Below are 144,179 nucleotides of genomic sequence, written 5' to 3' on the forward strand. Positions count from 1 at the left end.
AAAGCCTTTAATTTCTCATCAAATGATGTGACACACAACACAACACCTTAAAAGTAAACAACCTGCGCTTTTTAAAGCTTTTTAAAATCATGATTTATGCTGCAATAACTTTTCATTTCAAACTTTGTTTTGCTTGCTGGAAAACTTTACTATGACAGCAGACTGAAGTTGTGATGAAATGGTGAGGAGAAGTGGTGAGTATGAGAGGAAATAGAGGGAGTTTATCACAACAGTGATACTATTTCAAACACCCCAGGAGATAAAACATCTGGACGTTTTGCTGGGGTTGGAGAGAGGACATTTCCCCAGGCCTTTTAAATTCACTGACCAAATCATCTCTCCTCCATACAATGACAAAGCATGCACTTCTCATTTTTTATGTTTATGAATGAGGTCTGATCTCTGAAGGGAGGTCTGCATCCTTGTTCAAACAACTTGTTCAAATCTTGGACTATATTGGAAATAGTTGTAATTGTTGTAGTGACTAAATATTGTGTATTGTTTTAGCTTTTAAAGCTGGCCAAACACTTTGATGTTGTAAACAGTCATGATCAGATTTTCAACCCACTGGACCACCACTGAGTAGTAAAACAAGTTTGCTGTGACCACTTGATATCAAAAGAAACACAAATTAATGTCTTTTTAAAAGGGCAGTGGAAATGTAAATTATAAGCACAAAGTAAAAAACAGTCAGTGGTTTGTTAAAGTGGAAATGTGGTCAGTAACTGTGGCTCCATAGACTGAAGGTATAAAGACACCTGGTCATATTTTAAAGCAGTATTTTCCAGTTTGTTGAAATCACAAGTACTTCAAAGTACACTATCCATGTTTGATTAAATATAAAAGAAAAAATAAAGTTAGATTCTTACAAAGTATTTATTTATTGCTTAAGGAACAAAACTCCTACTCAAGTTGTTAAAAGCACCTAATTTCCAATTACCAAACAATCCTGAGAAATCCTCAGAGCCCTCAATGGAAAGGAGGGAGGATGGAAGGGAGGAAGGACGGATGGAGGAAAGACGGAAAGAAGGTAGGAAGAAATGGGGATGGAGGAAGGAAAGAAGGAAGGGAGGAAAGAGAGAGGAAGGAAAGAAAGAGAGAAGGAGGGAGGGAGGAAGGAGCAGTCAAAACCGACGGGGTCAATTTGACCTGGGAGGACGACAGGAAGATTAAAAGTGTTTTCCAGGATTTATCATACCTTCTCCCAGTATTTACTTACCGTCAGCAGTGTCACTGGCAACAAACGTGGTGATATTTGACAAGGATGAAAAATCATGCAAATGCACAGTTAGTTTTGGTCTCTGTATGACTCAACCATTTAAGTCGGAGAGGAGGTGCAAGTGCTGCCTGGCCTTCAGGTCACAAGATTAGGAAAATCCATCATCCGGAGGTGAGCAGGTTATATTTCTGTCTAAAATGAAGCTTCTGAGACTTTCATCAGCATGCCGAGTGTCACAAAACCACAGCTGACTGCAATAAACTATTAGAATAATTACCTGACAAGATACACCTGGATATAGTTTATAATACCAAAAGAAATGAAAGCCAACATTCAGACAATAAACGTAAGAGACAAGTCTTCATCTGTCAGAACTTCAGGATTATAAATAATGTAACGAACGTCAAAAAAGCTTTCAAACTTCTAAAAATGTCTCAGAAATCTCTTTTTTTATAAAATTACACAGCTAAACAAGATGCATTTCGGGATAGGTGCCTTCTTTATCGTATAAGAAACATAAATTACATTGAATGTCTCTGATTTGTTAAGTTTATATAGTGCATATAGGTGTATCACGTGTACTTTCTGGGATAATCATAAAAATGAGACTCTGCTTACAAGGAAATGTGACTTCATCAAAATCAAAGGTGACCATTAAATGCATGACCCATGGATGTATGAGTTTACCAGAGTGAAGATCCTGAAAGATGTATATCATTATTTAACACGAGCATTGAAGACTCAGATTCACAAGTGATCATTATATCTGGAAAAGAAAGACACATATTTCTTTATACTAAGGAAAATACAATAGACGGAGGAATGCATTCAGTTTTAAAGCATGTGACTTCATATAATTTGTATTTCAGGACACAAAAACACTTTTAGAAGATAGAATCTAACTTCTCTTTTAGCAAAACATTTTCGTACAATTTCTAGTGTACGCTTTCAAGGCGTTGACCAAATTGATTGTGAGGTGACAATCTGGATCATTTGACACATGAACGTGGACTCAATGAAGGGCCAGATCAAGGTGTTTCCTTATAAGCTAAATGTATTATTTAATTTTGATACTAATTTGTTGGAAAATAATATTACTGAAATTAGATTTTTTGGCTGGTTTGATTTAATTTGATTTAACCACAAGATGGTGCTATAATGTGTAGAGCAAACAGGTTATTATACAGGTGACAGAGATGATGGGTTGATTACTGAATGATGCCTTATGTGATGTTTGAAAATGTATATATAGTGGTTTATTCCATTATTCCTGTTTGGCCCCTCATGAAGGTACAACCTGCAATGTTGGGTCTTAATTCAGTATAATGCTGATTGAATAAAGAAGAAGCTTATGAAACAAGCAAGTCTGTGTGTGGTCCTCCTCCTTCAAGCGGTCAAATCCCACTCCCCATGCTCTCCAAAAACCCATCAATATTTCCTAAACCATGTTCTTTACTCGAATACTTCTACTAAGGGTAGAGGAAAAGGCAATCACACATGAATAAAGTGCATTTGTTGTCCATTTAAGATAAAATAATTTAATAATGTTAGTCAGCTACGTCAGTAATTAATGCAATGTGTTGATAAGTGTAGTGTGTGATGCAGAAACCTAACCAACCTGACAGGTGTAGTCCTGGGAGGAGGAGGCATCAACGACGATTCCTGATGTTTCCTGATGTCGTCTCCTGATCCAGGAATCACACGCAGAGGGCGGAAAGAGGCAGCAAGTACATCTTAATAAAGTTTAATACCTTCATCAACTTTTGTAAATCATTTTGTTTTCATACTTGTTTAATGATGCTTTGATGGAATCTCCAACTTACAATGATAACTATTTATGGGTGAAATTGACCCCGTCTGTTTTCACTGTTCCTTCTTTCCCTCCTCCCTTCCTTCCTTCCTCCCTCCCTCCCTCCCTCCCTCCCTCCTACCTAACTTCCTGCTTCTTCCATCCTTTCCGTCCTTCCCTCCTTTGCTCACTCCCTCCCTCCTACCTTCCTTCCTTCCCTCCTTCTCTCTTCCTTTCCTCCCCGACACCTTCCTTCCTTCCTTCATTCATTCATCTGTCCTTCCTTCCTCCCTTCTTCTTTTCCTTTCTCCCTCCCTCCTTCCTTCTTTCCGCCCTCCCTCCTTCCTTCCTTCTTCCTCCCTCCTTTCCTTCCTTCTCTCCTTTCCTCACTCCCTCCCTCCTACCTTCCTTCTTCCTTCTTCCTCCCTTCCTTCATTGACTCAAGGACAACAGGAGGGTTAAAGAATATATGTGTTCATTGTCTAAAGTCCGTCCTAAAATAATACTCACACGCCCATACTGTACTGTATGTAAGAGTTTTTGTTCACTGTAATTGTTTCTCCTGTCAATAGCAAAGCAGTTTTAAGTGATCTAAGAAAACAGTCCATTCCTTTTTTCTCCATCAAATCGTATTCTGCCAAAGCTAATTTTAAGGTCTCATCAGTCAGATAAATCAAGTGGGGAACTTCCAGTGTAATAATCCATTAAGTATAAAATTCCCTCTTTGCATTACTTTCCTCCTGCCCTGGCTCAGCAGGCAAACACAAAGAGGTTACAAAGAGGAGAGGTAACTTTGGCAGATTGACCTCAATAGATTTGTCTAACTTTCAGCTGAACTCCAGAGTGTCATTTTGCAAACAATGAGGATGTAGATTTTGTTTCTCGTGTCTTACATTGGAATCACTTTAGGAAGGGATCTTTTTTTAGGCCAATATTGACACAAGAAACAATAGCAACCAGTGACTCTTTCAATATGCATGTGGGCATGTGACAACTGCAAAAAGACAGACTTAAGACAGCTAATCTACAGAAAACCAATGACTGTTATTTAAAAAAACTAAACACCAAAAAAATAACTGACAATTTAATGTAATTGCAGCAGCCAAATATCAGCTTCTGGTTTTCAATAAATAAAAATGGAGACAAATAGTAAAGTATCCCCAGGCTGCAATTTAATCCAAAAGAAAAACATTTCAAACACCTTAAAATAAATGAAAGATGATATTAACTGTAATTAGCTTCTGGTTTTCTGCAATCTTCAGTACCTTTAAGCATATTTTTATACTTCCTTTCCTTTTAGATTCTTATGTAAAATACTTAATTCAAAACAAGAAAGAAAATAATCAGTTGCTCATGTTTATTAGAAAGTCTAGTTTGTTTTTATTTCCCCAATACCCAGATGAAACATATATTTCAGTAAAACCAAAAATAAAAACAGCTTGACAAGTACATTCCATTTTTCAATAGCTGGAGCTTGTGTGTTTCAGGCAGTGGATCCAGAAGTGCACTTAATGTTAAAATCTTTTTTCTTCTTTTTTTTTTTTTTTTGCATCAGGACAGCTGGTCACTGTCATTTTAATACACACACTGCCATACAAGACTTGTGTAAACATTACTGTGGATTCTGTGACATAGTGAAAAAATGATTCCACAGGGATCAAGTGAGTTTAAAAAATATAAAGCCAATGTTGCTATGTGGAATGTAAAAACACAATATAAAAAAAAAGTTACTGCATTGAATAATGCCAGTCCTGCATGTACTGATTTATTGCTGATCTCTGTCCAAGATATTCATATATGTTTCTTGCTTAATTATAAAACTACATTTTTAAAAATACTCATATGATGGTCCAGGAAACTTGACATTACAAAACTGAATGCACTTAACAACTCCATCTGTAAAACAAACATACTATGTAGCACCAGAAGGTTAAAACAAATCATGCAGCAAATCGTGTTTTGCCTTCCTTCTTGCTGTGAAAAACACTACTTCAAGAATTTAGGGGATAAAGTCTATTTTTGTGGAATCCAGTGCATCCACCATTGCTTTGGTATTGCATCCCGATAGTGTGGCCATGTTGGATGTTTCTCCTCAGAATCCCCTGAACAGAGGTAAAAAGCTGGCCATCTTTCTAACTTTGTCCTATGTTCTTATTGCAGCGCGGACTCCTTGGTTGACGGGTGCTAGTGAGAAACAGAAAAGAAAAAAAACTTAGTTAGCTTCTTATGGGATTATGTTTCAAACACTTCAACAACTACTGTAACCTAACAGTCACTGCGCCAAATTATAAATAAATTAACAATCCAGCTGGAACTTTTTTACCAAACAATTACATGAGATGATGAGATTATTATTTGGATCACGTACCTTGTTTTCCACAAGCCTTTTGACATTGCTCATGTGTGTCAAAGCGATTTTGGTTTCCACCGCAGCCTCCGTACCAGAAGCGTGTGCAGCTCTTGCTGGGGGCATCATAGTGCCACTTGAGGACAAATTTGGCACAAGTGCCTTCCTCCTTGGGAAGCTGGCAAATGTCCACAGTTGTAGAAGCCACTGTGGAGGAAGTGAGAAAGAACAGCAATCAGTAAAAGTATGATAGCATGTGCAACTTTTTGGCAATGCCATATGCTTGAAGTGATTGTAAATATATTTAACCCTCCTGTTGTCCTCAGGTCAAGGAAGGACAGAAGGAAGGACAGGAGGAAGGAAGGAAAGGAGTAAGGACAAAAAGAGGAAGGAATTTAGGAGAGAAGGAAGTAAGGAAGGAAGGAAGGGAGGAAAGAAAGGGAGGAAGGAAAGAAAGGAGTAAGGAGAGAGGGAGGGAGGGAGGAAAGGAGGAAGGAAGGAAGGAAGGAAGGAAGGAAGGAAAGAAGGAAGGAAAGGAGTAAGGAGGGAGGGAGGGAGGAAGGAAAGGAGGCAGGAAGGAAGGACGGATGGAAGGAGGAGGGAGCAAAGAAAGAGGGGAGGAGGGGAAGAAGGAAGGAAAAATGAAAGAAAGAGGGAAGAAGTAAGGAAAGAAGGAACAGTCAAAAGAGACGGGGTCAATTTGACCCGGGAGGACGACACGAGGGTTAATGCGAGGGTGCAATCAGCAGTAAACATATAATGAACATATGATGAACATATGATGAATATTGTTCCAGTGACTTTTTTGTTTGGTGGAATGGAAATCTGTACAATGCTTTTAAATATTTCAAGGAAAGAACAAAAGCACTTCCAACCCTCAAGGCTTTATTCTTCTATAATCATGACATACAGCACATTTGGTTTAGAGTACATTTTAGATTAATGTAAGTATCTTGTGCCAATTTTTTCAGCTCTGATGGGGTACTGACAAATTAAACTTGTTTTGTGTGAGGGGGCTGCTGCAAAAAGAAAAAAACACAACAATGAACCAAATGAACAAGGCTTTCCATTCTTTCTCTCCATGGTTATGACTTGGCTCACTACTGTGACAAAAGTACAGCTTTCTCATTTTTCCATGCTTCATGTTTCACTTGTTCCGTCAGTCATTTAGATCATCTGAGGGGCAGTGGGGGAGGTGGGTGGCTTTGCAGTTGAATACAAAGGGCTCGTTGTTTTGCAAATTGAGCACAGTTGGAGGAAATTGAATTATGCAACAGTGATATAATGTGTAACTGGCGATTTGATGTCCAGATATATGTGCAGCATCAGGAGGTGGTTTGAAAAAGTCTGACATAAATTGTGTTTGATGGTGTGGTTTTGCTTGTTTAAGCTAAACTACAAAGGAAGTGCTTTTTTTCTTTCATATTGGCAAGCATTTGCATATATACACTCACATCAAAGTCAGCTATGCCTTCAAAACAGGGTGTTAGAAGGGAAGGAACAGTAACATGATAGATCTATAGCAAACTGGTGTTATTATTCAAGGTATCGTGAGTGTTTATCAGATCTCACCAGGAGCCGGGAGGATCTCTATCTGCTCAACCTGCTTTACTCTGCGCTGAGGCTCTGCAACTGGCACTGTGGAAACAATCAAATATAAATATTAAAAGAAGCAGACTTTGACCAATGTGGTGTCAACTGCAAGGTGGATATAAATGGCCACATATATTGGCTCAGATGCAATCCTCATTATCTGTCACAAATAATCCAACATTGGCAGTTAACTTCTATTTTTAACTCCACAGCAAGCCTCATTTTCCAAAAGCTCATGTAAAAAAGAGATTTTTACTATTTTGTTTTGTCAAGTATAAGTGAAAATGTAATTTAGCTTCTATAATTCTGTGTATTTCATGGTGGCATGAGTTGGTGCTCAAAATTCAGTCATTCAGTCGTTTTTTTTAAAACAACAGTCTTCAATCTCACAATAAGTAAAATAATGTTTCATCTGAATATGAAATAATAATCTTGTCATCGTCATCTGAAATGACTGTTGCTAGCAGGTTGTAGTTTACTAGGGTAAGGTAATGCTAATGATAACACTTCAGTAGATCTTTTAATACTTCCAGCTGATTCATTTAAAATGAGAAATCTGTAAGAGGTTCTTAAATATACACATGATGACTACATACATTATTCAGGCTAAAAGGCTGAGACTGGACTTGCAGGCTAAAAGTCTTATTTTGTGGACATTTAAAACCAATTTGCATAATTGTTTGTGTATTGCATGTAAGTGAAATGTTATTCATTCTACCAGTGTGCTTCACTGTTAAATGAAAAAAAGGCTTTCAGGATGACAAATAACCAAATTGTTACTAGCAGATATACTGGCACACTGGTTCCTCTACAAATAATGCCAGGTCACTTCTGTAAGTAGCTAGTTAGCAAAGCATTATAAACACATAAACACACTCTTGTGTCTTTGGTTTTGGAAAGGTGTTAAAAAAAATCTTATTAAAGCCCCATGCACACCATTTCAGCATGGGGTACGATCCAAACCTTGACAGGCCTGCTGTGCCTACTTACAGTTTCTAAGCTACAGTATGATCTGGCAATTGCTGCTAGAGGTTTAGCAAACTGACACTTGCAGGTTTTGTGTCTGAGGTTGAAGCTCATGATATGCTGGATTAGATTACACTATCACACCAAGCAGCGGTAGATTCCTTCAGTGAGCCTGGCAGCAACAACCACTTACCTGTCCTCATGCAGCGTTTCAAGCAGAGGGCTTCAGTGTCGAACCTATTCTCATTGCCTCCACAACCTCCATACCAGAACTGAGTACAGATCCCGTGCTTTCTGTCAAAGAACCACTTAGCCTGATAGTCTTTGCATGGCATTCCAGGGTCATAGTCAAACGAGCATGGGTCCGCAAATTCATTAACTAGAACATGCAAAAACAACAGTAGTGGTGGAGGACAGACAGGGAGAGAAGATGCATTAGGGTTAAGATTTAATGTACAACTACATGAGGCATACAATAGCTACTGTGTGCTGCAATCATATGAGAAGCTTAGGGGTGTTCAAAAGGGTCAAATGAGTCTTAGTTCATTCTCATAGGGAAGAAAATGGCATTCAATATAGCATGACATTCTACAGATTGCATTATTAGGAGATTGTGCATTAGAAAATTAAAAGTAGTCAGTAGAAAGAAAGAGGTTTAAGTTCCCATAGGTGAATTGAAAAATGAGTTAGTAGTAACTACAGCTATTGTTTAATGTTAGTTCATTTTAGTCATCTAGGACTTGTTTGGGCTGTGTGGTCCAGAAATCCTTCAAGTTATGAAAAAACTCAGAATCCACTGGGGTCTTGGCTGCATTATCTGACATTTCCTTTGTGGGACAACGCACTGTAAATTGCAGAGTGCTTGTAAAATAAATGCTGACACTGGGGTATCAAAATACAGTATTCACTGAGTTTATGACTTTTCTAGTAAATACGACTTTTCTTTTTTTTGTTCTTAAAATCATATCTGACATTTTGTGCAGGCGAAGAAGCTTACCTCTTCACAAAACTTCCTAAATTTTCCAGTCAGTAAAAATGTTGGGTAATGTGTCTTTCACAATAAGTAACAGCTGCAATACATCTCTTCTCAAGTAAATATGTGCACTTTAAATTCTCTTCAACGCTTTCATTTTCCAACTAAGCAAGATTAATTTATTCTTACACACATTGCAACTTCAATTGTTTTGTTGTAGATTTTGTAAGTTTTCCTGAGTGACCAACACAATATTTGTCTATGTTCTCTTAATTGGACCATGAGGTTTTATCTATATGATTACCATATTGCCTAGGAAATAAATTATGCTGATAATTCAAAGATAACACTTTTTGGAGATCAGAGGTCAACAGAAATAATATATAAACTATGATAAGCATTATTCTTGTAAAAATAAAATTACAGGTTAAAGCAAGCATTATATCCATGTTACTCACCAATCTCTGGTTTGTCCAGTGGTCTTGTATTTACAGTGCTGCTACGACGGCTGGATGGCTTATGCACTGCTGTCTCTGTCAAAGTGACACAAGCATTTATGGAGTGGTTAAAATAATGCAGAGAATATTGGAAAGTAGTTAAGGCACAATAAATGCAAACATTTTTAATTATTATCCGCACACCCCATTCTCTACTGTCCTGAAACATGACTTTTCTACCAGGGAGTAAACCACCATCTTTAGCATTTTGCAATTTCTTGTGTTATGGCACATGTAAAATATTTCGTATTGGTCCTTTAAATAATATATTATAGGATGTTCATAATTCCATATTTTTGTTTGTGGACTTACTGGTAGTGATGATGCCTTTGCGGGTGGAGACAACATGACCATCTGCAGTGTAGGCAGAGACCACAGCGTGATATGACTGACCACTCTTCAAGTTGTCCAGAGTAAGCTCTGTGCCGGACACGTTGGTCTTCAGCACCAGCACGTGGTCATGCAGCCGTGTCACCACCACCTCAAAGTAGACAAAGAGCTTGGGGTCTGGGCTGCTCCAACGTAATTTCAAGCTGTTGGAGGTGATGTTGGAGACGTGCAGCTCTTCTGCGTCTGAGGAAGGTAAGATATGGTGGTGTCAAGGCAGGACAATGTAAATGCCTGTCAGTGGGACTAACATAATGTTATTTTTCATCTACTGTTATATTTTCTGTTGTGAAGCTGTAAGTCTGAGGGGAGAGTGACGTATCCCCCAATCTCACCTTTGTGCTTTGTTGGTTGAACTGCTTGATGTTTCTCATGATGCTTCTGATGTTTCCTATAAATGCAATAATACATAATGAGTAAAACCATCAGTGTTTTCAACAAATTAACAGTGAACAATAATGTGTTGTTAAAAAAAAACAAAAAAACAACACTTACTCCTGTTCGTGTGATGATGTAAATGGGTTTTTTAGTGGCTGGTCACTCTGAAACCACTTGCAGTTTTTGGAGACTTCAGGGGACATGTAGAAAGCATTTTCGACTGAAAAGACAAGCAATACATAACACAATGTCTCAGTCACAGCCACATGGTTAAATGTTATGTAAGCAAATGTGAACAAAGGCGTTAAAACTGAAACCTATTTTGAACTTACTGCTGATATATTTTGGCAGCAGCTGGCCAAAGGTCTGAATTTGACTATCGTAAAATTGTGAGAGGCTGTCCAGTCTCTTGAAGAAGACATCTGAAGGCTCACTGGCCATGCTTGCCAAGACACGAGCATCCCCAGCACTGATTGTCTCACCCACGCCCATGATGACCAGGAAGTAGCCTCTGCATTTGATCTCAGTGGCAATACGCACCAGCTGCACTTCTTCCTCTTCCACATTTCCTGTTACAAAGAGCATGAGTACTTTCCGGTCACGTTGGTGAGGCACTTTCTCAAACACCTGTTCCACTGTTGATTGAATAGCCGCTGCCAGTGAGCGGCCACCTTCTAGCTGCGGTGTCTTCTCCAGCAGGAATTTGACAATATCCTGAGATGACTGGTGCTCAGTCAAGCCAATATCCACATGGATGGGAGAGCCAGTTTTGTTGTAAAGGAACTCAAAAGGTGCTTGTTGGATCACTGACACTCTAGCATGGTGAACAGATGACTTGGGATTTGAAGACACTTGCAGATGCTCCACTATGTGCGCTATGTAGCGTTTAATCTCAGTGAATACAGTTGGGTATGTAGACTCAGAGCTGTCCATGACAAATGCCATATCGATGTCCACGTCTGTGGTGGAAGACCGCTTATCCCGGTTGGTTGTTGGGGGTACATAGTCACATATTTGGTCTGGAGCGCAGATGTCTAGAAAAGGAGAAGACAGAATTTTGATGTAGATATTTTATCATGATTTCTATTATGTCTAAATGGATCAGTCTGAAAAGTTTTTTTTCAGAATGCATGAAACTTTCAGGATTGACTGGGGTCGTCCATATTTAAGCCCAAGTACCAGGGACTTTTTCTATTAACTACGAATTTTTCACAGATATTTCTAAATAGAAACAGTGGTGGTAATACATCAGATCACAGCCACCTGTGAAAAGTATAAAAATGAAAACAATATGCCTCAACTATAACGTCACTGTTACTGCAAAAACATAGAGCTCTTACCGAGGCAGACATGGCAGTTCATAACCTTCTGGATGACTGAATTGTACTGTGCTCCTCCAGCGCTGGGAAGAACAATTACCTGGCCCAATGCAGTGTTGTTGACCTGGTGTGTAGAAAGTATTTTTTCATTTAATCATGACAGATACGGTAAATATGTCTTAAAAAATATGTGTACTGTAATGTGCCCTTTGAGATATGTTTTATTTTTACCCGCAATGCTCTGGCAAGTTTTGAGTCCTCACGGTTGACTAAGAACAGGGTGGCAATTCCTGAATCATGGAGGCGGAGAGCTGCGTTTGTAACTGCTTGTGTGTCCGTGACTTGGCTGCCAACAAAGAAGACGGCTACCTTCCTCATGAGGAAACCACTGCGGACCCTCTTGAAGGTGTTCTGGGCCACAAAGCTCATGGCAGACTCTAGGTTGCGCTCTTTGCGGGTCTGGAGGGGCTGCAATCCCTCGATGCGCTGCACCAGGTCACGTTTCTTCATTCTATCAGCGAACCGGATCTCAGTGGTCACCTCGTTGTTGTACAAAGTCAAAGCAACACGAGCTCCTCTTGGACAGTTGCTCTCAGTGATGGTGATATCTTGGACAATGCGCAGGACTGTGTCACGCATGTTGTTGAAGATAGGGCGACCGATACCCTGAGAGGCATCCAGGGCAAAGGCTAGCTCAGTGGGGTAGAGCGGGCATTCCTGCTGACCTAATGGTGCACATACAGAGGATATAGTTGTCTGTAGAGCAGTGGATGCAGCACATAAACAGTAAATGAACAGTTATATTCTTCTTAAATTATGACTGTTTTTTCATGTACTTACCATAACAGCAAGCTGGTGAAGAGAGGGACACAAAACTTGGTGAGATATTTTGTAGCGTGACCAGTATTGCTTATCATTTCATCATTTTATGAAATTGTTCATAGACATTGAAATATACTTACGACAGTTGTCTCTGATCTTCTTGACCAGGTCACATTGCTGAGGACAAAGACACATTTTAAGACAAATGTTGAAAGAGACACACAGGCCACAGGCATGAGCTCTTATGAGCCCTGTTCATCAACTTTCAGAAAGATGGATGAATGAGTACATACCACAACACCTGGTCCTCTCGGCCCTTTCTGACCCTGAAATACAAAAATAGATGTGTTAACAGTTGGACAAGGCAGGACAAATAATAAACTTTTTGTAGTCCTGAAATACGATTATTTATGTCAAATATTGTGCAGTATAATTAATATATAATGTGCTGTGTGTGTTAAGCTTGGAATCCATGAAAAGACATGAGCATGAACAGCCCACTCAAGATAGTATATATTATAAATCATGAATGAACATATTTTGCAATGGTGGCACTTGTCATTTATAAGGAATGTACACTGTTTATAAGATTTAAAGTTGCTTACATTTGGTCCAGAGTATCCAACCTCTCCTTTCTGTCCAGGTGGACCGCTATCTCCAGAGACACCCTGGAAAGAATAAATGATGAGAAAAATATAATTCACTGTCAGTAGAACTTCAAGAGACTTTAAAGGCTCACTCTCTTCAAAGAATAAAAATAGCCAACATTAATGCACATGCTTATTCAACTCACTCACTGCCAAGAATCCACAATATATTTGAACCAAAACATCAAAACCTCTAGAGTATCATGCTTAACAGGTGTCCAGTGAACAAGCTGAGTGTTCAAGGACTAGCATTTAGAATATACTCATATTAACCTAAACTAAAATAGGTCTCAAAGCTTACCCTCTGTCCATTATTTCCTTTACGTCCAGGTCCACCCTTGGTGCCGGAGTCACCAGCTGCTCCCTGCAGTGATGGAAGTAAAGACAATCAATGAAAATGAGGATGTAGGTCACTCGTGAGCAAAAAAAAATATATATATATTTGATGATTTTGGGTTTCTGACAATTAGCTGCTTTTCCTTGTCTTACAAAAAACGTGCATTCATTTTTTAAATTGTTTTTTTGGTATTTAATAGACCAAGCAATTAGTTGATGAATCAATAGTGAAAATGATCGTTATTTGCGGCCATATTTAGGAATATTTAAGAGTTAGTGTTTTTCATTACCTTTAGTCCTGGGAATCCTGGGAAACCTTCATCACCCTGTAGAGAATCCATACATACTTTAATTATTATTATAGTTGTCCCACCGAATGAGTCTATACATGTCTAAATGTTTAAATGAGCCAAAGCCAGGGCAGTCTTCATAATACTATTCAGTAGCATTGAAAGGGTGTGTGTGTGTGTGTGTGTGTGTGTGTGTAGTATAGTTAACGTTAACCTTAATTAAAATTCACTTGCCTTTCTTCCACCAGGCCCTGGAATACCAAACCCATCTCTGCCATCTCCACCCTATAAGGAAATGCATACAAATATTGCAGGACTCGTGTTTTTCTTCGTAGAGTGTTAATTAACTCATCTGCATGCACTTTTGGTAGTAAAAGAAAAACAAAAACAACACCCCACCACCACACCACCATCCCATCTCCCTCTTTGTCCCAACATAATAGTGTTATGTGATACTATGCTTTGGTATGCTTTAAAGACAGAATACATGGGAGAAGGAAATAACTATAAAAATACCAATTATTACATTAAACACATCACATATACATTTCCAGATAGCCACAGCCAGATAATTCTTGCTTCAAATCATCCATGATGGTGCAATGCAAACAATAGCTTCTTAAGCTTGCAGCCTTAAATCTTAAATCTTAACCTTCCATCCAAGGTAATTATTTTTCCTAAGAACAACTATCAAGAAGATAATCACCCTTCGTATCATTTTCACCAGTTTTACAGTATGGTACATGCTTAAAAAAAGGTGGTTTCATTCTTACAGGCTCTCCACGGGGGCCAAGGGGTCCAACAACACCTTTAGGTCCGGGATCTCCTGGCTCTCCCTACAAAGACACAGACATAGCCATATACAGAGAATGAGACAAAGACAGAAATAATCAAAGCCTCAGAGAACTATGTCAAAGCTTTAAATTAAGAATGGAATATTTCTTGAAGCTATCAGGTCAGTCTCAGTAGAGATAATTAGGATCATATGCTTTTTTTCCCCTTCTTTTTTGCAGTAGATCTCGAGCGGAACCTTGATGTTTTCTTATAGTGCTTTCATGTTTGCTCAAATAAGCTACATATGTGTGCCCAGTAATGTGAGAGAGCTAGGCTTAGGCCAGTGTGTTTATAAATGAAACACGCCTGTTATGGAAGAACATAAGCCATGGCAAATTTTGTTCCACTCAATACCTTGCGACCAAGACCGCCTCTTCTGCCTTTTTCTCCAGCGGACCCTGGTTTACCTCCGGGACCCTGGAAAACACAACATCAGGACATAAGAAGATATTCCTTTACTCACAGTAAAGAATATTGTGCACATGACTTTCAGCAGGTTAAACCAATGTGTGTCCCATTGCTGCTGCAATGTGTGGTAGGCACAGTGATAGTTTGTTCTATTTCTGCATTGCTTTTTTTTTCTTCTTTACATTGATTTAAAAGTGATGCTGGTTTCACATGTGCTTTGTAAATATACATGACTACACTGAGTTATTATGTGTTCAGTACGTGACAGACAAACAAAAAGATTTCAGAGGTTCACTCACTCGGGGTCCCGGGTTCCCATCTTCTCCTCTGGGTCCGGGTGCACCATTCGGTCCAGCTGGACCCTTGAAAAACGACAAACCACACAGAAATGATGAACCAGTGTCTACCAACCCTTGAGTTAAATGAACACACTTTTATAGATGTATAAATAGTCCAGTCACAGTCCAGTCAAAACAATGTGTCATATGGTAACTGCAGCCAAGAAAAGTGTTAACAGTGAATTCCTATGACAGCATTTGCTATGCTGATGTTTTGGCAAGTGTATTTGTAGATTGAATAAACCCTGAAAAGAGTGTCAAACTTACTCTTGATCCTCCAATACCAGGTTCTCCCACTTCACCATCAGCTCCTGGCTTTCCAGCAGTTCCCTTCATCAAATGCAAAAAGCAAAATGTTAAAATTACCATAATCACTGCAATAAAAATTAAACACTGAATGTTATCACTTAAAAATAACTTACAGCTTGTCCAGGTGCGCCTCTTCTGCCATCATTTCCCTGATGAAGTCAGAGAATAAATATAGGTTAATTTAAAAAACAGTGGAAATGAGTATACAACAGAGATAATGTAAAAATCATTTACCCTTCTTCCAGGTTCTCCAGGTGTTCCCTTCTTTCCATCCACACCAGCCTCTCCCTATAATTTCAGAACAGACATTTCAGTAAAATAAACTATTACAAACATAAACAGCCATGTTGAAATGCTTAAAGCAATACTATGTGTGAAGAGAAGCATTACCGCTGGTCCAGCATCACCAGGGTCTCCTTTAGGTCCTGCTTGGTTGTTATTCGGTCCACTTGTACCCTATAAGACAGAAATTACTTGTTCAAATTCAGCAACAGTCACAAGCCCTGAACAGAATAAATGAATGGCTGAGGGACAGTTATATACATCCATATTCTCATATACTAAAGGATCAGACACCACAATTTACTATTAGTCATTGTTGAAAGGAATGAGTAGTAACTTAGATTAAGAGTAATTTAATGAATCCACTGACATACAAAGACTAATCTAAACTGGTAATTCATAACAGGTGATTAGTAACAACCCGCTTCCCTGATTTTCACACTATAATGTACTGATTATGCATACTAACAAATTCCAAAAATACTCAAGTAATGCATAACACCCCTTTATAATCAGCTGAGAACACATTCACGTCCATGTTTAAACCCATACTAAGAGATTTTTTGTTGTAACAAGTTGCAAGTGCAACATTAACACAACATCACCCTTTAAGCTCCTTTGTTGAACTTGTTAGCAAATAGTTGCTTATTCCCACATACAGCAGTCACAAAGCAACATTATCATTCATTTAGAGTTGTATTTTTGTCCACCTGGTGAATGTAAGTCCAATATCAACTCTATTTTAGCTTTGTTTCTGATCAATACAAACTCTTAAGGGAAATATCTGCTAAAGACAGTGGGGTTTCAGAGATTTTCTCTGAAGACGGCTACCTGCTGCAACCAAAAACAACACTAAAAGTACATAAATGAACCACAATAGTAAAGTTGCAATCGCAAAGCTGAACAAGGTGGTAAAACTTGCTATTATGCTCTGTAAAGCCACGGGGAGCTGCAGAGTCGCCGCTAATTCTCTGTAGGTTCATCACTATGAGCCACACCTGATATTACTGACTTCATTTGATCCATTGTTATTATTACAAATATTGACTATAGTCTCTTTAAAGCAATATGTGATTAATTTGGACATTAAATGGCATTATAATCTGTTCAAGAAAACTCACAGGGTCTCCTCTGATTCCCGTATCTCCTATGTCTCCTGCTTGTCCTTTGGCACCTTTAGGACCCTAAAAGCAAATACAATACTGAGTGAGCATTATTCAGCACTAATACAATGACATAAGAATAGGCTGAAAAATGGAAAAGCTAAAATCACTCACTCTTCTGCCAAAGTTTCCTCTTTCTCCTGGGGGTCCAGCCACTCCACTTTTGCCCTGAAAACATTACATGGATACTACTTGAAGCCCAAAATAATGAATGAGCAACAGCATGTTCGTATGTCCTTTCCACATGAAATTAGTGGAACTCACTTGACACACTGCTACTTACAACAATAATATTTTATGATGTGTTAAAATTTCATGACTGAATGAGAAAAAGCAAATATAAAACACACTTACCTCTTCTCCATTGATGCCATCAAGGCCAATTTCTCCAAGTTCACCCTGCAACATGGTAGCAGTTGGTTAGGTAGTCAGTGCATTAGACACTTTTATCTGATAATAAGGATTATAGAAAGAGGAAAAAACTCACCTTTTCTCCTGAGTATCCACGGGAACCCTGAACAAAGGTAAAGAATAATGTCATATTAAAACTTTCATTAAACATAATAGACAGGTAATCATATTTTCAACTTAAATTAGCAGATAGATAGATAGATATGGATGAGGTGAATGTTAAAAATAATATAAACGCCTTTACCTTGACGCCCCTTTGTCCAGGACATCCCTGGAAACCCTGAGTTCCATTTACACCAGGAGGACCTCTCTCTCCCTGTTATTGCAGGAAAAAAAATACAACAAAGGATGAAATCAGAAGGAATATGAAAATGTGGGGAGAAAAAAACAATGAACAAATGAACTGCTGTAGATAAGACTGTTTACAGCAAGAGCCTGCAGGTTTGTGCCAGATTAGGACCACACAAGTAAGCAAGGTAATCAAACTCACAGGTCCACCCTCATCTCCAGGATGCCCTTGGCTTCCTGGTAATCCTGGACCGCCCTGAAAGACAAAACAACCAAATTTTAGCTTCTGTTAACATTTCATTTCTATTAAAATTCAAGGGCTTTGAAAGAAAATGTATTTTATTCTTTTGACTTTGGATACCTTAGGCCCTGAAGTTCCAACTCCCCCTCGGTCTCCTCTGGTGCCAGTACATTTGCATGGCACTGCACAGCACTCCCTCTCTGCAATATTGTCCTACATAGAAAAAGAAAACAAACATGAAGTAATTCAATGGAAAAAGGAAGAGTGATGAAAGTGTTCTGTCGGACTGTTTATTAACTCACCAGTTCTTCCATTAGCTCATAGTCCAATTCCATGATATTGGTTCGTAGGGGTCTTGTGTACCTGAAACCTCGCCCATATCCCAATAATGAAACCTCCTCAAATTTGGGCACCCGCTCCATTCCGACAAGAATGAAACTGTTCACTCCTGTTTAGCAGATATAAGAGTCATGGGAATATATTACTCCTCACAGATTACTTATGGTTATGGCATTAGTGTAATTTGTTTCAGGGCAGTTTTTCTACATCATCTCCTTACCTGACAGTCGCAGCTCTTCAACTCGCCTTTTCATATCAGCATATGGCCCATCAAGGCCATCAGTCAGATGAATGACAACCTTCATGGGAGAAAAACCACATAGTTTAACACTTCCTCACATTTCCACAAATATTTTCAGTATTTTAAACTGTTTTAATAACCAACCTTCACAACATTATCCGGTCTGCTTTTGAACCTATTTGTGTAAGCTGAGATGGTCTTGCCATTGAGGACAAAGGGGCCACGATTGCGTAGGGCTTTGAAGGCCTCAATGAGCTCATCAGCATTGTCTGTGAATTCCAGCAGGACAGGCTCAGAGGCAGAGTCCAGGGCCAGCATGCCTACTTGCACAGTGGGAATCTGGCCTGATGAGCAAGTGATAGCATCCATCTTGGAAATCCTCCGCAGAATGGCATCCATCTTGCTCTGGAGGCTGGTTTGAGCATTGAAGATATTCTGGGCAGAAACATCAAAGCCCACCAAAACCTCGACGCTGCAGGCTGCAAAACAGACCATAGTCATGTGTCAAAAAAATCTGCATTTATTGTGTGCCACAGAAAACATCTAAAACTTTTAATCCAGTCACAAATTTGAAGTTGCTGAGGGAAAAAGTCCATTAGCAAGAAGAAAACATTTGTCTCTTACTTTTAGTAGGTTCTGCCGTACCAACACACAGCTTCCCCTTCACTTCATCATCCAAAGTCTCCAGGATTTGCTCATTCAGCTCTGAAAGCTCCTGAAAGGTGCTTGCCCGAGCCACAGTGGATGACTCGCTTGCTATGTTTTCTAACTCATTCCCAGTGTCACCCACTCCTACAGCAAAGATTCTAACACCAGTACTCTTTAGAGCAAGTGCTGCTGATTTGCTGTCACCAGATGAGCGTCCTCCAGTGATAACCATAAGGATCTGAGGAGTACCCTCATCCTTCCGACTGCCCTTTGCTTTGGTGAAATGAACATTTTGAACGTGGCGAATGGCATCACCAGTATTGAGTGTTCGTCCACCTTTGTAATCCGTTCGGCCAATAGCGCTAACAATATCTTGCCTGTTTTTGTAGGTGTTGAGGTAGAAGACATCAGTCACATCTGTGGCATAATGTGCCAGGCCAATCCTCAGGTCGTCTCTCTCATTGAAGAACAGATCAATCAGGTTGATGATAAATGACATCACTTCATTGAAGTTTTCCCTGCCCAAGTTAATGGAGCCATCCACCAAAAACACGATATCAGCCTTTTTAGGTGGAGGAAGGGATGCTATTTCAGACAAGATGAGACATTGAAGAGGACATGATAGAGAAGGGTGGGAACAAAAAAACAGAAAATGTGACTCATTAGATAATTAGGACATACTTAGGACGGTTGGTTTAGGGTAAAATCTGTATTTTTGTATCTGTAATATGGTCCAATATTAGGCAAATTATGGGCACAACTTACTTGGATCCTCATTCCAGATTGTGGGAGGCTCCTCTTCGAAAGTCCCACTCAACCTTGCAATAAACCTGTCCTTGATTGCTGGCAGGCCAGGGAATGTAGGAACCTGAAGGACATCCTCTGAGGAAGTTGAAATCTGGGATAGCTGCCTTGCGTCAGCACCACCAGCTCCAATACCAATGCAGTTGACCCTGGAGCCCTTCAGCAGTGGTCCATAGATAGAAACATCTTGGCGAGAGCGTCCACCTGTGAGAACCACAAGATGCTGGGAGGCCTCAGCCAGACGAACACCAGCAGAGGGTTTTAACTCATTCTGTATAACATACTCGATGGCATCAGCCAGATCTGATGACCGGCCACCCATCTGGCGAAGTCTTTTGATAGCAGAGATAACAGCTGGCTTGTTGTTGTGTGAGTTGAGAGAGAACTCAGTTTTAACTCTGTCTGCATACTGGACAACAGCCACACGCACTTGATCAGGTTGGACATCGAGTTGTTGGACAGTGTTGAGGATGAAATCACGGATATGAGCAATACCAGCCTGACCTGTATTGTCTGAGCCATCAATTAGGAAAATAATGTCCTTTCTCCCGAGATTTAAGTTCTTAACATCTGCAAAATAGGCACAAGAGACAGAGAAATATGTTCAATTGTGAAATATATAAGAAAAAGTATTTGTTGTTTATGTTTGTTAGTTTAGTTTTGTTTTTTCTTTAATTCTGTCAAATAGAATTGAATCCTAGAGCTTTGCAGTGGTGTACAGAAACTTTAACCCCCTCATCACCCATGCACCCTGAATCATAATTTTCAGTTGTATGAAGAATGAAAAACAAAGCTAGGAACCAAATGATAAACCCTGAGGTGTTTCTTTCTCATTTTTATTTTATTTTCTTTAAGTATAGACTCATGCTTAGTAATTATATGTGACACCAACATATGTCATATATTGTTTTTTCAAGTTAGGCTATTTGTAAATGTATTTGCTCATTTTGCATGTCAGTGGTACTATACATGTTCTAAGAGAGTTTTTATGAAAGAAAAAAATGTAAATTGAAAAACTGCAATTTTTATGTCCATATGTTTTAAATGCAGGACAAATGTATTCAAAGATGAATGGATAAAGGAAATTGTCAGTGTTTGATAGCAAGTTTTTTTTATACTTAATCTGCTCCACAGAGGTATATTCTGCATTCGCTTCCCAAATTGACACAGTAGGCTTGGATGGTATCACAGTATTACTATGTACCAAGGTATGTAGAAATATGATTTTCTACATGATATATGATTTTCGATACTGTCAAAAATAGAGGCAGAATGTAACCACCCCTATGACTACAATGTAGGTTGCAATGTGCAGAGTGGGAAGTAGGAAGTGAAGACTGCAGAAGAAGTGACTCAGTGTTTCTAACTTTAGCCAAAACATGAGCCATTCATCTCTTATGTTTTTGGTGAATGAAACTCACTAGACTTTTCTTTGTTTGAGCTTATATTCATTTTGTGGTCTTCAGTGACTTTGTTCCTAATGCCTATTTAGCTGTGTCTCCACTGTGGTACCTGATGAACAGGTAGACATAGTGTTAATTGTTTTCTCTCTGAACTTGAACCTCTACCTATGTGATCATACTCATAACGCATTTTCTGCACAACTAGCAGTTTGTGGGTCTGCTTGGTATAGGGTGCTTGACTGACATTGTTTTGCAGGTTGGGTGGTGTGGACTGGCTTTCATAAGGTGTGAGTATAAAAACTAATTGCATCACTACTAGACAATACTGTATCATACATGCTACAATGATCCCTATCACCAGCAGCTCAACTTTGAATAAGTAGGTGAAGGTATAGAGAAACAGATACCGCCAAAGCCCAAGATACAGGCATGGATGTTGCCTAAAAAAGACTGACTGTGTTATGTTTATTGAAGAAAAAGTCACAAATTTGATGATGATTATGAACCAAAAAGTAACAAGGTGCCTATTTTTTGTATGATTTCTAAGTGGATTTACTGATGCTTATACTTTAGAGATTATGGGGGTATGGATTGTCACACAAATTGCTCCAAAAACTGTATTGCTTTTAGTACTTGAAGTTAACTTATGAAAGTGTTTCTTACCTGGCTCCACAGGGGCAGGAACATAGCTACTGATGATATCAGCGGTAGATATTGTTTTGACTGAATTAATGAGCTTCTGCTCCACACTTGGAAGCTGCTGGAAACTGTCAACTGTATATACAAGTTCAGGCCTCAGGGAAATCTGTCTCAGTTCATTAGGGTCAGCATTCCTTGACCCAATAGCAAGAGGTGCAATGTAGTTTCTCTTAAGTTGGTCTGCTGGAGTGGATACATCATCTGAAGACTTGCCGCCTGTAACTAGGATGAGGAACTGAGGCACACCATCTTCAATGCGGCTTCCTGCTGACCTCTGGTAAATGTTTCTGGAGACCCATTCAAGAGCACGACCTGTGTTTAGACGGTTCCCACCTCTGCTTCGGAGTTTCGCCACAGCTGTGCGTACCTCCTCTTTGGTGGAGTGTTGATTCAGAAGAAATTCTAATTTTGCATCATCACTGTACTGTACCACTGAAACTCTGACTTTTTCCAGGCCTACATCCAACTTCTCCACAACTCTTCTTATCATTTCACGGATTGAAGCGAACTCACTACGTCCTGCTGTGGTGCCATCAATTAGAAACACGACATCTCTTTTTTCTTCTCCTGTAGTGACTGTTGTGATTACTGTTAAAAACAATGAAAACATAGAACCAAGGTATGAATACTAGCTACTGAAATCCCACTATATGAGGACATAGGGTAAACATCCCTATTTAAGCCCATGTACCATATAGGTCCACTTGCAACTGTCACAACAACATTTTCTCTGTGTGATGTTTCTTTTTTGTTACATAAATACACACTTTTTATTGTAATCCAATCAGATTTGTTGACATTCAGATATCGGAGTACGTGTGACATGTGCCTGCTGGTCACAGAAGAAGTTGTAAAAAACGTGTTTAGTTTAGCTTCTTCTGCATTGACAACACAGCAAAATGGCCAGTCACACACACAAATTAAGAGCTAAGATTTGAACAGACCAAACTTGTTCCATCCAAATTTGTAATTTCTTAGCTCCCAATAGCTATTTACATATTTATCAACAAATCATTAAGTGGGCTCATTTGGAACACCCAAGGGCTTAAAGGGTACATTAGGCCCATGCCAGATGTTTGACATATTTTGACAAATTTAACAAAAACAACATTACGAATTGGAATGAATCAATTATTGATCAAAAAGTGATCACATAAATTGAGGTTTTATATATTAAAAGTGGACTTGGTAGGCTTAATAGGGATGTTTACCCTATAGTATGACTGAGAAATCTAATCATGTAAAGAAAAAGTAATGTATAAAATGTTAATCATGATTTCAACTATACTTAGGCTGTGAGAATATGTTTAGGTTGTAAATCAGTTTGTTAGACATCACTTAATTACGTAAGAGTAAATACAAAATTACATACAATTATGATTATAAATTATGTAAATACTGTGTATGAGTAAAATTACCATCAATGGTTGGATATACTGGACGCATCCTGGCGATGTCATCATCTGACAACTCAGTGAGAGTGTTGATTAAGTTTTCCTGTACTGTGTATAGGCCAGGGAGGTCATCTACTTTGAAGGCAAAGTTAGGCACATAAGACACCACCTGGAGCTGTTGAGGATTAACATCCCTGGTTCCAATGCTGAAGGGAAGAACTCTAGATTGTTTGAGGGAAGATGCTGCACGACTGATGTCATCTGTAGAAGATCCACTGGAGACAACAATTAAAAACTGCGGTACACCTTCTTGCTTCCTACTACCTCGTCCTGCTGTCAGAACATCCTGACCGACAAACTCCAAGGCCCGGCCCAGGTTCCGTTGTCTTCCTCCCCGATGCCTCATTTCCTTGATGGCATTCAAAACACCTTGTTTGGTTGTACGTGTGTTCAGATACATGTCAGGCTGTGCTGAGTCACCATACTGGACCACTCCGATCCGGATCTTATTTTCGCCCACATTGAGACTCTCGACAACACGGCGGATGAACTCCTGGATGATAGGGAATTCCCGTCCAACACCATCAGATCCATCAACAAGGAAGACAATATCCTTCCGGGGACCCTGCGACTCAACTGAAAGAGAAGGAGAAAATATAATATTAACTTTTGTAGAAGAATTTACAGCTGCAATTACACAATGAGGTTTGATATCCTATAATCAAACATTGGGCTCTTGATATACAGTACAACAATGAGTGAAGTCAAATTTGTGGGCTGATGATGACTCTGTAGTCATTGTTTCCACAGTAAATCCCAGACTTCAATGATGAGCTAATGATGGCATGATTACATGACTTAAATTCTATCCTCTGTATTATAACTGCTTGTGTTGGTTTATAGTATATTTTTGTCACTGCAAGCTCTTGTATTTCAAGTATTCCATGTACTGTACCTATGGGCTGCAGCTAATTCTTCGGAAACAACCATCATTTGCAAAGTGGCTCCAAATATATCTGTGGTCCCAGAGTTTAGAATATGCTGCCAATGAAGGTAGGCTGAGCGACTCTTAAAAATGCCTACTTTGATTTGTATTTAATTCTATCTCTATCTTACATGTTACTTGCTATCCCCCTATGGTTGCATATTTGTTATTTACCAGCGATGCACAACACATTGAACACTGAAATCATTCTTCAATTAATGTAAAATGTTGCTTATTTCTTTGTGAGTTCAATTTTTTTTTTTTTTTCAATTTTTCATGTAATGCTCCTTTGAAGTCACATTTCATGTCTTGGTTGTCAGAACACATTTCACGACATCATGTGTTAGCTGCCCAGACTGCACAATGAAAAGAGAATGTAGAAAGGAATCATGAACATGAATGAGATTAAAAAGAGAACTAGCGATTGCTGGCAATGGAAAGAATTCAGGTCAAGATGTCTGTCGGAGTTTGTGAGATGAACACCTGTTGCCTTTGTCTTCAAGAATCAAAGATTGACTCAGAATCAAGAATGTCCTTGTCATTCAAAGAGTGCTGATCTTATAATTTCTTGTCATTGGTAACAGAATCATCATCATTTACAAGTGCAGGGATTTTAAAGGAGAAAACAAATGGCCCAAAAATTGTCGTGTGCTGCTTTGTTTGACTCAAACATATTTGAACCTCTCCCATCTGTGGATACTGATTAGTTGTAGATAACGGAGGTTGTATTTTCACGGTAGGAAGATGTGTTAACATACCAGGTAAAGTTGGTGATTCTGAGGTGAAGTCAAAAAACACAAATTCCATAGCCGACTGAAGTTGATCTTGGACACTGGGAAGTTCAGTAAATTCAGAGACAAATATAGCAGAATTGGGATTGTACGATATTTTCTGCAGTTCGCTTTGATCAGATCTTCTAGATCCAATTGCAAAGGTCACGACTCCCAGCTGTTTGAGAGCAGAAGCAGGCGCCTCAACACGGTCAAAAGACCTTCCACTGCTTAGCAATATTAGGATCTGAGGGACTTCTTCCAGGCGCCTGCTTCCGGCAGAGGCCGTGAAGATATTATCCCTCAAATACTGGAGAGCTGCTCCAGTGTTGAGGGGTCTTCCACCCTTGTGTCTCAAGCCTCTTATAGTATCAAGGATCTCACTCTTTGTTGAATACGTGTTCAGATAGAACTGGGCAGCTGGATCTCTGCTGTACTGAACCACTGAGACACGGTCCTTGTTGTCATCCACACTGAGTGTCTCCACTACTCTCTGGACAAAGTCTCTCATAGCTGGGAATCCAGCTCGAGTACCATCAGTTCCATCCAACAAGAACACAACATCCATTCCTCGTGACTTTCTGTCCACTGGGGAACACAATTTGAGACATATTTACCTTTAGTAGATAATGAACTATTGTGCATGTTTCAAGAACTTTCACTGATGTCCCAGTATTAGAAGTCTACTCTGTTAATACAGGCACAGCTGATTTGTCCCAAGTGGTACTGGATGACACAAACTCAGTAAATATACACTACAATACACTTCACTTTATGTCCAACCATGTTTTCGATGGAAAAACTTAACATTCTTACCAGTTACTGTTGGTGTCATGGGCGTGACCCTCACTAGCGCTTTGCTCATTACAGAGGAGAGACGTTCTTGGACAGTGGGGAGGTCAGTGAACTCAGACACAGATAGAGCGTAACTAGGGTCATACGATATCTTCTGCAGCTCTCTACTAGAGTTCCTTGTTCCAATGCCAATGGTAAAGACACCCTGCTGTTTGAGAGCAGAGGCTGGGGTATCTACATTGTCAAAAGACCTTCCACCATTTAGCAGGATCAGTATCTGTGGAACACCTTGCAGGTGCCTACTCCCGGTGGACTGTGTAAAAACGTTGTCCCTGACATACTGGAGGGCTGCCCCGGTGTTGAGGGGTCTTCCTCCTCTATGTCTCAGCCCTCTGACCGAATCCAAAATGTCCTCTCTTGTGGTGTACGTGTTCAGATAGAAATGGACCTCTGGATCTCTGCTGTACTGAACCACTGAGACACGGTCTGTGTTGTCATCCACACTGAGTGTCTCTATTACTCTCTGGACAAAGTCTTGAATGGCTGGGAAGCCATTTCTTGTGCCATTGGAACCATCCAAAAGGAATACAATATCCTTTTTGGTAATGCCAACTGATAAAACAGATGAAGACAAACAATATAAACCTCTGAAAACAGTCCCTCCATGGACTAATCATTGTGAGGTGGCTATTTTTTTGATATCATGTAAAGCTATCTTAAACATTTTAAACATTTGGAAAGCACACCACAACTCTTGAAATACATATATGGAGCTAAGCAGGTCTAAGATATCATGAGTTTCTTCCCTTCATTGAAGGTTATACAAGCCAGCTGTGCCTTAAAGATAGCGAGCCAATTTACATACCAGGTAAAGTTGGTGATTCTGGGATCATGTCAAGAACAACAGCCTCCACGGAAGACTGAAGTTGTTGTTGGACACTGGGAAGGTCAGTGAATTCAGGCACAGAGAGAGCATAACTGGGGTCGTAGGATATCATCTGAAGTTCTTCACTATCAGAGCTACTAGTGCCAACTGCAAAGGTCAAGACTCCCAGCTGTTTGAGAGCAGAAGCTGGTGCATCAACACTGTCAAAGGAACTTTCACCACTTAGCAATATTAGGATCTGTGGGACTCCTTCCAAGCGCCTGCTTCCGGCAGAGGCTGTGAAGACATTATCCTTCAAATACTGAAGAGCTGCTCCAGTGTTGAGGGTTGTTCCACCTTTGTGACTCAAACCCCTAACAGACTCTAGGATCTCATCATTTGTTGTGTATGTGTTCAGATAGAATTGAACAACTGGATCTCTGCTGTACTGAACCACTGAGACACGGTCCTTGTTATCATCCACACTAAGAGTCTCTATTACTCTTTCGACAAAGTCTCTCATGGCTGGGAATCCAGTTCTAGTACCATCAGATCCATCCAACAAGAACACAACATCCCTTCCTGCTGACTTTCTATCCACTGGGGAAAATGAAACTTTATTAGATTTATGGAACTTCATGTATCAGACATTTTACTTGTCAACATCAGCTGATGAAAGCTAACCACTGGTTTAAAGCATGCTCCTATAATACTGGAACACATTTTATTCTAACGGGTACAGGTTGATGAATCAGAAAAGATAGGTTTCATACACCTGAATTTGTGTTCCAATATATTACTATGATGGACAAAATTGGTGTTTTTCTTACCACTTAATGTTGGTGTCATAAGCATGGCCCTCACTAGCACTTTGCTCATTACAGAGGAGAGCCGTTCTTGGACAGTGGGGAGGTCAGTGAACTCAGACACAGATAGAGCGTAACTAGGGTCATACGATATCTTCTGCAGCTCTCTACTGTCAGAGTTCCTTGTTCCAATGCCAATGGAAAAGACGCCCTGCTGTTTGAGAGCAGAGGCTGGGGTATCTACATTGTCAAAAGACCTTCCACCATTTAGCAGGATCAGTATCTGTGGAACACCTTGCAGGTGCCTACTCCCGGAGGAGTTTGTAAAAACGTTGTCCCTGACGTATTGGAGGGCTGCCCCAGTGTTGAGGGGTCTGCCTCCTTTGTGTCTCAGCCCTCTGACCGAATCCAAAATGTCCTCTCTTGTGGTGTACGTGTTCAGATAGAATTGGACCTCTGCGTCTCTGCTGTACTGGACCACAGAGACACGGTCTTTATTTACTCCCACATTGAGTTTCTCCACCGCTCTCTCAACAAAATCACGCATGGCAGGGAAGCCATTCCTTGTGCCATCGGAACCATCCAGAAGGAATACGATATCCTTTTTGGCAGTGTCAACTGAGAAAAGACAGGAAGACAAACAAGATAAACCTCTGCAAAAAGTACCCTAGTGGCCTATTCATCAACTGGTGGACGTGTGTATTTTTTCAAAGAGCCTAACACTGCCTACTTCAATTTTAAACACTTGGAAAGCACACCACCACCTCTCTTTAAATGCACACATGGAGCTAAACAAGTATTGCACTTAATTTCTTCCTTTCCTTCATTATTGGATAAAACTAATCAGGCAGCCGTTCAAGCCAGCAAGAGGCTGTGCTTGTTAACATACCAGGTACGGTGGGTGCTTCTGGGGTGACGTCAACAATCACAGCCTCCACGGAAGACTGAAGTTGCTGTTGGACGCTGGGAAGGTCAGTGAATTCAGACACAGAGAGAGCATAACTGGGGTCGTGGGCTATCGTCTGCAGTTCTTTGCCATCAGAGCTCCTGGTACCGATTGCAAAGGTCAAGACTCCCTGCTGTTTGAGAGCAGAAGCTGGTGCATCAACACTGTCAAAAGACCTTCCACCACTTAGCAATATTAGGACCTGAGGGACTCCTTCCAGGCGCCTGCTTCCGGCAGAGGCCGTGAAGACGTTATCCCTCAAGTACTGGAGAGCTGCTCCAGTGTTGAGGGGTCTTCCGCCTTTGTGCCGCAAACCTGTAAGAGCGTCAAGGATCTCGCCCTTTGTGGCGTACGTGTTCAGATAGAACTGGGCAGCTGGATCTCTGCTGTACTGAACCACTGAGACACGGTCCGTGGTGTCATCCACACTGAGTGTCTCTACTACTCTCTGGACAAAGTCTCGCATGGCAGGGAATCCAGTTCTAGTACCATCAGATCCATCCAACAAGAACACAACATCCCTTCCTCGTGGCTTTCTGTCCACTAGGGAACACAAAATTTGAGACATTTTTAACTTCATGTGTCAAACATTTACTGTGTCAACGTCAGATGGCGAAAGCTGAACTCAACCTTTACAATCTGCTCTATTCTTACTGGCGCAACTGTTTTGCCCTAAGTGGAACTGGCTGACACAAACTCAGTAAAAGTACACTTAAATACACTTCAGTTTGCCTCCCACTATGATCTTGGGATGGAAAAATGGGTGACTTTCTTACCAGTTACTGTTGGTGTCATGGGTGTGACCCTCACTAGCACTTTGCTCATTACAGAGGAGAGCCGTTCTTGGACAGTGGGGAGGTCAGTGAACTCAGACACAGATAGAGCGTAACTAGGGTCATACGATATCTTCTGCAGCTCTCTACTGTCAGAGTTCCTTGTTCCAATGCCAATGGAAAAGACGCCCTGCTGTTTGAGAGCAGAGGCTGGGGTATCTACATTGTCAAAAGACCTTCCACCATTTAGCAGGATCAGTATCTGTGGAACACCTTGCAGGTGCCTACTCCCGGAGGAGTTTGTAAAAACGTTGTCCCTGACGTATTGGAGGGCTGCCCCAGTGTTGAGGGGTCTGCCTCCTTTGTGTCTCAGCCCTCTGACCGAATCCAAAATGTCCTCTTTTGTGGTGTACGTGTTCAGATAGAATTGGACCTCTGCGTCTCTGCTGTACTGGACAACAGAGACACGGTCTTTGTTTACTCCCACATTGAGTTTCTCCACCGCTCTCTCAACAAAATCACGCATGGCAGGGAAGCCATTTCTTGTGCCATCGGAACCATCCAGAAGGAATACGATATCCTTTTTGGCAGTGTCAACTGAGAAAAGACAGGAAGACAAACAAGATAAACCTCTGCAAAAAGTACCCTAGTGGCCTATTCATCAACTGGTGGACGTGTGTATTTTTTCAAAGAGCCTAACACTGCCTACTTCAATTTTAAACACTTGGAAAGCACACCACCACCTCTCTTTAAATGCACAAATGGAGCTAAACAAGTATTGCACTTAATTTCTTCCTTTCCTTCATTATTGGATAAAACTAATCAGGCAGCCGTTCAAGCCAGCAAGAGGCTGTGCTTGTTAACATACCAGGTACGGTGGGTGCTTCTGGGGTGACGTCAACAATCACAGCCTCCACGGAAGACTGAAGTTGCTGTTGGACGCTGGGAAGGTCAGTGAATTCAGACACAGAGAGAGCATAACTGGGGTCGTGGGCTATCGTCTGCAGTTCTTTGCTATCAGAGCTCCTGGTACCGATTGCAAAGGTCAAGACTCCCTGCTGTTTGAGAGCAGAAGCTGGTGCATCAACACTGTCAAAAGACCTTCCACCACTTAGCAATATTAGGACCTGAGGGACTCCTTCCAGGCGCCTGCTTCCGGCAGAGGCCGTGAAGACGTTATCCCTCAAGTACTGGAGAGCTGCTCCAGTGTTGAGGGGTCTTCCGCCTTTGTGCCGCAAACCTGTAAGAGCGTCAAGGATCTCGCCCTTTGTGGCGTACGTGTTCAGATAGAACTGGGCAGCTGGATCTCTGCTGTACTGAACCACTGAGACAAGGTCCGTGGTGTCATCCACACTGAGTGTCTCTACTACTCTCTGGACAAAGTCTCGCATGGCAGGGAATCCAGTTCTAGTACCATCAGATCCATCCAACAAGAACACAACATCCCTTCCTCGTGGCTTTCTGTCCACTAGGGAACACAAAATTTGAGACATTTTTAACTTCATGTGTCAAACATTTACTGTGTCAACGTCAGATGGCGAAAGCTGAACTCAACCTTTACAATCTGCTCTATTCTTACTGGCGCAACTGTTTTGCCCTAAGTGGAACTGGCTGACACAAACTCAGTAAAAGTACACTTAAATACACTTCAGTTTGCCTCCCACTATGATCTTGGGATGGAAAAATGGGTGACTTTCTTACCAGTTACTGTTGGTGTCATGGGCGTGACCCTCACTAGCACTTTGCTCATTACAGAGGAGAGCCGTTCTTGGACAGTGGGGAGGTCAGTGAACTCAGACACAGATAGAGCGTAACTAGGGTCATACGATATCTTCTGCAGCTCTCTACTGTCAGAGTTCCTTGTTCCAATGCCAATGGAAAAGACGCCCTGCTGTTTGAGAGCAGAGGCTGGGGTATCTACATTGTCAAAAGACCTTCCACCATTTAGCAGGATCAGTATCTGTGGAACACCTTGCAGGTGCCTACTCCCGGAGGAGTTTGTAAAAACGTTGTCCCTGACGTATTGGAGGGCTGCCCCGGTGTTGAGGGGTCTGCCTCCTTTGTGTCTCAGCCCTCTGACCGAATCCAAAATGTCCTCTTTTGTGGTGTACGTGTTCAGATAGAATTGGACCTCTGCGTCTCTGCTGTACTGGACAACAGAGACACGGTCTTTGTTTACTCCCACATTGAGTTTCTCCACCGCTCTCTCAACAAAATCACGCATGGCAGGGAAGCCATTTCTTGTGCCATCGGAACCATCCAGAAGGAATACGATATCCTTTTTGGCAGTGTCAACTGAGAAAAGACAGGAAGACAAACAAGATAAACCTCTGCAAAAAGTACCCTAGTGGCCTATTCATCAACTGGTGGACGTGTGTATTTTTTTCAAAGAGCCTAACACTGCCTACTTCAATTTTAAACACTTGGAAAGCACACCACCACCTCTCTTTAAATGCACACATGGGGCTAAACAAGTATTGCACTTAATTTCTTCCTTTCCTTCATTATTGGATAAAACTAATCAGGCAGCCCTTCAAGCCAGCAAGAGGCTGTGCTTGTTAACATACCAGGTACGGTGGGTGCTTCTGGGGTGACGTCAACAATCACAGCCTCCACGGAAGACTGAAGTTGCTGTTGGACGCTGGGAAGGTCAGTGAATTCAGACACAGAGAGAGCATAACTGGGGTCGTGGGCTATCGTCTGCAGTTCTTTGCTATCAGAGCTCCTGGTACCGATTGCAAAGGTCAAGACTCCCTGCTGTTTGAGAGCAGAAGCTGGTGCATCAACACTGTCAAAAGACCTTCCACCACTTAGCAATATTAGGACCTGAGGGACTCCTTCCAGGCGCCTGCTTCCGGCAGAGGCCGTGAAGACGTTATCCCTCAAGTACTGGAGAGCTGCTCCAGTGTTGAGGGGTCTTCCGCCTTTGTGCCGCAAACCTGTAAGAGCGTCAAGGATCTCGCCCTTTGTGGTGTACGTGTTCAGATAGAACTGGGCAGCTGGATCTCTGCTGTACTGAACCACTGAGACACGGTCCGTGGTGTCATCCACACTGAGTGTCTCTACTACTCTCTGGACAAAGTCTCGCATGGCAGGGAATCCAGTTCTAGTACCATCAGATCCATCCAACAAGAACACAACATCCCTTCCTCGTGGCTTTCTGTCCACTAGGGAACACAAAATTTGAGACATTTTTAACTTCATGTGTCAAACATTTACTGTGTCAACGTCAGATGGCGAAAGCTGAACTCAACCTTTACAATCTGCTCTATTCTTACTGGCGCAACTGTTTTGCCCTAAGTGGAACTGGCTGACACAAACTCAGTAAAAGTACACTTAAATATACTTCAGTTTGCCTCCCACTATGATCTTGGGATGGAAAAATGGGTGACTTTCTTACCAGTTACTGTTGGTGTCATGGGCGTGACCCTCACTAGCACTTTGCTCATTACAGAGGAGAGCCGTTCTTGGACAGTGGGGAGGTCAGTGAACTCAGACACAGATAGAGCGTAACTAGGGTCATACGATATCTTCTGCAGCTCTCTACTGTCAGAGTTCCTTGTTCCAATGCCAATGGAAAAGACGCCCTGCTGTTTGAGAGCAGAGGCTGGGGTATCTACATTGTCAAAAGACCTTCCACCATTTAGCAGGATCAGTATCTGTGGAACACCTTGCAGGTGCCTACTCCCGGAGGAGTTTGTAAAAACGTTGTCCCTGACGTATTGGAGGGCTGCCCCAGTGTTGAGGGGTCTGCCTCCTTTGTGTCTCAGCCCTCTGACCGAATCCAAAATGTCCTCTTTTGTGGTGTACGTGTTCAGATAGAATTGGACCTCTGCGTCTCTGCTGTACTGGACAACAGAGACACGGTCTTTGTTTACTCCCACATTGAGTTTCTCCACCGCTCTCTCAACAAAATCACGCATGGCAGGGAAGCCATTTCTTGTGCCATCGGAACCATCCAGAAGGAATACGATATCCTTTTTGGCAGTGTCAACTGAAAAAAGACAGGAAGACAAACAAGATAAACCTCTGCAAAAAGTACCCTAGTGGCCTATTCATCAACTGGTGGACGTGTGTATTTTTTTTCAAAGAGCCTAACACTGCCTACTTCAATTTTAAACACTTGGAAAGCACACCACCACCTCTCTTTAAATGCACACATGGGGCTAAACAAGTATTGCACTTAATTTCTTCCTTTCCTTCATTATTGGATAAAACTAATCAGGCAGCCCTTCAAGCCAGCAAGAGGCTGTGCTTGTTAACATACCAGGTACGGTGGGTGCTTCTGGGGTGACGTCAACAATCACAGCCTCCACGGAAGACTGAAGTTGCTGTTGGACGCTGGGAAGGTCAGTGAATTCAGACACAGAGAGAGCATAACTGGGGTCGTGGGCTATCGTCTGCAGTTCTTTGCTATCAGAGCTCCTGGTACCGATTGCAAAGGTCAAGACTCCCTGCTGTTTGAGAGCAGAAGCTGGTGCATCAACACTGTCAAAAGACCTTCCACCACTTAGCAATATTAGGACCTGAGGGACTCCTTCCAGGCGCCTGCTTCCGGCAGAGGCCGTGAAGACGTTATCCCTCAAGTACTGGAGAGCTGCTCCAGTGTTGAGGGGTCTTCCGCCTTTGTGCCGCAAACCTGTAAGAGCGTCAAGGATCTCGCCCTTTGTGGTGTACGTGTTCAGATAGAACTGGGCAGCTGGATCTCTGCTGTACTGAACCACTGAGACACGGTCCGTGGTGTCATCCACACTGAGTGTCTCTACTACTCTCTGGACAAAGTCTCGCATGGCTGGGAATCCAGTTCTAGTACCATCAGATCCATCCAACAAGAACACAACATCCCTTCCTCGTGGCTTTCTGTCCACTAGGGAACACAAAATTTGAGACATTTTTAACTTCATGTGTCAAACATTTACTGTGTCAACGTCAGATGGCGAAAGCTGAACTCAACCTTTACAATCTGCTCTATTCTTACTGGCGCAACTGTTTTGCCCTAAGTGGAACTGGCTGACACAAACTCAGTAAAAGTACACTTAAATACACTTCAGTTTGCCTCCCACTATGATCTTGGGATGGAAAAATGGGTGACTTTCTTACCAGTTACTGTTGGTGTCATGGGCGTGACCCTCACTAGCACTTTGCTCATTACAGAGGAGAGCCGTTCTTGGACAGTGGGGAGGTCAGTGAACTCAGATACAGATAGAGCGTAACTAGGGTCATACGATATCTTCTGCAGCTCTCTACTGTCAGAGTTCCTTGTTCCAATGCCAATGGAAAAGACGCCCTGCTGTTTGAGAGCAGAGGCTGGGGTATCTACATTGTCAAAAGACCTTCCACCATTTAGCAGGATCAGTATCTGTGGAACACCTTGCAGGTGCCTACTCCCGGAGGAGTTTGTAAAAACGTTGTCCCTGACGTATTGGAGGGCTGCCCCGGTGTTGAGGGGTCTGCCTCCTTTGTGTCTCAGCCCTCTGACCGAATCCAAAATGTCCTCTCTTGTGGTGTACGTGTTCAGATAGAATTGGACCTCTGCGTCTCTGCTGTACTGGACCACAGAGACACGGTCTTTGTTTACTCCCACATTGAGTTTCTCCACCGCTCTCTCAACAAAATCACGCATGGCAGGGAAGCCATTCCTTGTGCCATCGGAACCATCCAGAAGGAATACGATATCCTTTTTGGCAGTGTCAACTGAGAAAAGACAGGAAGACAAACAAGATAAACCTCTGCAAAAAGTAGCCTAGTGGCCTATTCATCAACTGGTGGACGTGTGTATTTTTTTCAAAGAGCCTAACACTGCCTACTTCAATTTTAAACACTTGGAAAGCACACCACCACCTCTCTTCAAATGCACACATGGAGCTAAACAAATATTGCACTTAATTTCTTCCTTTCCTTCATTATTGGATAAAACTAATCAGGCAGCCCTTCAAGCCAGCAAGAGGCTGTGCTTGTTAACATACCAGGTACGGTGGGTGCTTCTGGGGTGACGTCAACAATCACAGCCTCCACGGAAGACTGAAGTTGCTGTTGGACGCTGGGAAGGTCAGTGAATTCAGACACAGAGAGAGCATAACTGGGGTCGTGGGCTATCGTCTGCAGTTCTTTGCTATCAGAGCTCCTGGTACCGATTGCAAAGGTCAAGACTCCCTGCTGTTTGAGAGCAGAAGCTGGTGCATCAACACTGTCAAAAGACCTTCCACCACTTAGCAATATTAGGACCTGAGGGACTCCTTCCAGGCGCCTGCTTCCGGCAGAGGCCGTGAAGACGTTATCCCTCAAGTACTGGAGAGCTGCTCCAGTGTTGAGGGGTCTTCCGCCTTTGTGCCGCAAACCTGTAAGAGCGTCAAGGATTTCGCCCTTTGTGGCGTACGTGTTCAGATAGAACTGGGCAGCTGGATCTCTGCTGTACTGAACCACTGAGACACGGTCCGTGGTGTCATCCACACTGAGTGTCTCTACTACTCTCTGGACAAAGTCTCGCATGGCTGGGAATCCAGTTCTAGTACCATCAGATCCATCCAACAAGAACACAACATCCCTTCCTCGTGGCTTTCTGTCCACTAGGGAACACAAAATTTGAGACATTTTTAACTTCATGTGTCAAACATTTACTGTGTCAACGTCAGATGGCGAAAGCTGAACTCAACCTTTACAATCTGCTCTATTCTTACTGGCGCAACTGTTTTGCCCTAAGTGGAACTGGCTGACACAAACTCAGTAAAAGTACACTTAAATACACTTCAGTTTGCCTCCCACTATGATCTTGGGATGGAAAAATGGGTGACTTTCTTACCAGTTACTGTTGGTGTCATGGGCGTGACCCTCACTAGCACTTTGCTCATTACAGAGGAGAGCCGTTCTTGGACAGTGGGGAGGTCAGTGAACTCAGATACAGATAGAGCGTAACTAGGGTCATACGATATCTTCTGCAGCTCTCTACTGTCAGAGTTCCTTGTTCCAATGCCAATGGAAAAGACGCCCTGCTGTTTGAGAGCAGAGGCTGGGGTATCTACATTGTCAAAAGACCTTCCACCATTTAGCAGGATCAGTATCTGTGGAACACCTTGCAGGTGCCTACTCCCGGAGGAGTTTGTAAAAACGTTGTCCCTGACGTATTGGAGGGCTGCCCCGGTGTTGAGGGGTCTGCCTCCTTTGTGTCTCAGCCCTCTGACCGAATCCAAAATGTCCTCTCTTGTGGTGTACGTGTTCAGATAGAATTGGACCTCTGCGTCTCTGCTGTACTGGACAACAGAGACACGGCCTTTGTTTACTCCCACATTGAGTTTCTCCACCGCTCTCTCAACAAAATCACGCATGGCAGGGAAGCCATTCCTTGTGCCATCGGAACCATCCAGAAGGAATACGATATCCTTTTTGGCAGTGTCAACTGAGAAAAGACAGGAAGACAAACAAGATAAACCTCTGCAAAAAGTACCCTAGTGGCCTATTCATCAACTGGTGGACGTGTGTATTTTTTTCAAAGAGCCTAACACTGCCTACTTCAATTTTAAACACTTGGAAAGCACACCACCACCTCTCTTTAAATGCACACATGGAGCTAAACAAGTATTGCACTTAATTTCTTCCTTTCCTTCATTATTGGATAAAACTAATCAGGCAGCCCTTCAAGCCAGCAAGAGGCTGTGCTTGTTAACATACCAGGTACGGTGGGTGCTTCTGGGGTGACGTCAACAATCACAGCCTCCACGGAAGACTGAAGTTGCTGTTGGACGCTGGGAAGGTCAGTGAATTCAGACACAGAGAGAGCATAACTGGGGTCGTGGGCTATCGTCTGCAGTTCTTTGCTATCAGAGCTCCTGGTACCGATTGCAAAGGTCAAGACTCCCTGCTGTTTGAGAGCAGAAGCTGGTGCATCAACACTGTCAAAAGACCTTCCACCACTTAGCAATATTAGGACCTGAGGGACTCCTTCCAGGCGCCTGCTTCCGGCAGAGGCCGTGAAGACGTTATCCCTCAAGTACTGGAGAGCTGCTCCAGTGTTGAGGGGTCTTCCGCCTTTGTGCCGCAAACCTGTAAGAGCGTCAAGGATCTCGCCCTTTGTGGCGTACGTGTTCAGATAGAACTGGGCAGCTGGATCTCTGCTGTACTGAACCACTGAGACACGGTCCGTGGTGTCATCCACACTGAGTGTCTCTACTACTCTCTGGACAAAGTCTCGCATGGCAGGGAATCCAGTTCTAGTACCATCAGATCCATCCAACAAGAACACAACATCCCTTCCTCGTGGCTTTCTGTCCACTAGGGAACACAAAATTTGAGACATTTTTAACTTCATGTGTCAAACATTTACTGTGTCAACGTCAGATGGCGAAAGCTGAACTCAACCTTTACAATCTGCTCTATTCTTACTGGCGCAACTGTTTTGCCCTAAGTGGAACTGGCTGACACAAACTCAGTAAAAGTACACTTAAATACACTTCAGTTTGCCTCCCACTATGATCTTGGGATGGAAAAATGGGTGACTTTCTTACCAGTTACTGTTGGTGTCATGGGCGTGACCCTCACTAGCACTTTGCTCATTACAGAGGAGAGCCGTTCTTGGACAGTGGGGAGGTCAGTGAACTCAGACACAGATAGAGCGTAACTAGGGTCATACGATATCTTCTGCAGCTCTCTACTGTCAGAGTTCCTTGTTCCAATGCCAATGGAAAAGACGCCCTGCTGTTTGAGAGCAGAGGCTGGGGTATCTACATTGTCAAAAGACCTTCCACCATTTAGCAGGATCAGTATCTGTGGAACACCTTGCAGGTGCCTACTCCCGGAGGAGTTTGTAAAAACGTTGTCCCTGACGTATTGGAGGGCTGCCCCGGTGTTGAGGGGTCTGCCTCCTTTGTGTCTCAGCCCTCTGACCGAATCCAAAATGTCCTCTTTTGTGGTGTACGTGTTCAGATAGAATTGGACCTCTGCGTCTCTGCTGTACTGGACAACAGAGACACGGTCTTTGTTTACTCCCACATTGAGTTTCTCCACCGCTCTCTCAACAAAATCACGCATGGCAGGGAAGCCATTCCTTGTGCCATCGGAACCATCCAGAAGGAATACGATATCCTTTTTGGCAGTGTCAACTGAGAAAAGACAGGAAGACAAACAAGATAAACCTCTGCAAAAAGTACCCTAGTGGCCTATTCATCAACTGGTGGACGTGTGTATTTTTTTCAAAGAGCCTAACACTGCCTACTTCAATTTTAAACACTTGGAAAGCACACCACCACCTCTCTTTAAATGCACACATGGGGCTAAACAAGTATTGCACTTAATTTCTTCCTTTCCTTCATTATTGGATAAAACTAATCAGGCAGCCCTTCAAGCCAGCAAGAGGCTGTGCTTGTTAACATACCAGGTACGGTGGGTGCTTCTGGGGTGACGTCAACAATCACAGCCTCCACGGAAGACTGAAGTTGCTGTTGGACGCTGGGAAGGTCAGTGAATTCAGACACAGAGAGAGCATAACTGGGGTCGTGGGCTATCGTCTGCAGTTCTTTGCTATCAGAGCTCCTGGTACCGATTGCAAAGGTCAAGACTCCCTGCTGTTTGAGAGCAGAAGCTGGTGCATCAACACTGTCAAAAGACCTTCCACCACTTAGCAATATTAGGACCTGAGGGACTCCTTCCAGGCGCCTGCTTCCGGCAGAGGCCGTGAAGACGTTATCCCTCAAGTACTGGAGAGCTGCTCCAGTGTTGAGGGGTCTTCCGCCTTTGTGCCGCAAACCTGTAAGAGCGTCAAGGATCTCGCCCTTTGTGGCGTACGTGTTCAGATAGAACTGGGCAGCTGTATCTCTGCTGTACTGAACCACTGAGACACGGTCCGTGGTGTCATCCACACTGAGTGTCTCTACTACTCTCTGGACAAAGTCTCGCATGGCAGGGAATCCAGTTCTAGTACCATCAGATCCATCCAACAAGAACACAACATCCCTTCCTCGTGGCTTTCTGTCCACTAGGGAACACAAAATTTGAGACATTTTTAACTTCATGTGTCAAACATTTACTGTGTCAACGTCAGATGGCGAAAGCTGAACTCAACCTTTACAATCTGCTCTATTCTTACTGGCGCAACTGTTTTGCCCTAAGTGGAACTGGCTGACACAAACTCAGTAAAAGTACACTTAAATACACTTCAGTTTGCCTCCCACTATGATCTTGGGATGGAAAAATGGGTGACTTTCTTACCAGTTACTGTTGGTGTCATGGGCGTGACCCTCACTAGCACTTTGCTCATTACAGAGGAGAGCCGTTCTTGGACAGTGGGGAGGTCAGTGAACTCAGACACAGATAGAGCGTAACTAGGGTCATACGATATCTTCTGCAGCTCTCTACTGTCAGAGTTCCTTGTTCCAATGCCAATGGAAAAGACGCCCTGCTGTTTGAGAGCAGAGGCTGGGGTATCTACATTGTCAAAAGACCTTCCACCATTTAGCAGGATCAGTATCTGTGGAACACCTTGCAGGTGCCTACTCCCGGAGGAGTTTGTAAAAACGTTGTCCCTGACGTATTGGAGGGCTGCCCCGGTGTTGAGGGGTCTGCCTCCTTTGTGTCTCAGCCCTCTGACCGAATCCAAAATGTCCTCTCTTGTGGTGTACGTGTTCAGATAGAATTGGACCTCTGCGTCTCTGCTGTACTGGACCACAGAGACACGGTCTTTATTTACTCCCACATTGAGTTTCTCCACCGCTCTCTCAACAAAATCACGCATGGCAGGGAAGCCATTTCTTGTGCCATCGGAACCATCCAGAAGGAATACGATATCCTTTTTGGCAGTGTCAACTGAGAAAAGACAGGAAGACAAACAAGATAAACCTCTGCAAAAAGTACCCTAGTGGCCTATTCATCAACTGGTGGACGTGTATATTTTTTTCAAAGAGCCTAACACTGCCTACTTCAATTTTAAACACTTGGAAAGCACACCGCCACCTCCCTTCAAATGTACACATGGAGCTAAACAAGTATTGCACTTAATTTCTTCCTTTCCTTCATTATTGGATAAAACTAATCAGGCAGCCCTTCAAGCCAGCAAGAGGCTGTGCTTGTTAACATACCAGGTACGGTGGGTGCTTCTGGGGTGACGTCAACAATCACAGCCTCCACGGAAGACTGAAGTTGCTGTTGGACGCTGGGAAGGTCAGTGAATTCAGACACAGAGAGAGCATAACTGGGGTCGTGGGCTATCGTCTGCAGTTCTTTGCTATCAGAGCTCCTGGTACCGATTGCAAAGGTCAAGACTCCCTGCTGTTTGAGAGCAGAAGCTGGTGCATCAACACTGTCAAAAGACCTTCCACCACTTAGCAATATTAGGACCTGAGGGACTCCTTCCAGGCGCCTGCTTCCGGCAGAGGCCGTGAAGACGTTATCCCTCAAGTACTGGAGAGCTGCTCCAGTGTTGAGGGGTCTTCCGCCTTTGTGCCGCAAACCTGTAAGAGTGTCAAGGATCTCGCCCTTTGTGGTGTACGTGTTCAGATAGAACTGGGCAGCTGGATCTCTGCTGTACTGAACCACTGAGACACGGTCCGTGGTGTCATCCACACTGAGTGTCTCTACTACTCTCTGGACAAAGTCTCGCATGGCTGGGAATCCAGTTCTAGTACCATCAGATCCATCCAACAAGAACACAACATCCCTTCCTCGTGGCTTTCTGTCCACTAGGGAACACAAAATTTGAGACATTTTTAACTTCATGTGTCAAACATTTACTGTGTCAACGTCAGATGGCGAAAGCTGAACTCAACCTTTACAATCTGCTCTATTCTTACTGGCGCAACTGTTTTGCCCTAAGTGGAACTGGCTGACACAAACTCAGTAAAAGTACACTTAAATACACTTCAGTTTGCCTCCCACTATGATCTTGGGATGGAAAAATGGGTGACTTTCTTACCAGTTACTGTTGGTGTCATGGGCGTGACCCTCACTAGCACTTTGCTCATTACAGAGGAGAGCCGTTCTTGGACAGTGGGGAGGTCAGTGAACTCAGATACAGATAGAGCGTAACTAGGGTCATACGATATCTTCTGCAGCTCTCTACTGTCAGAGTTCCTTGTTCCAATGCCAATGGAAAAGACGCCCTGCTGTTTGAGAGCAGAGGCTGGGGTATCTACATTGTCAAAAGACCTTCCACCATTTAGCAGGATCAGTATCTGTGGAACACCTTGCAGGTGCCTACTCCCGGAGGAGTTTGTAAAAACGTTGTCCCTGACGTATTGGAGGGCTGCCCCGGTGTTGAGGGGTCTGCCTCCTTTGTGTCTCAGCCCTCTGACCGAATCCAAAATGTCCTCTCTTGTGGTGTACGTGTTCAGATAGAATTGGACCTCTGCGTCTCTGCTGTACTGGACCACAGAGACACGGTCTTTGTTTACTCCCACATTGAGTTTCTCCACCGCTCTCTCAACAAAATCACGCATGGCAGGGAAGCCATTCCTTGTGCCATCGGAACCATCCAGAAGGAATACGATATCCTTTTTGGCAGTGTCAACTGAGAAAAGACAGGAAGACAAACAAGATAAACCTCTGCAAAAAGTAGCCTAGTGGCCTATTCATCAACTGGTGGACGTGTGTATTTTTTTCAAAGAGCCTAACACTGCCTACTTCAATTTTAAACACTTGGAAAGCACACCACCACCTCTCTTCAAATGCACACATGGAGCTAAACAAATATTGCACTTAATTTCTTCCTTTCCTTCATTATTGGATAAAACTAATCAGGCAGCCCTTCAAGCCAGCAAGAGGCTGTGCTTGTTAACATACCAGGTACGGTGGGTGCTTCTGGGGTGACGTCAACAATCACAGCCTCCACGGAAGACTGAAGTTGCTGTTGGACGCTGGGAAGGTCAGTGAATTCAGACACAGAGAGAGCATAACTGGGGTCGTGGGCTATCGTCTGCAGTTCTTTGCTATCAGAGCTCCTGGTACCGATTGCAAAGGTCAAGACTCCCTGCTGTTTGAGAGCAGAAGCTGGTGCATCAACACTGTCAAAAGACCTTCCACCACTTAGCAATATTAGGACCTGAGGGACTCCTTCCAGGCGCCTGCTTCCGGCAGAGGCCGTGAAGACGTTATCCCTCAAGTACTGGAGAGCTGCTCCAGTGTTGAGGGGTCTTCCGCCTTTGTGCCGCAAACCTGTAAGAGCGTCAAGGATTTCGCCCTTTGTGGCGTACGTGTTCAGATAGAACTGGGCAGCTGGATCTCTGCTGTACTGAACCACTGAGACACGGTCCGTGGTGTCATCCACACTGAGTGTCTCTACTACTCTCTGGACAAAGTCTCGCATGGCTGGGAATCCAGTTCTAGTACCATCAGATCCATCCAACAAGAACACAACATCCCTTCCTCGTGGCTTTCTGTCCACTAGGGAACACAAAATTTGAGACATTTTTAACTTCATGTGTCAAACATTTACTGTGTCAACGTCAGATGGCGAAAGCTGAACTCAACCTTTACAATCTGCTCTATTCTTACTGGCGCAACTGTTTTGCCCTAAGTGGAACTGGCTGACACAAACTCAGTAAAAGTACACTTAAATACACTTCAGTTTGCCTCCCACTATGATCTTGGGATGGAAAAATGGGTGACTTTCTTACCAGTTACTGTTGGTGTCATGGGCGTGACCCTCACTAGCACTTTGCTCATTACAGAGGAGAGCCGTTCTTGGACAGTGGGGAGGTCAGTGAACTCAGATACAGATAGAGCGTAACTAGGGTCATACGATATCTTCTGCAGCTCTCTACTGTCAGAGTTCCTTGTTCCAATGCCAATGGAAAAGACGCCCTGCTGTTTGAGAGCAGAGGCTGGGGTATCTACATTGTCAAAAGACCTTCCACCATTTAGCAGGATCAGTATCTGTGGAACACCTTGCAGGTGCCTACTCCCGGAGGAGTTTGTAAAAACGTTGTCCCTGACGTATTGGAGGGCTGCCCCGGTGTTGAGGGGTCTGCCTCCTTTGTGTCTCAGCCCTCTGACCGAATCCAAAATGTCCTCTCTTGTGGTGTACGTGTTCAGATAGAATTGGACCTCTGCGTCTCTGCTGTACTGGACAACAGAGACACGGCCTTTGTTTACTCCCACATTGAGTTTCTCCACCGCTCTCTCAACAAAATCACGCATGGCAGGGAAGCCATTCCTTGTGCCATCGGAACCATCCAGAAGGAATACGATATCCTTTTTGGCAGTGTCAACTGAGAAAAGACAGGAAGACAAACAAGATAAACCTCTGCAAAAAGTACCCTAGTGGCCTATTCATCAACTGGTGGACGTGTGTATTTTTTTTCAAAGAGCCTAACACTGCCTACTTCAATTTTAAACACTTGGAAAGCACACCACCACCTCTCTTTAAATGCACACATGGAGCTAAACAAGTATTGCACTTAATTTCTTCCTTTCCTTCATTATTGGATAAAACTAATCAGGCAGCCCTTCAAGCCAGCAAGAGGCTGTGCTTGTTAACATACCAGGTACGGTGGGTGCTTCTGGGGTGACGTCAACAATCACAGCCTCCACGGAAGACTGAAGTTGCTGTTGGACGCTGGGAAGGTCAGTGAATTCAGACACAGAGAGAGCATAACTGGGGTCGTGGGCTATCGTCTGCAGTTCTTTGCTATCAGAGCTCCTGGTACCGATTGCAAAGGTCAAGACTCCCTGCTGTTTGAGAGCAGAAGCTGGTGCATCAACACTGTCAAAAGACCTTCCACCACTTAGCAATATTAGGACCTGAGGGACTCCTTCCAGGCGCCTGCTTCCGGCAGAGGCCGTGAAGACGTTATCCCTCAAGTACTGGAGAGCTGCTCCAGTGTTGAGGGGTCTTCCGCCTTTGTGCCGCAAACCTGTAAGAGCGTCAAGGATCTCGCCCTTTGTGGCGTACGTGTTCAGATAGAACTGGGCAGCTGGATCTCTGCTGTACTGAACCACTGAGACACGGTCCGTGGTGTCATCCACACTGAGTGTCTCTACTACTCTCTGGACAAAGTCTCGCATGGCAGGGAATCCAGTTCTAGTACCATCAGATCCATCCAACAAGAACACAACATCCCTTCCTCGTGGCTTTCTGTCCACTAGGGAACACAAAATTTGAGACATTTTTAACTTCATGTGTCAAACATTTACTGTGTCAACGTCAGATGGCGAAAGCTGAACTCAACCTTTACAATCTGCTCTATTCTTACTGGCGCAACTGTTTTGCCCTAAGTGGAACTGGCTGACACAAACTCAGTAAAAGTACACTTAAATACACTTCAGTTTGCCTCCCACTATGATCTTGGGATGGAAAAATGGGTGACTTTCTTACCAGTTACTGTTGGTGTCATGGGCGTGACCCTCACTAGCACTTTGCTCATTACAGAGGAGAGCCGTTCTTGGACAGTGGGGAGGTCAGTGAACTCAGACACAGATAGAGCGTAACTAGGGTCATACGATATCTTCTGCAGCTCTCTACTGTCAGAGTTCCTTGTTCCAATGCCAATGGAAAAGACGCCCTGCTGTTTGAGAGCAGAGGCTGGGGTATCTACATTGTCAAAAGACCTTCCACCATTTAGCAGGATCAGTATCTGTGGAACACCTTGCAGGTGCCTACTCCCGGAGGAGTTTGTAAAAACGTTGTCCCTGACGTATTGGAGGGCTGCCCCGGTGTTGAGGGGTCTGCCTCCTTTGTGTCTCAGCCCTCTGACCGAATCCAAAATGTCCTCTTTTGTGGTGTACGTGTTCAGATAGAATTGGACCTCTGCGTCTCTGCTGTACTGGACAACAGAGACACGGTCTTTGTTTACTCCCACATTGAGTTTCTCCACCGCTCTCTCAACAAAATCACGCATGGCAGGGAAGCCATTCCTTGTGCCATCGGAACCATCCAGAAGGAATACGATATCCTTTTTGGCAGTGTCAACTGAGAAAAGACAGGAAGACAAACAAGATAAACCTCTGCAAAAAGTACCCTAGTGGCCTATTCATCAACTGGTGGACGTGTGTATTTTTTTCAAAGAGCCTAACACTGCCTACTTCAATTTTAAACACTTGGAAAGCACACCACCACCTCTCTTTAAATGCACACATGGGGCTAAACAAGTATTGCACTTAATTTCTTCCTTTCCTTCATTATTGGATAAAACTAATCAGGCAGCCCTTCAAGCCAGCAAGAGGCTGTGCTTGTTAACATACCAGGTACGGTGGGTGCTTCTGGGGTGACGTCAACAATCACAGCCTCCACGGAAGACTGAAGTTGCTGTTGGACGCTGGGAAGGTCAGTGAATTCAGACACAGAGAGAGCATAACTGGGGTCGTGGGCTATCGTCTGCAGTTCTTTGCTATCAGAGCTCCTGGTACCGATTGCAAAGGTCAAGACTCCCTGCTGTTTGAGAGCAGAAGCTGGTGCATCAACACTGTCAAAAGACCTTCCACCACTTAGCAATATTAGGACCTGAGGGACTCCTTCCAGGCGCCTGCTTCCGGCAGAGGCCGTGAAGACGTTATCCCTCAAGTACTGGAGAGCTGCTCCAGTGTTGAGGGGTCTTCCGCCTTTGTGCCGCAAACCTGTAAGAGCGTCAAGGATCTCGCCCTTTGTGGCGTACGTGTTCAGATAGAACTGGGCAGCTGTATCTCTGCTGTACTGAACCACTGAGACACGGTCCGTGGTGTCATCCACACTGAGTGTCTCTACTACTCTCTGGACAAAGTCTCGCATGGCAGGGAATCCAGTTCTAGTACCATCAGATCCATCCAACAAGAACACAACATCCCTTCCTCGTGGCTTTCTGTCCACTAGGGAACACAAAATTTGAGACATTTTTAACTTCATGTGTCAAACATTTACTGTGTCAACGTCAGATGGCGAAAGCTGAACTCAACCTTTACAATCTGCTCTATTCTTACTGGCGCAACTGTTTTGCCCTAAGTGGAACTGGCTGACACAAACTCAGTAAAAGTACACTTAAATATACTTCAGTTTGCCTCCCACTATGATCTTGGGATGGAAAAATGGGTGACTTTCTTACCAGTTACTGTTGGTGTCATGGGCGTGACCCTCACTAGCACTTTGCTCATTACAGAGGAGAGCCGTTCTTGGACAGTGGGGAGGTCAGTGAACTCAGACACAGATAGAGCGTAACTAGGGTCATACGATATCTTCTGCAGCTCTCTACTGTCAGAGTTCCTTGTTCCAATGCCAATGGAAAAGACGCCCTGCTGTTTGAGAGCAGAGGCTGGGGTATCTACATTGTCAAAAGACCTTCCACCATTTAGCAGGATCAGTATCTGTGGAACACCTTGCAGGTGCCTACTCCCGGAGGAGTTTGTAAAAACGTTGTCCCTGACGTATTGGAGGGCTGCCCCGGTGTTGAGGGGTCTGCCTCCTTTGTGTCTCAGCCCTCTGACCGAATCCAAAATGTCCTCTCTTGTGGTGTACGTGTTCAGATAGAATTGGACCTCTGCGTCTCTGCTGTACTGGACCACAGAGACACGGTCTTTATTTACTCCCACATTGAGTTTCTCCACCGCTCTCTCAACAAAATCACGCATGGCAGGGAAGCCATTTCTTGTGCCATCGGAACCATCCAGAAGGAATACGATATCCTTTTTGGCAGTGTCAACTGAGAAAAGACAGGAAGACAAACAAGATAAACCTCTGCAAAAAGTACCCTAGTGGCCTATTCATCAACTGGTGGACGTGTATATTTTTTTCAAAGAGCCTAACACTGCCTACTTCAATTTTAAACACTTGGAAAGCACACCGCCACCTCCCTTCAAATGTACACATGGAGCTAAACAAGTATTGCACTTAATTTCTTCCTTTCCTTCATTATTGGATAAAACTAATCAGGCAGCCCTTCAAGCCAGCAAGAGGCTGTGCTTGTTAACATACCAGGTACGGTGGGTAATTCTGGGGTGACGTCGACGATCACAGCTTCCACGGAAGACTGAAGTTGCTGTTGGACGCTGGGAAGGTCAGTGAATTCAGACACAGAGAGAGCATAACTGGGGTCGTAGGCTATCGTCTGCAGTTCTTTGCTATCAGAGCTCCTGGTACCGATTGCAAAGGTCAAGACTCCCAGCTGTTTGAGAGCAGAAGCTGGTGCATCAACACTGTCAGAAGACCTTCCACCACTTAGCAATATTAGGACCTGAGGGACTCCTTCCAGGCGCCTGCTTCCGGCAGAGGCCGTGAAGACGTTATCCCTCAAGTACTGGAGAGCTGCTCCAGTGTTGAGGGGTCTTCCGCCTTTGTGCCGCAAACCTGTAAGAGCGTCAAGGATCTCGCCCTTTGTGGTGTACGTGTTCAGATAGAACTGGGCAGCTGGATCTCTGCTGTACTGAACCACTGAGACACGGTCCGTGGTGTCATCCACACTGAGTGTCTCTACTACTCTCTGGACAAAGTCTCGCATGGCTGGGAATCCAGTTCTAGTACCATCAGATCCATCCAACAAGAACACAACATCCCTTCCTCGTGGCTTTCTGTCCACTAGGGAACACAAAATTTGAGACATTTTTAACTTCATGTGTCAAACATTTACTGTGTCAACGTCAGATGGCGAAAGCTGAACTCAACCTTTACAATCTGCTCTATTCTTACTGGTGCAACTGTTTTGCCCTAAGTGGAACTGGCTGACACAAACTCAGTAAAAGTACACTTAAATACACTTCAGTTTGCCTCCCACTATGATCTTGGGATGGAAAAATGGGTGACTTTCTTACCAGTTACTGTTGGTGTCATGGGCGTGACCCTCACTAGCACTTTGCTCATTACAGAGGAGAGCCGTTCTTGGACAGTGGGGAGGTCAGTGAACTCAGACACAGATAGAGCGTAACTAGGGTCATACGATATCTTCTGCAGCTCTCTACTGTCAGAGTTCCTTGTTCCAATGCCAATGGAAAAGACGCCCTGCTGTTTGAGAGCAGAGGCTGGGGTATCTACATTGTCAAAAGACCTTCCACCATTTAGCAGGATCAGTATCTGTGGAACACCTTGCAGGTGCCTACTCCCGGAGGAGTTTGTAAAAACGTTGTCCCTGACGTATTGGAGGGCTGCCCCGGTGTTGAGGGGTCTGCCTCCTTTGTGTCTCAGCCCTCTGACCGAATCCAAAATGTCCTCTCTTGTGGTGTACATGTTCAGATAGAATTGGACCTCTGCGTCTCTGCTGTACTGGACCACAGAGACACGGTCTTTGTTTACTCCCACATTGAGTTTCTCCACCGCTCTCTCAACAAAATCACGCATGGCAGGGAAGCCATTCCTTGTGCCATCGGAACCATCCAGAAGGAATACGATATCCTTTTTGGCAGTGTCAACTGAGAAAAGACAGGAAGACAAACAAGATAAACCTCTGCAAAAAGTACCCTAGTGGCCTATTCATCAACTGGTGGACGTGTGTATTTTTTTTCAAAGAGCCTAACACTGCCTACTTCAATTTTAAACACTTGGAAAGCACACCACCACCTCTCTTTAAATGCACACATGGAGCTAAACAAGTATTGCACTTAATTTCTTCCTTTCCTTCATTATTGGATAAAACTAATCAGGCAGCCCTTCAAGCCAGCAAGAGGCTGTGCTTGTTAACATACCAGGTACGGTGGGTGCTTCTGGGGTGACGTCAACAATCACAGCCTCCACGGAAGACTGAAGTTGCTGTTGGACGCTGGGAAGGTCAGTGAATTCAGACACAGAGAGAGCATAACTGGGGTCGTGGGCTATCGTCTGCAGTTCTTTGCTATCAGAGCTCCTGGTACCGATTGCAAAGGTCAAGACTCCCTGCTGTTTGAGAGCAGAAGCTGGTGCATCAACACTGTCAAAAGACCTTCCACCACTTAGCAATATTAGGACCTGAGGGACTCCTTCCAGGCGCCTGCTTCCGGCAGAGGCCGTGAAGACGTTATCCCTCAAGTACTGGAGAGCTGCTCCAGTGTTGAGGGGTCTTCCGCCTTTGTGCCGCAAACCTGTAAGAGCGTCAAGGATCTCGCCCTTTGTGGTGTACGTGTTCAGATAGAACTGGGCAGCTGGATCTCTGCTGTACTGAACCACTGAGACACGGTCCGTGGTGTCATCCACACTGAGTGTCTCTACTACTCTCTGGACAAAGTCTCGCATGGCTGGGAATCCAGTTCTAGTACCATCAGATCCATCCAACAAGAACACAACATCCCTTCCTCGTGGCTTTCTGTCCACTAGGGAACACAAAATTTGAGACATTTTTAACTTCATGTGTCAAACATTTACTGTGTCAACGTCAGATGGCGAAAGCTGAACTCAACCTTTACAATCTGCTCTATTCTTACTGGCGCAACTGTTTTGCCCTAAGTGGAACTGGCTGACACAAACTCAGTAAAAGTACACTTAAATACACTTCAGTTTGCCTCCCACTATGATCTTGGGATGGAAAAATGGGTGACTTTCTTACCAGTTACTGTTGGTGTCATGGGCGTGACCCTCACTAGCACTTTGCTCATTACAGAGGAGAGCCGTTCTTGGACAGTGGGGAGGTCAGTGAACTCAGACACAGATAGAGCGTAACTAGGGTCATACGATATCTTCTGCAGCTCTCTACTGTCAGAGTTCCTTGTTCCAATGCCAATGGAAAAGACGCCCTGCTGTTTGAGAGCAGAGGCTGGGGTATCTACATTGTCAAAAGACCTTCCACCATTTAGCAGGATCAGTATCTGTGGAACACCTTGCAGGTGCCTACTCCCGGAGGAGTTTGTAAAAACGTTGTCCCTGACGTATTGGAGGGCTGCCCCGGTGTTGAGGGGTCTGCCTCCTTTGTGTCTCAGCCCTCTGACCGAATCCAAAATGTCCTCTCTTGTGGTGTACGTGTTCAGATAGAATTGGACCTCTGCGTCTCTGCTGTACTGGACCACAGAGACACGGTCTTTATTTACTCCCACATTGAGTTTCTCCACCGCTCTCTCAACAAAATCACGCATGGCAGGGAAGCCATTCCTTGTGCCATCGGAACCATCCAGAAGGAATACGATATCCTTTTTGGCAGTGTCAACTGAGAAAAGACAGGAAGACAAACAAGATAAACCTCTGCAAAAAGTACCCTAGTGGCCTATTCATCAACTGGTGGACGTGTGTATTTTTTTTCAAAGAGCCTAACACTGCCTACTTCAATTTTAAACACTTGGAAAGCACACCACCACCTCTCTTTAAATGCACACATGGAGCTAAACAAGTATTGCACTTAATTTCTTCCTTTCCTTCATTATTGGATAAAACTAATCAGGCAGCCCTTCAAGCCAGCAAGAGGCTGTGCTTGTTAACATACCAGGTACGGTGGGTGCTTCTGGGGTGACGTCAACAATCACAGCCTCCACGGAAGACTGAAGTTGCTGATGGACGCTGGGAAGGTCAGTGAATTCAGACACAGAGAGAGCATAACTGGGGTCGTGGGCTATCGTCTGCAGTTCTTTGCTATCAGAGCTCCTGGTACCGATTGCAAAGGTCAAGACTCCCTGCTGTTTGAGAGCAGAAGCTGGTGCATCAACACTGTCAAAAGACCTTCCACCACTTAGCAATATTAGGACCTGAGGGACTCCTTCCAGGCGCCTGCTTCCGGCAGAGGCCGTGAAGACGTTATCCCTCAAGTACTGGAGAGCTGCTCCAGTGTTGAGGGGTCTTCCGCCTTTGTGCCGCAAACCTGTAAGAGCGTCAAGGATCTCGCCCTTTGTGGTGTACGTGTTCAGATAGAACTGGGCAGCTGGATCTCTGCTGTACTGAACCACTGAGACACGGTCCGTGGTGTCATCCACACTGAGTGTCTCTACTACTCTCTGGACAAAGTCTCGCATGGCTGGGAATCCAGTTCTAGTACCATCAGATCCATCCAACAAGAACACAACATCCCTTCCTCTTGGCTTTCTGTCCACTAGGGAACACAAAATTTGAGACATTTTTAACTTCATGTGTCAAACATTTACTGTGTCAACGTCAGATGGCGAAAGCTGAACTCAACCTTTACAATCTGCTCTATTCTTACTGGCGCAACTGTTTTGCCCTAAGTGGAACTGGCTGACACAAACTCAGTAAAAGTACACTTAAATACACTTCAGTTTGCCTCCCACTATGATCTTGGGATGGAAAAATGGGTGACTTTCTTACCAGTTACTGTTGGTGTCATGGGCGTGACCCTCACTAGCACTTTGCTCATTACAGAGGAGAGCCGTTCTTGGACAGTGGGGAGGTCAGTGAACTCAGACACAGATAGAGCGTAACTAGGGTCATACGATATCTTCTGCAGCTCTCTACTGTCAGAGTTCCTTGTTCCAATGCCAATGGAAAAGACGCCCTGCTGTTTGAGAGCAGAGGCTGGGGTATCTACATTGTCAAAAGACCTTCCACCATTTAGCAGGATCAGTATCTGTGGAACACCTTGCAGGTGCCTACTCCCGGAGGAGTTTGTAAAAACGTTGTCCCTGACGTATTGGAGGGCTGCCCCGGTGTTGAGGGGTCTGCCTCCTTTGTGTCTCAGCCCTCTGACCGAATCCAAAATGTCCTCTCTTGTGGTGTACGTGTTCAGATAGAATTGGACCTCTGCGTCTCTGCTGTACTGGACCACAGAGACACGGTCTTTATTTACTCCCACATTGAGTTTCTCCACCGCTCTCTCAACAAAATCACGCATGGCAGGGAAGCCATTCCTTGTGCCATCGGAACCATCCAGAAGGAATACGATATCCTTTTTGGCAGTGTCAACTGAGAAAAGACAGGAAGACAAACAAGATAAACCTCTGCAAAAAGTACCCTAGTGGCCTATTCATCAACTGGTGGACGTGTGTATTTTTTTTCAAAGAGCCTAACACTGCCTACTTCAATTTTAAACACTTGGAAAGCACACCACCACCTCTCTTTAAATGCACACATGGAGCTAAACAAGTATTGCACTTAATTTCTTCCTTTCCTTCATTATTGGATAAAACTAATCAGGCAGCCCTTCAAGCCAGCAAGAGGCTGTGCTTGTTAACATACCAGGTACGGTGGGTGCTTCTGGGGTGACGTCAACAATCACAGCCTCCACGGAAGACTGAAGTTGCTGTTGGACGCTGGGAAGGTCAGTGAATTCAGACACAGAGAGAGCATAACTGGGGTCGTGGGCTATCGTCTGCAGTTCTTTGCTATCAGAGCTCCTGGTACCGATTGCAAAGGTCAAGACTCCCTGCTGTTTGAGAGCAGAAGCTGGTGCATCAACACTGTCAAAAGACCTTCCACCACTTAGCAATATTAGGACCTGAGGGACTCCTTCCAGGCGCCTGCTTCCGGCAGAGGCCGTGAAGACGTTATCCCTCAAGTACTGGAGAGCTGCTCCAGTGTTGAGGGGTCTTCCGCCTTTGTGCCGCAAACCTGTAAGAGCGTCAAGGATCTCGCCCTTTGTGGTGTACGTGTTCAGATAGAACTGGGCAGCTGGATCTCTGCTGTACTGAACCACTGAGACACGGTCCGTGGTGTCATCCACACTGAGTGTCTCTACTACTCTCTGGACAAAGTCTCGCATGGCTGGGAATCCAGTTCTAGTACCATCAGATCCATCCAACAAGAACACAACATCCCTTCCTCGTGGCTTTCTGTCCACTAGGGAACACAAAATTTGAGACATTTTTAACTTCATGTGTCAAACATTTACTGTGTCAACGTCAGATGGCGAAAGCTGAACTCAACCTTTACAATCTGCTCTATTCTTACTGGCGCAACTGTTTTGCCCTAAGTGGAACTGGCTGACACAAACTCAGTAAAAGTACACTTAAATACACTTCAGTTTGCCTCCCACTATGATCTTGGGATGGAAAAATGGGTGACTTTCTTACCAGTTACTGTTGGTGTCATGGGCGTGACCCTCACTAGCACTTTGCTCATTACAGAGGAGAGCCGTTCTTGGACAGTGGGGAGGTCAGTGAACTCAGACACAGATAGAGCGTAACTAGGGTCATACGATATCTTCTGCAGCTCTCTACTGTCAGAGTTCCTTGTTCCAATGCCAATGGAAAAGACGCCCTGCTGTTTGAGAGCAGAGGCTGGGGTATCTACATTGTCAAAAGACCTTCCACCATTTAGCAGGATCAGTATCTGTGGAACACCTTGCAGGTGCCTACTCCCGGAGGAGTTTGTAAAAACGTTGTCCCTGACGTATTGGAGGGCTGCCCCGGTGTTGAGGGGTCTGCCTCCTTTGTGTCTCAGCCCTCTGACCGAATCCAAAATGTCCTCTCTTGTGGTGTACGTGTTCAGATAGAATTGGACCTCTGCGTCTCTGCTGTACTGGACCACAGAGACACGGTCTTTATTTACTCCCACATTGAGTTTCTCCACCGCTCTCTCAACAAAATCACGCATGGCAGGGAAGCCATTCCTTGTGCCATCGGAACCATCCAGAAGGAATACGATATCCTTTTTGGCAGTGTCAACTGAGAAAAGACAGGAAGACAAACAAGATAAACCTCTGCAAAAAGTACCCTAGTGGCCTATTCATCAACTGGTGGACGTGTGTATTTTTTTTCAAAGAGCCTAACACTGCCTACTTCAATTTTAAACACTTGGAAAGCACACCACCACCTCTCTTTAAATGCACACATGGAGCTAAACAAGTATTGCACTTAATTTCTTCCTTTCCTTCATTATTGGATAAGACTAATCAGGCAGCCCTTCAAGCCAGCAAGAGGCTGTGCTTGTTAACATACCAGGTACGGTGGGTGCTTCTGGGGTGACGTCAACAATCACAGCCTCCACGGAAGACTGAAGTTGCTGTTGGACGCTGGGAAGGTCAGTGAATTCAGACACAGAGAGAGCATAACTGGGGTCGTGGGCTATCGTCTGCAGTTCTTTGCTATCAGAGCTCCTGGTACCGATTGCAAAGGTCAAGACTCCCTGCTGTTTGAGAGCAGAAGCTGGTGCATCAACACTGTCAAAAGACCTTCCACCACTTAGCAATATTAGGACCTGAGGGACTCCTTCCAGGCGCCTGCTTCCGGCAGAGGCCGTGAAGACGTTATCCCTCAAGTACTGGAGAGCTGCTCCAGTGTTGAGGGGTCTTCCGCCTTTGTGCCGCAAACCTGTAAGAGCGTCAAGGATCTCGCCCTTTGTGGTGTACGTGTTCAGATAGAACTGGGCAGCTGGATCTCTGCTGTACTGAACCACTGAGACACGGTCCGTGGTGTCATCCACACTGAGTGTCTCTACTACTCTCTGGACAAAGTCTCGCATGGCTGGGAATCCAGTTCTAGTACCATCAGATCCATCCAACAAGAACACAACATCCCTTCCTCGTGGCTTTCTGTCCACTAGGGAACACAAAATTTGAGACATTTTTAACTTCATGTGTCAAACATTTACTGTGTCAACGTCAGATGGCGAAAGCTGAACTCAACCTTTACAATCTGCTCTATTCTTACTGGCGCAACTGTTTTGCCCTAAGTGGAACTGGCTGACACAAACTCAGTAAAAGTACACTTAAATACACTTCAGTTTGCCTCCCACTATGATCTTGGGATGGAAAAATGGGTGACTTTCTTACCAGTTACTGTTGGTGTCATGGGCGTGACCCTCACTAGCACTTTGCTCATTACAGAGGAGAGCCGTTCTTGGACAGTGGGGAGGTCAGTGAACTCAGACACAGATAGAGCGTAACTAGGGTCATACGATATCTTCTGCAGCTCTCTACTGTCAGAGTTCCTTGTTCCAATGCCAATGGAAAAGACGCCCTGCTGTTTGAGAGCAGAGGCTGGGGTATCTACATTGTCAAAAGACCTTCCACCATTTAGCAGGATCAGTATCTGTGGAACACCTTGCAGGTGCCTACTCCCGGAGGAGTTTGTAAAAACGTTGTCCCTGACGTATTGGAGGGCTGCCCCGGTGTTGAGGGGTCTGCCTCCTTTGTGTCTCAGCCCTCTGACCGAATCCAAAATGTCCTCTCTTGTGGTGTACGTGTTCAGATAGAATTGGACCTCTGCGTCTCTGCTGTACTGGACCACAGAGACACGGTCTTTATTTACTCCCACATTGAGTTTCTCCACCGCTCTCTCAACAAAATCACGCATGGCAGGGAAGCCATTCCTTGTGCCATCGGAACCATCCAGAAGGAATACGATATCCTTTTTGGCAGTGTCAACTGAGAAAAGACAGGAAGACAAACAAGATAAACCTCTGCAAAAAGTACCCTAGTGGCCTATTCATCAACTGGTGGACGTGTGTATTTTTTTTCAAAGAGCCTAACACTGCCTACTTCAATTTTAAACACTTGGAAAGCACACCACCACCTCTCTTTAAATGCACACATGGAGCTAAACAAGTATTGCACTTAATTTCTTCCTTTCCTTCATTATTGGATAAAACTAATCAGGCAGCCCTTCAAGCCAGCAAGAGGCTGTGCTTGTTAACATACCAGGTACGGTGGGTGCTTCTGGGGTGACGTCAACAATCACAGCCTCCACGGAAGACTGAAGTTGCTGTTGGACGCTGGGAAGGTCAGTGAATTCAGACACAGAGAGAGCATAACTGGGGTCGTGGGCTATCGTCTGCAGTTCTTTGCTATCAGAGCTCCTGGTACCGATTGCAAAGGTCAAGACTCCCTGCTGTTTGAGAGCAGAAGCTGGTGCATCAACACTGTCAAAAGACCTTCCACCACTTAGCAATATTAGGACCTGAGGGACTCCTTCCAGGCGCCTGCTTCCGGCAGAGGCCGTGAAGACGTTATCCCTCAAGTACTGGAGAGCTGCTCCAGTGTTGAGGGGTCTTCCGCCTTTGTGCCGCAAACCTGTAAGAGCGTCAAGGATCTCGCCCTTTGTGGTGTACGTGTTCAGATAGAACTGGGCAGCTGGATCTCTGCTGTACTGAACCACTGAGACACGGTCCGTGGTGTCATCCACACTGAGTGTCTCTACTACTCTCTGGACAAAGTCTCGCATGGCTGGGAATCCAGTTCTAGTACCATCAGATCCATCCAACAAGAACACAACATCCCTTCCTCGTGGCTTTCTGTCCACTAGGGAACACAAAATTTGAGACATTTTTAACTTCATGTGTCAACGTCAGATGGCGAAAGCTGAACTCAACCTTTACAATCTGCTCTATTCTTACTGGTGCAACTGTTTTGCCCTAAGTGGAACTGGCTGACACAAACTCAGTAAAAGTACACTTAAATACACTTCAGTTTGCCTCCCACTATGATCTTGGGATGGAAAAATGGGTGACTTTCTTACCAGTTACTGTTGGTGTCATGGGCGTGACCCTCACTAGCACTTTGCTCATTACAGAGGAGAGCCGTTCTTGGACAGTGGGGAGGTCAGTGAACTCAGATACAGATAGAGCGTAACTAGGGTCATACGATATCTTCTGCAGCTCTCTACTGTCAGAGTTCCTTGTTCCAATGCCAATGGAAAAGACGCCCTGCTGTTTGAGAGCAGAGGCTGGGGTATCTACATTGTCAAAAGACCTTCCACCATTTAGCAGGATCAGTATCTGTGGAACACCTTGCAGGTGCCTACTCCCGGAGGAGTTTGTAAAAACGTTGTCCCTGACGTATTGGAGGGCTGCCCCGGTGTTGAGGGGTCTGCCTCCTTTGTGTCTCAGCCCTCTGACTGAATCCAAAATGTCCTCTCTTGTGGTGTACGTGTTCAGATAGAATTGGACCTCTGCGTCTCTGCTGTACTGGACCACAGAGACACGGTCTTTGTTTACTCCCACATTGAGTTTCTCCACCGCTCTCTCAACAAAATCACGCATGGCAGGGAAGCCATTCCTTGTGCCATCGGAACCATCCAGAAGGAATACGATATCCTTTTTGGCAGTGTCAACTGAGAAAAGACAGGAAGACAAACAAGATAAACCTCTGCAAAAAGTACCCTAGTGGCCTATTCATCAACTGGTGGACGTGTGTATTTTTTTTCAAAGAGCCTAACACTGCCTACTTCAATTTTAAACACTTGGAAAGCACACCACCACCTCTCTTTAAATGCACACATGGAGCTAAACAAGTATTGCACTTAATTTCTTCCTTTCCTTCATTATTGGATAAGACTAATCAGGCAGCCCTTCAAGCCAGCAAGAGGCTGTGCTTGTTAACATACCAGGTACGGTGGGTGCTTCTGGGGTGACGTCAACAATCACAGCCTCCACGGAAGACTGAAGTTGCTGTTGGACGCTGGGAAGGTCAGTGAATTCAGACACAGAGAGAGCATAACTGGGGTCGTGGGCTATCGTCTGCAGTTCTTTGCTATCAGAGCTCCTGGTACCGATTGCAAAGGTCAAGACTCCCTGCTGTTTGAGAGCAGAAGCTGGTGCATCAACACTGTCAAAAGACCTTCCACCACTTAGCAATATTAGGACCTGAGGGACTCCTTCCAGGCGCCTGCTTCCGGCAGAGGCCGTGAAGACGTTATCCCTCAAGTACTGGAGAGCTGCTCCAGTGTTGAGGGGTCTTCCGCCTTTGTGCCGCAAACCTGTAAGAGCGTCAAGGATCTCGCCCTTTGTGGTGTACGTGTTCAGATAGAACTGGGCAGCTGGATCTCTGCTGTACTGAACCACTGAGACACGGTCCGTGGTGTCATCCACACTGAGTGTCTCTACTACTCTCTGGACAAAGTCTCGCATGGCTGGGAATCCAGTTCTAGTACCATCAGATCCATCCAACAAGAACACAACATCCCTTCCTCGTGGCTTTCTGTCCACTAGGGAACACAAAATTTGAGACATTTTTAACTTCATGTGTCAAACATTTACTGTGTCAATGTCAGATGGCGAAAGCTGAACTCAACCTTTACAATCTGCTCTATTCTTACTGGCGCAACTGTTTTGCCCTAAGTGGAACTGGCTGACACAAACTCAGTAAAAGTACACTTAAATACACTTCAGTTTGCCTCCCACTATGATCTTGGGATGGAAAAATGGGTGACTTTCTTACCAGTTACTGTTGGTGTCATGGGCGTGACCCTCACTAGCACTTTGCTCATTACAGAGGAGAGCCGTTCTTGGACAGTGGGGAGGTCAGTGAACTCAGACACAGATAGAGCGTAACTAGGGTCATACGATATCTTCTGCAGCTCTCTACTGTCAGAGTTCCTTGTTCCAATGCCAATGGAAAAGACGCCCTGCTGTTTGAGAGCAGAGGCTGGGGTATCTACATTGTCAAAAGACCTTCCACCATTTAGCAGGATCAGTATCTGTGGAACACCTTGCAGGTGCCTACTCCCGGAGGAGTTTGTAAAAACGTTGTCCCTGACGTATTGGAGGGCTGCCCCGGTGTTGAGGGGTCTGCCTCCTTTGTGTCTCAGCCCTCTGACCGAATCCAAAATGTCCTCTCTTGTGGTGTACGTGTTCAGATAGAATTGGACCTCTGCGTCTCTGCTGTACTGGACCACAGAGACACGGTCTTTATTTACTCCCACATTGAGTTTCTCCACCGCTCTCTCAACAAAATCACGCATGGCAGGGAAGCCATTCCTTGTGCCATCGGAACCATCCAGAAGGAATACGATATCCTTTTTGGCAGTGTCAACTGAGAAAAGACAGGAAGACAAACAAGATAAACCTCTGCAAAAAGTACCCTAGTGGCCTATTCATCAACTGGTGGACGTGTATATTTTTTTCAAAGAGCCTAACACTGCCTACTTCAATTTTAAACACTTGGAAAGCACACCGCCACCTCCCTTCAAATGTACACATGGAGCTAAACAAGTATTGCACTTAATTTCTTCCTTTCCTTCATTATTGGATAAAACTAATCAGGCAGCCCTTCAAGCCAGCAAGAGGCTGTGCTTGTTAACATACCAGGTACGGTGGGTAATTCTGGGGTGACGTCGACGATCACAGCTTCCACGGAAGACTGAAGTTGTTGTTGGACGCTGGGAAGGTCAGTGAATTCAGACACAGAGAGAGCATAACTGGGGTCGTAGGCTATCGTCTGCAGTTCTTTGCTATCAGAGCTCCTGGTACCGATTGCAAAGGTCAAGACTCCCAGCTGTTTGAGAGCAGAAGCTGGTGCATCAACACTGTCAAAAGACCTTCCACCACTTAGCAATATTAGGACCTGAGGGACTCCTTCCAGGCGCCTGCTTCCGGCAGAGGCCGTGAAGACGTTATCCCTCAAGTACTGGAGAGCTGCTCCAGTGTTGAGGGGTCTTCCGCCTTTGTGCCGCAAACCTGTAAGAGCGTCAAGGATCTCGCCCTTTGTGGTGTACGTGTTCAGATAGAACTGGGCAGCTGGATCTCTGCTGTACTGAACCACTGAGACACGGTCCGTGGTGTCATCCACACTGAGTGTCTCTACTACTCTCTGGACAAAGTCTCGCATGGCTGGGAATCCAGTTCTAGTACCATCAGATCCATCCAACAAGAACACAACATCCCTTCCTCGTGGCTTTCTGTCCACTAGGGAACACAAAATTTGAGACATTTTTAACTTCATGTGTCAAACATTTACTGTGTCAACGTCAGATGGCGAAAGCTGAACTCAACCTTTACAATCTGCTCTATTCTTACTGGTGCAACTGTTTTGCCCTAAGTGGAACTGGCTGACACAAACTCAGTAAAAGTACACTTAAATACACTTCAGTTTGCCTCCCACTATGATCTTGGGATGGAAAAATGGGTGACTTTCTTACCAGTTACTGTTGGTGTCATGGGCGTGACCCTCACTAGCACTTTGCTCATTACAGAGGAGAGCCGTTCTTGGACAGTGGGGAGGTCAGTGAACTCAGATACAGATAGAGCGTAACTAGGGTCATACGATATCTTCTGCAGCTCTCTACTGTCAGAGTTCCTTGTTCCAATGCCAATGGAAAAGACGCCCTGCTGTTTGAGAGCAGAGGCTGGGGTATCTACATTGTCAAAAGACCTTCCACCATTTAGCAGGATCAGTATCTGTGGAACACCTTGCAGGTGCCTACTCCCGGAGGAGTTTGTAAAAACGTTGTCCCTGACGTATTGGAGGGCTGCCCCGGTGTTGAGGGGTCTGCCTCCTTTGTGTCTCAGCCCTCTGACCGAATCCAAAATGTCCTCTCTTGTGGTGTACGTGTTCAGATAGAATTGGACCTCTGCGTCTCTGCTGTACTGGACCACAGAGACACGGTCTTTGTTTACTCCCACATTGAGTTTCTCCACCGCTCTCTCAACAAAATCACGCATGGCAGGGAAGCCATTCCTTGTGCCATCGGAACCATCCAGAAGGAATACGATATCCTTTTTGGCAGTGTCAACTGAGAAAAGACAGGAAGACAAACAAGATAAACCTCTGCAAAAAGTACCCTAGTGGCCTATTCATCAACTGGTGGACGTGTGTATTTTTTTTCAAAGAGCCTAACACTGCCTACTTCAATTTTAAACACTTGGAAAGCACACCACCACCTCTCTTTAAATGCACACATGGAGCTAAACAAGTATTGCACTTAATTTCTTCCTTTCCTTCATTATTGGATAAAACTAATCAGGCAGCCCTTCAAGCCAGCAAGAGGCTGTGCTTGTTAACATACCAGGTACGGTGGGTGCTTCTGGGGTGACGTCAACAATCACAGCCTCCACGGAAGACTGAAGTTGCTGTTGGACGCTGGGAAGGTCAGTGAATTCAGACACAGAGAGAGCATAACTGGGGTCGTGGGCTATCGTCTGTAGTTCTTTGCTATCAGAGCTCCTGGTACCGATTGCAAAGGTCAAGACTCCCTGCTGTTTGAGAGCAGAAGCTGGTGCATCAACACTGTCAAAAGACCTTCCACCACTTAGCAATATTAGGACCTGAGGGACTCCTTCCAGGCGCCTGCTTCCGGCAGAGGCCGTGAAGACGTTATCCCTCAAGTACTGGAGAGCTGCTCCAGTGTTGAGGGGTCTTCCGCCTTTGTGCCGCAAACCTGTAAGAGCGTCAAGGATCTCGCCCTTTGTGGTGTACGTGTTCAGATAGAACTGGGCAGCTGGATCTCTGCTGTACTGAACCACTGAGACACGGTCCGTGGTGTCATCCACACTGAGTGTCTCTACTACTCTCTGGACAAAGTCTCGCATGGCTGGGAATCCAGTTCTAGTACCATCAGATCCATCCAACAAGAACACAACATCCCTTCCTCGTGGCTTTCTGTCCACTAGGGAACACAAAATTTGAGACATTTTTAACTTCATGTGTCAAACATTTACTGTGTCAACGTCAGATGGCGAAAGCTGAACTCAACCTTTACAATCTGCTCTATTCTTACTGGTGCAACTGTTTTGCCCTAAGTGGAACTGGCTGACACAAACTCAGTAAAAGTACACTTAAATACACTTCAGTTTGCCTCCCACTATGATCTTGGGATGGAAAAATGGGTGACTTTCTTACCAGTTACTGTTGGTGTCATGGGCGTGACCCTCACTAGCACTTTGCTCATTACAGAGGAGAGCCGTTCTTGGACAGTGGGGAGGTCAGTGAACTCAGATACAGATAGAGCGTAACTAGGGTCATACGATATCTTCTGCAGCTCTCTACTGTCAGAGTTCCTTGTTCCAATGCCAATGGAAAAGACGCCCTGCTGTTTGAGAGCAGAGGCTGGGGTATCTACATTGTCAAAAGACCTTCCACCATTTAGCAGGATCAGTATTTGTGGAACACCTTGCAGGTGCCTACTCCCGGAGGAGTTTGTAAAAACGTTGTCCCTGACGTATTGGAGGGCTGCCCCGGTGTTGAGGGGTCTGCCTCCTTTGTGTCTCAGCCCTCTGACCGAATCCAAAATGTCCTCTCTTGTGGTGTACGTGTTCAGATAGAATTGGACCTCTGCGTCTCTGCTGTACTGGACCACAGAGACACGGTCTTTGTTTACTCCCACATTGAGTTTCTCCACCGCTCTCTCAACAAAATCACGCATGGCAGGGAAGCCATTCCTTGTGCCATCGGAACCATCCAGAAGGAATACGATATCCTTTTTGGCAGTGTCAACTGAGAAAAGACAGGAAGACAAACAAGATAAACCTCTGCAAAAAGTAACCTAGTGGCCTATTCATCAACTGGTGGACGTGTGTATTTTTTTTTCAAAGAGCCTAACACTGCCTACTTCAATTTTAAACACTTGGAAAGCACACCGCCACCTCCCTTCAAATGTACACATGGAGCTAAACAAGTATTGCACTTAATTTCTTCCTTTCCTTCATTATTGGATAAAACTAATCAGGCAGCCCTTCAAGCCAGCAAGAGGCTGTGCTTGTTAACATACCAGGTACGGTGGGTAATTCCGGGGTGACGTCGACGATCACAGCTTCCACGGAAGACTGAAGTTGTTGTTGGACGCTGGGAAGGTCAGTGAATTCAGACACAGAGAGAGCATAACTGGGGTCGTGGGCTATCGTCTGCAGTTCTTTGCTATCAGAGCTCCTGGTACCGATTGCAAAGGTCAAGACTCCCAGCTGTTTGAGAGCAGAAGCTGGTGCATCAACACTGTCAGAAGACCTTCCACCACTTAGCAATATTAGGACCTGAGGGACTCCTTCCAGGCGCCTGCTTCCGGCAGAGGCCGTGAAGACGTTATCCCTCAAGTACTGGAGAGCTGCTCCAGTGTTGAGGGGTCTTCCGCCTTTGTGCCGCAAACCTGTAAGAGCGTCAAGGATCTCGCCCTTTGTGGTGTACGTGTTCAGATAGAACTGGGCAGCTGGATCTCTGCTGTACTGAACCACTGAGACACGGTCCGTGGTGTCATCCACACTGAGTGTCTCTACTACTCTCTGGACAAAGTCTCGCATGGCTGGGAATCCAGTTCTAGTACCATCAGATCCATCCAACAAGAACACAACATCCCTTCCTCGTGGCTTTCTGTCCACTAGGGAACACAAAATTTGAGACATTTTTAACTTCATGTGTCAAACATTTACTGTGTCAACGTTAGATGGCGAAAGCTGAACTCAACCTTTACAATCTGCTCTATTCTTACTGGCGCAACTGTTTTGCCCTAAGTGGAACTGGCTGACACAAACTCAGTAAAAGTACACTTAAATACACTTCAGTTTGCCTCCCACTATGATGTTGGGATGGAGAAATGGGTGACTTTCTTACCAGTTACTGTTGGTGTCATGGGCGTGACCCTCACTAGCACTTTGCTCATTACAGAGGAGAGCCGTTCTTGGACAGTGGGGAGGTCAGTGAACTCAGATACAGATAGAGCGTAACTAGGGTCATACGATATCTTCTGCAGCTCTCTACTGTCAGAATTCCTTGTTCCAATGCCAATGGAAAAGACGCCCTGCTGTTTGAGAGCAGAGGCTGGGGTATCTACATTGTCAAAAGACCTTCCACCATTTAGCAGGATCAGTATCTGTGGAACACCTTGCAGGTGCCTACTCCCGGAGGAGTTTGTAAAAACGTTGTCCCTGACGTATTGGAGGGCTGCCCCGGTGTTGAGGGGTCTGCCTCCTTTGTGTCTCAGCCCTCTGACCGAATCCAAAATGTCCTCTCTTGTGGTGTACGTGTTCAGATAGAATTGGACCTCTGCGTCTCTGCTGTACTGGACCACAGAGACACGGTCTTTGTTTACTCCCACATTGAGTTTCTCCACCGCTCTCTCAACAAAATCACGCATGGCAGGGAAGCCATTCCTTGTGCCATCGGAACCATCCAGAAGGAATACGATATCCTTTTTGGCAGTGTCAACTGAGAAAAGACAGGAAGACAAACAAGATAAACCTCTGCAAAAAGTACCCTAGTGGCCTATTCATCAACTGGTGGACGTGTGTATTTTTTTCAAAGAGCCTAACACTGCCTACTTCAATTTTAAACACTTGGAAAGCACACCACCACCTCTCTTTAAATGCACACATGGAGCTAAACAAGTATTGCACTTAATTTCTTCCTTTCCTTCATTATTGGATAAAACTAATCAGGCAGCCCTTCAAGCCAGCAAGAGGCTGTGCTTGTTAACATACCAGGTACGGTGGGTGCTTCTGGGGTGACGTCAACAATCACAGCCTCCACGGAAGACTGAAGTTGCTGTTGGACGCTGGGAAGGTCAGTGAATTCAGACACAGAGAGAGCATAACTGGGGTCGTGGGCTATCGTCTGCAGTTCTTTGCTATCAGAGCTCCTGGTACCGATTGCAAAGGTCAAGACTCCCTGCTGTTTGAGAGCAGAAGCTGGTGCATCAACACTGTCAAAAGACCTTCCACCACTTAGCAATATTAGGACCTGAGGGACTCCTTCCAGGCGCCTGCTTCCGGCAGAGGCCGTGAAGACGTTATCCCTCAAGTACTGGAGAGCTGCTCCAGTGTTGAGGGGTCTTCCGCCTTTGTGCCGCAAACCTGTAAGAGCGTCAAGGATCTCGCCCTTTGTGGTGTACGTGTTCAGATAGAACTGGGCAGCTGGATCTCTGCTGTACTGAACCACTGAGACACGGTCCGTGGTGTCATCCACACTGAGTGTCTCTACTACTCTCTGGACAAAGTCTCGCATGGCTGGGAATCCAGTTCTAGTACCATCAGATCCATCCAACAAGAACACAACATCCCTTCCTCGTGGCTTTCTGTCCACTAGGGAACACAAAATTTGAGACATTTTTAACTTCATGTGTCAAACATTTACTGTGTCAACGTTAGATGGCGAAAGCTGAACTCAACCTTTACAATCTGCTCTATTCTTACTGGCGCAACTGTTTTGCCCTAAGTGGAACTGGCTGACACAAACTCAGTAAAAGTACACTTAAATACACTTCAGTTTGCCTCCCACTATGATGTTGGGATGGAGAAATGGGTGACTTTCTTACCAGTTACTGTTGGTGTCATGGGCGTGACCCTCACTAGCACTTTGCTCATTACAGAGGAGAGCCGTTCTTGGACAGTGGGGAGGTCAGTGAACTCAGATACAGATAGAGCGTAACTAGGGTCATACGATATCTTCTGCAGCTCTCTACTGTCAGAATTCCTTGTTCCAATGCCAATGGAAAAGACGCCCTGCTGTTTGAGAGCAGAGGCTGGGGTATCTACATTGTCAAAAGACCTTCCACCATTTAGCAGGATCAGTATCTGTGGAACACCTTGCAGGTGCCTACTCCCGGAGGAGTTTGTAAAAACGTTGTCCCTGACGTATTGGAGGGCTGCCCCGGTGTTGAGGGGTCTGCCTCCTTTGTGTCTCAGCCCTCTGACCGAATCCAAAATGTCCTCTCTTGTGGTGTACGTGTTCAGATAGAATTGGACCTCTGCGTCTCTGCTGTACTGGACCACAGAGACACGGTCTTTGTTTACTCCCACATTGAGTTTCTCCACCGCTCTCTCAACAAAATCACGCATGGCAGGGAAGCCATTCCTTGTGCCATCGGAACCATCCAGAAGGAATACGATATCCTTTTTGGCAGTGTCAACTGAGAAAAGACAGGAAGACAAACAAGATAAACCTCTGCAAAAAGTACCCTAGTGGCCTATTCATCAACTGGTGGACGTGTGTATTTTTTTCAAAGAGCCTAACACTGCCTACTTCAATTTTAAACACTTGGAAAGCACACCACCACCTCTCTTTAAATGCACACATGGAGCTAAACAAGTATTGCACTTAATTTCTTCCTTTCCTTCATTATTGGATAAAACTAATCAGGCAGCCCTTCAAGCCAGCAAGAGGCTGTGCTTGTTAACATACCAGGTACGGTGGGTGCTTCTGGGGTGACGTCAACAATCACAGCCTCCACGGAAGACTGAAGTTGCTGTTGGACGCTGGGAAGGTCAGTGAATTCAGACACAGAGAGAGCATAACTGGGGTCGTGGGCTATCGTCTGCAGTTCTTTGCTATCAGAGCTCCTGGTACCGATTGCAAAGGTCAAGACTCCCTGCTGTTTGAGAGCAGAAGCTGGTGCATCAACACTGTCAAAAGACCTTCCACCACTTAGCAATATTAGGACCTGAGGGACTCCTTCCAGGCGCCTGCTTCCGGCAGAGGCCGTGAAGACGTTATCCCTCAAGTACTGGAGAGCTGCTCCAGTGTTGAGGGGTCTTCCGCCTTTGTGCCGCAAACCTGTAAGAGCGTCAAGGATCTCGCCCTTTGTGGTGTACGTGTTCAGATAGAACTGGGCAGCTGGATCTCTGCTGTACTGAACCACTGAGACACGGTCCGTGGTGTCATCCACACTGAGTGTCTCTACTACTCTCTGGACAAAGTCTCGCATGGCAGGGAATCCAGTTCTAGTACCATCAGATCCATCCAACAAGAACACAACATCCCTTCCTCGTGGCTTTCTGTCCACTAGGGAACACAAAATTTGAGACATTTTTAACTTCATGTGTCAAACATTTACTGTGTCAACGTCAGATGGCGAAAGCTGAACTCAACCTTTACAATCTGCTCTATTCTTACTGGCGCAACTGTTTTGCCCTAAGTGGAACTGGCTGACACAAACTCAGTAAAAGTACACTTAAATACACTTCAGTTTGCCTCCCACTATGATCTTGGGATGGAAAAATGGGTGACTTTCTTACCAGTTACTGTTGGTGTCATGGGCGTGACCCTCACTAGCACTTTGCTCATTACAGAGGAGAGCCGTTCTTGGACAGTGGGGAGGTCAGTGAACTCAGACACAGATAGAGCGTAACTAGGGTCATACGATATCTTCTGCAGCTCTCTACTGTCAGAGTTCCTTGTTCCAATGCCAATGGAAAAGACGCCCTGCTGTTTGAGAGCAGAGGCTGGAGTATCTACATTGTCAAAAGACCTTCCACCATTTAGCAGGATCAGTATCTGTGGAACACCTTGCAGGTGCCTACTCCCGGAGGAGTTTGTAAAAACGTTATCCCTGACGTATTGGAGGGCTGCCGCGGTGTTGAGGGGTCTGCCTCCTTTGTGTCTCAGCCCTCTGACCGAATCCAAAATGTCCTCTCTTGTGGTGTACGTGTTCAGATAGAATTGGACCTCTGCGTCTCTGCTGTACTGGACCACAGAGACACGGTCTTTGTTTACTCCCACATTGAGTTTCTCCACCGCTCTCTCAACAAAATCACGCATGGCAGGGAAGCCATTCCTTGTGCCATCGGAACCATCCAGAAGGAATACGATATCCTTTTTGGCAGTGTCAACTGAGAAAAGACAGGAAGACAAACAAGATAAACCTCTGCAAAAAGTACCCTAGTGGCCTATTCATCAACTGGTGGACGTGTGTATTTTTTTCAAAGAGCCTAACACTGCCTACTTCAATTTTAAACACTTGGAAAGCACACCACCACCTCTCTTTAAATGCACACATGGAACTAAACAAGTATTGCACTTAATTTCTTCCTTTCCTTCATTATTGGATAAAACTAATCAGGCAGCCCTTCAAGCCAGCAAGAGGCTGTGCTTGTTAACATACCAGGTACGGTGGGTGCTTCTGGGGTGACGTCAACAATCACAGCCTCCACGGAAGACTGAAGTTGCTGTTGGACGCTGGGAAGGTCAGTGAATTCAGACACAGAGAGAGCATAACTGGGGTCGTGGGCTATCGTCTGCAGTTCTTTGCTATCAGAGCTCCTGGTACCGATTGCAAAGGTCAAGACTCCCTGCTGTTTGAGAGCAGAAGCTGGTGCATCAACACTGTCAAAAGACCTTCCACCACTTAGCAATATTAGGACCTGAGGGACTCCTTCCAGGCGCCTGCTTCCGGCAGAGGCCGTGAAGACGTTATCCCTTAAGTACTGGAGAGCTGCTCCAGTGTTGAGGGGTCTTCCGCCTTTGTGCCGCAAACCTGTAAGAGCGACAAGGATCTCGCCCTTTGTGGTGTACGTGTTCAGATAGAACTGGGCAGCTGGATCTCTGCTGTACTGAACCACTGAGACACGGTCCGTGGTGTCATCCACACTGAGTGTCTCTACTACTCTCTGGACAAAGTCTCGCATGGCTGGGAATCCAGTTCTAGTACCATCAGATCCATCCAACAAGAACACAACATCCCTTCCTCGTGGCTTTCTGTCCACTAGGGAACACAAAATTTGAGACATTTTTAACTTCATGTGTCAAACATTTACTGTGTCAACGTCAGATGGCGAAAGCTGAACTCAACCTTTACAATCTGCTCTATTCTTACTGGCGCAACTGTTTTGCCCTAAGTGGAACTGGCTGACACAAACTCAGTAAAAGTACACTTAAATACACTTCAGTTTGCCTCCCACTATGATCTTGGGATGGAAAAATGGGTGACTTTCTTACCAGTTACTGTTGGTGTCATGGGCGTGACCCTCACTAGCACTTTGCTCATTACAGAGGAGAGCCGTTCTTGGACAGTGGGGAGGTCAGTGAACTCAGATACAGATAGAGCGTAACTAGGGTCATACGATATCTTCTGCAGCTCTCTACTGTCAGAATTCCTTGTTCCAATGCCAATGGAAAAGACGCCCTGCTGTTTGAGAGCAGAGGCTGGGGTATCTACATTGTCAAAAGACCTTCCACCATTTAGCAGGATCAGTATCTGTGGAACACCTTGCAGGTGCCTACTCCCGGAGGAGTTTGTAAAAACGTTGTCCCTGACGTATTGGAGGGCTGCCCCGGTGTTGAGGGGTCTGCCTCCTTTGTGTCTCAGCCCTCTGACCGAATCCAAAATGTCCTCTCTTGTGGTGTACGTGTTCAGATAGAATTGGACCTCTGCGTCTCTGCTGTACTGGACCACAGAGACACGGTCTTTGTTTACTCCCACATTGAGTTTCTCCACCGCTCTCTCAACAAAATCACGCATGGCAGGGAAGCCATTCCTTGTGCCATCGGAACCATCCAGAAGGAATACGATATCCTTTTTGGCAGTGTCAACTAAGAAAAGACAGGAAGACAAACAAGATAAACCTCTGCAAAAAGTACCCTCGTGGCCTATTCATCAACTGGTGGAAGTGTGTATTTTTTTCAAAGAGCCTAACACTGCCTACTTCAATTTTAAACACTTGGAAAGCACACCGCCACCTCACTTCAAATGCACACATGGAGCTAAACAAGTATTGCACTTAATTTCTTCCTTTCCTTCATTATTGGATAAAACTAATCAGGCAGCCTTTCAAGCCAGCAAGAGGCTGTGCTTGTTAACATACCAGGTACGGTGGGTGCTTCTGGGGTGACGTCAACAATCACAGCCTCCACGGAAGACTGAAGTTGCTGTTGGACGCTGGAAAGGTCAGTGAATTCAGACACAGAGAGAGCATAACTTGGGTCGTAGGCTATCGTCTGCAGTTCTTTGCTATCAGAGCTCCTGGTACCGATTGCAAAGGTCAAGACTCCCAGCTGTTTGAGAGCAGAAGCTGGTGCATCAACACTGTCAGAAGACCTTCCACCACTTAGCAATATTAGGACCTGAGGGACTCCTTCCAGGCGCCTGCTTCCGGCAGAGGCCGTGAAGACGTTATCCCTCAAGTACTGGAGAGCTGCTCCAGTGTTGAGGGGTCTTCCGCCTTTGTGCCGCAAACCTGTAAGAGCGTCAAGGATCTCGCCCTTTGTGGTGTACGTGTTCAGATAGAACTGGGCAGCTGGATCTCTGCTGTACTGAACCACTGAGACACGGTCCGTGGTGTCATCCACACTGAGTGTCTCTACTACTCTCTGGACAAAGTCTCGCATGGCTGGGAATCCAGTTCTAGTACCATCAGATCCATCCAACAAGAACACAACATCCCTTCCTCGTGGCTTTCTGTCCACTAGGGAACACAAAATTTGAGACATTTTTAACTTCATGTGTCAAACATTTACTGTGTCAACGTCAGATGGCGAAAGCTGAACTCAACCTTTACAATCTGCTCTATTCTTACTGGCGCAACTGTTTTGCCCTAAGTGGAACTGGCTGACACAAACTCAGTAAAAGTACACTTAAATACACTTCAGTTTGCCTCCCACTATGATCTTGGGATGGAAAAATGGGTGACTTTCTTACCAGTTACTGTTGGTGTCATGGGCGTGACCCTCACTAGCACTTTGCTCATTACAGAGGAGAGCCGTTCTTGGACAGTGGGGAGGTCAGTGAACTCAGACACAGATAGAGCGTAACTAGGGTCATACGATATCTTCTGCAGCTCTCTACTGTCAGAGTTCCTTGTTCCAATGCCAATGGAAAAGACGCCCTGCTGTTTGAGAGCAGAGGCTGGGGTATCTACATTGTCAAAAGACCTTCCACCATTTAGCAGGATCAGTATCTGTGGAACACCTTGCAGGTGCCTACTCCCGGAGGAGTTTGTAAAAACGTTATCCCTGACGTATTGGAGGGCTGCCCCGGTGTTGAGGGGTCTGCCTCCTTTGTGTCTCAGCCCTCTGACCGAATCCAAAATGTCCTCTCTTGTGGTGTACGTGTTCAGATAGAATTGGACCTCTGCGTCTCTGCTGTACTGGACCACAGAGACACGGTCTTTGTTTACTCCCACATTGAGTTTCTCCACCGCTCTCTCAACAAAATCACGCATGGCAGGGAAGCCATTCCTTGTGCCATCGGAACCATCCAGAAGGAATACGATATCCTTTTTGGCAGTGTCAACTGAGAAAAGACAGGAAGACAAACAAGATAAACCTCTGCAAAAAGTAGCCTAGTGGCCTATTCATCAACTGGTGGACGTGTGTATTTTTTTCAAAGAGCCTAACACTGCCTACTTCAATTTTAAACACTTGGAAAGCACACCACCACCTCTCTTTAAATGCACACATGGAGCTAAACAAGTATTGCACTTAATTTCTTCCTTTCCTTCATTATTGGATAAAACTAATCAGGCAGCCCTTCAAGCCAGCAAGAGGCTGTGCTTGTTAACATACCAGGTACGGTGGGTGCTTCTGGGGTGACGTCAACAATCACAGCCTCCACGGAAGACTGAAGTTGCTGTTGGATGCTGGGAAGGTCAGTGAATTCAGACACAGAGAGAGCATAACTGGGGTCGTGGGCTATCGTCTGCAGTTCTTTGCTATCAGAGCTCCTGGTACCGATTGCAAAGGTCAAGACTCCCTGCTGTTTGAGAGCAGAAGCTGGTGCATCAACACTGTCAAAAGACCTTCCACCACTTAGCAATATTAGGACCTGAGGGACTCCTTCCAGGCGCCTGCTTCCGGCAGAGGCCGTGAAGACGTTATCCCTCAAGTACTGGAGAGCTGCTCCAGTGTTGAGGGGTCTTCCGCCTTTGTGCCGCAAACCTGTAAGAGCGTCAAGAATCTCGCCCTTTGTGGTGTACGTGTTCAGATAGAACTGGGCAGCTGGATCTCTGCTGTACTGAACCACTGAGACACGGTCCGTGGTGTCATCCACACTGAGTGTCTCTACTACTCTCTGGACAAAGTCTCGCATGGCTGGGAATCCAGTTCTAGTACCATCAGATCCATCCAACAAGAACACAACATCCCTTCCTCGTGGCTTTCTGTCCACTAGGGAACACAAAATTTGAGACATTTTTAACTTCATGTGTCAAACATTTACTGTGTCAACGTCAGATGGCGAAAGCTGAACTCAACCTTTACAATCTGCTCTATTCTTACTGGCGCAACTGTTTTGCCCTAAGTGGAACTGGCTGACACAAACTCAGTAAAAGTACACTTAAATACACTTCAGTTTGCCTCCCACTATGATCTTGGGATGGAAAAATGGGTGACTTTCTTACCAGTTACTGTTGGTGTCATGGGCGTGACCCTCACTAGCACTTTGCTCATTACAGAGGAGAGCCGTTCTTGGACAGTGGGGAGGTCAGTGAACTCAGATACAGATAGAGCGTAACTAGGGTCATACGATATCTTCTGCAGCTCTCTACTGTCAGAATTCCTTGTTCCAATGCCAATGGAAAAGACGCCCTGCTGTTTGAGAGCAGAGGCTGGGGTATCTACATTGTCAAAAGACCTTCCACCATTTAGCAGGATCAGTATCTGTGGAACACCTTGCAGGTGCCTACTCCCGGAGGAGTTTGTAAAAACGTTGTCCCTGACGTATTGGAGGGCTGCCCCGGTGTTGAGGGGTCTGCCTCCTTTGTGTCTCAGCCCTCTGACCGAATCCAAAATGTCCTCTCTTGTGGTGTACGTGTTCAGATAGAATTGGACCTCTGCGTCTCTGCTGTACTGGACCACAGAGACACGGTCTTTGTTTACTCCCACATTGAGTTTCTCCACCGCTCTCTCAACAAAATCACGCATGGCAGGGAAGCCATTCCTTGTGCCATCGGAACCATCCAGAAGGAATACGATATCCTTTTTGGCAGTGTCAACTAAGAAAAGACAGGAAGACAAACAAGATAAACCTCTGCAAAAAGTACCCTCGTGGCCTATTCATCAACTGGTGGAAGTGTGTATTTTTTTCAAAGAGCCTAACACTGCCTACTTCAATTTTAAACACTTGGAAAGCACACCGCCACCTCACTTCAAATGCACACATGGAGCTAAACAAGTATTGCACTTAATTTCTTCCTTTCCTTCATTATTGGATAAAACTAATCAGGCAGCCTTTCAAGCCAGCAAGAGGCTGTGCTTGTTAACATACCAGGTACGGTGGGTGCTTCTGGGGTGACGTCAACAATCACAGCCTCCACGGAAGACTGAAGTTGCTGTTGGACGCTGGAAAGGTCAGTGAATTCAGACACAGAGAGAGCATAACTTGGGTCGTAGGCTATCGTCTGCAGTTCTTTGCTATCAGAGCTCCTGGTACCGATTGCAAAGGTCAAGACTCCCAGCTGTTTGAGAGCAGAAGCTGGTGCATCAACACTGTCAGAAGACCTTCCACCACTTAGCAATATTAGGACCTGAGGGACTCCTTCCAGGCGCCTGCTTCCGGCAGAGGCCGTGAAGACGTTATCCCTCAAGTACTGGAGAGCTGCTCCAGTGTTGAGGGGTCTTCCGCCTTTGTGCCGCAAACCTGTAAGAGCGTCAAGGATCTCGCCCTTTGTGGTGTACGTGTTCAGATAGAACTGGGCAGCTGGATCTCTGCTGTACTGAACCACTGAGACACGGTCCGTGGTGTCATCCACACTGAGTGTCTCTACTACTCTCTGGACAAAGTCTCGCATGGCTGGGAATCCAGTTCTAGTACCATCAGATCCATCCAACAAGAACACAACATCCCTTCCTCGTGGCTTTCTGTCCACTAGGGAACACAAAATTTGAGACATTTTTAACTTCATGTGTCAAACATTTACTGTGTCAACGTCAGATGGCGAAAGCTGAACTCAACCTTTACAATCTGCTCTATTCTTACTGGCGCAACTGTTTTGCCCTAAGTGGAACTGGCTGACACAAACTCAGTAAAAGTACACTTAAATACACTTCAGTTTGCCTCCCACTATGATCTTGGGATGGAAAAATGGGTGACTTTCTTACCAGTTACTGTTGGTGTCATGGGCGTGACCCTCACTAGCACTTTGCTCATTACAGAGGAGAGCCGTTCTTGGACAGTGGGGAGGTCAGTGAACTCAGACACAGATAGAGCGTAACTAGGGTCATACGATATCTTCTGCAGCTCTCTACTGTCAGAGTTCCTTGTTCCAATGCCAATGGAAAAGACGCCCTGCTGTTTGAGAGCAGAGGCTGGGGTATCTACATTGTCAAAAGACCTTCCACCATTTAGCAGGATCAGTATCTGTGGAACACCTTGCAGGTGCCTACTCCCGGAGGAGTTTGTAAAAACGTTATCCCTGACGTATTGGAGGGCTGCCCCGGTGTTGAGGGGTCTGCCTCCTTTGTGTCTCAGCCCTCTGACCGAATCCAAAATGTCCTCTCTTGTGGTGTACGTGTTCAGATAGAATTGGACCTCTGCGTCTCTGCTGTACTGGACCACAGAGACACGGTCTTTGTTTACTCCCACATTGAGTTTCTCCACCGCTCTCTCAACAAAATCACGCATGGCAGGGAAGCCATTCCTTGTGCCATCGGAACCATCCAGAAGGAATACGATATCCTTTTTGGCAGTGTCAACTGAGAAAAGACAGGAAGACAAACAAGATAAACCTCTGCAAAAAGTAGCCTAGTGGCCTATTCATCAACTGGTGGACGTGTGTATTTTTTTCAAAGAGCCTAACACTGCCTACTTCAATTTTAAACACTTGGAAAGCACACCACCACCTCTCTTTAAATGCACACATGGAGCTAAACAAGTATTGCACTTAATTTCTTCCTTTCCTTCATTATTGGATAAAACTAATCAGGCAGCCCTTCAAGCCAGCAAGAGGCTGTGCTTGTTAACATACCAGGTACGGTGGGTGCTTCTGGGGTGACGTCAACAATCACAGCCTCCACGGAAGACTGAAGTTGCTGTTGGATGCTGGGAAGGTCAGTGAATTCAGACACAGAGAGAGCATAACTGGGGTCGTGGGCTATCGTCTGCAGTTCTTTGCTATCAGAGCTCCTGGTACCGATTGCAAAGGTCAAGACTCCCTGCTGTTTGAGAGCAGAAGCTGGTGCATCAACACTGTCAAAAGACCTTCCACCACTTAGCAATATTAGGACCTGAGGGACTCCTTCCAGGCGCCTGCTTCCGGCAGAGGCCGTGAAGACGTTATCCCTCAAGTACTGGAGAGCTGCTCCAGTGTTGAGGGGTCTTCCGCCTTTGTGCCGCAAACCTGTAAGAGCGTCAAGAATCTCGCCCTTTGTGGTGTACGTGTTCAGATAGAACTGGGCAGCTGGATCTCTGCTGTACTGAACCACTGAGACACGGTCCGTGGTGTCATCCACACTGAGTGTCTCTACTACTCTCTGGACAAAGTCTCGCATGGCTGGGAATCCAGTTCTAGTACCATCAGATCCATCCAACAAGAACACAACATCCCTTCCTCGTGGCTTTCTGTCCACTAGGGAACACAAAATTTGAGACATTTTTAACTTCATGTGTCAAACATTTACTGTGTCAACGTCAGATGGCGAAAGCTGAACTCAACCTTTACAATCTGCTCTATTCTTACTGGCGCAACTGTTTTGCCCTAAGTGGAACTGGCTGACACAAACTCAGTAAAAGTACACTTAAATACACTTCAGTTTGCCTCCCACTATGATCTTGGGATGGAAAAATGGGTGACTTTCTTACCAGTTACTGTTGGTGTCATGGGCGTGACCCTCACTAGCACTTTGCTCATTACAGAGGAGAGCCGTTCTTGGACAGTGGGGAGGTCAGTGAACTCAGACACAGATAGAGCGTAACTAGGGTCATACGATATCTTCTGCAGCTCTCTACTGTCAGAGTTCCTTGTTCCAATGCCAATGGAAAAGACGCCCTGCTGTTTGAGAGCAGAGGCTGGGGTATCTACATTGTCAAAAGACCTTCCACCATTTAGCAGGATCAGTATCTGTGGAACACCTTGCAGGTGCCTACTCCCGGAGGAGTTTGTAAAAACGTTGTCCCTGATGTATTGGAGGGCTGCCCCGGTGTTGAGGGGTCTGCCTCCTTTGTGTCTCAGCCCTCTGACCGAATCCAAAATGTCCTCTCTTGTGGTGTACGTGTTCAGATAGAATTGGACCTCTGCGTCTCTGCTGTACTGGACCACAGAGACACGGTCTTTGTTTACTCCCACATTGAGTTTCTCCACCGCTCTCTCAACAAAATCACGCATGGCAGGGAAGCCATTCCTTGTGCCATCGGAACCATCCAGAAGGAATACGATATCCTTTTTGGCAGTGTCAACTGAGAAAAGACAGGAAGACAAACAAGATAAACCTCTGCAAAAAGTAGCCTAGTGGCCTATTCATCAACTGGTGGACGTGTGTATTTTTTTCAAAGAGCCTAACACTGCCTACTTCAATTTTAAACACTTGGAAAGCACACCACCACCTCTCTTTAAATGCACACATGGAGCTAAACAAGTATTGCACTTAATTTCTTCCTTTCCTTCATTATTGGATAAAACTAATCAGGCAGCCCTTCAAGCCAGCAAGAGGCTGTGCTTGTTAACATACCAGGTAAGGTGGGTGCTTCTGGGGTGACGTCAACAATCACAGCCTCCACGGAAGACTGAAGTTGCTGTTGGACGCTGGGAAGGTCAGTGAATTCAGACACAGAGAGAGCATAACTGGGGTCGTGGGCTATCGTCTGCAGTTCTTTGCTATCAGAGCTCCTGGTACCGATTGCAAAGGTCAAGACTCCCTGCTGTTTGAGAGCAGAAGCTGGTGCATCAACACTGTCAAAAGACCTTCCACCACTTAGCAATATTAGGACCTGAGGGACTCCTTCCAGGCGCCTGCTTCCGGCAGAGGCCGTGAAGACGTTATCCCTCAAGTACTGGAGAGCTGCTCCAGTGTTGAGGGGTCTTCCGCCTTTGTGCCGCAAACCTGTAAGAGCGTCAAGGATCTCGCCCTTTGTGGTGTACGTGTTCAGATAGAACTGGGCAGCTGGATCTCTGCTGTACTGAACCACTGAGACACGGTCCGTGGTGTCATCCACACTGAGTGTCTCTACTACTCTCTGGACAAAGTCTCGCATGGCTGGGAATCCAGTTCTAGTACCATCAGATCCATCCAACAAGAACACAACATCCCTTCCTCGTGGCTTTCTGTCCACTAGGGAACACAAAATTTGAGACATTTTTAACTTCATGTGTCAAACATTTACTGTGTCAACGTCAGATGGCGAAAGCTGAACTCAACCTTTACAATCTGCTCTATTCTTACTGGCGCAACTGTTTTGCCCTAAGTGGAACTGGCTGACACAAACTCAGTAAAAGTACACTTAAATACACTTCAGTTTGCCTCCCACTATGATCTTGGGATGGAAAAATGGGTGACTTTCTTACCAGTTACTGTTGGTGTCATGGGCGTGACCCTCACTAGCACTTTGCTCATTACAGAGGAGAGCCGTTCTTGGACAGTGGGGAGGTCAGTGAACTCAGACACAGATAGAGCGTAACTAGGGTCATACGATATCTTCTGCAGCTCTCTACTGTCAGAGTTCCTTGTTCCAATGCCAATGGAAAAGACGCCCTGCTGTTTGAGAGCAGAGGCTGGGGTATCTACATTGTCAAAAGACCTTCCACCATTTAGCAGGATCAGTATCTGTGGAACACCTTGCAGGTGCCTACTCCCGGAGGAGTTTGTAAAAACGTTGTCCCTGACGTATTGGAGGGCTGCCCCGGTGTTGAGGGGTCTGCCTCCTTTGTGTCTCAGCCCTCTGACCGAATCCAAAATGTCCTCTCTTGTGGTGTACGTGTTCAGATAGAATTGGACCTCTGCGTCTCTGCTGTACTGGACCACAGAGACACGGTCTTTGTTTACTCCCACATTGAGTTTCTCCACCGCTCTCTCAACAAAATCACGCATGGCAGGGAAGCCATTCCTTGTGCCATCGGAACCATCCAGAAGGAATACGATATCCTTTTTGGCAGTGTCAACTGAGAAAAGACAGGAAGACAAACAAGATAAACCTCTGCAAAAAGTACCCTAGTGGCCTATTCATCAACTGGTGGACGTGTGTATTTTTTTCAAAGAGCCTAACACTGCCTACTTCAATTTTAAACACTTGGAAAGCACACCACCACCTCTCTTTAAATGCACACATGGAGCTAAACAAGTATTGCACTTAATTTCTTCCTTTCCTTCATTATTGGATAAAACTAATCAGGCAGCCCTTCAAGCCAGCAAGAGGCTGTGCTTGTTAACATACCAGGTACGGTGGGTGCTTCTGGGGTGACGTCAACAATCACAGCCTCCACGGAAGACTGAAGTTGCTGTTGGACGCTGGGAAGGTCAGTGAATTCAGACACAGAGAGAGCATAACTGGGGTCGTGGGCTATCGTCTGCAGTTCTTTGCTATCAGAGCTCCTGGTACCGATTGCAAAGGTCAAGACTCCCTGCTGTTTGAGAGCAGAAGCTGGTGCATCAACACTGTCAAAAGACCTTCCACCACTTAGCAATATTAGGACCTGAGGGACTCCTTCCAGGCGCCTGCTTCCGGCAGAGGCCGTGAAGACGTTATCCCTCAAGTACTGGAGAGCTGCTCCAGTGTTGAGGGGTCTTCCGCCTTTGTGCCGCAAACCTGTAAGAGCGTCAAGGATCTCGCCCTTTGTGGTGTACGTGTTCAGATAGAACTGGGCAGCTGGATCTCTGCTGTACTGAACCACTGAGACACGGTCCGTGGTGTCATCCACACTGAGTGTCTCTACTACTCTCTGGACAAAGTCTCGCATGGCTGGGAATCCAGTTCTAGTACCATCAGATCCATCCAACAAGAACACAACATCCCTTCCTCGTGGCTTTCTGTCCACTAGGGAACACAAAATTTGAGACATTTTTAACTTCATGTGTCAAACATTTACTGTGTCAACGTCAGATGGCGAAAGCTGAACTCAACCTTTACAATCTGCTCTATTCTTACTGGCGCAACTGTTTTGCCCTAAGTGGAACTGGCTGACACAAACTCAGTAAAAGTACACTTAAATACACTTCAGTTTGCCTCCCACTATGATCTTGGGATGGAAAAATGGGTGACTTTCTTACCAGTTACTGTTGGTGTCATGGGCGTGACCCTCACTAGCACTTTGCTCATTACAGAGGAGAGCCGTTCTTGGACAGTGGGGAGGTCAGTGAACTCAGACACAGATAGAGCGTAACTAGGGTCATACGATATCTTCTGCAGCTCTCTACTGTCAGAGTTCCTTGTTCCAATGCCAATGGAAAAGACGCCCTGCTGTTTGAGAGCAGAGGCTGGGGTATCTACATTGTCAAAAGACCTTCCACCATTTAGCAGGATCAGTATCTGTGGAACACCTTGCAGGTGCCTACTCCCGGAGGAGTTTGTAAAAACGTTGTCCCTGACGTATTGGAGGGCTGCCCCGGTGTTGAGGGGTCTGCCTCCTTTGTGTCTCAGCCCTCTGACCGAATCCAAAATGTCCTCTCTTGTGGTGTACGTGTTCAGATAGAATTGGACCTCTGCGTCTCTGCTGTACTGGACCACAGAGACACGGTCTTTGTTTACTCCCACATTGAGTTTCTCCACCGCTCTCTCAACAAAATCACGCATGGCAGGGAAGCCATTCCTTGTGCCATCGGAACCATCCAGAAGGAATACGATATCCTTTTTGGCAGTGTCAACTGAGAAAAGACAGGAAGACAAACAAGATAAACCTCTGCAAAAAGTAGCCTAGTGGCCTATTCATCAACTGGTGGACGTGTGTATTTTTTTCAAAGAGCCTAACACTGCCTACTTCAATTTTAAACACTTGGAAAGCACACCACCACCTCTCTTTAAATGCACACATGGAGCTAAACAAGTATTGCACTTAATTTCTTCCTTTCCTTCATTATTGGATAAAACTAATCAGGCAGCCCTTCAAGCCAGCAAGAGGCTGTGCTTGTTAACATACCAGGTACGGTGGGTGCTTCTGGGGTGACGTCAACAATCACAGCCTCCACGGAAGACTGAAGTTGCTGTTGGACGCTGGGAAGGTCAGTGAATTCAGACACAGAGAGAGCATAACTGGGGTCGTGGGCTATCGTCTGCAGTTCTTTGCTATCAGAGCTCCTGGTACCGATTGCAAAGGTCAAGACTCCCTGCTGTTTGAGAGCAGAAGCTGGTGCATCAACACTGTCAAAAGACCTTCCACCACTTAGCAATATTAGGACCTGAGGGACTCCTTCCAGGCGCCTGCTTCCGGCAGAGGCCGTGAATACGTTATCCCTCAAGTACTGGAGAGCTGCTCCAGTGTTGAGGGGTCTTCCGCCTTTGTGCCGCAAACCTGTAAGAGCGTCAAGGATCTCGCCCTTTGTGGTGTACGTGTTCAGATAGAACTGGGCAGCTGGATCTCTGCTGTACTGAACCACTGAGACACGGTCCGTGGTGTCATCCACACTGAGTGTCTCTACTACTCTCTGGACAAAGTCTCGCATGGCTGGGAATCCAGTTCTAGTACCATCAGATCCATCCAACAAGAACACAACATCCCTTCCTCGTGGCTTTCTGTCCACTAGGGAACACAAAATTTGAGACATTTTTAACTTCATGTGTCAAACATTTACTGTGTCAACGTCAGATGGCGAAAGCTGAACTCAACCTTTACAATCTGCTCTATTCTTACTGGCGCAACTGTTTTGCCCTAAGTGGAACTGGCTGACACAAACTCAGTAAAAGTACACTTAAATACACTTCAGTTTGCCTCCCACTATGATCTTGGGATGGAAAAATGGGTGACTTTCTTACCAGTTACTGTTGGTGTCATGGGCGTGACCCTCACTAGCACTTTGCTCATTACAGAGGAGAGCCGTTCTTGGACAGTGGGGAGGTCAGTGAACTCAGACACAGATAGAGCGTAACTAGGGTCATACGATATCTTCTGCAGCTCTCTACTGTCAGAGTTCCTTGTTCCAATGCCAATGGAAAAGACGCCCTGCTGTTTGAGAGCAGAGGCTGGGGTATCTACATTGTCAAAAGACCTTCCACCATTTAGCAGGATCAGTATCTGTGGAACACCTTGCAGGTGCCTACTCCCGGAGGAGTTTGTAAAAACGTTGTCCCTGACGTATTGGAGGGCTGCCCCGGTGTTGAGGGGTCTGCCTCCTTTGTGTCTCAGCCCTCTGACCGAATCCAAAATGTCCTCTCTTGTGGTGTACGTGTTCAGATAGAATTGGACCTCTGCGTCTCTGCTGTACTGGACCACAGAGACACGGTCTTTGTTTACTCCCACATTGAGTTTCTCCACCGCTCTCTCAACAAAATCACGCATGGCAGGGAAGCCATTCCTTGTGCCATCGGAACCATCCAGAAGGAATACGATATCCTTTTTGGCAGTGTCAACTGAGAAAAGACAGGAAGACAAACAAGATAAACCTCTGCAAAAAGTACCCTAGTGGCCTATTCATCAACTGGTGGACGTGTGTATTTTTTTCAAAGAGCCTAACACTGCCTACTTCAATTTTAAACACTTGGAAAGCACACCACCACCTCTCTTTAAATGCACACATGGAACTAAACAAGTATTGCACTTAATTTCTTCCTTTCCTTCATTATTGGATAAAACTAATCAGAAAGCCCTTCAAGCCAGCAAGAGGCTGTGCTTGTTAACATACCAGGTACGGTGGGTGCTTCTGGGGTGACGTCAACAATCACAGCCTCCACGGAAGACTGAAGTTGCTGTTGGACGCTGGGAAGGTCAGTGAATTCAGACACAGAGAGAGCATAACTGGGGACGTGGGCTATCGTCTGCAGTTCTTTGCTATCAGAGCTCCTGGTACCGATTGCAAAGGTCAAGACTCCCTGCTGTTTGAGAGCAGAAGCTGGTGCATCAACACTGTCAAAAGACCTTCCACCACTTAGCAATATTAGGACCTGAGGGACTCCTTCCAGGCGCCTGCTTCCAGCAGAGGCCGTGAAGACGTTATCCCTCAAGTACTGGAGAGCTGCTCCAGTGTTGAGGGGTCTTCCGCCTTTGTGCCGCAAACCTGTAAGAGCGTCAAGGATCTCGCCCTTTGTGGTGTACGTGTTCAGATAGAACTGGGCAGCTGGATCTCTGCTGTACTGAACCACTGAGACACGGTCCGTGGTGTCATCCACACTGAGTGTCCCTACTACTCTCTGGACAAAGTCTCGCATGGCTGGGAATCCAGTTCTAGTACCATCAGATCCATCCAACAAGAACACAACATCCCTTCCTCGTGGCTTTCTGTCCACTAGGGAACACAAAATTTGAGACATTTTTAACTTCATGTGTCAAACATTTACTGTGTCAACGTCAGATGGCGAAAGCTGAACTCAACCTTTACAATCTGCTCTATTCTTACTGGCGCAACTGTTTTGCCCTAAGTGGAACTGGCTGACACAAACTCAGTAAAAGTACACTTAAATACACTTCAGTTTGCCTCCCACTATGATCTTGGGATGGAAAAATGGGTGACTTTCTTACCAGTTACTGTTGGTGTCATGGGCGTGACCCTCACTAGCACTTTGCTCATTACAGAGGAGAGCCGTTCTTGGACAGTGGGGAGGTCAGTGAACTCAGACACAGATAGAGCGTAACTAGGGTCATACGATATCTTCTGCAGCTCTCTACTGTCAGAGTTCCTTGTTCCAATGCCAATGGAAAAGACGCCCTGCTGTTTGAGAGCAGAGGCTGGGGTATCTACATTGTCAAAAGACCTTCCACCATTTAGCAGGATCAGTATCTGTGGAACACCTTGCAGGTGCCTACTCCCGGAGGAGTTTGTAAAAACGTTATCCCTGACGTATTGGAGGGCTGCCCCGGTGTTGAGGGGTCTGCCTCCTTTGTGTCTCAGCCCTCTGACCGAATCCAAAATGTCCTCTCTTGTGGTGTACGTGTTCAGATAGAATTGGACCTCTGCGTCTCTGCTGTACTGGACCACAGAGACACGGTCTTTGTTTACTCCCACATTGAGTTTCTCCACCGCTCTCTCAACAAAATCACGCATGGCAGGGAAGCCATTCCTTGTGCCATCGGAACCATCCAGAAGGAATACGATATCCTTTTTGGCAGTGTCAACTGAGAAAAGACAGGAAGACAAACAAGATAAACCTCTGCAAAAAGTAGCCTAGTGGCCTATTCATCAACTGGTGGACGTGTGTATTTTTTTCAAAGAGCCTAACACTGCCTACTTCAATTTTAAACACTTGGAAAGCACACCACCACCTCTCTTTAAATGCACACATGGAGCTAAACAAGTATTGCACTTAATTTCTTCCTTTCCTTCATTATTGGATAAAACTAATCAGGCAGCCCTTCAAGCCAGCAAGAGGCTGTGCTTGTTAACATACCAGGTACGGTGGGTGCTTCTGGGGTGACGTCAACAATCACAGCCTCCACGGAAGACTGAAGTTGCTGTTGGACGCTGGGAAGGTCAGTGAATTCAGACACAGGGAGAGCATAACTGGGGTCGTGGGCTATCGTCTGCAGTTCTTTGCTATCAGAGCTCCTGGTACCGATTGCAAAGGTCAAGACTCCCTGCTGTTTGAGAGCAGAAGCTGGTGCATCAACACTGTCAAAAGACCTTCCACCACTTAGCAATATTAGGACCTGAGGGACTCCTTCCAGGCGCCTGCTTCCGGCAGAGGCCGTGAAGACGTTATCCCTCAAGTACTGGAGAGCTGCTCCAGTGTTGAGGGGTCTTCCGCCTTTGTGCCGCAAACCTGTAAGAGCGTCAAGGATCTCGCCCTTTGTGGTGTACGTGTTCAGATAGAACTGGGCAGCTGGATCTCTGCTGTACTGAACCACTGAGACACGGTCCGTGGTGTCATCCACACTGAGTGTCTCTACTACTCTCTGGACAAAGTCTCGCATGGCTGGGAATCCAGTTCTAGTACCATCAGATCCATCCAACAAGAACACAACATCCCTTCCTCGTGGCTTTCTGTCCACTAGGGAACACAAAATTTGAGACATTTTTAACTTCATGTGTCAAACATTTACTGTGTCAACGTCAGATGGCGAAAGCTGAACTCAACCTTTACAATCTGCTCTATTCTTACTGGCGCAACTGTTTTGCCCTAAGTGGAACTGGCTGACACAAACTCAGTAAAAGTACACTTAAATACACTTCAGTTTGCCTCCCACTATGATCTTGGGATGGAAAAATGGGTGACTTTCTTACCAGTTACTGTTGGTGTCATGGGCGTGACCCTCACTAGCACTTTGCTCATTACAGAGGAGAGCCGTTCTTGGACAGTGGGGAGGTCAGTGAACTCAGACACAGATAGAGCGTAACTAGGGTCATACGATATCTTCTGCAGCTCTCTACTGTCAGAGTTCCTTGTTCCAATGCCAATGGAAAAGACGCCCTGCTGTTTGAGAGCAGAGGCTGGGGTATCTACATTGTCAAAAGACCTTCCACCATTTAGCAGGATCAGTATCTGTGGAACACCTTGCAGGTGCCTACTCCCGGAGGAGTTTGTAAAAACGTTGTCCCTGACGTATTGGAGGGCTGCCCCGGTGTTGAGGGGTCTGCCTCCTTTGTGTCTCAGCCCTCTGACCGAATCCAAAATGTCCTCTCTTGTGGTGTACGTGTTCAGATAGAATTGGACCTCTGCGTCTCTGCTGTACTGGACCACAGAGACACGGTCTTTGTTTACTCCCACATTGAGTTTCTCCACCGCTCTCTCAACAAAATCACGCATGGCAGGGAAGCCATTCCTTGTGCCATCGGAACCATCCAGAAGGAATACGATATCCTTTTTGGCAGTGTCAACTGAGAAAAGACAGGAAGACAAACAAGATAAACCTCTGCAAAAAGTACCCTAGTGGCCTATTCATCAACTGGTGGACGTGTGTATTTTTTTCAAAGAGCCTAACACTGCCTACTTCAATTTTAAACACTTGGAAAGCACACCACCACCTCTCTTTAAATGCACACATGGAGCTAAACAAGTATTGCACTTAATTTCTTCCTTTCCTTCATTATTGGATAAAACTAATCAGGCAGCCCTTCAAGCCAGCAAGAGGCTGTGCTTGTTAACATACCAGGTACGGTGGGTGCTTCTGGGGTGACGTCAACAATCACAGCCTCCACGGAAGACTGAAGTTGCTGTTGGACGCTGGGAAGGTCAGTGAATTCAGACACAGAGAGAGCATAACTGGGGTCGTGGGCTATCGTCTGCAGTTCTTTGCTATCAGAGCTCCTGGTACCGATTGCAAAGGTCAAGACTCCCTGCTGTTTGAGAGCAGAAGCTGGTGCATCAACACTGTCAAAAGACCTTCCACCACTTAGCAATATTAGGACCTGAGGGACTCCTTCCAGGCGCCTGCTTCCGGCAGAGGCCGTGAAGACGTTATCCCTCAAGTACTGGAGAGCTGCTCCAGTGTTGAGGGGTCTTCCGCCTTTGTGCCGCAAACCTGTAAGAGCGTCAAGGATCTCGCCCTTTGTGGTGTACGTGTTCAGATAGAACTGGGCAGCTGGATCTCTGCTGTACTGAACCACTGAGACACGGTCCGTGGTGTCATCCACACTGAGTGTCTCTACTACTCTCTGGACAAAGTCTCGCATGGCTGGGAATCCAGTTCTAGTACCATCAGATCCATCCAACAAGAACACAACATCCCTTCCTCGTGGCTTTCTGTCCACTAGGGAACACAAAATTTGAGACATTTTTAACTTCATGTGTCAAACATTTACTGTGTCAACGTCAGATGGCGAAAGCTGAACTCAACCTTTACAATCTGCTCTATTCTTACTGGCGCAACTGTTTTGCCCTAAGTGGAACTGGCTGACACAAACTCAGTAAAAGTACACTTAAATACACTTCAGTTTGCCTCCCACTATGATCTTGGGATGGAAAAATGGGTGACTTTCTTACCAGTTACTGTTGGTGTCATGGGCGTGACCCTCACTAGCACTTTGCTCATTACAGAGGAGAGCCGTTCTTGGACAGTGGGGAGGTCAGTGAACTCAGACACAGATAGAGCGTAACTAGGGTCATACGATATCTTCTGCAGCTCTCTACTGTCAGAGTTCCTTGTTCCAATGCCAATGGAAAAGACGCCCTGCTGTTTGAGAGCAGAGGCTGGGGTATCTACATTGTCAAAAGACCTTCCACCATTTAGCAGGATCAGTATCTGTGGAACACCTTGCAGGTGCCTACTCCCGGAGGAGTTTGTAAAAACGTTGTCCCTGACGTATTGGAGGGCTGCCCCGGTGTTGAGGGGTCTGCCTCCTTTGTGTCTCAGCCTTCTGACCGAATCCAAAATGTCCTCTCTTGTGGTGTACGTGTTCAGATAGAATTGGACCTCTGCGTCTCTGCTGTACTGGACCACAGAGACACGGTCTTTGTTTACTCCCACATTGAGTTTCTCCACCGCTCTCTCAACAAAATCACGCATGGCAGGGAAGCCATTCCTTGTGCCATCGGAACCATCCAGAAGGAATACGATATCCTTTTTGGCAGTGTCAACTGAGAAAAGACAGGAAGACAAACAAGATAAACCCCTGCAAAAAGTAGCCTAGTGGCCTATTCATCAACTGGTGGACGTGTGTATTTTTTTCAAAGAGCCTAACACTGCCTACTTCAATTTTAAACACTTGGAAAGCACACCACCACCTCTCTTTAAATGCACACATGGAGCTAAACAAGTATTGCACTTAATTTCTTCCTTTCCTTCATTATTGGATAAAACTAATCAGAAAGCCCTTCAAGCCAGCAAGAGGCTGTGCTTGTTAACATACCAGGTACGGTGGGTGCTTCTGGGGTGACGTCAACAATCACAGCCTCCACGGAAGACTGAAGTTGCTGTTGGACGCTGGGAAGGTCAGTGAATTCTAACACAGAGAGAGCATAACTGGGGTCGTGGGCTATCGTCTGCAGTTCTTTGCTATCAGAGCTCCTGGTACCGATTGCAAAGGTCAAGACTCCCTGCTGTTTGAGAGCAGAAGCTGGTGCATCAACACTGTCAAAAGACCTTCCACCACTTAGCAATATTAGGACCTGAGGGACTCCTTCCAGGCGCCTGCTTCCGGCAGAGGCCGTGAAGACGTTATCCCTCAAGTACTGGAGAGCTGCTCCAGTGTTGAGGGGTCTTCCGCCTTTGTGCCGCAAACCTGTAAGAGCGTCAAGGATCTCGCCCTTTGTGGTGTACGTGTTCAGATAGAACTGGGCAGCTGGATCTCTGCTGTACTGAACCACTGAGACACGGTCCGTGGTGTCATCCACACTGAGTGTCTCTACTACTCTCTGGACAAAGTCTCGCATGGCTGGGAATCCAGTTCTAGTACCATCAGATCCATCCAACAAGAACACAACATCCCTTCCTCGTGGCTTTCTGTCCACTAGGGAACACAAAATTTGAGACATTTTTAACTTCATGTGTCAAACATTTACTGTGTCAACGTCAGATGGCGAAAGCTGAACTCAACCTTTACAATCTGCTCTATTCTTACTGGCGCAACTGTTTTGCCCTAAGTGGAACTGGCTGACACAAACTCAGTAAAAGTACACTTAAATACACTTCAGTTTGCCTCCCACTATGATCTTGGGATGGAAAAATGGGTGACTTTCTTACCAGTTACTGTTGGTGTCATGGGCGTGACCCTCACTAGCACTTTGCTCATTACAGAGGAGAGCCGTTCTTGGACAGTGGGGAGGTCAGTGAACTCAGACACAGATAGAGCGTAACTAGGGTCATACGATATCTTCTGCAGCTCTCTACTGTCAGAGTTCCTTGTTCCAATGCCAATGGAAAAGACGCCCTGCTGTTTGAGAGCAGAGGCTGGGGTATCTACATTGTCAAAAGACCTTCCACCATTTAGCAGGATCAGTATCTGTGGAACACCTTGCAGGTGCCTACTCCCGGAGGAGTTTGTAAAAACGTTGTCCCTGACGTATTGGAGGGCTGCCCCGGTGTTGAGGGGTCTGCCTCCTTTGTGTCTCAGCCCTCTGACCGAATCCAAAATGTCCTCTCTTGTGGTGTACGTGTTCAGATAGAATTGGACCTCTGCGTCTCTGCTGTACTGGACCACAGAGACACGGTCTTTGTTTACTCCCACATTGAGTTTCTCCACCGCTCTCTCAACAAAATCACGCATGGCAGGGAAGCCATTCCTTGTGCCATCGGAACCATCCAGAAGGAATACGATATCCTTTTTGGCAGTGTCAACTGAGAAAAGACAGGAAGACAAACAAGATAAACCTCTGCAAAAAGTACCCTAGTGGCCTATTCATCAACTGGTGGACGTGTGTATTTTTTTCAAAGAGCCTAACACTGCCTACTTCAATTTTAAACACTTGGAAAGCACACCACCACCTCTCTTTAAATGCACACATGGAGCTAAACAAGTATTGCACTTAATTTCTTCCTTTCCTTCATTATTGGATAAAACTAATCAGGCAGCCCTTCAAGCCAGCAAGAGGCTGTGCTTGTTAACATACCAGGTACGGTGGGTGCTTCTGGGGTGACGTCAACAATCACAGCCTCCACGGAAGACTGAAGTTGCTGTTGGACGCTGGGAAGGTCAGTGAATTCAGACACAGAGAGAGCATAACTGGGGTCGTGGGCTATCGTCTGCAGTTCTTTGCTATCAGAGCTCCTGGTACCGATTGCAAAGGTCAAGACTCCCTGCTGTTTGAGAGCAGAAGCTGGTGCATCAACACTGTCAAAAGACCTTCCACCACTTAGCAATATTAGGACCTGAGGGACTCCTTCCAGGCGCCTGCTTCCGGCAGAGGCCGTGAAGACGTTATCCCTCAAGTACTGGAGAGCTGCTCCAGTGTTGAGGGGTCTTCCGCCTTTGTGCCGCAAACCTGTAAGAGCGTCAAGGATCTCGCCCTTTGTGGTGTACGTGTTCAGATAGAACTGGGCAGCTGGATCTCTGCTGTACTGAACCACTGAGACACGGTCCGTGGTGTCATCCACACTGAGTGTCTCTACTACTCTCTGGACAAAGTCTCGCATGGCTGGGAATCCAGTTCTAGTACCATCAGATCCATCCAACAAGAACACAACATCCCTTCCTCGTGGCTTTCTGTCCACTAGGGAACACAAAATTTGAGACATTTTTAACTTCATGTGTCAAACATTTACTGTGTCAACGTCAGATGGCGAAAGCTGAACTCAACCTTTACAATCTGCTCTATTCTTACTGGCGCAACTGTTTTGCCCTAAGTGGAACTGGCTGACACAAACTCAGTAAAAGTACACTTAAATACACTTCAGTTTGCCTCCCACTATGATCTTGGGATGGAAAAATGGGTGACTTTCTTACCAGTTACTGTTGGTGTCATGGGCGTGACCCTCACTAGCACTTTGCTCATTACAGAGGAGAGCCGTTCTTGGACAGTGGGGAGGTCAGTGAACTCAGACACAGATAGAGCGTAACTAGGGTCATACGATATCTTCTGCAGCTCTCTACTGTCAGAGTTCCTTGTTCCAATGCCAATGGAAAAGACGCCCTGCTGTTTGAGAGCAGAGGCTGGGGTATCTACATTGTCAAAAGACCTTCCACCATTTAGCAGGATCAGTATCTGTGGAACACCTTGCAGGTGCCTACTCCCGGAGGAGTTTGTAAAAACGTTGTCCCTGACGTATTGGAGGGCTGCCCCGGTGTTGAGGGGTCTGCCTCCTTTGTGTCTCAGCCCTCTGACCGAATCCAAAATGTCCTCTCTTGTGGTGTACGTGTTCAGATAGAATTGGACCTCTGCGTCTCTGCTGTACTGGACCACAGAGACACGGTCTTTGTTTACTCCCACATTGAGTTTCTCCACCGCTCTCTCAACAAAATCACGCATGGCAGGGAAGCCATTCCTTGTGCCATCGGAACCATCCAGAAGGAATACGATATCCTTTTTGGCAGTGTCAACTGAGAAAAGACAGGAAGACAAACAAGATAAACCTCTGCAAAAAGTACCCTAGTGGCCTATTCATCAACTGGTGGACGTGTGTATTTTTTTCAAAGAGCCTAACACTGCCTACTTCAATTTTAAACACTTGGAAAGCACACCACCACCTCTCTTTAAATGCACACATGGAGCTAAACAAGTATTGCACTTAATTTCTTCCTTTCCTTCATTATTGGATAAAACTAATCAGGCAGCCCTTCAAGCCAGCAAGAGGCTGTGCTTGTTAACATACCAGGTACGGTGGGTGCTTCTGGGGTGACGTCAACAATCACAGCCTCCACGGAAGACTGAAGTTGCTGTTGGACGCTGGGAAGGTCAGTGAATTCAGACACAGAGAGAGCATAACTGGGGTCGTGGGCTATCGTCTGCAGTTCTTTGCTATCAGAGCTCCTGGTACCGATTGCAAAGGTCAAGACTCCCTGCTGTTTGAGAGCAGAAGCTGGTGCATCAACACTGTCAAAAGACCTTCCACCACTTAGCAATATTAGGACCTGAGGGACTCCTTCCAGGCGCCTGCTTCCGGCAGAGGCCGTGAAGACGTTATCCCTCAAGTACTGGAGAGCTGCTCCAGTGTTGAGGGGTCTTCCGCCTTTGTGCCGCAAACCTGTAAGAGCGTCAAGGATCTCGCCCTTTGTGGTGTACGTGTTCAGATAGAACTGGGCAGCTGGATCTCTGCTGTACTGAACCACTGAGACACGGTCCGTGGTGTCATCCACACTGAGTGTCTCTACTACTCTCTGGACAAAGTCTCGCATGGCTGGGAATCCAGTTCTAGTACCATCAGATCCATCCAACAAGAACACAACATCCCTTCCTCGTGGCTTTCTGTCCACTAGGGAACACAAAATTTGAGACATTTTTAACTTCATGTGTCAAACATTTACTGTGTCAACGTCAGATGGCGAAAGCTGAACTCAACCTTTACAATCTGCTCTATTCTTACTGGCGCAACTGTTTTGCCCTAAGTGGAACTGGCTGACACAAACTCAGTAAAAGTACACTTAAATACACTTCAGTTTGCCTCCCACTATGATCTTGGGATGGAAAAATGGGTGACTTTCTTACCAGTTACTGTTGGTGTCATGGGCGTGACCCTCACTAGCACTTTGCTCATTACAGAGGAGAGCCGTTCTTGGACAGTGGGGAGGTCAGTGAACTCAGACACAGATAGAGCGTAACTAGGGTCATACGATATCTTCTGCAGCTCTCTACTGTCAGAGTTCCTTGTTCCAATGCCAATGGAAAAGACGCCCTGCTGTTTGAGAGCAGAGGCTGGGGTATCTACATTGTCAAAAGACCTTCCACCATTTAGCAGGATCAGTATCTGTGGAACACCTTGCAGGTGCCTACTCCCGGAGGAGTTTGTAAAAACGTTGTCCCTGACGTATTGGAGGGCTGCCCCGGTGTTGAGGGGTCTGCCTCCTTTGTGTCTCAGCCCTCTGACCGAATCCAAAATGTCCTCTCTTGTGGTGTACGTGTTCAGATAGAATTGGACCTCTGCGTCTCTGCTGTACTGGACCACAGAGACACGGTCTTTGTTTACTCCCACATTGAGTTTCTCCACCGCTCTCTCAACAAAATCACGCATGGCAGGGAAGCCATTCCTTGTGCCATCGGAACCATCCAGAAGGAATACGATATCCTTTTTGGCAGTGTCAACTGAGAAAAGACAGGAAGACAAACAAGATAAACCTCTGCAAAAAGTACCCTAGTGGCCTATTCATCAACTGGTGGACGTGTGTATTATTTTCAAAGAGCCTAACACTGCCTACTTCAATTTTAAACACTTGGAAAGCACACCACCACCTCTCTTTAAATGCACACATGGAGCTAAACAAGTATTGCACTTAATTTCTTCCTTTCCTTCATTATTGGATAAAACTAATCAGAAAGCCCTTCAAGCCAGCAAGAGGCTGTGCTTGTTAACATACCAGGTACGGTGGGTGCTTCTGGGGTGACGTCAACAATCACAGCCTCCACGGAAGACTGAAGTTGCTGTTGGACGCTGGGAAGGTCAGTGAATTCAGACACAGAGAGAGCATAACTGGGGTCGTGGGCTATCGTCTGCAGTTCTTTGCTATCAGAGCTCCTGGTACCGATTGCAAAGGTCAAGACTCCCTGCTGTTTGAGAGCAGAAGCTGGTGCATCAACACTGTCAAAAGACCTTCCACCACTTAGCAATATTAGGACCTGAGGGACTCCTTCCAGGCGCCTGCTTCCGGCAGAGGCCGTGAAGACGTTATCCCTCAAGTACTGGAGAGCTGCTCCAGTGTTGAGGGGTCTTCCGCCTTTGTGCCGCAAACCTGTAAGAGCGTCAAGGATCTCGCCCTTTGTGGTGTACGTGTTCAGATAGAACTGGGCAGCTGGATCTCTGCTGTACTGAACCACTGAGACACGGTCCGTGGTGTCATCCACACTGAGTGTCTCTACTACTCTCTGGACAAAGTCTCGCATGGCTGGGAATCCAGTTCTAGTACCATCAGATCCATCCAACAAGAACACAACATCCCTTCCTCGTGGCTTTCTGTCCACTAGGGAACACAAAATTTGAGACATTTTTAACTTCATGTGTCAAACATTTACTGTGTCAACGTCAGATGGCGAAAGCTGAACTCAACCTTTACAATCTGCTCTATTCTTACTGGCGCAACTGTTTTGCCCTAAGTGGAACTGGCTGACACAAACTCAGTAAAAGTACACTTAAATACACTTCAGTTTGCCTCCCACTATGATCTTGGGATGGAAAAATGGGTGACTTTCTTACCAGTTACTGTTGGTGTCATGGGCGTGACCCTCACTAGCACTTTGCTCATTACAGAGGAGAGCCGTTCTTGGACAGTGGGGAGGTCAGTGAACTCAGACACAGATAGAGCGTAACTAGGGTCATACGATATCTTCTGCAGCTCTCTACTGTCAGAGTTCCTTGTTCCAATGCCAATGGAAAAGACGCCCTGCTGTTTGAGAGCAGAGGCTGGGGTATCTACATTGTCAAAAGACCTTCCACCATTTAGCAGGATCAGTATCTGTGGAACACCTTGCAGGTGCCTACTCCCGGAGGAGTTTGTAAAAACGTTGTCCCTGACGTATTGGAGGGCTGCCCCGGTGTTGAGGGGTCTGCCTCCTTTGTGTCTCAGCCCTCTGACCGAATCCAAAATGTCCTCTCTTGTGGTGTACGTGTTCAGATAGAATTGGACCTCTGCGTCTCTGCTGTACTGGACCACAGAGACACGGTCTTTGTTTACTCCCACATTGAGTTTCTCCACCGCTCTCTCAACAAAATCACGCATGGCAGGGAAGCCATTCCTTGTGCCATCGGAACCATCCAGAAGGAATACGATATCCTTTTTGGCAGTGTCAACTGAGAAAAGACAGGAAGACAAACAAGATAAACCTCTGCAAAAAGTACCCTAGTGGCCTATTCATCAACTGGTGGACGTGTGTATTTTTTTCAAAGAGCCTAACACTGCCTACTTCAATTTTAAACACTTGGAAAGCACACCACCACCTCTCTTTAAATGCACACATGGAGCTAAACAAGTATTGCACTTAATTTCTTCCTTTCCTTCATTATTGGATAAAACTAATCAGGCAGCCCTTCAAGCCAGCAAGAGGCTGTGCTTGTTAACATACCAGGTACGGTGGGTGCTTCTGGGGTGACGTCAACAATCACAGCCTCCACGGAAGACTGAAGTTGCTGTTGGACGCTGGGAAGGTCAGTGAATTCAGACACAGAGAGAGCATAACTGGGGTCGTGGGCTATCGTCTGCAGTTCTTTGCTATCAGAGCTCCTGGTACCGATTGCAAAGGTCAAGACTCCCTGCTGTTTGAGAGCAGAAGCTGGTGCATCAACACTGTCAAAAGACCTTCCACCACTTAGCAATATTAGGACCTGAGGGACTCCTTCCAGGCGCCTGCTTCCGGCAGAGGCCGTGAAGACGTTATCCCTCAAGTACTGGAGAGCTGCTCCAGTGTTGAGGGGTCTTCCGCCTTTGTGCCGCAAACCTGTAAGAGCGTCAAGGATCTCGCCCTTTGTGGTGTACGTGTTCAGATAGAACTGGGCAGCTGGATCTCTGCTGTACTGAACCACTGAGACACGGTCCGTGGTGTCATCCACACTGAGTGTCTCTACTACTCTCTGGACAAAGTCTCGCATGGCTGGGAATCCAGTTCTAGTACCATCAGATCCATCCAACAAGAACACAACATCCCTTCCTCGTGGCTTTCTGTCCACTAGGGAACACAAAATTTGAGACATTTTTAACTTCATGTGTCAAACATTTACTGTGTCAACGTCAGATGGCGAAAGCTGAACTCAACCTTTACAATCTGCTCTATTCTTACTGGCGCAACTGTTTTGCCCTAAGTGGAACTGGCTGACACAAACTCAGTAAAAGTACACTTAAATACACTTCAGTTTGCCTCCCACTATGATCTTGGGATGGAAAAATGGGTGACTTTCTTACCAGTTACTGTTGGTGTCATGGGCGTGACCCTCACTAGCACTTTGCTCATTACAGAGGAGAGCCGTTCTTGGACAGTGGGGAGGTCAGTGAACTCAGACACAGATAGAGCGTAACTAGGGTCATACGATATCTTCTGCAGCTCTCTACTGTCAGAGTTCCTTGTTCCAATGCCAATGGAAAAGACGCCCTGCTGTTTGAGAGCAGAGGCTGGGGTATCTACATTGTCAAAAGACCTTCCACCATTTAGCAGGATCAGTATCTGTGGAACACCTTGCAGGTGCCTACTCCCGGAGGAGTTTGTAAAAACGTTGTCCCTGACGTATTGGAGGGCTGCCCCGGTGTTGAGGGGTCTGCCTCCTTTGTGTCTCAGCCCTCTGACCGAATCCAAAATGTCCTCTCTTGTGGTGTACGTGTTCAGATAGAATTGGACCTCTGCGTCTCTGCTGTACTGGACCACAGAGACACGGTCTTTGTTTACTCCCACATTGAGTTTCTCCACCGCTCTCTCAACAAAATCACGCATGGCAGGGAAGCCATTCCTTGTGCCATCGGAACCATCCAGAAGGAATACGATATCCTTTTTGGCAGTGTCAACTGAGAAAAGACAGGAAGACAAACAAGATAAACCTCTGCAAAAAGTACCCTAGTGGCCTATTCATCAACTGGTGGACGTGTGTATTATTTTCAAAGAGCCTAACACTGCCTACTTCAATTTTAAACACTTGGAAAGCACACCACCACCTCTCTTTAAATGCACACATGGAGCTAAACAAGTATTGCACTTAATTTCTTCCTTTCCTTCATTATTGGATAAAACTAATCAGAAAGCCCTTCAAGCCAGCAAGAGGCTGTGCTTGTTAACATACCAGGTACGGTGGGTGCTTCTGGGGTGACGTCAACAATCACAGCCTCCACGGAAGACTGAAGTTGCTGTTGGACGCTGGGAAGGTCAGTGAATTCAGACACAGAGAGAGCATAACTGGGGTCGTGGGCTATCGTCTGCAGTTCTTTGCTATCAGAGCTCCTGGTACCGATTGCAAAGGTCAAGACTCCCTGCTGTTTGAGAGCAGAAGCTGGTGCATCAACACTGTCAAAAGACCTTCCACCACTTAGCAATATTAGGACCTGAGGGACTCCTTCCAGGCGCCTGCTTCCGGCAGAGGCCGTGAAGACGTTATCCCTCAAGTACTGGAGAGCTGCTCCAGTGTTGAGGGGTCTTCCGCCTTTGTGCCGCAAACCTGTAAGAGCGTCAAGGATCTCGCCCTTTGTGGTGTACGTGTTCAGATAGAACTGGGCAGCTGGATCTCTGCTGTACTGAACCACTGAGACACGGTCCGTGGTGTCATCCACACTGAGTGTCTCTACTACTCTCTGGACAAAGTCTCGCATGGCTGGGAATCCAGTTCTAGTACCATCAGATCCATCCAACAAGAACACAACATCCCTTCCTCGTGGCTTTCTGTCCACTAGGGAACACAAAATTTGAGACATTTTTAACTTCATGTGTCAAACATTTACTGTGTCAACGTCAGATGGCGAAAGCTGAACTCAACCTTTACAATCTGCTCTATTCTTACTGGCGCAACTGTTTTGCCCTAAGTGGAACTGGCTGACACAAACTCAGTAAAAGTACACTTAAATACACTTCAGTTTGCCTCCCACTATGATCTTGGGATGGAAAAATGGGTGACTTTCTTACCAGTTACTGTTGGTGTCATGGGCGTGACCCTCACTAGCACTTTGCTCATTACAGAGGAGAGCCGTTCTTGGACAGTGGGGAGGTCAGTGAACTCAGACACAGATAGAGCGTAACTAGGGTCATACGATATCTTCTGCAGCTCTCTACTGTCAGAGTTCCTTGTTCCAATGCCAATGGAAAAGACGCCCTGCTGTTTGAGAGCAGAGGCTGGGGTATCTACATTGTCAAAAGACCTTCCACCATTTAGCAGGATCAGTATCTGTGGAACACCTTGCAGGTGCCTACTCCCGGAGGAGTTTGTAAAAACGTTGTCCCTGACGTATTGGAGGGCTGCCCCGGTGTTGAGGGGTCTGCCTCCTTTGTGTCTCAGCCCTCTGACCGAATCCAAAATGTCCTCTCTTGTGGTGTACGTGTTCAGATAGAATTGGACCTCTGCGTCTCTGCTGTACTGGACCACAGAGACACGGTCTTTGTTTACTCCCACATTGAGTTTCTCCACCGCTCTCTCAACAAAATCACGCATGGCAGGGAAGCCATTCCTTGTGCCATCGGAACCATCCAGAAGGAATACGATATCCTTTTTGGCAGTGTCAACTGAGAAAAGACAGGAAGACAAACAAGATAAACCCCTGCAAAAAGTAGCCTAGTGGCCTATTCATCAACTGGTGGACGTGTGTATTTTTTTCAAAGAGCCTAACACTGCCTACTTCAATTTTAAACACTTGGAAAGCACACCACCACCTCTCTTTAAATGCACACATGGAGCTAAACAAGTATTGCACTTAATTTCTTCCTTTCCTTCATTATTGGATAAAACTAATCAGAAAGCCCTTCAAGCCAGCAAGAGGCTGTGCTTGTTAACATACCAGGTACGGTGGGTGCTTCTGGGGTGACGTCAACAATCACAGCCTCCACGGAAGACTGAAGTTGCTGTTGGACGCTGGGAAGGTCAGTGAATTCTAACACAGAGAGAGCATAACTGGGGTCGTGGGCTATCGTCTGCAGTTCTTTGCTATCAGAGCTCCTGGTACCGATTGCAAAGGTCAAGACTCCCTGCTGTTTGAGAGCAGAAGCTGGTGCATCAACACTGTCAAAAGACCTTCCACCACTTAGCAATATTAGGACCTGAGGGACTCCTTCCAGGCGCCTGCTTCCGGCAGAGGCCGTGAAGACGTTATCCCTCAAGTACTGGAGAGCTGCTCCAGTGTTGAGGGGTCTTCCGCCTTTGTGCCGCAAACCTGTAAGAGCGTCAAGGATCTCGCCCTTTGTGGTGTACGTGTTCAGATAGAACTGGGCAGCTGGATCTCTGCTGTACTGAACCACTGAGACACGGTCCGTGGTGTCATCCACACTGAGTGTCTCTACTACTCTCTGGACAAAGTCTCGCATGGCTGGGAATCCAGTTCTAGTACCATCAGATCCATCCAACAAGAACACAACATCCCTTCCTCGTGGCTTTCTGTCCACTAGGGAACACAAAATTTGAGACATTTTTAACTTCATGTGTCAAACATTTACTGTGTCAACGTCAGATGGCGAAAGCTGAACTCAACCTTTACAATCTGCTCTATTCTTACTGGCGCAACTGTTTTGCCCTAAGTGGAACTGGCTGACACAAACTCAGTAAAAGTACACTTAAATACACTTCAGTTTGCCTCCCACTATGATCTTGGGATGGAAAAATGGGTGACTTTCTTACCAGTTACTGTTGGTGTCATGGGCGTGACCCTCACTAGCACTTTGCTCATTACAGAGGAGAGCCGTTCTTGGACAGTGGGGAGGTCAGTGAACTCAGACACAGATAGAGCGTAACTAGGGTCATACGATATCTTCTGCAGCTCTCTACTGTCAGAGTTCCTTGTTCCAATGCCAATGGAAAAGACGCCCTGCTGTTTGAGAGCAGAGGCTGGGGTATCTACATTGTCAAAAGACCTTCCACCATTTAGCAGGATCAGTATCTGTGGAACACCTTGCAGGTGCCTACTCCCGGAGGAGTTTGTAAAAACGTTGTCCCTGACGTATTGGAGGGCTGCCCCGGTGTTGAGGGGTCTGCCTCCTTTGTGTCTCAGCCCTCTGACCGAATCCAAAATGTCCTCTCTTGTGGTGTACGTGTTCAGATAGAATTGGACCTCTGCGTCTCTGCTGTACTGGACCACAGAGACACGGTCTTTGTTTACTCCCACATTGAGTTTCTCCACCGCTCTCTCAACAAAATCACGCATGGCAGGGAAGCCATTCCTTGTGCCATCGGAACCATCCAGAAGGAATACGATATCCTTTTTGGCAGTGTCAACTGAGAAAAGACAGGAAGACAAACAAGATAAACCTCTGCAAAAAGTACCCTAGTGGCCTATTCATCAACTGGTGGACGTGTGTATTTTTTTCAAAGAGCCTAACACTGCCTACTTCAATTTTAAACACTTGGAAAGCACACCACCACCTCTCTTTAAATGCACACATGGAGCTAAACAAGTATTGCACTTAATTTCTTCCTTTCCTTCATTATTGGATAAAACTAATCAGGCAGCCCTTCAAGCCAGCAAGAGGCTGTGCTTGTTAACATACCAGGTACGGTGGGTGCTTCTGGGGTGACGTCAACAATCACAGCCTCCACGGAAGACTGAAGTTGCTGTTGGACGCTGGGAAGGTCAGTGAATTCAGACACAGAGAGAGCATAACTGGGGTCGTGGGCTATCGTCTGCAGTTCTTTGCTATCAGAGCTCCTGGTACCGATTGCAAAGGTCAAGACTCCCTGCTGTTTGAGAGCAGAAGCTGGTGCATCAACACTGTCAAAAGACCTTCCACCACTTAGCAATATTAGGACCTGAGGGACTCCTTCCAGGCGCCTGCTTCCGGCAGAGGCCGTGAAGACGTTATCCCTCAAGTACTGGAGAGCTGCTCCAGTGTTGAGGGGTCTTCCGCCTTTGTGCCGCAAACCTGTAAGAGCGTCAAGGATCTCGCCCTTTGTGGTGTACGTGTTCAGATAGAACTGGGCAGCTGGATCTCTGCTGTACTGAACCACTGAGACACGGTCCGTGGTGTCATCCACACTGAGTGTCTCTACTACTCTCTGGACAAAGTCTCGCATGGCTGGGAATCCAGTTCTAGTACCATCAGATCCATCCAACAAGAACACAACATCCCTTCCTCGTGGCTTTCTGTCCACTAGGGAACACAAAATTTGAGACATTTTTAACTTCATGTGTCAAACATTTACTGTGTCAACGTCAGATGGCGAAAGCTGAACTCAACCTTTACAATCTGCTCTATTCTTACTGGCGCAACTGTTTTGCCCTAAGTGGAACTGGCTGACACAAACTCAGTAAAAGTACACTTAAATACACTTCAGTTTGCCTCCCACTATGATCTTGGGATGGAAAAATGGGTGACTTTCTTACCAGTTACTGTTGGTGTCATGGGCGTGACCCTCACTAGCACTTTGCTCATTACAGAGGAGAGCCGTTCTTGGACAGTGGGGAGGTCAGTGAACTCAGACACAGATAGAGCGTAACTAGGGTCATACGATATCTTCTGCAGCTCTCTACTGTCAGAGTTCCTTGTTCCAATGCCAATGGAAAAGACGCCCTGCTGTTTGAGAGCAGAGGCTGGGGTATCTACATTGTCAAAAGACCTTCCACCATTTAGCAGGATCAGTATCTGTGGAACACCTTGCAGGTGCCTACTCCCGGAGGAGTTTGTAAAAACGTTGTCCCTGACGTATTGGAGGGCTGCCCCGGTGTTGAGGGGTCTGCCTCCTTTGTGTCTCAGCCCTCTGACCGAATCCAAAATGTCCTCTCTTGTGGTGTACGTGTTCAGATAGAATTGGACCTCTGCGTCTCTGCTGTACTGGACCACAGAGACACGGTCTTTGTTTACTCCCACATTGAGTTTCTCCACCGCTCTCTCAACAAAATCACGCATGGCAGGGAAGCCATTCCTTGTGCCATCGGAACCATCCAGAAGGAATACGATATCCTTTTTGGCAGTGTCAACTGAGAAAAGACAGGAAGACAAACAAGATAAACCTCTGCAAAAAGTAGCCTAGTGGCCTATTCATCAACTAGTAGACGTGTGTATTTTTTTGAAAGAGCCTAACACTGCATACTTCAATTTTAAACACTTGGAAAGTACACCACCACCTCCCTTCAAATGCACACATGGAGCTAAACAAGTATTGCACTTAATTTCTTCCTTTCCTTCATTATTGGATAAAACTAATCAGGCAGCCCTTCAAGCCAGCAAGAGGCTGTGCTTGTTAACATACCAGGTACGGTGGGTAATTCTGGGGTGACGTCGACGATCACAGCTTCCACGGAAGACTGAAGTTGTTGTTGGACGCTGGGAAGGTCAGTGAATTCAGACACAGAGAGAGCATAACTGGGGTCGTAGGCTATCGTCTGCAGTTCTTTGCTATCAGAGCTCCTGGTACCGATTGCAAAGGTCAAGACTCCCAGCTGTTTGAGAGCAGAAGCTGGTGCATTAACACTGTCAAAAGACCTTCCACCACTTAGCAATATTAGGACCTGAGGGACTCCTTCCAGGCGCCTGCTTCCGGCAGAGGCCGTGAAGACGTTATCCCTCAAGTACTGGAGAGCTGCTCCAGTGTTGAGGGGTCTTCCGCCTTTGTGCCGCAAACCTGTAAGAGCGTCAAGGATCTCGCCCTTTGTGGTGTACGTGTTCAGATAGAACTGGGCAGCTGGATCTCTGCTGTACTGAACCACTGAGACACGGTCCGTGGTGTCATCCACACTTAGTGTCTCTACTACTCTCTGGACAAAGTCTCGCATGGCTGGGAATCCAGTTCTAGTACCATCAGATCCATCCAACAAGAACACAACATCCCTTCCTCGTGGCTTTCTGTCCACTAGGGAACACAAAATTTGAGACATTTTTAACGTCATGTGTCAAACATTTACTGTGTCAACGTCAGATGGCAAAAGCTGAACTCAACCTTTACAATCTGCTCTATTCTTACTGGCGCAACTGTTTTGCCCTAAGTGGAACTGGCTGACACAAACTCAGTAAAAGTACACTTAAATACACTTCAGTTTGCCTCCAACTATGATCTTGTGATGGAACAATGGGTGACTTTCTTACCAGTTATTGTTGGTGTCATGGGTGTGACCCTCACTAGCACTTTGCCCATTACAGAGGAGAGTTGTTCTTGGACAGTGGGGAGGTCAGTGAACTCAGACACAGATAGAGCGTAACTAGGGTCATACGATATCTTCTGCAGCTCTCTACTGTCAGAGTTCCTTGTTCCAATGCCAATGGAAAAGACGCCCTGCTGTTTGAGAGCAGAGGCTGGGGTATCTACATTGTCAAAAGACCTTCCACCATTTAGCAGGATCAGTATCTGTGGAACACCTTGCAGGTGCCTACTCCCGGAGGAGTTTGTAAAAACGTTGTCCCTGACGTATTGGAGGGCTGCTCCGGTGTTGAGGGGTCTGCCTCCTTTGTGTCTCAGCCCTCTGACCGAACCCAAAATGTCCTCTCTTGTGGTGTACGTGTTCAGATAGAATTGGACCTCTGCGTCTCTGCTGTACTGGACCACAGAGACACGGTCTTTGTTTACTCCCACATTGAGTTTCTCCACCGCTCTCTCAACAAAATCACGCATGGCAGGGAAGCCATTCCTTGTGCCATCGGAACCATCCAGAAGGAATACGATATCCTTTTTGGCAGTGTCAACTGAGAAAAGACAGGAAGACAAACAAGATAAACCTCTGCAAAAAGTACTCTAGTGGCCTATTCATCAACTAGTGGACGTGTGTATTTTTTTGAAAGAGCCTAACACTGCATACTTCAATTTTAAACACTTGGAAAGTACACCACCACCTCCCTTCAAATGCACACATGGAGCTAAACAAGTATTGCACTTAATTTCTTCCTTTCCTTCATTATTGGATAAAACTAATCAGGCAGCCCTTCAAGCCAGCAAGAGGCTGTGCTTGTTAACATACCAGGTACGGTGGGTAATTCTGGGGTGACGTCGACGATCACAGCTTCCACGGAAGACTGAAGTTGTTGTTGGACGCTGGGAAGGTCAGTGAATTCAGACACAGAGAGAGCATAACTGGGGTCGTAGGCTATCGTCTGCAGTTCTTTGCTATCAGAGCTCCTGGTACCGATTGCAAAGGTCAAGACTCCCAGCTGTTTGAGAGCAGAAGCTGGTGCATTAACACTGTCAAAAGACCTTCCACCACTTAGCAATATTAGGACCTGAGGGACTCCTTCCAGGCGCCTGCTTCCGGCAGAGGCCGTGAAGACGTTATCCCTCAAGTACTGGAGAGCTGCTCCAGTGTTGAGGGGTCTTCCGCCTTTGTGCCGCAAACCTGTAAGAGCGTCAAGGATCTCGCCCTTTGTGGTGTACGTGTTCAGATAGAACTGGGCAGCTGGATCTCTGCTGTACTGAACCACTGAGACACGGTCCATGGTGTCATCCACACTTAGTGTCTCTACTACTCTCTGGACAAAGTCTCGCATGGCTGGGAATCCAGTTCTAGTACCATCAGATCCATCCAACAAGAACACAACATCCCTTCCTCGTGGCTTTCTGTCCACTAGGGAACACAAAATTTGAGACATTTTTAACGTCATGTGTCAAACATTTACTGTGTCAACGTCAGATGGCGAAAGCTGAACTCAACCTTTACAATCTGCTCTATTCTTACTGGCGCAACTGTTTTGCCCTAAGTGGAACTGGCTGACACAAACTCAGTAAAAGTACACTTAAATACACTTCAGTTTGCCTCCAACTATGATCTTGTGATGGAACAATGGGTGACTTTCTTACCAGTTATTGTTGGTGTCATGGGTGTGACCCTCACTAGCACTTTGCCCATTACAGAGGAGAGTTGTTCTTGGACAGTGGGGAGGTCAGTGAACTCAGACACAGATAGAGCGTAACTAGGGTCATACGATATCTTCTGTAGCTCTCTACTGTCAGAGTTCCTTGTTCCAATGCCAATGGAAAAGACGCCCTGCTGTTTGAGAGCAGAGGCTGGGGTATCTACATTGTCAAAAGACCTTCCACCATTTAGCAGGATCAGTATCTGTGGAACACCTTGCAGGTGCCTACTCCCGGTGGAGTTTGTAAAAACGTTGTCCCTGACGTATTGGAGGGCTGCTCCGGTGTTGAGGGGTCTGCCTCCTCTGTGTCTCAACCCTTTGACCGAATCCAAAATGTCCTCTCTTGTGGTGTACTTGTTCAGATAGAAATGGGCCTCTGCGTCTCTGCTGTACTGGACCACAGAGACACGGTCTTTGTTTACTCCCACATTGAGTTTATTCACCACTCTCTCAACAAAATCACGCATGGCAGGGAAGCCATTCCTTGTGCCATCGGAACCATCCAGAAGGAATACAATATCCTTTTTGGCAGTGTAAACTGAGAAAAGACAGGAAGACAAACAAGATAAACCTCTGCAAAAAGTACCCTAGTGGCCTATTCATCAACTGGTGGACGTGTGTATTTTTTTCAAAGAGCCTAACACTGCCTACTTCAATTTTAAACACTTGGAAAGCACACCACCACCTCTCTTTAAATGCACAGATGGAGCCAAACAAGTATTGCACTTAATTTCTTCCTTTCCTTCATTATTGGATAAAACTAATCAGGCAGCCCTTCAAGCCAGCAAGAGGCTGTGCTTGTTAACATACCAGGTACGGTGGGTGCTTCTGGGGTGACGTCGACGATCACAGCCTCCACGGAAGACTGAAGTTGTTGTTGGACGCTGGGAAGGTCAGTGAATTCAGACAGAGAGAGAGCATAACTGGGGTCGTGGGCTATCGTCTGCAGTTCTTTACTATCAGAGCTCCTGGTACCGATTGCAAAGGTCAAGACTCCCAGCTGTTTGAGAGCAGAAGCTGGTGCATCAACACTGTCAAAAGACCTTCCACCACTTAGCAATATTAGGACCTGAGGGACTCCTTCCAGGCGCCTGCTTCCGGCAGAGGCCGTGAAGACGTTATCCCTCAAGTACTGGAGAGCTGCTCCAGTGTTGAGGGGTCTTCCGCCTTTGTGCCGCAAACCTGTAAGAGCGTCAAGGATCTCGCCCTTTGTGGTGTACGTGTTCAGATAGAACTGGGCAGCTGGATCTCTGCTGTACTGAACCACTGAGACACGGTCCGTGGTGTCATCCACGCTGAGTGTCTCTACTACTCTCTGGACAAAGTCTCGCATGGCTGGGAATCCAGTTCTAGTACCATCAGATCCATCCAACAAGAACACAACATCCCTTCCTCGTGGCTTTCTGTCCACTAGGGAACACAAAATTTGAGACATTTTTAACGTCATGTGTCAAACATTTACTGTGTCAACGTCAGATGGCGAAAGCTGAACTCAACCTTTACAATCTGCTCTATTCTTACTGGCGCAACTGTTTTGCCCTAAGTGGAACTGGCTGACACAAACTCAGTAAAAGTACACTTAAATACACTTCAGTTTGCCTCCAACTATGATCTTGGGATGGAAAAATGGGTGACTTTCTTACCAGTTATTGTTGGTGTCATGGGTGTGACCCTCACTAGCACTTTGCTCATTACAGAGGAGAGCCGTTCTTGGACAGTGGGGAGGTCAGTGAACTCAGACACAGATAGAGCGTAACTAGGGTCATACGATATCTGCTGCAGCTCTCTACTGTCAGAGTTCCTTGTTCCAATGCCAATGGAAAAGACGCCCTGCTGTTTGAGAGCAGAGGCTGGGGTATCTACATTGTCAAAAGACCTTCCACCATTTAGCAGGATCAGTATCTGTGGAACACCTTGCAGGTGCCTACTCCCGGTGGAGTTTGTAAAAACGTTGTCCCTGACATATTGGAGGGCTGCTCCGGTGTTGAGGGGTCTGCCTCCTCTGTGTCTCAACCCTTTGACCGAATCCAAAATGTCCTCTCTTGTGGTGTACTTGTTCAGATAGAAATGGGCCTCTGCGTCTCTGCTGTACTGAACCACAGAGACACGGTCTTTGTTTACTCCCACATTGAGTTTCTCCACCGCTCTCTCAACAAAATCACGCATGGCAGGGAAGCCATTCCTTGTGCCATCGGAACCATCCAGAAGGAATACGATATCCTTTTTGGCAGTGTCAACTGAGAAAAGACAGGAAGACAAACAAGATAAACCTCTGCAAAAAGTACCCTAGTGGCCTATTCTTCAACTGGTGGATGTTTGATTTTTTCAAATAACGTAGTACTGCCTACTTCAATTTTAAACACTTGGAAGGAACACCACCACCTCTCTTTAAATGCACACATGGAGCTAAACAAGTATTGCACTTAATTTCTTTCTTTCCTTCATTATTGGATTAAACAAATCAGGCAGCCCTTCAAGCCAGCAAGAGGCTGTGCTTGTTAACATACCAGGTACAGTGGGTGCTTCTGGGGTGACGTCAACAATCACAGCCTCCACGGAAGACTGAAGTTGCTGTTGGACACTGGGAAGGTCAGTGAATTCAGACACAGAGAGAGCATAACTGGGGTCGTGGGCTATCGTCTGCAGTTCTTTACTATCAGAGCTCCTGGTACCGATTGCAAAGGTCAAGACTCCCAGCTGCTTGAGAGCAGAAGCTGGTGCATCAACACTGTCAAAAGACCTTCCACCACTTAGCAATATTAGGACCTGAGGGACTCCTTCCAGGCGCCTGCTCCCTGCAGAGGCCGTGAAGACGTTATCCCTCAAGTACTGGAGAGCTGCTCCAGTCTTGAGGGGTCTTCCACCTCTGTGCCTCAAACCTGTAAGAGCGTCAAGGATCTCGCCCTTTGTGGTGTACGTGCTCAGATAGAACTGGGCAGCTGGATCTCTGCTGTACTGAACCACTGAGACACGGTCCGTGGTGTCATCCACACTGAGTGTCTCTACTACTCTCTGGACAAAGTCTCGCATGGCAGGGAATCCAGTTCTAGTACCATCAGATCCATCCAACAAGAACACAACATCCCTTCCTCGTGGCTTTCTGTCCACTAGGGAACACAAAATTTGAGACATTTTTAACTTCATGTGTCAAACATTTACTGTGTCATCGTCAGATGGCAAAAGCTGAACTCAACCTTTACAATCTGCTCTATTCTAAGTGGAACTGGCTGACACAAACTCAGTAAAAGTACACTTTAATACACTTCAGTTTCCCTGCCACTATAATCTTGGGATGGAAAAATGGGTGACTTTCTTACCAGTTACTGTTGGTGTCATGGGCATGACCCTTACTAGCACTTTTCTCATTACAGAGGAGAGCCGTTCTTGGACAGTGGGGAGGTCAGTGAACTCAGACACAGATAGAGCGTAACTGGGGTCATACGATATCTTCTGCAGCTCTCTACTGTCAGAGTTCTTTGTTCCAATGCCAATGGCAAAGATGCCCTGCTGTTTGAGAGCAGAGGCTGGGGTATCTACATTGTCAAAAGACCTTCCACCATTTAGCAAGATCAATATTTGTGGAACACCTTGCAGGTGCCTACTCCCGGTGGAGTTTGTAAAAACGTTGTCCCTGACGTATTGGAGGGCTGCCCCGGTGTTGAGGGGTCTCCCACCTTTATGTGAGAGCCTCCTTACTGTTGTAAGAATATCTTCCTTCTTCAAGAATGAATTCAAAAAGAAATTGGCTAGTGCCACATTGCTAGATTGAACCACAGCAACTCTGTCTTTATTTGGTCCAATATCAAGTTTTTCTATTACTTTGTACAGGAAGTCTTTGATGGCTGAGAATCCACTCCTGGTGTTATCAGATCCGTCCAAAAGAAACACTATATCTCTTTCTTTCGTATCACTTTGCTCTGTTATCAAAAATAGATATAATTTTTTCATATTAATCCCAGTCATCATGAATTAATTCATGTTTATAGTGATTTATGTACGGTTATTAAAATAATCATGGTTCTTACCTGATTTAGTTTGGTCTTCAATTCTCATTTGAGTAAGATGAGTCATCAAACTTTGTTGAATACGAATAAGGTTTACAAAGTCTGGGATTGAGTAAGCGTAATTTGGGTCAGAGGAAATGACTTGCATCTCAGCTAGATTGGACATTCTTGAACCAATTGCAAACATGACAACCCCTGCAGTCTTAAGCATATTTGCTGGGCCTCGGGGTGAATCTCTAGATCTTCCACCAGCCAGTAAAACAAGGATCTGCTTGGCACCTTCGTGATGTCGACTTCCGGCATTTGAAACAAAGACATTATCTCTTACAAACTGCAGTGCTGCTCCAATATACTGAGGCCTTCCGCCTTTTGGTTTGAGGCTTGCGATTTGCTTCAGAACATCATCTTTACTGTTGTAAGCATTCAAATTGAAATTGAGTTCAGCATTGTTGCTATACTGTACAACAGCTACTTGATCTTTCCCTTGGTCCAGGTCAAAGCTGTCAACCACTTTTGCAAGAAATTCACGTATTGAATTGAATTTACTCCTCGCATCATCCGATCCATCAATAAGAAAGACTATATCTCTATTTATAGTGGATCTTGAACCTAGAAAAGTCCACAATCATGTAAATTGTGTTAATTTACAATCAAACAGAACAGTCTGATTACTGTTAATGCAACTAAAATGCATAGTTTGCAGGATGTGAATATATTTAGATATAATCATTAAAAATGCAAGTAAATTGACATACTTAATTTCACTCACCTATGTCAGGGCTGACAGTGCCTTTGTGAGATGCAATGACTGAGAGCAACTGTTGTCTCACAAGAGTAAAGTCAGACATCTCCTTGATAAAATAATCCGCTCCAGGTCTGTTTGCTATTCGCTGCATCTCCAACCTATCTGCATTATTCACTCCAACACTGAAAAGGACAATTCCAGCATCTCTCAGTCTGTCCACTGGACCTGAGACATCATCCTCTGACTTTTTCCCACTTAAGAAAATCAGTATCTGTGAGACTCCCTGCTGGGCTCTGCTTCCAGATGAAGCAGTGAACACATTGTTCCTCACATAATCCAGGGCTACACCAGCATTCACAGAGAACCCTCCTTTCAGTTTAACATTGCTCAAATGACTCGTGACATCATCTTTCAGTGAATATGTGTTCAGGAGGAAATCAGTAGTAGGCTCTGTGCTGTACTGTATCAAAGCAACTTGTACTTTGCTTGGCCCAATTTCTATTTGGTTTACAAACTCTTTGACAAAATCCAGGATTTGTCTTTCATTTGCTTGCATATCATCAGATCCATCAAGCAGAAAAACAATATCGGCACTTTGAAGTTCTAATTTTGTAATTGAGGAAGTGTCTGAAATGAATGTAAAAAAACATTTTAAAACCAACATATTTGCATCTGTGAATAAAATGTTTTTTAGAAACTTGTGGTATATAATCATATAACTTTTCTGCACAACAACATATTTGCATCTCCAGAGATTTTCATTTATTCTCAAAAAATTATGCAAATTTGTTTTCTACATCTTACCAGTAACAGTTGTATATTCTGTTGTTTCTTGAGCACCCCTCAATGTGGCTTCCACAGATGGATGTATGCTTTCCAGAATGTTAAAGCTTGTGACATGAAAATAATGTGCTGGTGTGAAAGAAATGGTCTGCATTTCCAGTGTATCAGCATTTCTTGTTCCAATACTAAAAGTCTTAATTCCATTTTCTTTGAGTGACTGTGCTGGTCCTCTAACATCATCCCCTGATCTTCCACCACTGAAAACATACAGATATTGAGCAACCAATTCTGCATGTCTGCCTCCAACTGAAGCTGCAAAGACATTGTCTCTGACAAACTCCAGTGCTTTGCCAATGTTAAGGGGTCTTCCCAACTTATGTCTCATTGTTCTAATGGTATTGAGCACCTCACTCTTAGAAGAATAGGAATTCAAATAGAAATTGACTGTGGCATCACGGCTGTATTGAACAACAGCCACTTGGTCTCTGTTCTCATCTAGATTCAAACTTTCAACTATTTTTTCCATAAAGCTTCGTATTTCGTTAAAGCTGTTTCGTGAGTCATATGATCCGTCAATAAGAAATACCACATCACTTTTCTTTGAATCTGCAATAAAGACAAAAATGTAGAAAAAAAGACAATGTGATTCTCAACAGATAATAGGTAAATGGCTGCAATGAACCTCCTCTAAAATTAAGTCAACCCACTCTCCTTTTTTCTTTACTAAATGTTGTTACCAAGAAATATAGAAACAATACAATGCTGGACATCTTACCAAAACCTTTTGTTGGAGCAGTTTGCTCTACATGGTGGGAAGCCTCCCCTAACAGTGACAACAAATCCTGCTTAGCAGAAAGAAGCTCCTCATAATTAGTGATAGAGAGTGCATAGTTGGGTTTGTGAGATATTGTTTGGAGTTCTAAAGTGTCAGCATCACTTGTTCCAAGGGCAATTGAGATTACACCAATCTCATTCAGCAATCTGACAGGGGTTCTTATATCATCTGCAGATCTGCCACTGCTCAGTAGAATTAGGATTTGTGGAACTCCGTCTAGGAGTCTACTTCCTGAGCCAGAAGTAATCACATTGTCCCTCAAATACTGCAGAGCTGCTCCAATATTGTGAGGATTACCTCCCTGGTGACTTAAACCTCGTACTGCATCAAGAACATCATCCTGTGTCGAGTACTGTTTAAAGTTGAAATTGACCTGTGCCATGTTGCTGTACTGGACCACGGCCACACGATCTTTGTTTGCATCAATGTTTAGGTCCGCCACTATTCTCTGCACAAAGTCTTTTATATCAGGGAATCTTTGCTGAGAGTCATCAGTACCATCAAGCAAAAAAACAACATCTCTTTTCTTGTTATCTGTAATCAAAAATGTACATAAAACAAATTGGATGATGATGACATTTGTGAAGAAAGATGTTTTATTCCTATAAACGTTCAATAACTCCATGTGCACAACTTGCTCTTCTGTTTTAGCAAACTGTTTTGGTTCATGCAATCCCCACCACTAGAACAACCAAGTGGAACTCTTTTTCAACATAACTAGATGGAACCAGCAAAAGAACACAGAGGAAAGCCCCACAGTTTGTGCAAATGAGGTCAAAGTATTTTGTTTACAATGGTGCTCCATCGTCAACATTTCACATCTTGTTGGAGTTTCATTCACTTTCAATAACAATGAACTACATGTCTACATTAATCAGACAACGCTTGAAGTTGTGCACATGGTGTAACGTCCTGTCATTACAGTCTTACCATATGATGCTGGTTTTATACCAGGAGTTTCACCCTTCTTGATTGCAGAAAATATTTGTTGTTCAATGCCTGAAAGGTCACTGAAATCTGCTGCAAAGAAAGCATGACTGGCTTCCTCTGAAATTGACTGAATCTCAAGGGTATCTGCATTCTTTGTTCCCACCACAAACACCACCACACCAATTTCTTTCAAGTTTTTTACAGCATTTCTGACATCATCACTGGACTGTCCACCAGTTAAGAGAACCAAAATCTGGGGGACATGCTGTTGGTGCCGACTTCCAGAAGAAGCTGTGAAAACATTATCTTTGGTGTACTGGAGAGCTTCACCCGTATTGAGGGGACTGCCACCTTTATGCCTCAGACTTCGCACAGCATCAGTAACATTCTGCTTAGTTTTGTATGTGGTTAGAAAAAATTCAACAGAAGGTGCTCTGCTGTACTGCACCACTGACACACGATCTTTGTTCTCATCCAAATCAAGTTTCTCCACCATTCTCTCAACAAAGCCACGCATTGCTTCAAATTGATTTTCCATTTCATCCGAGGAGTCCAGTAAAAACACAATATCATGTTCAATGGATTCAGTTGTAACTGTAGGAACTTTGACAGACACAAGCATGGTGATCAGTTATTGTTATACATAAGGTAATCCAATTATGAAAGATAAGAATAGATAGATAGACAGATAGACAGATAGATAGATAGATCTTACCTAATACATTTTGTGGTTTTAGTCTTGGCTGACGAGGCACCCTTTTCACAAATGACACAAGTTGTTGATGGATGCTCCCAATATCATCAAACCGAAGCACAGAGAAAGCATAGGAAGGGATATGTGAAATCATCTGGAGCTCAAGTATGTCTGCATTTTTTGTACCTATACAAAATGGAACAACTTTGTCCTGTTTAAGTGCCACAGCAGCACTTGCAATATCATCTTGAGATCTTCCCCCACTCAACAGAATTAATATCTGAGGGACACCTTCTTGACGCCGACTCCCAGAGGAGTCAGCTAAAGCAGTTTTCCTCACATAGTCAAGAGCTGCCCCAGTGTTGAGGGGTCTTCCACCTTTATGTTTCAACTGCTGGACAGCATCAAGAACATCTTGTTTTTCTGTGTAGGTGTTCAAACTGAAATGTGTTTGTGGTTCTCTACTATATTGGACCACAGAGACACGGTCTTTGTTCTCACCAACACTGAGTGTTTCTACCACTCTTTGGATAAAACCTTTGATTGCTGGGAAGTCACTCCGTGTGTCATCTGACCCATCCAACAGAAATATTATGTCTCTTTGAGGGGACTCTAATTCAACTAGAAAAGAAAAGGAAAACCTTCTTTAAGAATCAGAAATAGATATCAATTGTGGTGCAGTAGTTACACATTACATAGTACATAGTCATAAAAGCTGGCAATTTCTGAATGTACTGAACATTTAAGTTAAGAAAACTGATGAAAAGAAAACTGAATCTGAAAAACTTGGAGATAAGGACAAGATAAGGAGCATATTCCTCTTTCACAAATGAAAGGAGGAGAAAGCAGAAAAAATTATTTTAATATTCTTCAACTCTAAGTGTTCAGTCAATGATGTGATTATCATTGGCTCAAGGAAGAGCATTATAGACAGAGCATTTGCCGATTTGAGGCTGTCAAGAAAGACTCTCCAAGGTACAAGAAGAAGAATGAGAGCCAAAAAGAGACAACATAACCAGAAGTTGCCTCTAGCCAGTGAAGACAGTTTGAGGTTAATGAAACTGATCAATTGACATCCTTTAAAAGATGATGCAGTTTCATTGCAATTCAAACCATGAAAGAGCAAATGTCCAAAATCATAAGCAAGGAGTCAATATGATTCTTGATTATGAATCATTGACACTTCTTACCTACAACAGTAGGAGGCTCAATCTGTATTTCCGCCTGGACAAATGCCGCTATCTCCGGCTGAATGGACAAAAGTTCACCAAAGACGGGCAGGTTGAAAAGAAATCTGGAAGAGAAGGCAATTTTCTGTAGCTCCTCCTGTTTTGCATGTTTCAGTCCAATGGCAAAAGATAGAACACCTATTTGTTTTAGGTCCGATGCAGCTCCTGAGACATCATCATTGGATTTCCCTCCAGTCAGTAAAAACAGAATCTGAGGGACTCCCTCCAGTCGTCTGCTTCCAGATGTAGCAGTGAAAACATGATCTTGCACAAACTGTAGCGCAGCTCCAGTGTTCCGCGGTCTTCCTCCTTTATGGCGAAGACTTCTTACCGCATAGATGATAGCTCTTTTAGATTTATGAGTTTTCAGGTTGAAGTAAACTGTAGTGTCATTACTATACTGTACAACAGCCACTCGAACTTTATCTTCATCAATCTCCAGCTCTTCTGCCATTCTTCTAATGAACTCTCGAATAGCTGGTAGACCACTTCTGGAGTCATCCGACCCATCAAGGAGAAACACTATATCCCTCTTATTGCTTCCTGTGTCAACAAGGTGATACATGGAAAGATCAAAATAGAATTCACGAAATCCTGGCTCAAGACTTTTCTATGCTCATGCATACTCATCAGCATGAGAAATTAGACCCTCAGAGAGAAAACCTGAGCACGGTATGAAAGATGAGCTATTGCTCTGAAAGCATCACTTCAAGCAGAACTGATAAAGAGCCATCTTTTTTTATTAAAAAGATGTATGAGGTCATTTGTCAACTCATTTTCAAAGTAATATGAAAGTTCACAAGTGGAAAAAAGTCTGAAAGAGGGCTGCGTTCTTGAAAGACTAAGAAACATAGAACAGTCGAGTAGATTGTCTGGTGAGAGTAACCATTATACATGGTTATAGGTCATGCAAAGCAAATGTGCTAAAACAATTCAGAACTGCTTGTCAGCTTAACATAAGCATATATTCAAATGTGGTATTCTTACCTATTAAATCAGAGATTCCAGTCAGGGTCCCCTCAGTGTCTTTGTTTATGTTCAATGTAGTAACCAGTTGTGCTTGTATTGAGGGCAACATAGAGAAATCAGTGACCTTGTATGTGAAACCAGGCTTGAAGGCAATCACTTCCAAGTCTGAAAGCTTGGCATCTCCAACTCCAACCCCCACAGACATAATTTCGTGCTCTTTAAGAGCAAAAGCTGGGCCTCTCACATTATCAGTGGACGGTTTGCTACTTAACAGAATTAAAATCTGGGGCACATCTTCTAGTCTTCTACTGCCAGTGGAGGTAGTGAAGACACTGTGCCTCACAAATCGGAGAGCTCCCCCAATATTAAGGCGTCTGCCACCCTTGTGCTTTAAATTATCTATGGCATTCATAATGTCATTCTTTGTCTTGTGAGAATTCAGATAAAAGTTGACATCCGGGTTATCAGCAAACTGAACCACAGACACTCTGTCTTGGTTCTCACTGACAGAGAGACTCTCCACTATGCTCTTAACAAAGAGTTTTATCTCTGGGAATCCATTTCTTGTGTTATCAGAGCCATCCAGTAGGAACACAATATCTCTTTTTACAGCATCACTTTGTACTAAGACACAACAAACAAGATTCAGTTATTCTGATAAAACATCAAAAACATCACTAGAAGTGTTGTTTTTTTTGAGCACATCCATAAGTAAAGATATTTCACTTACCTTGCTGTAGGACGATCTTGAGTTCTTGACTTGGAAGGCTCACGTAGGTATTGAGTCTTCCTGGTACGGTGCTAAGCTCACTGAATTCGTTCACCTTGAAGGCAAAGGAAGGGTTGTGTGAAATGGCCTCAATCTGCTTTCGGTCCGCATCCTTGACACCAACACCAAATGGTACGACTCCTTCCGTCTTCAGGGCACCAGCAGGTTCCTTTACGTTATCCCTTGATTTGCCTCCAATCAAGACAATCAAGAACTGGGGGACATTTTGTGCAGCCCGGCTACCTTGCCTTTCTGACAAGATGGTGTCCTTCATGTATTTCAGAGCAGCTCCAGTGTTTAGGCTACGTCCACCAGACAGTGTCATTGCATTAACAGCTCTCAGCACTTCATCTTTGGTTTGAAAACTGTTAAGGAAGAAACTTGGTGTTGGCCTCTCACTGTGTTGAACCACAGAAACTCGTACCTTGTCAATCCCAATATCAAGTGGTTCAATTACTTTAATGATAAAATCCTTGATGTAGGCAAAATCTGCTCGAACACTGTCCGTGCCATCAATGAGGAAGGCAACATCCCTTTCAGATCCAGGAACAGTGACTGAAAGAAAAAAAAAATGTTACCAGAGAAACCTTTCTTTAAAGATTTTTTTTAAATAGAAAATGAGAAATACAGAACTCACCAGGATCACCTGGGAATGTCGCTGTCACATCTGTATCGCCAACCACTGTTATCAACTTTGGCATGATTTGTTCAGCCATAGCTGGTAAATTAGCGAAGCTTGTGTCATGGTAAGCCAAATCTGGCACAAAGGCAACTGATCTCAGTAAGGTACTATCTGCTTGTCCAGAACTGACTGTGAAGGTCAAAACACCACCAAGAGCCAATTTATCGGCTACACTTTTAACCTCATCCTGTGCTGGACCACCTGTGATCAGAACCAACACCTGCTGGACTCCCTCCCTCCTCCGTGACCCTGTGTTTGGCTGGAACATGTTGGCAAGGGCGTAATTCATGGCAGCTCCTGTATTCAAGACCGAGCCTCCAGTCAGCCTGAGTTGTGAGATTCTATCCACAACTTCTTCCCTGCTACGGAAGGTGTTCAGATAAAATTCAATCTGTGGTTGCTCAGAAAACTGCATGAGACCAATCTGGACCCTGTCAGGACGTATATCCAGCTGGTTGACCACGTTGATAATGAAGTCCCGCACATAGGGTAGGTTAGTGCTGCCAATGTAGCTTGACCCATCCACAAGGAAGACAATGTCTCGGACCACTTTTTGAGTCTGCACTGTGGTTATCTCTATCACTGAGGAAAAGCACAAAAACAAACAAATGTACATGTAATTCCAGGCTTGAGAAGATGTAAAACAATGTGTGACACATTACAATGTCAGACAGCTACACAGGCACTTTGGTATCAAATATTTAGAGTGTGTGTGTGAGTGAGTGAGTGAGTGAGTGAGTGAGTGAGTGAGTGAGTGAGTGAGAGAGAGAGAGAGAGAGAGAGAGAGAGTGTATCTCTTTGTTTACCCAGCTATGGCTGTCATGTTTCATCATAGCTCCCTGCAATATTTAAAACATACCTGCTAACCAAATGGTGACACAGTATTGTCAATACTAACAAAACTTTGTGAAAAATACATTGCATTTCCTTTAGCTACTTCACAATACAAACAATCTCTGTACTATGACATTAGAAAGCTTTTAATGTGAAGCAGCAGGACATGTTTGGTTCACATTAGCTGTAAATTAACCCAGTTTAAATAAAGAATTACATTAGTATCACAGTATTACAGAGATCCTGATACTTGTAAATGAGAGTTCAAAGGGGGAAATATAATTGAAAGTAAACAACAGAGATTCATTTACAAGTTAGATAATACTGACAGTTGAGCAGATACTTTAATTAAAAAAAAGGTTCCTTGGTCACCAGCACAACCACATGTGTTGTTTAGTGCAAAATGCTGCTTTTGTTGAAGGAGGAGGCATCATGGTTTGGACACAATCAGCATTTGCGTTGCTGTGAGGTTGAAGTGGAAATGAGTGTCAAGTAATGATAGCTATGACTACATCAGGTTATACCAAACTCACTGAAATATGCCAATAGATTGTACAAGTCTTTAGGAGTATGCTACAGGGGGCACCATTTTTCCAAGAGACATTCTCCCTTTTGGTGCTTTGATGATGGTTGTGAAGAGCAATGTCTAACATAATGGTCCAACATTACCCATAGTTGCTCAGTTGGGTTGAAATCTTTACATATGTACATATCACAGAGTATAGGATGTCAATGATGTTAATGTTAAAGTATATCATGATGCAGTACACTTTTTTGGAAGCATCTGCATTTAATGTTTTTTCCACTCATTTAATTTAGTTTTTCCTGTAATTTGTCACCCATCTGTATACTTCCATTCAATCAAAGATAAGTCCATTCATTCACTTAATTAGTATTAAAATGTATTTGATGTCTTTAAAGGACAAAGCATTACCTGGTTCAGTGGGTTCTTCAGTCATCACCACCGTTCCAGCCAAAGTAGAGAGAGCATCAGTAATTGCCCTTGGGTTGCGAAGCAGTATGCGGAAGTCCTTCAGCATGAACACAAGGCTGTCAGTAAAGGCGATTTCCTTCAGCTCCTGCTCATTTGCAGCCTTGGAACCTGCAGCCAGGGTCAGTACACCTAGTTGCTGCAGGGCCCTAGCAGGTCCTTCCACACTGTCACTGGACTTTTTACTGGTCATCAACAGAACAAGCTGAGGTACTCCCCGTTGCATACGACTGCCCTTCTCAGGCTGCAGCATGTTCGTCCGCACAAAGTCCAAGGCTGCTCCAATGTTGACTGTACCAGCTTGTTTTGGTTTAATTCTGCCCAAAGCAGCAGTCACTTCCTCCCTGGATCCATAGGAATTGAGGTCCATCTCAAGTCTAGGAACATTGCTGAACTGGGCCACACCCACTTGAACGTCATCTGGACCAACTGGCATGGTGTCGACAAACCGCTTGATGAATTCACGCACGGAGTTGATAAGTGTTGCACCCATTGTACTGTCAATGAGGAAAATGATGTCTCTTTTTCCAACTGTCAAGACTGAAAAGAAAATAAAACACATTAATATGAGATGAAATGCTGATTTTAAGTCAAAAGACATACAACATAGTCCACCAAGGATGTTTTATAATTAGATTTATAGGATATGGGATACATGTTTAAATGTTATTCATTTATTTACTATTGACATACTACAAAAAAGAGGCCTTCTAAATGACCCATCTGAAAGATGTAGCTTCTTTGATGTTTTGACAGCTGTCACTAAACATAAGAAAATATTTGCTATCCACATGAACTATATAAATCAGTTAATCTTAAAATATGAATAGAACAGCCCAATAACCTGTCTCTACAAACTCTGTTGTAAGTAGGGCAATTACTGAAACTGTTTGTTTTGTAAATATTTTTTTCCCTGTGGTACAATTTTTGTTGGAATTTCCAATAAATTGTACTCACAAGAATATGCTGTTCTTTGTGAAAACATTATCAAGGAGTTTTTGATATGCTCACACAATACTGGGATATGAAATGGCTGCCAGTTTCTCTAAAGATCAACAACCACCTCAGTAGCCTTATGCAACTATAACTAACTATTAAAGTGCTTTCGGATTATTATCACGGGTTACCAGTCTGTGTGGTAAGTCACTCATAAAACGCCCATAAAAAAACCTGTGGGGAGTAGGTCCCAGTACCCAAGCTCAAACCAGCAAATTGTACCCTACAGTACCTGCCAGTGTGGAAATTGTGGCAATAAACAAGTGGCTGATTAAAAGAGTATTCTAGCAAGGCAAGCAGATCAAGGTATTTTTTGATTTATCTTTATCTTTTTGATTTGAAAGTACTGTTTGGCAAGTATTTGATGACATGTTGCAATAATAACTTGCTTGGCACCTATAGCATGTTAATGCTTGTCTCTGTGAGCTTGTTTTGATGTCAACCTTTTGTCCTTCAGTGACTCTTGTAACTTGATGCAGCTTCAATTTAATGTGTATGACAGCCATTTAGTAGTTCAGATATTTTACCTTAAGGTTTCATAGGTTTGCCAGTCTATCTATAAACTACACATTTACAATTTCAGATCTTGCTGTGTTATTCTGATGCTATTTTCAACCATTTGCACTGGCTGAGATGATGTTGCATCAAAAAAGCTGTATAATAAAACAGGTTCTTATAGACATTGTTAGATAGAAATGCCTTTTTCAGACTTACTTTTCGTAGAATATCTGATACAGTTTATCTGTTTTCTGTTTTCCTTAAAAGTAATTAATGGAACTTTGTTGATCTATACATTTGCAGAGGCTTAATCAGCTAATTCAAGATGGACACTAACAAGTGTTAGTACTCCTATATTTTACAACATTTATTTGGATTGCGAATATAGCTATTTCTAATTGAGCACAAGCTTATGTGACCGTGTACACTATATAAAATTCATTATGAGCTCTCTTGGGCTTTAAATGAAGTCCCCTTCCACAACTACAGTGTGTAGTTTGTAGCACATTTACAGAGAAGTTACATACCTTCTGTGAACTGATTTTGAACTATAATGGTGCGTTGGACCACCCCATTAATGTATGGGTTCAGCTGGTCACCCATACTTGCCACTGTTCTGAAATCAGGAGCTGACAAGACAAAACTTTTATCTGTAGCAACTGTTTCCAGATCTGCAGTGGCAGTATCACCAATCGTCACACCAAATGTGATAACGCCAGCCCTCTTAAGGGCCCGGTCACCAGCACCAGTATCGTCAGTGGATGGCCCAGCACTGATAACCACCAACATCTGGGGAACAGCCTCCTCTGCCCTGCCCCCAGCTGCTTGGCTCAAAAGGCTCTCGGCAACTTCCTCCAAAGCGGCGCCCAGGTTAGATTCATCGCCCCCTGAGTAGGAAAGTCCCTTCACAGCTTCCAGGACTGATGCTTTGCTGTCATAGCTATTAAGATAGAACTTTATCTCTGGGTTGGCGTTGTACAGGGCCAATGCCACCTGAATAGTGTCCCTGCCCACATCAAGGCGCTCAATGATTCTCAAAGCCAAATCACGCACAAATGGGAAGTTTGCGGCTCCAACGTTCTCTGATCCATCAATTAAGAGTACAAGGTCAGCTGAATCTTGCGCTTTAAGGAGAGAGAGAAAAAACAAAACAAAATGGAACTTGTGAAAGTGTTAACACAGTGAGACGGGGACAAAAAATAACTTGTGGTAGTGTATCATTGCATGTGGTAACATAAGGAGACAGAGACAAAAAGATTGTTTGCCAGTATATCATTGCATGTGTCAAGTAACATTCAAAGTGAACAAATAAATAACAACATTGCAAAACACATCATACTGCATGTAGGCTGAACCAAGGAGATTTCTTGAAGTGATCTAATTTGCTAAGTTCTGCTGTAAACTGCTATTTGATGTCTTCTATCATAGATTGGATACTTGGTTGGATATGGATTACAGTAACATGAGGATTTATGATCAAGTATAGTAGTTTTGCAGTCAATAAGATTACGAACCATTTATATAACATGTAACTTAGTCAATTCTCTAGATGTATTGATATGGGACAGTGACAGCAATTTTCTTTTTAAATGACTGTAAATTCTAGAAAAAACTATGTTTTTCCCACATGAAACCCAGATTAGAACTGGGTTTCATTGATGTTTTTTACAATATATTGGAGCCACAACATGAGAAATTGTGAGAAGTCTGCAAAAGGGTTTAATTGAGTTTAGTTATATAAATTGATCATAGAAAACATATTCAGGCTATGTAAAATATTAGACATATTGACTCTTTAGACTAGCCATACTGTAATAACAGCAGCAAGTCAAAAGAAAACAACACATAAAAATGTTGTTGCTGTTCACTAATGTTTCTCATTGGATTTGTTTGATATGTCCCTTTTAAAAGCTCCACTGAGTTCAGCCATCCCATGCAGACTCTTGTTACAGACCTCAGATAAAGTGACCAGTCATGACCCTGTGGCCCATTCTTGGTGCCTACAAGTTCCTATTGAGAATGCATTATATGTTATTCCAGATAAAAATTGGTAAAATCATTTAAATTGGTGATGCTTCCAGTTCATTTATGATTTATCATGAAGGAGCATCTTTCCCACTAGCAATAGACTGTAATGTGTTTGCATATAATTTCTGGATATTTGCATATAAAAACATTCTCAAAGTAGTTCCTGTATAGGTCAAGGATGAGTCCAGGCAGGTTCATCACTGTTTCAAATACAGAATATTGACCATATTTAACAAAGATAGACATTGTGACTGATAAAGACAAACATACATACGCAAGACACATAAGCAGTTGTGCGTGGTTAGCTTTTGTTAAAAGCTCACTGACTGATTTTGAGATGTTAAGTAAGACATCCTTCAGACCGTGTTCTCTTTCAAAGGCTTTTTAAAGAATTGTACTGTGATTTTTAAAGCATTACGGTAAAAAATACACGTGGTAAGACAAAACAAGTGATGTTAATCTTGCAGGTGGAGAGAGAAAGGTTATTATGGTTAAAGTAAATTTGATTGTGTTAATAGTAAAATCCAGTCACGGCCACATATGCAACAGTTTCTTCCTGCACATGTAGCCACATTAGTATGGTAGTCACACTGGTCCCATTTCATTACCTGTCCCTCCTCCAGCCACAGGGGCCTCATTTGCCACAGGAGAATCCCCTGACTGGGTCACCGCGCCGCAAAGCGCCACTACTAAATCTTGAATTACATCCCGCAAGTTCAGGAAAGAGTCTACACTGAACACATAAGTGTCATGGGGTTGGCTAGCCATCTCCCTGAGCTCAGAGTCCACTGCATCCTGAACTCCAACTGCAAACACCTCCACGCCTGCCAGCCGCAGCACCTGGGCCGGCTCAGTCACGTCATCCTGGGAGCGCCCGTCTGTTAGTACCACCACCACCTGGGCCACTCCTTCACCAGCACGGCTGCCCGAAGCAGTGTTCAAGTGGGTACGGATCAGGAAATCCAGGCCCAGGCCAGTCCGGGTGCCCCCACCACGATAAGACATGGCTTTGATGTGTGCCAGGACTCCCTGTGTTGTTGGGTAGCTGTTGAGCTGGAACTCAGTTTCAGGCCTGCTATTGTACTGCACAAGGGCAAATTTAAACCTGCCCCCTCCAACCTGGTGCAGTGCCTGTACGATGCTGTACAGAAATTGTCTGACATGCTCAAAGTTCTCCACTCCCATACTCCAGGATGAATCCACTAGAAAGTATATATCAGCTGGCAACCCATGTGCACAATCTTCAAAAGAGAAAACTTAGTGTTTGGAGGACGTAATTGAAGACCAGTAAAAAGATGCTTTGTGTTTGATATCAAAGATGTATTGTGGTACCAAACATGAATACTGTTGCATAACACAACTGTAATATTTTAGTAATTCATAGACAGCACCATTCTACTTTGTTTATCAAAAGCATCTAACTGGACTTGGCACTCTACTTTCTCCTAAGACCTCTACTTTTTGTCCCATTTCGAGATACAAAGTTTGATTTTTTTTTTTTTTTTTTTTTAATAATGGAAAAAATAACCAGTTTAGAAACAACGCTAAAGAAGTGGAAATCATTTATCTAGATTAATGGGGGTTTGGGGTTTTTTTTTAGAAGAATACTTGTTCCAATCCCGTTTTTCTTGCAATATTTGAACAAGTGCAGATGTAGATTACATGGTTTTTAGGAAAACAAAAAATAAAAAACATCCCACTGAGCATCGCTGAAAACTGGAAAAAACATTACTGGCTGACAGGTTATCTGCAAATCACAGGTCATCTGATTATAGCAGAGATTAACTTTGTTCAACTTACCTTCCTGAGCATCAAGGTTAGGGAGGAATCCTGTAAACAGGACACCCAGAAGGGCACATAGCGGTAACAACCGATGCCTCCTCATCTTCAGAGGAAAAAAAGAGGACACCTGTAAAAAACAGAAACAAAAAATTATAATCATATTATTTTAATACCACAAGGCATGTCCAGTTCTTTAGACATCAAAACGTATCTGCAAATAAAGGTTAAATGAGCAAATGTTAAATGTTAAATGATTTGATTCTTATTACATTCCTATGCAGAAAACTGTTTAAGTAAATGACCCATGCCCCTGTGCAAACATGGTCTGCTTTAAGGTTTTTTAAAACATCTTATTTTCACAGCCACCGCACATATTGGTGAACACATTTCTCTTGGGAATATCCTAGTTTTTCACTGTCTATCTTTTGCTTCACTGCCTCTCTAAATATAACACACAACATTGCATAAGCTTGTTTCATTGGCCAAGAGTGTAACATTTAATCTTCAACAAACCACAGAGGAGAAAAAACAACATGCCTCCAGTCTGTTTGGCAGTGTATGCAAGAATATGCAATATCCCACTGCTACTATTCTTTATTCTTTATGTGGATCACCATTAGCTTGTACAAAATGTTGCTAGTATTCCTGCAGCCCATCTTTAGAAGAAAAACAACAGTATAAGTCTAAAATTTAGACCAGCAAAAAAAATCTATGGTTATGATTACTCCATCTAGTGGCCATAGTAATTATGACCTGGGGAAGTGACAGTTCAGATAAGGTGATTCAATGTAATGGGACTTGATATGATTAAGTCTGTCAGCAGACTTACAGTGTCTATACAACACACCCAATTTACAGCATGACACACCCACTTGGATAGGTTTTTGTGTTGTGTAAGTCTGCAAGACTGCAGATGGACCCTTCCCTGATTTTGCCTTATTATAAGGAGGTGGGTTGGGTGAATGGTTAGTTAGTTAAAAGTGGACTTTGATGCAGGTGAGTGTTATGTTTCCAACTTAAGGAAATATAAACCACTTTTCAAGTGATTCTTTAACTCAAACCACAGTCTTTTTTTTGTTTAACAGTGATTTGTAACAGGTCAGGAAAGTGGCATATTACGGTCCTATGGGTTTTTCTGGAGCACATTACTATAGCAGCTAGATGACACAAATGTAACTAAAGGTTGTTTTTTGCCAGTTGAAGTTTAGGCCTATGCTATCATTTAATTATTTAAGATGTGTTGCAGTCCCCACAAAAATAACAACAATTAAATAAACAATTAAAAGTCACATGAATCAATGAAACAAAAACAAAAAACAAGCCAAATATAAAGATTATAATAAGTTAAATAACTCATACACACACACACATATATATATACATACATAGCAAGCATAGACATTTTGCAAAAGCAGACTTCTCTAACCTTTCCTTACTACCTAGCATCTGTGTAAGCAAGGGAGCTGCAGCATGCGTTGGTAGCAGACCTGAGGCACAGAGTGGTGATGATCAGAACCACCTGTTAAAACTACCAGCCAATGTGCTTTAGTAATTAACTCAGCTTGGCAAGAACTGAATTTTCCAACTCTCAGAATAATGTGTTCTTAAGAGGGGTGTTGGACTGGAAGGTCCAGTTTCACAGCAGGGGTATGTTTTCTATTTAGTCAGACTTTCCCCTATTGTGATCTCAAGTAATGTCACAGGAAATGAAAGAAAGGTCACACATGGCTCACCATTGACTTAGCACAAGGAGAAGGTGTGCAAGAGTATTTTGAATATTCAGATGCCCTTGACCTAGCCCTTCTAGATATTTAAATCACAAATATTAATAACTGCTTCATGCATCCCCTGTTGTTGGATTTTCTGAATTCGGGAGATTTCTGCAAGTAGGTTACTAACACAATTGTTGATAAGCCATCCAATCTCATGATGTGCACACATTATTGCTCTGCAGCAAAAGCAAGAATGGAGATAACCCAAAAAATCAAGTTGTAGCTCTTTGTCAGCTGGCATGCACTCACTGTGGCACTCTAAAACCCAGAGAGGTTCTCATAAAGATAAGTGTATATACAGTACACACAAAGACATACAAAGACATTAGTACCTGTCTTAACTGCTTAAAATGTCACTCACTCTCAAGGTCTAAAACTCAAATTGGTCCTCACAAAGATTTGGAAAAGAATTCCATGGTGTGCACAAACACACACACCCACACACCTAAAATGTCAGACCACCCTGAGGTGATAATATAGTTCCTGCAAATTACAAGAGCAACCAGAGCTGCACATAACACAATAGCAATTACATTTAAACACAAATGTAAAACTGCAAAAACTCTGACCTGAGAAAAACAAACACCACCCAAATTAACCTAACATCCAACTGGCAGACACAGCACTTACCAATTAGGGAACATTTACAGAGAAGTATAAACACTGATATGCAACAAAAAAAAGTGCCACAAAAATAAAAAAAAGCCTAAAATGACACATATAGCCTGTGACCAATGAAGTCTTCACCATTAAGCTAATAATGAGCAAATGAAAGTAGATGATTGTTTAAGTCCCAGAGGAACTTCTTTATCAGCTCCTGTGCCTGTTGGCAGACACACAATAAAAGCTCAGTGCTGAACACAGCTGTAAAGTGTACTGTAATAAAATAAGGTGGGACCTGGATAATTAGAGATCTACTGTACAGGAAATAAACTTTGAGAAAAAAAATGAGCAAATTATACAAGCACTCTAGTGAGAGTTGCAGAGTTGCAGAGGATCTTGCAGGAGGACCTTGCACGGACTGAAGTAAAGCTGTAACATCATGGAAAATTACTGCCCTCTGGTGGATAATTCAGAAATAACACTATGTAGAAGACCTGATTTTCTAGGATAAAGTGGCCTAAAACTTGTGCTCTGTTTATATATCTTTCATTATGGGTTTATCAAATGGGATATAAAGAACTCAAATGACAAACAAATATATTAATACAGTTGTATGAATATACAACTTGCAGTATGATGATTAATTTGTGGAATTTCTGTTCTTCCTAATTTGTGCTTTATTTGATTAACCACAGCCTTTTTTACAGTGGGGTTGAATATGACCACTCATACACATCATTTTACCTGCCTTTTTAAAAAAAACACAAACAGGGGAGCAATTCTCAGTTAGAAAATTTAGACTCAGGGTTAGGCTTATTTTTGCTGTTTGGGCTAAAATAACAAAGTCTAAAACACATAGTCAAGACCAAGCTGACCATTTTAACCACATACAGGTCTGTTTGTCCACTGGGTTTTGTTCAAAGGCACCCAGATTTATCCTGCTGGTGCAGACATCAAACCAGCAACTTTCCAGTCATAAGCCTGCCTCTCTAAACTTTGGGTTACCTCCAGGAGAAACAATATAAATGATAAAAATCAATCATCAATAAAATAAAAATTAAGAGGGAGGAAATTCTGAAAAGCAAAACACAGTCCAAATAAGACCAAGGTGTACACCTCACAGGTCTTAGATTGAAGGCAAAATAGATTATGCAAAAGTGTTTATTGCATGTCTGATTCTAAACCTTTGATTTAGAAGTATTGCTGGCTCAGCTACATTTGAATCCAAGCCATCAACAGAACACTGCAATAATGAATTATAAACATATAAAACATATGGCTGTTGGATTAAATACAACACTAATGCATTGAGTTAACAGAAGTCACTGTGTTTATACATAGCTTTGTCCACTGTTTATGCAGACAGCACTTTACATATGAGAAAGAAACTCTGAGAAACTAAACTAGTGGAAGAAAGAGTGCATTTGTTTTCACTTTTTTAGAAATGTCCATCATTAAAACACACTGACTAAACATAACTAGAGGAATGTTGGTTCAGTTGAGGAAAGTTACTGTACTTCATAAAAAAGGCAGGTGCAGAGTTGTGTCACACAAAATGTCAGTACCAGTTACTCTTTAAAAGCCGTAGCAAACACATTCACCATCTGTGAACGCTACCCTTATGCCCAAAGGCCCAAAAAGATCATGTTTCCTGCACATTAATATTCTGTCACTTTAATTTTACAAAACAAACATGTAAAGTGCATGCAGAATACACTTCCCCAAAGTAAAGCGCTTAAGAATAAAGTTAACAGAATTCACACTTGCTCTGTGAAATATGTGTCACTCTCCAGATATAAGGTCTAAATCATCAAGTTCTCTCATTTCAAGGAAATCTAAGCTCCCTCGGACACTGTAACAGATGTTTGTGTTCTCCACTCATGGTCATGTGATTTCAGGTCACTCAAAAGCCACTTCTCTCCAGATTCTGCCAGGCTTGGCCACTGTGTCAACACTCAGGCTTCCCTTCATCGCCACAGAGGAAAACATAGTAGCACAGTGGAGTCCTGTTTGCTGCGATACAAGCAGCCAAAACAATGGCAGCATGGGGGAGAAGGTTGAGACAGAACACTCAGAGAGAAAGTAGAAATGTGCTGTCTGCAAATTAATTCATCCACAAACAACTGGCTGTTTGGAGATCTACAACAAGCTAAATATCACACATGCTCAAGTTATTATGGTTTTATAAAGTTGACATAGCTAGCTAGTTTGCAAACTGTTGCCTATTTACACACCCAACAGAAATGGAGCAACATTAGTATTTGAACTAGTGTGAAAGTGAGTCCAATATTCATTCTGTATTGGTATTCTCCTCAAAGAAATATCTTTAGATGCTAAATGTTCCACTCTGTTCACCAGCTAGCTGCTAACCTGTCTGTCAGCTGCTATTGCTGAGCAGGTAGCATACAGTAAGCTAATCAGAGCTTTTGTGCTGGCAACAGCGACTTGCTACTGCTGGAAATGCTGGAAAGTTTAATAACCGAAACAATGACCTGAAAGTTTAGTAGATCTGAGGGAATTTGAAGGTTTTTCACTACAACCAGCTGCTTTCATTTTCCCAAATTGACACTTTGGGGCACTTGTTAGGTCTCGGTCTAAATAATCTGCACCAAACATGCTTCAGACATCCCGATACCCCCACTGATTTCACCCCGTTCAGTCTCAGTGTCCACAGATAAAAAAGCCACTGCTGTCTTTCAGTGGCTCACTGGAAGTCGCCAAAGTCTGAAATCCAAAGCTGCTGGTACACATCCAGGTATATCTGTATCTTATTATATGTCTGAGTCTGTCCACAGCAGAGACAGTCAGTCAAGTTTTTTTTCCCCTGCTAATGTCAACTTGTGCGTGTTTCTCCAGCATGCTGAATCATCATTTTAGCAGCATGATATCCAGTCATCACAAATACAAATTACAAGCTAAAGTGTCTAAATAGTTGTCAGTTTATGTTACACATTGAACTGAACAGCTGATTTGTACACCATGTAGGCTATAGCCATAAGTTTTGGACAGTTTTGTTTTATTTATAATTAACAGTGTCAGTTAGTATTTACAGCACAAGACGCTGCAATCTACCAATGAAAACTCTAATGCACATTTGCAGCTGGACCTCACATACTCATTTATAGCTAAGACCACACACACACACACACACACACACACACACACACACACACACACACACACACACACACACAATTACACTCACTACCCCAATCAGACCTCCTATAAAAGGAGGATGTGCATGGCTCACTCATTTTACAGAAACAAAGGGGGGTCACCCAAGTGCTTGGCTTTACATTCAAATTTAAAAATGCATTTTTGAAACATAACATGAGCAAAATAAGCATATACCATAAACACACAGCCATCCATATTTTACCAGGTTGAGTCTATTTTTTCCAGTAAAGAAAAAATCTGACTTTTCCCTTACAAACTGACACTGTCTGCAGCTGAATTATAGCTGTATCAACAATAAATTATGTAAAAATTCCAATTTTCTCCATTAATGATTTACGTTCAAAGGTAATACCAGATTAGTGACAACATTCTGCAGACACATACTGTCTGTCTGGAATTTGAAGAGTAACATCAATCCAGATACAATTAGTTACATTTCCCCAAAAACACATATTTTCCTAATACCAAAACGTTGCCTATGAATACATCTGGTAGAGATTCTGCCACATTGGCAGGTTTGCATTTATTTTGGCAACTAACCTCTCAGACAGTGCAGGAGAAATTACATCATATCCCACTCCACAGTTTAGGAGAAGTACAATTTCATTCTTTCCACTTTCAAATGCTGCTTATTTTGATGTCAAGCTTGCATACACACATGCACACACATGTGCACAGAGGAAATTACTGTATTGCTCAGTTTTCACTCAGCAGTTGGAATTAGACCAAAATTGTATGCATCTACTAATCAACTATAACGTACAAACCACACAGGATGCCCTGAGCTTAATGAGTCACATGGTCCCTAAACACTTATTAATATTACTTATAACTGACTTACAACCTTGTACATATTGCCGTCAACAATGCAGAAATAAATCACGACAGCCTGTTTTTCTCTATGCACAAGACAGCTGTTGACATATGTGAAGCTGAAAAATCAGAAATATACATGAAGTCACAAGGGATGAGATTCCTTTCTGCATGGTAAAGCTGCTTTGAGTTTGAAACAACCCCATTGTCCCATTCACTGGCATCATACAAGGAAATGTAATCTGTGTGACTTTGCGCCCATTTGCCTCCACATTTACAAATCACAATCACATTTACAAGACTGTGTCGATCTGTACATCCAACCCTCAACTGGGATGTGACATGTGTGGCACAGATGAGAGAAGAAGCTATGACAAAGTTAAAAGAGGAAGGGGAGGCAGGCTGGGCGGGCAGTTCCACAGCTGGTGTGCATTAGTCCGTCTGACACCTAGCAGATGTGTGTTCAAGCATTATGGCCAATGGCTTGCTAAGATCAAGTATTGAACTTGACACTTATAAAGTATTGGTTAGGATGGCAGAGAAATACATGATGTAATAGCTTACAACAAGGAACTAATTGTTAACAGCTAAGTGAGGTCAGATAATTAACTCAAAAAAACAACCTAAAATACAGTTCAACAGCTCTGTGATCTAGTAGTTGTACTATGTTTTCTTAATCATCTCTTTAAAGGACAAAAACAAAAAAAACTCAAAGATGATCATAATCACACACCCTGTCTGGGTCTTTCAATGACCAGTTTGTGACAGTGTGAATGGTTTCTCCTGATGAACCTCCCCTTATTGATAGATGTGTCCTTACAAAGAGAACTTTGCAGCAGTAGTTTTCTGTGTCTAGACTTTTTTAAAGAATTGTTCCAACCTTCCAGACATCTGTGCTACATCATGGAGGAAAAAAAGACAAAAATCTGGAGGGGGTGGAATGGCAATAAAAACCTACACATGTTGATTTACACTATATTTCTGAATGTGAGATGCAGCTCTGCCAAAACTGATTAGATACCAGCTAACAAAGGGAGTTGAAGCATTGTGATAATGCTGACAGTAAATTATGTTAAAGAAGTACTTCATTCCAAATACCACATCTGGAGCGCACACTAAGTTTCCTCCTGCTTTTGAACAAAGACCAAGTTATTGCTCTCTGTATCATAGCAACGGGTTACGTGAAAATATAAAGCTACGTGGAACCAGTAGCTCATGAGAATTTTGTAATCTCATTATGTTATAACTTGACAGAGTAAAATAACTTAATTTGCGCATCAAATCCTGCATGCACACAATAAAACATTGCAATGAAGACACAGCTGAATTCCTCTATTTGGACAGTCAGAGAAGTGGAAGATTAATGGCTCACACCTGGTCCCCTAAATCCCACAGCCCACTACCACCACCACCACCACCACCCATACACCTACCCCACCTCTTTCTTTCAATGGACCAAAACCTTTCTGGTTCTCCTGGTTCATCTGGCCAGTAGTGTGGAAAACATTTTCTTCACACTTTTCCACTCTTGAACTCATTTCAGAGAGGGTGTGGTTTTGGGCTACTGATGCAGTGGAAACATCTCCACATCCAACTACTCTTCAGTGGAAGTCATTTGTGGGTTTAGAGATTTTGAAACATGGATGCAGTTGCACTTTTGACCACAGATTCCCTCTTTCCATTTACATGTAACGGAGTGACCAACAAAGTGCACAAACAATATGATAATAATGATACACGATTTGAATAATCCATGGTATCTCATGATGCATTAATTACACAAATGCTGCCTTTTTTCATTGAAAGCAGACTGTGATATAGGCTAAGTTAACCAGTGCAAATGATCTCCTTACAGCTCTAATACTGATCTGGAATCACATCTTAAGACTACAGATGCAGCATCTCAGGAATTCGCCTTTTCACAGTAAAACAAAGTTCACAAGAGCCAAAAATGTCAAACACAGTAGGAGCATTTTAAGACATATTGAAAAGAAAGACAGAGCACACGCCCCTCTTCACTCACATGCATCACTCTCTCCTCTTATCTGAGACATAACATTGCTGAGGTCTCCTCCTTCACCCTAACTGCAGCTCACCTCTTGCCCTTGCAGCACTCTTACCACTAAAGTATAGGTTTAGTGCTCGTTGTGGTTGTTGTCTGATATTTATGAGCTATAAGCCAAAAACTCTCTGTGACCCTGTGATTATGACAAGAATCATAGAGCGTACATGTTATGACTAGACGGCTTGGTCAGTGCATTATTTATATTCAACATGAAGTGCATGCAAGGGAATAAAAGCTGAGAAATTAAGCAAGCATGCATTTGTAAAAACAAAGAAACAAACTAACAGAAAAGCAGAAACTTCTTTCTGCATCATCCAACCCTTAGAGAACAGCAGAGCAGATTTATGACTTACCCTGAGCTGAAGTTGCTGTACTCCACTGTATTTGTATTTGAAGAAAAACTCAGTTATATAAAATACAAGCTGGACTTTTGGTCATTATCCTCCTGGTAAATTCCCCTTGCTGGACTTTTCCAGCACCTCCCGAAGGAAGGCAGTGATAAGGCCACTGATATGAGATGTGCAGAAAGGGGGGTCCTGAGTGAAGGGGGAAATGGTTGAGACAGAGAGAGACAGACACCCTCTCAGTCTTAAACCAGAGGAGCTGTGGTGCTGAGTTCAAGGCTGGGATGGGACAAACTTCCAAAATTCTGGAGTTCTGCCACCACTTTCTTCCTCCTCCCACTTTCTCTAAAGAAAGAAAAAAAAGAGGAGGGAGAAGAGAGGGTGAGCGGGGAAGAAAAGAAGTAAATGAAAACCAGACACATAGCCCTGTTTGGTCTGGATGTGAGCAGTGGGGAGGATGATGTCACAAGGAGCGGGATTTTCTCCTTACCTTTTCATACATTTTGCCATTTCTCCCTCTACCTCTGTAGAGCCCTTTACAACAGACAGTCATCTCAGACATTTGGATATTCTTTTTTATTGGCTCTTTTTTCTAGGATTAGCATTTTGAATATCTTTGTTGTTGCATTAAAATGTCAATTGGGTAAAATCTTATTGTATGAAGCATTCTTTGGGTAAAGTGATAGGACAAGCATGCTCCAACTTCTTCTTCTTCTTTAGGCTGTTCCCGTTAGAGGTCGCCACAGTGGATCCTCCATTTCCATCTCCTCCTGTCCTCTGTGTCTTTCTATGTCACACCAACCTCCCTCATCATATCCATAAACCTCATTTTCTTTATAAAAAGTAATTTAGGCTAAGCAAGTTCCAACCGATTAATTAATAATTGGTTACATATTAAGTTTATTTACATCCCAGTCTGAACGGCTGATTAATATTATGTAGTGTCTGTGAACCTTTTTGGAAGTCCCACTGAATTTAATAAATTAACTCATAAATATCCAACAAAGAAATGTGTTAGAGAGTGTTCTGGCAGAGATTAAAATGTGAATGCTGTTAGGGAAAAGCAGTGCCATGAAAGTAATTGTTCCACAACTATAAAATAAAATGAGGATTTGAGATGCTCAGCAGACTATAACGACATTGCTTATGAGTTCCTTTTTATTACCAGCCCCCTCACAGAAGCACAGAATATATGGGCTCATGAAAAACTCCATATGTTTGAAGAAGTTCATGAGAAACTGTAGCTGTGTCTCAACTGCATAACAAACCAACCTTGTATTGTATTGTTGAAAACAGTTGAAACAAAGAATAGGCTACATAAAGCATATTTAAAAATTGTAATCCATCAAGTGACGTATGATGTAACAGACCTACAGATAATTATCACCTGACACTGCACTCCCCGTAAGCTTATTATGAAGCATTTTAGGGTTTGTCAGTTCAAAGCTATGGCTCTAGGGACATTTTTATGTTTTGGTTTATTTTCACTGCTGTACCAGTCTTGTTTCCAGTTGCAGAACTCAACAGTTTTCAGCAAACAAACTCTGACAAATGTAGTTGTTGGAGACCAAAGCAGCTAAAAGTAGAGTGAATAAACAGTGCATGTGAATAACATGAATATTAATGTTGGCCAAGGTCAGCATAACATCTTTATGTGTTGATAATGTTAATGCTGGCCCCTATCAGACAAAACACCTATCGATGCTATAAATAGGACATAACAGGCATCCTTCCAGGTATATGTTTTTATTCTGGGGCTCTACTGGAAAAAACAAAACAAAACGTATTTATCTTAAACTGGCCCTTTATGCAGCCCCTCAGTTCAGCCTCTGTCTGAAACATGCTGTTTTAGTTCCTGTCTCTTTAAGGCCTCCCTCACATGAGCCCACTTCCAGAAGTTTCCACTGACTGCTCAATAGAAGTAGGATTTAACTTCTTTCTTATTCTTTATTTCAAATATGGAAACTTAAATACATCCATACATGTTGGAGCAAAAACAACCCTATACAACAACCTTAGTAACAAATACTATGTGATTAACAGCAATTTGTGGGCATGTGCAAAAGAAAACTGATGTCAGTTTGATGGGAAATAAAAATAACTTTGCAGCTTAGTTTGACTGTTTAATATAAACATCCAACATTATTATTTTATTATTAGCATGACAGAAAACCACAAAAAGCAAAAATACACTGAAGAGAATTAGAAAGAATTATCCCCAACTCTTAAATTCCCCACATCTTTACACGCATGTTAGCCTCTTTTAGCCCACTGTTTCAGTTTTTTGTCCCCTAAAATGTAATTCTCATCAGCCAGTGGAAAACATCTGATAAACCCACTACACGACCTATGCTACCTGCCCACCACAAAACAGCAGAGAGACACAGTTTGCAACTAGCTGGTGAACATAATCAAGCATTTAGCAGCTAAGGAACCAAACATGTCCTCAGGAGTTGGTTGTGACCAAAACATAACTGTAAGAAAACACAATATTTTGCTTACATTTGCCAGGTGAAAAGTAATACAGCCCCAGATACATGCTAATATTGATCTTCTGGATATGTAAATAAGCAGCTTTGGTCACGAGTAGTAGTATGAATATTCTATTATATATACGGTGGACTATACAATGCACTATATGTCAAGAGGAAATACCCCTTTGCTGCTGAATATTCAAAAATGCTTTAGCTCGAAGGCAAGTAGACAGAGGATTGCTGCAGCATTTTTATGTCAGTGAGCTAAGATAGACTTCCCAGAGGTCACTGTGCTCTGAAATTAACCTCACTCCTCCACATCTATGTGAGTAAAAGGTGAAAAGCTGAGCTCTACCAGCAGTTGACTCTCAGGCAAGCTAACCTCTTACTTATCCAGCAGACCCACACCTGCTATTACACTACATTTCTTAATGCATCAAAAAAAAAAGAGAGAGACTCCAAAATGTTCCACATGGAAGTATTTATAACACTGAGCTGTTGCATTCATGTTCTGTTGTCTGCAGGTCATTACGCACACCATCATATTTCCTGCACTGTTATGGTACTGCTAGGCAACCACTGTTAAACTATGTAGTGAGTTACAAGCTGTTATATGTTCTGGAAGAAAATGACGATCTGATAAGCAGCCAAATTGTCACAAAACACTGAATGAAAATGTTTCTTTAATGACAATTGGTGACTCATTTACTCGTTTTGTATCAACAATGTATGGTCAAATTCATTCGGCTAGCTTGTGATTAGGATCAAAGCGAGAGGTGAGCGGCTCCAAATCTTTCGTCATCGTTTAGGAAACATGTCTGACATATATTCCCTTGTGTGTGAGCAGTAACCTAACACAGACCTTTCAAAATTAAAACCTCTCACAGTCCCATTGTGACAGGGATTAATAGTTGAACTTTTTAGTGATGTTAATGTCACACTCTTTGTCACAGCTCTAAACAACTGTCTGACTTACATCTGTGGTAAAGGTTTCCTGTGGTTCCCCGACTTTTACTTCCTTAATTAATAACTGCCGGCTTTTATTACAGGAACAGGTGTGTGTGACAGAGGACTGATGAGATTCATTCATCTTTTTATCGGATTAAATGTAAAAACTGGAACAATTGGCCATTTTTTTCAGCATCTAAATGATGTCCTGGGTGTGGCTGTAATGTCACCTGAACTCCTAAAGTATTTGGAAATTATGAAAAGCATAAAAAAATGTGTCATTAAGCCTCATAAAGCTATGAACACACATTCAGTGTTTATTTTATTCTCAAATAAAAGCATGCAACTCCCTTCTATATAACTGGAGTATTCAAACAGGGTTCTTGAGGTTGCTTTACCCGCCTGTGAAGACATTAGGAACAAACTGTTCACTGGCCAGTTTGAGGAAAAATCATGTGTTGATTCCACCAACTCACTCATTTCCATTGGATAATGAGCAAATAAATGGGTGGAGATGGATTTGCCTTAGCTCACTGCTATGTCTGACGAGGAAAGTATTAATATTCCCAGCAACGGTTGATGCTCAACAGAAGGAGGTGCGAATATAGGACAACACTGAGGAGTCAAGGTTTATTTTTATCCTGAGCTTTTTGATGCTGCCTCCCTTCAGACATAATCCCAGCATTCATGTGTCCCAATAGAAATACAAAGCACACATGAGGATAATCTGCATAAGACGTTCATTACAATGACAACAGCCTTTTTGTCTTTCTCCTCCTCACGTATTCGGTACTGAATGTGAATGAGAGTAGGAAAGTAATTGATTATTAATAAGCAGTAGTGGAAATAAAGCCAATGTACAAAAGTAATGACAACAAAGGTGTACTGTATAAAAGTAGAGGTACTCATGGTGAATTATACCTGTGAGAGATAAAGCAATTATATTATTGGATTGCTATCATTGATGCATGACAGGTAAATCGCATTTTAATGTTAGTGGAGGTGTAGATAATTGTATCTGCTTTACATACAGGTGGGAAGTTTAATCTGTAACAATGCCTCATCATTAATAAATGTATATGTTTTGTATGTAATATCTGAAGTTACTATATCTGTCAAAAAATGAAATGGAATACAACCATGCAATGTTTCCCACTGAAATGTTATTAAGTATATAAGACATTTCTGTGAACACTATTTAATAAAGATCCATTCATTAACCAAAATACCACAAAACCACAATATTTTTTCTTCTAGATAACTAAAGAAGATGAGGAAACTCTAAATGAGCAGTAAGAAGGAAGAAGGCTAATAGATGAATACAGAACAGGGTTAGTTAAGTGCCTCATAGTTGGTGAACTGTAGAAACTAGACTAAAACCACATAAGAGTTGACGCACTGTCCGTATTAGGCCTTAAATTACATCATGTTTAAATTCAGCTCAGGATGAAACTTTGAGATTTTTAAGAGAACTTTGAAATTTGAGCTTGATAGCATAAGTGAAACAACATCCAAGTGTGGTGACAAAGTGATGAAATGTGTGCATACTGACCTCCAGCAGGGATCTGTTAACAGAGTACAGAATAGGAGGAAGAGGTCAGATGTCAAATATTCAGTTCTAGCCCGAACCAGGTTCAAAAGTACAACAGAATTCTGCAGAGACTTTAAATGAAAGCCAGTGATAAGGCCGCTGAAGCAATCTGGGGTTTTTTTTGTTTTCTTTTGAGCTGGGGTCACATACGCATTACTGACTCTTTACATGCTGTTCATGATTTACAGTATGAACTGTCACAGACACGTGTTCAGGTCCTCCTTGCTATGAGGTAACAGTACGGTATTAACCATCAGGGAATCACACTGGTCTGTTGTGTTTGACAAATGACCAGCAAAATGGATGTGCTGCAACACAAAGTCATACTTACCATCCTTTCTGTGGTTTTCATATTCCTACTCACTGGCACATTTGCTGTACTTTCCACTTTCTGAATGACTTTGACTCAGTACCACCAAATGACTCATGAAAATATGAGACTCTCATGAAACAAGCTTTTTTTTGTTGTTCTCTGGTCTCTTAAAGTCATCATCTATCATGAACCGTAGAAGTGATATTAGCATTGCATTAATACAAATCCTCTTGACTTAATTATTGTAACACACTGTCCTCATGCCTTCCTCACTACAGCATAAAAACTTGTTTAGTTTGCGGCTGCCATAACTCATACAGGAATTTTAAAAAGTCAAACACATAACACCAAAGCTGTCCCCACTTCACTGGCTCCTCATTTCACCCAGGTCTGATTACAAGCCACTTATTATCATCTTCAGAACCTCTTCATGGAGTAGCATTGGTCCAATCCCTACATCCCCCAGTGTACACTTAGGTCACAGGATGCAGGCTACCAAAGCATCCTAAAGATGAACAAACAGTCCATTGGCAACAGAGCATTTTTATACTGCTCCACAACTCCTTCAGAGAGGCAAATACATAAAAACTGAAACTAAAAACCAACCGTTAAAGTATTAAACCCCGGTTGTAAAACGTTGTATCTGCAATGAGACTACTGTGATTTTACACTTTAAATAAACATACTTACTTAAATGGTAAGCAGTATGGAAACTTTTATTAAAGGCAATGAAAATGTGCATAATCTAGTGTTGGAGGTGACTTGATAACAATATAATAAATAGTGTTCCTTGTTCTGTCATTTGCATAGTGGGACTTTGACTTTCTTCTTAGTGCTTCCAGCAGGTGGCCATTTCCAAAAGCCAAGCTACTGTTCATTTCCTGCAGTGGGATATATAGTGATCACATCTGGACATGCAAGCTGCGGCATCAGTCTAAATATGCAACTTCTCTAAAGACAATTCTTTTGAGCCCAGACTTTAATAAGTGGCCAGATTATAGGCTTCATTCGTCCACAGTAAAATGCTGAGTAATCACTCCAGGTTTGCTTAACACTGTGATGGAAGCCAAGCTAATACTTAGAAAGACAACAATAAAACAAACACTACCTCTATTCAATAAAGCTGTTTTCTAAATGTGTTATATCTGGCTAACAAAGTTGATGTTCTCTAACTTAGATGCCTTGGCTGCATAAATAAAAAACCCATCACAATTTGAACCCTTAGGTCCAATCAAAATCAGTAGGTTTCTAGGAGAGTAAATTAATTCTTCTCATGCATTCATGTGTGTGGGCAGCTCTTTGTGCCCAAAAATGTGGAAGCCAGAGGAAGCCTGAAATGGCTTGTGCACCCAATGAGCAGCTTTAAATGGAATTTATGAGGCGCCATCTTGGAACATGTTATCCACTTCTCTTAATACATCCATGGGCATAGCAGAACCAAGTAAAAGGTTTATTGCCCATTAGCCCAAGCCCCCAGGAACAGTACCATTCTGTGAAGCCAATTTGACATAGTGGCCAAATTGTGTAATTACAACTTTTGGGTCATCATGTGATGCACATTGACCCGAAAAATATTTTTCGTGCATACAATCATTAGAAAAGGAGTAGCTGTGAAACAGTGAATAAATATTTCCGAGTGTCACATCAGTTTTACTATCAGAATTTGATCCATTAGGTCGAATAACACATAAGGTCTAAAAGAGCTGCATGATTAAATAATTTTACACCCATTCAAGTGAACAAGAAGCCAACTCTAAGTCAGCCGGCTTGGCTAGTACGCTAGTAAGTCTTGAAAGGACTCAAGTGCCCACATAAACATGGCTGTCTTTTTACGGCTTCATGCACCACTGAAGGAATGAATGGGTGCCATCTTTGAATGCGGTATGCAGTTCTCCTTTACCCAGCCATGCATTAGCCCCATGCATGCTGTCAACTGAGAAAACTGCATAGGTCTGCACTCAGGATACAAGACTTACAACTTGAATGCAATGTATGACAGTAGTACATTGTAAACCATATAATAGATATTGACTGTATTTCAAGACAATAGTTGGGAGTTTTTTGCAGATGCAATGGGTCATTAAAAGGCTGATTGCCACTTTGTTCTATAACTGAGTGGATCCAATATTGAAGTTGCAGTGTTATTAAATGTTTTCATGTATTTTATCTTTGATTTGAAACCTTTTACTTTTCTGTAACCATTTAGACTATTTATTATTCCAATGTGGTACATGTTTATTTGTTTATATTTCCCTATATTTGGTCATATAATTGATTCCATTCTTTCTGTTTCTTGTTTTATTTCCGAAGCGGAAAGGGCGAAATAAAGAGTAAAAACTCTGTCACTTTGTTATTGTAGTTGTCATGGTTATGTTTGAGGGACTTTTGAAGTGCACAAGAAAAAAAGTTTTTTTTTTTACTTGTTGGTTATGAACATGCTTTGTGCATATGAATAAATGTTTGCTATTCTAAAGTCATCTCCCTGAAAAGACTTGCATTAAAATGAGCACATGCATGGTGCAGCAGAAGTCAGAGGATGTTGTCCAGAAAACAGCTCCTGATTCTGTGCACTAAAGACACAAATAACTATGGAATTTATGGCTCGGTTGGCCATAAAACGGATTGCAACAACATATTTCTCCTATCAAGATTTTACAGAGTTGCAGAAATTTCAAAGGATACTTAATGACTGGTTGACAGCTTGCTGCTGTTTATCTAACAAGGATCTAAATGTTGTCATGCTGTAATCATATGATTAGTCACAGAAGTGGAAAAAGAAACATCCTGTCACCAGACACACCCAAATGTCCAAAACCCACCCAGATCATTTTGAATACCATCATTGAATCTGCTCTGTTTGATTGACAAGCCTCAAAAGCATAATGTGCTGCATAAAATCAAATAAAATCAAATAAAATCTATAAATGCACTTGGGGCAAAAAAATGTGTTTCCATTAACTTTCATTTTATTTATTTTGTTGTGTCTGCTGTTGTATGTTACTAATTTGTTTAATCTGTTTAAGTTTAGATTTTTTAGAATAATAAATAATAATAACAGGAATATTAAAAACATAACAGAAACATTAAAAAGAGACTTAAAAAGAGATTTAAAAAAAAAACAAATAAAACTGATAATAAACAATCAGTAAATTCACATTGTGGATGATGTTGAAATAAGTAATAATAGTATAAGTGTAAATATAGTAAAAGTGTCTAACTAAAAGCAATTAGAAAGGTTTTAAACTGGGTTTTAACAGTTGTAAGTGACGTGTACATGGCAGCTGCAGGGAGACCTTTCCAGAAGAACCAGGAAAAAGGAAGAAAAGTACAACCAGTGAATAAACATGTGATTGACTCTATTAATAAATACAGTTGTGCAATGGCAGTGCAATAAAGTAAACAATTATCATACTTCATAATTCATAGTTGAGTTTTTTTTTTGTTAAATGTTGAATAAAATGAGAACACAATTCACAAAGTACACCAAAAAATGGACTAATGTGTCTATATTTCATGTTTCTAGATGTTTCTAGATACACAAAATGGACACGGCCAAGATGTATTGTATATAACACTGTAGCAGTGTAAGTATTTCTCAATCAGCACTCCTACCAAGTTTATCCTAATGTCCCTTGCTTGGAGCTGCCATCTCCATTAGGAAGTAAATGCAGAATTACCTCATAACTCTGACAGATGCGCCAGATGTGCGGCAGTGTTTGTGTGTGTGTGTGTGTGTGTATGTGTGTGTGTGTGTGTGTGTGTGTGTGTGTGTGTGTGTGTTCAGGTGTTAAAGTAAACTGCTTACAGATGGCATTGGTAGGGAGCTCAGAGTGGGGATTGAGAGCGGAAGACAGTAGAGAGGAGACACATGGGTCCCTCTGAGTGAGGAAACAGAAACTTATCTCTGCTGTCGGAGCGTTTTCTTAAAAACTTTTCACAATCTACTGTGCTGTCCTGTTGTCTTGTGTTGTCTCTTTAACCGTTCTAAAAGATGAATGTGCTCATGAGCTCTAATGAGTTTGTGTATCGGCTGCAGCTGAATGCCCCACAGCTTACGAGTGTCATGTTACCCTGACCTTGGTGTTGAAAATAGAATTATGATAAGCCTTTCATTAACACAAGGTTCAAGAGTAGCAGCGTTTTCACAGTACTGAAGTCTGACTTAATATCTGTTTTTTTAAAGCACAATGTACTTTTGCCTAAATAGTTTAGGATGTTCTGGATTAAGGCAAATTTGATGGTTTAGATTTGCTATCTGAATTGCAATGTGCCAAATCCTGTCTGTTGTGCAAGGAACCATGATAAGGCAGTAGAGTATCAAACATTCATAGAGTTCAATATCAAATCCAATATAGAGCTGAATGTGACTTTTCCTCAGAACATATATTGTACTAATGGTATATCTTTGAAGACCAATTTGAACCTTCCTTCCTTCCTTCCGTCTGTCCTTCCGTCCTTTCTCCCTTCCTTCCTACCTTCCTTTCCTCTTTTCCTTCTTCCCTCCTTCCCTCCCTCCTACCTTCCTCCCTTCCTTCTTTCCCTTCCTTCCTCCCTCCCTCCTTCCTCCCGCCTACTTTCCTTCCTTCTTCCCTCTCATCCTTCCTTCTTCCCTCCCTTCCTTCCTTCCTTCTACCTCTGTTCCATCCTTCCTTCTTCCTCCCTTCCTTCCTTGACTCGAGGACAACTGGAGGGTTAAGACCAAACATGCTCTTACCATGTAAGAAGATCGGACTATATCAGAAATGTGCAGGCATTGCTGTGGTGAGGTTGGTGCAATCATGAGCACGTTATGATACAATATACTTTTTTAATTTGTCTTGGACTCAGCAACTGCTCCATAAATGCCTTGACAGCCACAATGACAATTACATAACAGTATTGCACATATCCCATAACATTATACATAACACATACGTACACCATACACCATGGCTTTGGGGTTCTGGATGTCACTTGATTATCAGTCATTAATGTTAAATGTGCAAATTGCCACAACACAAGACTTGAGATTTCACTCATCAGAGCCCAAAGTGCCTTATTATATCTGCATTTCTGTCACTAAAATGGACATCAACTCAGAAAAGGGACAGTTGGAGTTTGGATAATGGGCTCAACAAATATATATGGACTTAATAGCAATAAAGCATCTTAGCAGCTTTTTGCCCCACAACAAAATCATGGACAGAGTAACTTGTGGACTCATATGACTGTAATTGGTAAAGAGAAAAGATTTCAGTAATGGACAAAAAATGATTGTCTTGATCCAGGAACAAGGATATGGTCATTATACCCTACCACACACACACACACACGCACGCACGCACGCACGGACGCACAAACACACACACGCACACACACACACACATTTATGTCATGGCATAGGCATCTGATGGTTAGGGTTAGGGTTAAGTCAGTCACGGTCCTTGAGTGTGTGCATGTGACTTTGTGCATGTGTGTGTGTGTGTGTGTGTGGTATTGAGGTATTTCCCATGTTGTGGGGACATAAATCTGTTTAAACAATCACATGTGGGTTCTTGCCTTCCTTTTGGGGGAGGCAAGGTCCCCACAATGTAAAACACTCTTTTTTTTGGTGAAGACTTAATCTTAAGTTAAGGCAAGGTTAGGGTTAAGTAAGTAATGGTTTTAGTAATTCTCCAGGAAATGTGTAGTCAATGTAATGTCCTTTGAACTTATGGAAACACGATACATGTGTGACTGTGTGTGTGTGTGTGTGACTGTTTGTGCGTGTGCCTGTGTGTGTGTGTGTGTATGTGACTGTTTGTGTGTGTGTGTGTGTGTGTGTTTGTGTGTGTCTGTGTGTGTAACTGTCTGTTATTTTGTATGTTTATGACTTTTTTTGCATTCTGTGTGAATGTGTCAGTGCGTGTCTGTGTTTTAGCGTTGCTAAGGGACGAGAAACAAGGCCAAAGACTATTTATATAGACCATTTCCTCTGCAGGGATGAACCCAGTCCCTTAAATCTTCCAAATACTTGACATTATGTTGTAGGTGTTCTCATCATATTGTGCATCTGTTTATTCCCATATCCTCCAAAACTGCACTTATCAGCAGTGTCGATCAGAGAGAGGCTTGTGGCTCGTCCTCTTTTCTGCTTTGTCATCTCAAGTTTCAAAGCATTTTCTCAGCATTTTAACATCTGAGGACAGACAAACACTGAACCATGTAATCATTACTAAAGTAGGAGGAATGCATAAAACAGTCTTTTATTTAACTATTTCTGCTCAGTGGGAGGTTTCCATCTACCTCTGCTTTCGGGTTATTATGTCTTTTATGTTGTTTTGTTTGGGAAATAAATAATGGCAACCATAATTGTAACAACATGGATGTTTATGCCTGGTAATTATGCTTTATTTTGCACTGCACTGAGCAGCTAGCCATTTGTAAACTGAATAAGACTCAGATTCATTGTCACATATCATACTCACTAATACAATATGATAAAGGGAAAATGGTATGGCACACTACTGAGAGCTTTCAGCAGTTTTAAAATACAGAATATTCCTCATGTGATTCACAATGTATCTGTAAATTGAACATATAGTCTACAGCAGGTGATCTTAATGATTTTTGCTATTATTTTTGACACCCTGTAAGAGTTCAGGGTCACTAAAAAATAGAGGAATTTTGAGAAGACGAACGCTAAATAGGAAGCAGACAAGCATTACAGCTGGCCAAGAGGAAAAAAAGCAAAAGAAAAAATGTTTTGGGGCCATACGGAGTTATAAAATGGAAATGTGCTGCACACATGAGGAGCACAGCTGCAGAACATCTTTTAGTGATCCCATTTCCTTTGATTTCCCTGACTCTTATCTGGATTAAACACTGATATTCTGGAACAATACCAAGCAGTCCAGATGATCCACACTGGTGGACATCATACTGACGTGGCTATTCAGTACCTGGATCTTCATCTGGCCCAGTGCGTTTGTGCAGACACTGCAAAACAGTAAAGTTGTAAGTAAGTATAGCTAGAAGAAAGGCCAGTAAAGTCCATTTTAATTTAGCATATTAGTGTGCTATTTGACTCTTGTTGCTGTGCACTGATGATTTATCAACAATATTTAAAATTATAAAATGTTAAATCAAAATGATGGCATTAAACTTACAAACACTTTGGCAAGCCTTTGAATGAAAGCATCAAAGTTCATACAAACAGCAGTTTCTTTCACCTCTGGGTGTACAAACAACGTTATGTCATTAGTCAAGACCAAATATCAACACTGTGATTTTAGTGAAAGCTCCAAGTTACACAGTCCAGCCAGTTTCTGAGCAAAAAAACAAAACTACAGTAAGAGTGAACAGCCATGCTAGTGACTCTGTGAGGCTGGCCTTATGCACAGCAGTGTTTTAAGCTAGGAGCTAATGTCAGCATGCTAAAATGTTAATTAGCCTGTAGCTCATTATGATGGTGATGGTATTTGCAAGTAGTCATAAAAAAAAGAATTGGAAACATTTCATGGCAATCCATCCAACAGTTGTCAAGATATTTCAAACTGCACCAAACCAGTAGACTGACATTGCCATCTTTAAAATCATGCTGCTAGCTAAACATGGCTACAATCAGAATCCAAAAAGAGCAGCAAAAAGTTACAGGTTTAATTGCGGCTCCAGTAAGTTTTATAGCATCCTTGCACAAAACACTAATCTGCTAGAGGAGCACCACTCCCATCTGCTCTCTACTTTGAGCTCTCTAATAATGTGTGTTAATGTGTATGAACAGTAAACAGTATTATGACATATTCTCCGTTGTGATAATTGCATTCTGCCAGTGTCTGGACACAGCGAAGAAAGCAATCTTGTATAAACTGCAAATATGTTTTACAGGATATAGGCAATACAATGAATTTAGCACATGCTATACACTCCGGTTGCTTTTTGAGACATTTATGTGCACATTTTGCATCTGTATTTGATTACTGTGCAAGTAAGCAAAGCGAACAGTATTAAGATAGAAAATGAAGCCATTATCTAAAAACGTTTATTGGTGTATAGTCCGGATTTTTATTTGGATGAGAGTATTACTATGGGCATAGAAAATACAAGCCTCTAAATGTAAAAGAACAAGTCATCTCTGTCCAAGTGTCATTACTCAATTATTTCTCTGAAATGAGTTCACATGGCTCCACTGTATTTTTTTTAACAAACCACTTTAAGCAAAACAGCTCACGAACATGGCCGGTCACATGATGCACACATATTTCCATACCCATTTTGGGTTTGGAGAGGTTTTCTGGAATATTCCCCTCTTAGTTTTCCCATGGTCAACCTCAAGCCCCCGTTACACCTCTTCCTACATGATGATGGAGAAACTGACCACACCTCCTTCCCACACCACCCACTCAATCTCACAGGGAGGTATATTCAAAAGTAAGACCAGATACAGCAATTTCGTAATCAAGAACATATTCCACCAAGTGATCTTGTGGACTGCTTTGAAGTGTTTGCACTATCAATGGTTTTCCATCAGGCTATTGAGCATTTGGGAGAGTGCAACTTATGGTTCTGATAACTCAAGGGCATACCTAGTTTTTTATACAGGCTTTCCACTAATGTCTATTCTGCAAAAAAAAAAAAAAGTAGCTGTAGTTTTTTTGGCTTCCACTCATCCCCACAAAAAAGGGCATGGACTAAATGTCTTTCCAACACTTAACTGTTGCTGTAACTTGCTTCTGGTGTATCACATCTCCCTCTTGCTCTGCCAAGTACAGCCGCACAGTCCCCCACCTCCAGGGCTCGTCTGACTCACCAATCCAACTGAACAATGGCCACCATTGAACTCTCAATGGGTGTCTTTAATTGACAGCTGGAATATATTAATGCTGTAGCCAGTAGCCATGGCTACTCCACAATAAATTGCCTATGTACATATTCATG

General features: G+C 43.9%; 1 protein-coding gene across 1 annotated transcript; it reads right to left on the reverse strand.

Moving 5' to 3' along the window:
• Positions 1-4,333: 4,333 nt before the first annotated feature.
• LOC128367754 (collagen alpha-3(VI) chain) lies at positions 4,334-116,490 on the reverse strand. The gene is made up of 42 exons (XM_053328387.1): positions 115,824-116,490; positions 114,011-114,637; positions 113,335-113,928; positions 23,390-24,001; positions 21,946-22,559; positions 19,831-20,431; positions 19,042-19,650; positions 18,562-18,896; positions 18,397-18,475; positions 18,140-18,285; positions 17,958-18,050; positions 17,799-17,852; positions 17,553-17,624; positions 17,385-17,411; positions 17,252-17,296; positions 17,012-17,065; positions 16,856-16,918; positions 15,843-15,908; positions 15,687-15,740; positions 15,566-15,601; positions 15,411-15,473; positions 15,105-15,167; positions 14,752-14,814; positions 14,337-14,399; positions 13,798-13,848; positions 13,564-13,599; positions 13,239-13,301; positions 12,896-12,958; positions 12,584-12,616; positions 12,431-12,467; positions 12,309-12,320; positions 11,700-12,193; positions 11,490-11,592; positions 10,482-11,183; positions 10,267-10,369; positions 10,107-10,162; positions 9,697-9,957; positions 9,346-9,420; positions 8,108-8,293; positions 6,928-6,993; positions 5,377-5,562; positions 4,334-5,192 (listed from the first exon to the last, which is right to left on the reverse strand). Exons 1-42 carry the CDS (start codon positions 116,479-116,481, stop codon positions 5,152-5,154), a joined length of 8,259 nt encoding a protein of 2,752 aa, XP_053184362.1. The 5' UTR covers positions 116,482-116,490; the 3' UTR covers positions 4,334-5,151.
• Between the last annotated feature and the right edge of the window lie 27,689 nt (positions 116,491-144,179).

Source organism: Scomber japonicus, chromosome 11, assembly GCF_027409825.1.
Source record: "Scomber japonicus isolate fScoJap1 chromosome 11, fScoJap1.pri, whole genome shotgun sequence".
NCBI lineage: Eukaryota > Metazoa > Chordata > Actinopteri > Scombriformes > Scombridae > Scomber > Scomber japonicus.

What these genes read in the sequence shown, in the direction of transcription:
- LOC128367754 (XM_053328387.1), bottom strand. Translation starts at nt 116,481, where the DNA reads ATGTCTTTTGACTTAAAATCAGCATTTCATCTCATATTAATGTGTTTT. An exon ending in AGTATATCCAACCATTGATG is followed by an intron (nt 22,560 to 23,389) that starts GTAATTTTACTC and finishes TGTTTTTAACAG; the next exon opens with TAATCACAACAGTCACTACA. An exon ending in ATGAGCTAATGGAAGAACTG is followed by an intron (nt 18,051 to 18,139) that starts GTGAGTTAATAA and finishes TTTTCTATGTAG; the next exon opens with GACAATATTGCAGAGAGGGA.